Source organism: Anolis carolinensis, chromosome 3, assembly GCF_035594765.1.
Source record: "Anolis carolinensis isolate JA03-04 chromosome 3, rAnoCar3.1.pri, whole genome shotgun sequence".
Taxonomy (NCBI): domain Eukaryota; kingdom Metazoa; phylum Chordata; class Lepidosauria; order Squamata; family Dactyloidae; genus Anolis; species Anolis carolinensis.
The window spans coordinates 255,905,488-256,049,666 of NC_085843.1; the positions used below are offsets into that span (position 1 = coordinate 255,905,488).

The 144,179-nt window shown below is 39.8% G+C and overlaps 1 long non-coding RNA gene across 1 annotated transcript; it reads left to right on the top strand.

Annotated features, from left to right (window-relative positions):
- The first annotated feature begins 28,418 nt into the window (after nt 1-28,418).
- LOC134297865 (uncharacterized) lies at nt 28,419-93,253 on the top strand. The gene is made up of 3 exons (XR_010004742.1): nt 28,419-28,653; nt 81,295-81,341; nt 83,513-93,253. It is a non-coding gene; the product is annotated as an uncharacterized LOC134297865 (long non-coding RNA).
- Nucleotides 93,254-144,179: the final 50,926 nt, after the last annotated feature.

Consider the following 144,179-nt stretch of genomic DNA (forward strand, 5'->3'; position numbering starts at 1 on the left):
GACTTGTAGAATGGTGGATTTTTAACCACATTTCAGGCTTCTGATATTTTGTTTGTTTGGTTTCACTTGTGATGAGGGAACCCCCATGTTTGGGAACCCCCTTCGCTTTGTTCCCATTTTCTCCTTTTCCAGCTTTATAAAAGTGTTGTCACTATGATAGTTGCTAAGACAGGTATAGTGCCTTCTTTTCTATTTCCCAATGGAACTGGCAAGAAAGAAGAAAGCCTTGTAAATTTTACACCATGTAGTCTAGGTTTGCATTTTGTTTACAAAACAAATGTTGCGGACCTCATCTTAAGCTTTTAACATGCACAAAACCTAAAGTCTTATTATGTTGTAATGCTCCCAGGTTCAAAAAGTGGAATCAGTTACTGGATCCCATCAACTGCCATTAAGTAACTAATTTTACTTATGTACCTTTCATCCTACACAATGATAGTATGTTGATACCACTTCAATTGCCATTATGTTATTTTATGGAATACTGTGATTTGCAGTTTTGTGATATATTTAGAATTATTTGATAAGAAATTTGGAGTGTCATATCAGACTGCAACTTGCAGGTTCCATAGGATGCAACCATGGCATTTAGTGTGAACAAGATCCTTAAGGTTCCTTATGGCTATAGTATCTACTAGTCATTTATGGTCAATCAATGAATTCTTCTAAGTGTGCTTTGTAAATGGAGTTGCGGGCAGGAGGAGCCAGAGCCAGGTAGGCTATGGCTTGTACAAGCAGCTGAGGACAACAGTTCTTATCTCCCGAACTTGCTTATTTTCCCAAAGATCATGAACAGTAAGAGAGGGTGAGAGGCCCACTATCAATGAGTTAATTTAATAGATCAGGGGAAACTTAGTCTTAATCTGGCACTTTTAATTTGTGCATCATATCAGCTCTCAGAAATGGATGATTTCAAAAGAGAATTTCAAATTTTAGTGATGAAAGCATTGTGAACACAGTTTTAACATTTGATTTTAAAACATACAGCAAATGTATAACTCAACTGAATAATAATTAATAAAATATTAGCAGTGAAATCTTACATATGCCTACTCAGATTCAAGTCCCGTTGAGTCCCATTGGAACTTGAATTGCAGTTAGTAAGTTAGAACATTTATGCATATAGCTAACTCACTGAAATCAATGAGATCTAATTTAAATCTAATTAACCTAAAGACAATTGATTTCAGGAATCAGCTCTGAGCACGACTATAGTTGGATGTAAAGATATAAGTATGATAATAAAGATGGCAGAATCAGAATAAAGAAACCTTACTGAGTTTTTTAAAGTATTGGATACATACCCTCCAATTTCACAGATAAAAACTGGGACACATGTCACCAAGCAACATCAGAGTGTTGAAACTGATATGGTTCCTTACCTCTATCTCTTCAGAATGAGGGACTAAAAGCCCTTTTTAAACCTAATCTGGATTGTTTCTGGGACCTTCTGGCCACCTATACATCCAACTTGTGGTGGCGGTTTTGACTTAATAAAAAAACATCAACAGCCACCTGGGTACTTTTAAGCACTGGAATCTCAGGCTGTTTATATGAGAAGATGAACAAACTCTTTGGTAACCTTTTAGCCTAATTATTATATTCAATCATAGATATACAAACATCTCGCTTTGGGAGAAACACAGGCAGGACAGTGCCTGGGTGCATTGTTGTCATTATATGCAACACACTGCACTGCATGCAAGGCACCGTACATTCATTACATTTTACAGGATATGACCAGAATTGCACTTTCAAAAGGACTAAATCTACATTTTAATAGTTAACACATAGAAAAACATTAACAACTTCAACCTTATAACTTAGTCACTGGTCTATTAAGAAATGCCATCTCTTTTCTTTGTTGAAGAACTATAAATCTCATCACACTAGAGCTTGGATCCACTTTAAATCCACTTTAGGGAGGTGGTTTTAAACAGCTCAGCCAAACAGGTCCTGGGCCTCACCTAACTACAAACCCCAGAATCCTGCAGGAGGCAAAAACCGGATTTAAAGTGGCTCTAGTACAGTGGTTCTCAACCTGTGGGTTCCCAGGTATTTTGGCCTACAACTGCCAGAAATCCCAGCCAGTTTACCAGCTGTTAGGATTTTTGGGAGTTGAAGGCCAAAACCTCTGGGGACCCACAGGTTGAGAACCACGGCTCTAGTGTGATGAGGCAGTAAGCAGGCATTTAGGCAGCCAAAAAGTAGCCTTCCAAGTGCTACAAGAGTTCCTAGACAGAAGCTCTTGATGGCCACCTAGTGGCACCCTACAAATCTTCTGAAATAGCATTAATTCCAAAAGTTACTTCAAAGGCAGTATTATGGTATGTTATTGGTTACTGCTTGGTCACACCTTCTAGTAACAGGCCCCAAATATTTCCAGAAAATGTTTTAAGAAGCATTTTGGCAAGGTGTTTTTACCTTTTAAAATATTCTATCAGTCCTAAGGATCAGTAACAGATACACACATTTCATTTCTGGTTATTGTAGCCCTTCTTCCAAATCTAGTTATTTCTTAATGGCCCAGAATGTCCATGTCAACAAGGACTATACCCATCACATTTCATATGGCAGCAGATCCCCATGTACAACCATGTTGATAAGGTATACATATCTGACAACTCAGCTGAAATACATCAAGGATCCTGCACATGACACGCCCTCTATTCACAACCATATGTGCAACTGGCACTGAAATGATATAAAAAGCTGTACACAATGTGAATGTACATCAGGACTGTTGGCTGTAATACCATCCATCTTAAATACAGTATTGTTTCTTAAGAACCCAAGGTGCATTAACACTGTAAAATTAATGCAGTTTGATACCACTTTAACTGCCATGGTTCAGTGCTATGAATTATGGGAATTATAGTTTGATGAGCATCAGTTCTATTTTGCAGAGGTTAAAAAACTTTTAAAAACTGTTTAAAGGGCTAAAGAACTTTTAAAGCAACTCCTACAATTCCATAGGCATTGAGCTGTGACAATTCAAGTGGTGTCAAACTGCATTAATTGTACAGTGTAGATGCACCCTAAGACTGAAAACTTAATTAAAAAAACAATTGATAAATCAATTACTTAGCCAAGCCAAATAATCAATACTTGCAGAATCTCTTTAAAATCTCTAAAATGACAACATTGTGTAAGTGAAGAAAACACCTGTTTGTAGTATTTTTTATACTCACATATTTTTGTTCCTTCTCTCAATTAAGTGTTGTCTACAAATATAACTTTGTACGTAGTGCATGTGTCAGAGTGTCTCCTTTCGCTTCCTTAATGCATAGGGGTATACAAAATGAACCACAGGGTAGGCAAACAAATAGTGATTATAGCTTCAGAAATGACATCTCCCATATAATGCCTCACGGTGCCTCGCAATATCTACTCTTTATCTCTTCAATTTCCATCCACTCCTTTGTTAATAAGCACCGAGTACAAAGCAGAACAAAGCTTTAACCCTAGAATTATTCTGAGCCTACTGTGGGCTGTTCTCACTCATTCAACCTCTACTGTCGCAGTAGCAGCAGCTACAGGGTCAAATATTGTTTCAAGTCTTCATGGCTCTTTCATTTGAGTTCATGGGGGCTGCTGGGTTGTGTGGGCCTTTTTTTCTCCAAGAAAATAAATCTATATTTTTTTCTGAGATTTTTCATTCTTTATCACCCCTATATAATCTCTCATTGCTGTCTGAGCTATGATTCAGGAAGGAGAATGTGGAGAAAACTGTTGCTAAGGTCTAACTATGTTTTCTGCTTTGTCCAATCTAACTGAAATGCAATAATTATTATCTAGTGTTTCCATTTATAAACTGCTTAAAGTGCCGATAGACTATTTTGGCATTTTGGGGAAAGAAATGAGCAACACAGTGAGATTTTTAACACAATTGTTTTACTTCCCCCCACCCCTAAATCTCACACTTTAATAGGAGACATGGTGCAGTTCTTTAGTACATAAAGTTAATGAAATGCTCATGAACAGATAGATCATCATGTTCTTCGGGCCAATTCATTATAAACTGCATGCCTCATTTACATGGGTTTCAGTCTATTTTTCTGAGATGGAGAGATGTGGGTCTCTTCTGCAATCAGTTCAGCTCATTCTTTTTGCATGCAGGCAGTCACATCTCATAGTATCAGAAAAGGATTAGAGAAAATGGAGGGAGTAAAGCACAGATGGATAAAATGAATACATCAAGCTTATTAACATTTGTTCATATTTTCTGATCCTTTTGGATTGGAATACGGGAAAGGACTCACAACACAGGATTTTCAAGATAGTTCTGTGGGTCTTTCCCATTGCTCCTACATGACTGCCCACTGAATGTTTGCTATGTTTTTGTTTTCAGGACTTTAGCTGTGTTCTTATGGTCCATATGGCACTCTTAAATGAGCTTCCTCATTGAGTGGAAATCTCTATGCATCCATCACATTGCATTGTGCACATGGAACTGTCTAACCATTGAAACAACTGGAACAGAATACACTTCCAAGCAAAGGAGCTCAATATGTGAAACAAGAAGTGAGCTGGATTCACAGTCCTTCATTTACTGAAATAAAAAGACAAATTTCATGACAAATTTTACGCAGGACATACGTGGCAGGGCTGGGCACAAGGTAGATTGTGAGGTGCTCATAGATCTTTGCATATTAAAGGAAGATAGCATATGACTCAAATTTCTTTTAAATAATAGCAACTGAATGACTACAAGCAGCTCAAATTATACTGCTGAAATGAAGAAAGCTGGGGCAAAAGGAGGTAACCAAGAGTAGATTGTATCCGGAAGCATGTGAATCCAGTTTGATTCTGGAAATTGAAAGCAATTCCTGGGATCAAAGATCAATATTTCTGAGTAGAGTTCTTTTGCACTGGATCCTGCTAAGATCTTATATTTCTATTTTTAAAAAGTTGATGTTGTTGATGTTCTAGTCTTTAAAAAACCACAAAGTAGATCCCTTCCATCCATTCTTCATTCTGGATATTTTTGTTTTGGTAAATATCGAAACTGTTCTAAATACAACAACAACAACAACAACTTTATTCTTATATCCCACCCCATCTCCCTGAAGGGACTCAGGGCGGTTTACATGGGGACCAAGCCCAACAGTACAGCAATAAAACATCGACACAAATACAATCCAATTACAACAAATTAATATATAAAAACATATAAAATGTCATAAAACACAAGCTGAACAACAACCAATCACCAAGCACAGGCAGGGCAATAATGACACATGTGCAATATATTGCAGGACTACTGGTAAAATGGGCTAGTAGTAAAGTGCAGAAGCTGTGTACAAGGTGGCGGTAAAAGGACTCGGTTGAGTTGTAACTGAATTAGTCGAAGGCACATTGAAATAACCAAGTTTTCAGGCCTTTCTGGAAGGTGGCCAAGGTGGAGGCTAATCTACTTTTTTTCAGGAGGAAGTTCCAGAGAAGGCCCTCTCGCTCGTCCCCACCAACCATGCTTGAGACAGCGGAGGGAGCGTGAGAAGGGCTTCCCCAATAGATCTTAAAGTTCACACAGGTTCGTAGTAAAAGATGCGATCGAGAAGAAAGTCTGGACCCGAACTGTTTAGGGATTTATAGGTGATAACCAGCACCTTGAATTGGGATCGGAAATTTATTAGCAGCCAGTGGAGCTGTTTCAATAGGGGAGGGGTTGTTCGCTTCCCATAATTGACTACCATTAACAACCTGGCCACCACCCATTGTACTAATTGGAGTTCCTGGGCCATCTTCAAAGGCAGCCTCATGTAGAGTGCATTGCAGTAATCCAGTCTGGAGGCAACTAAGGCATGGACCACCTTGGCCAAGTCAGGCTTCTCGAGGTATGGTTGCAGTTGGTGCACAAGTTTTAATGTGCTAAGGTCCTTTCAGCCACCACCGACACCTGAGCTTCAAGTGTCAGTGCTGAATCCAGGAGGGCCCCAAAACTGCAGACCTGTGACTTTGGGGAGAGTGTAATCCCATCAAGCACAGGTTGCCACCCAATACCCCAATTGGCTAAATGACTGACCAAGAGGACCTCTGTCTTGTTTGGATTAAGTTTCAGTTTGTTAGCCCTCATCCAGTCCAGATGAAACACTATTTTAGTGCAGATGTCAAATTAATGCATATACAGCATCAAAGTAATGTGGTTATCTTCCATTGTTTTGTTCAGTTAAAATCAATTGGATGAGCAAGCATTTCATGGACTAGTTCCTCAGCATCTTTGGCGTTTCTTCAATGACAATTTAACATTCATGTGAAAAAATGCTAAAATGGTAAAAGGCACACTTGAAGGTTCAAAGTTAGTAGGAAGGGAATACTATTGTAATAGCCTTCCAATAAGCCTGATAATAAAATGCATTGGTGGCTTTATGATTTATAATATAATCACCTCCTGCTGGTGCTTTTGAAAATGCACAAACTAATTTAACAATCTAAGAAAGGCAGAAACCACATTAAAATATCCACTTCCACTTCTAAACAACCCTTACTTCAATAAGCTAATAAACATTTTAAAGATTTAAGGTTAGCAGGTTATACTGCACACATTGTTATAACTCTAACATGGATGAAAGAGAACATTTCTCACCATATTTTCCAACAATGTATGTATTATATTACCCCACCCTTGTGTTGATCAGTTCACATTCCTTTCTTAGCCCAGCTGAACATTCCTCCCAAGATCGGCTAGGAGAAACACATTTCTAAATCTTTACCTGATATATTCATGAAGGAAATTGAATATCTAATCTCACAACTCAGACATTTCAGAATCAGGAATAAATCTCGTAGGCTTTCTCTCCATTTGGTTGTTTTATCCCTAGGGCCAGCAGCTGAGCCATCTGGAGACTTCAGTTTCTTCTTTTGTCCTTATACCCCCCCCTTCCCTTCCCAGTTCTCCCCCCACTTTCCCAGAGGGCTGTCAGACAGTAAGTTCAATGTTTCGGCAAGGAACTAAAATGTATTACCAGCTGTGCATAATGGCATATTTATAAACTCTTCAGTGCTTTTCCATCTATGTTCTTCAGTTCTTTTCTGGAAGACTGCACATACATAAGAATCCCACAGATTTTTAAAAGAGTCCAAGTTTAAATGGCAGCATTGATAACCACTGAGATGCATATGTCGAGGGGTGAAATTATTTGATGATAAGTAGTCCGGAACTAGCTGAGATGATGGTGAACTTTCCCACTTTCTATGTCAGAAGATGGAGGAGTATTCTCAGACAGTGCAGGGAAGTTTTGGAAGTTCTCATTCAAAAAAAGTAATGGTTTAACTCTGATATTGGCATGTAATTAGAATGGCCCTGATAACCTTAGTGATAGTGTTTTGGTGAGATGTATACTAAAAGGTAGTTTTGTGATCCTAGTGAAAACCACACAATTCCACACTACACAATTGTCCCATTATGATTCCACTTTAACTGCCATTGCTGTATATTTTAGAATGCTAGGGTGAAGCACTAGAATTCTCTGACTGAGAATTCTAAATGTATATATGTAATATATGCCTTCAAGCCACCTTCTTGCTCATGACAGCCTCATGAATTTCATAGGATTTTCTTAGTTAAGGATTGTTTGGAGATTTTGCCTTTTTTCCCTCTGGAATATAGCCTACATGAGCCAGTATGATATAGTAGTTTGAGCATTGGACTAGAACTTTAGAAACCAGGGTTTGAATCCATACTAAGCCATAGAATGGCTTTGGGTAAATCACATACTCCCTGCTTCAGAAAACCCTGTGATAGGTTCACCTTAGGGTTGCCATAAGTCAGAAATGACTTGAAAGTGCACAAGAAGAAGACCTGGTATTCATGACAGTCTCCCATCCAATTACTAATCAGGGTTGAATCTGCCGAGTTTCTGTAATCAAACTGGATCGTTAGGGTGCATAGGTTCTGAAAATTCTAAATATCCCTCCTTAATCTGTAGATCCTCAGATTCCACAAGATGTTGACAGCACAGTTAAAATGGAATCACAGGGGTCTAATTGTGTGGTGTGAATAGAACTCAGAAGCCATCACTATTGCTAAGAAAAATATGCCTGATTCAGTAATGGATTTTCTAGAGGGGCTTCATCAAAACTACAATCACCATATCCTGTAGATCAAATGATCCAATGTGGTCTAGTGGTTTGAGTGTTGGACTATGGCTCTGAAGACTAGAGTTCAAATCTCCACTCATTGGGTGACCTTGAGCAAGTCACACTCTTTCAGTTTCAGAGGAAAACAAAAGCAGATATCTACAGAACAAGTCTTGCTAGAAAAACAGGTCATGTGATGAAGGAAGTGAGAGAGTGTGGAAAGCAGCCTGATAGGAATTTCCCGTATACGGTATGTACGTTGTACCTAAACCCTATACTATAACATGCAAATTGGCAGTTCACGAGCATAGGCATGCAAAGACTGGAAGCTCTGAAACTGGAATCACACAGGAGTGAATGAAAAATAGACAAATTAATGTTAAAACATCTCCCTGAAGCTGGGAAATTTGAAAACAAAATATTGCCTGCCAGTTTTTAAACCGCAGAGCTTGCATCCATAGAAAATGTAGCTAGTATCACAGTCAGTCAAAATGCTTTTGTTTAGATATATATCTCAGCAATGCTTGGATAATTATTACACACAAATATCATTAGTAAGGGCAGAGGTGCTCTTCTGCTCTTTACGCCAAGGTTGCCCACAGAAACTTGTGGGATGTTGTGAATGAATGGCTGTGTAAAAATAATGAATGTCCCAAAATTTTGAACTCTTTGACAAATATATATGCATGACTCCGCAATAATGCTATTTGAAAAATACTTCTGCCAGTAAGAAGAGATCCAGTCCCTGAAGAGTCCAGTGTCAGCACATCCCGACTTCCCCTGATCAAGAACAGCTGTAGAATATCAAGCACATTTACACAGAAAAGCCCCCTCCCTTCCAGCAAAATACTTTCATTGCTACAAAAACCTAAGTATGGCAAGTAGTTGCATTAGCATGTTGAGAAATTAAAATAAGCAGAATAAAGGAATAAACAATGAAAAACCACTTTTCCATCCCTAGAAAGTATAGGGAGCAAGAAGATCAAAGCAGCGCTGCTTGTTTTATTAGTTGTTCAGCCAATCAGTTTCATTTTCCTGCAGCAACTGTATAAACACACATCCCTTCAAATGAATGCTTTGTAGAACCACCTGCACCCGACTCGATGCTGAACCTAAGTGACATTTTAAACATTCTCATGAGAAGTCTGCCTCTTTCTCATAAAACAGGATATAGTATTGCCAACAGATTATTGGAACACATGGAGTATTTTCCTAGTGGAAATAGCTCAACACACACACGCAATGTTTGCAGAGATTGTTAAGATCCAAACACTCTCTCTCACACACACACACAAAAGCATATGTTCAAAAAGAAAGGAATTCTGTTTTTACATGAGAACCTGTAAATAGGAGACTGCAAAGAAAAATATTGCAGGGAGCCAGTGAGACATACATTGTGTTAAAGAGACATACATATCTGAGGCATACTCAGGTATGTGTCTTTATATGAGACACATATTTGTGCAACTACATGGCTAGTGTAGCCTCAAAATATGTCTCTGCAGTAATGTTGGTGTGTTGGTGGTGGTAGTGGCAACGATGATGATGAATGCCTGTAATGAGAGATGCTCTGAGAGCAAATACAAATGAACTAAAACTAGAACACAATTAAATTGTCACAGAAAGGATCACAACAACGTAATTACAAGAAGAAGAAAAGTAATACTGCTTGGAACATTATGCAGCAGTACTTCCATGGTTCTTAGATACTGAATCATTGATGATCTCAAATAGGTAACTTTGGATAAGATTATGTTGTTATTTTATTACTTTGGATGGTGCCATCGATATACATGGCATTGCATACAAAAAAACAAAAAAACAATTGCTGCCAAAGGCATGATAGATATAGATAGATGGTATACAATATACATGAAGAGATATATACAACATGTTTCTCCACAAGATTACATTTATAAATATGCAAACTGCATAAGAGAGCAATAAAGTGCTTTCAAAATTATCACCAGTAAAAAGCACAGAAATTGTCAAATGGTGAATTATCATTACTCCGTGTACTTGTCCAAACTATTTTTAAAAAACCTAAGGCATCTCCCAACAAAATTTTTCATTTCTCATCCTTTGGGACTTCCTGGAAAAAAGTACCTCTCCAGCTTGGGTTTAGGGATGGAGAGGATACAGGAAACCGAGTTGGCAATTTGATTTGGCAACAGACCTATCGCTTCTAGAGACCTGGTTGGGCATATTTTCTTTTTAAAGGGTTGTTCTTGTTAACTACCATCAAGTTGACTTCAACGTATGGTATCCTTATGAATGAGAGACCACCAAGTCACCCTATCACCAACATTCAGTGAGCATAGATTATTTTGACACATGTTATGCTTGGAGCCCCAGTGGCAAAGTGTGTTGAAGCACTGAGCTGCTGAACTTGCAGACTAAAAGGTCCCAGGTTCAAATCCCAGGAGCGGAGTAAGCACCCGCTGTTAGCTCCAGCTTCTGCCAACCTAGTAGTTTGAAAACATGCCAATGTGAGTAGCTCAATAGGTACCGCTCCAGCGGGAAGGTAATGGCGCTCCATGCAGTCATGCCGGCCACATGACCTTGGAGGTGTCTACGGTCAACGCCGACTCTTCAGCTTAGAAATGGAAATGAGCACCAACCCCCAGAGTCAGACATGACTGGACTTAACGTCAGGGGAAACCTTTACCTCCTATGCTTGGAGGACTTTCATATTATGGCCAAGTGAATTCCATGATGGAAATTCTTCTTATGGGGACAGACACACCATATGTTCATTTACATATGGATTTTCCACATCATGTGCCCAGCTCTCTTTCCTCTTTGGCAATTTCTATTTGAACCAGCCTGGAACAACTGTAAGATCGGTATTATTCTTTGCCTTGGACTTATTACAACTAAATCCTTTAAGGAAGTGTTGTTTGTTTCTCACAAAAGGCTTCTAGAAATTGATGTGAAAAGGGGAAACAGTTATATTTGTGGAATGAAGGGTGAAATGTTTAAATAACTTCTGCAGAACAACAGGCTGGAGGACAGGACATTATTGACCAAGATTCCCATTGGTAGTAGTGACAGAAAATGCTCTTTTGGCAAGCATTGTAAGTTTTTAAAGAAGTGTACATAGACAACAAAACCTGGATGAAGGGATGAGCCAGTCGCTTACTACACCCAAAAACATTTGATGTGTTTGTCTTTCTCTGAAAAGGTTTTAAATAAATAAATAAATAAATAAATAAATAAATAAATAAATAAATAAATAAATAAAGCATGCAAGTAAATGGAACTTTGACATGTTGCATTGTAACAATTTTTAAAACCTGGATAATTGGAAAAGGAAATCTACAAAGATGTTTGCTTCCAAGATAGCATATTCTAGGACAAAAATCTACTCTATAATAATCACACCCCAAAGCCTTTAAAAAAACTCATGCATCTTTCTCCTTCTGTCACCTTGTCTGACAAGCTCTATGTATTTATTTGTATGCCAGTGACAGGCATTTTATTGTATCCCAGAGGATGCAGTATTAATGATCATTTGCTTCCTGCTGGGTGGCCTGTCATAATTTTGCAAAAGTAAGAGTGACAGCAGTAACAACCTATCAGTATGTTAATACACCACTTGACAGTGGATACTCAAGTCTGTTTTATGCAAGGTTATTCTACTAAAATCTTAATGCAATTTTCATTTAGGACCAGGGAAGGGGGTGGAATCTAATTTTTTGAGAAGATCTGCAAATTGCTAGCTAGAAGTCCTATATGGCCATCAAACTTGGCTCTCAGCAGGTGTCTTGGAATTGGGCTAGAAGCAGGAAAGATGTAGGCTTCTCTCACTGAAAGCCTAACAACCAGTTTTTTTTTTAAGTCAGCAGTTTGTTTTATCAATATCTTAACATGAAAACCTCCTTGCCACATCTAAGAATTAAATACAGTTACTGACAAATAAAGAGGAGGCAGAATCTGTAAAAATGACAGTGAAAAAGTCAAATGTCAATAACCCCTACAGATGTCTTCAACGGGATTCCATTCATTCCCTCTTCAGTTTTGCATTGTCTGCTTCATTTTGCTCAGAGGCTGGTGGGGGAAGGAAGAAGAAAGCCTCGCTAAAGACAGTTGTTACCCACTCTGACACATAAATAGCCTAACATTTTGTTAGTCATTTTGCATCATGCAGGCCCTTGCTATACGTGCTCTGTGCCATACAAATTGGGTTTCGAAAATTATTTCTGAGTGTTTGCACAGCACGCCAAGATTACAGAGAGGGGATTAGCAGATTTTAGGTACTGATGGTCAGCTGCCATGAAGCTGCATGCAAAACATGCCACAGTTCTCTGAATTCAATCATGCTTTAAAAGTAAAAGAAAACAACTATGATCCCGCATTGTTGGAATAGATTTGGAAAAGAAAATCCTTTGGGAAGTTGGGCTATTTATTTATTTATTTGTGATATTTCTATCCCACCTTTCTCTACCCTGGAGGGGACTCAAGGCAGCTTTACATAGAAGGCAGCTATTCGATGCCTTGACAACAATACAACATTAAAAGAAATTTAACAAATCATAATATTCAAGTAAAACAATTAAAACATTTAAAATCACAGTCATAATTAATCATGATCCACAAGCATAAACCAGGCTGTTCCTATAGTCATAACATATCAATCCATATCTATTTGTTTATTGCATAGGTTGTCTAAAGACTTGGTCACAAAGCCATATTTTTACTTTCTTGCTGAAAATCAAAAGGAAGGGGCTGATCTAATGTCCCTGCGGAGGGAGTTCCAAAGCCGAGGGGCCACCACTGAGAAGGCCCTTCCTCTCGTCCCAACCAGTCACACCTGCGGGGAAGGTGGACCAAGAGCAGGGCCTCCCCAGATAATCTTAATGGTTCGTAGAGGGAGATACGTTCGGACAGGTAAGCTGGACCAGAACCATTTAGGGCTTTATAGGCTAAAGCCAGCTCTTTGAAATGTGATTGAGGAAGCCACAAAAATGAAAGAAGCACAGCATTAGAAGAGATCACAAGCTTCTAGACTCCAGCAACGTCCAAGGGACATTGGTGGACTCTAGAAGATTTGAATACGTATTTAATCAGTATTTAAGAATTTTAACTGTTTACTTTTTAATACCATTAATATTTAATTCTGTTTTAATGTTTGTATATTTTTAGGTTTTAAATTGTATTTCATTTGGTTTTACTGTAAGCTGCTGTGCGTTTTTTTTTTAAGAGAGAGAAAATGGGGTATAGGTAAGCATAAGCCTAAACATAAACATAATAATAATCATAATAATGGGAGTCATCTCTTACCATCAGGGAGGTCTTTCCACTACTTACTTGGTATCCCTTCTCTTGCAATTTGAATCATCTCAGCAGAAAACAGTCTTGCCTCATCTTCTTCAGATATTTGAAAAATTGTTTCACTGTTCAATTTACTTTCTTCGGGCTGAATATACTCATTTCTGTTTGTTATTCCAAACAGGTTTTGGTTTCCAGACCAATTCTTATTATCGTGAACAAGATGCTGTCATGTTTGATATTCAGCGAATGATCAGGGTAGCTTTGATTTGCCAGTATGATGGAGCTTATTCATCAACTGGTTCTTGTGCAGGAATATTACAGTGAGCAAAGGAACATGGAGCCCCTTGTGCTCACAGGACTTCTGACCAAAAGGTCAGTGATTCGAATCCGAGGAGCGGGATGAGCTCCCATCTGTCAGCCTTAACTCCCCATGCAGGGACATGAGAGAAGCCTCCCACAGGATGGTAAAACATCAAACATCTGGGCATCCCCTGGGCAACATCGTTGCAGATGGACAATTCTCTCACACCAGAAGTGACTTGCAGTTTCTCAAGTTGCTCCTGACATGAAAAAAAGCAAATGGGGCTCATTTTGTTGGGTGTGTGTGGAGTGGGACCTTTATTCTTCTGGCATCCTCTGTGTGTGCAGTTGTCTTCCTATTGAGGTTAAGAAGGTTCCACCAGTGATGAAAACTCATCTTTTTCACCAGGTACCTTCCACATTGTTTTCCTGATGACATTACAGTTACTCCAGATTTTAATCCATGGTGGGTTCTTATTTTTTACAGTTTTTCATCATTTCATTATTTATGCTAATAGTAAAACTATATTTGTGTGCTTTAAGATTTAGTTATACCTACACAGTTTTAATGATGAATTTTAAACTTGCATCTTATGTTTAATCTTTGTTTTTGTATTTAATATGCATTTTGTGGAAATGTTCTAATATGTGTATTTTAAATAAATTTTTTTAGATGAATGTGTATTTTAGCAGTGTTGTAACTCACCTCGACCTGTGAGGAGAGGCGGGCAGGAAATAAAAATTCTTCTTCTTCTTCTTCTTCTTCTTCTTCTGTATATAACTACACAGTACACGTGCATATGAAGTCCAAGTATCTCGGATTCATCTCTGATTATCAGGCTCTTTCAAAGGGCCTAGGATATTATAGGTATTTTCATAGAATGTATGCAGTTTCAGGGAGGGCTGCCTTCTGCAGCATGTGGAATGATGTTCTGTCCAAATTAAAGGTTTTCAGGTGCTTTTTGAGCTTTCTTGGAATGCCTCCAAGAAAACCAACTACTATTGCATTGTTGCTCAACCTGGGGGTTGGGACCCCTAGGGGGTCATAACGGCAATGTCAGAGGGGTCGCCAAAGACCATCAGAAAACACATATTTCTTATGGTCTTAGGAACCCCTTTGGCAAAGAAAGCTGAAGCTCTCTCCGCCTGTTCTTCTCTTCCTTTTTGGAAACAGACGGTGAATCCTCCAACCAAAAGCCCTCCTCCTGCGGTGATTGGCTTGCCTCTCAGCTAGCCTCTCAGCCATGGGGAGGACTGTTTCTGATACTCCAAGTGGGAAGGGGAGAGCAGGCATGCTCGGCGCATGGCAGTGTGAGGCACATGCACAGGCAAGGGAGAGCGCAGGAGGCTGGAGGCGGGGGGGGGGAGAGCGTCCATGCAATGTGGGTCTGAGAGTGGCCCAGCAGCATCAGGAGGAGGAGGAGCAGCAGAAGCAGCTTAGATAATTTATAACGGCTATTTATTAAAACAAGTCAGTCTTTCCTTTTGTTTTTTTAATTAATGCTCCCATTAGAAAATGCGTAAGGATGTGGGTGAACTACAACTCCCAAAATCATGTGTCAGTCCTTCCAAAATCCCACCACAGTTGGCCATGTTGGGTCTGTATGACAAGTTTGGTCCAGATCTATCATCAGCTGGGTTCAGTGCTTTTTGGATGTGGGTATGCTACAACTCCCATATGCCAAGATCAGACACCCCCAAACACTGCCTGTATTCACAGTTGGCCACTTTGGGTCTATGTGCTCAGGTTGATTCACAGAGTTCTCTGATGCAGGGAGAACTACAATTACCATCATGTTGGACCAGTCTCTCTCCCCCCCTCCCCCCGCAACAAATACCAACAGTATTCAAAGTTGGTCATATTGAGTATTTGTGCCAAGTTTGGTCCAGATCCATCAGCTGGGTGCACATTGCCCTGTCGATGTGGGTGAACTATAACTCCCAACCTTTGAGGTCAGCCCCCTCAAAATTCAAATTTTGGCATGTTGGATATGTGTGGCAAGTTTACTAGTTCTATCACCAGTTTGGTAGAGAGTGCTCTCTGAGTGTTGATGAACTACAACTCCAAAACTCAAGGTCAATGCCCACCAAACCCTTCCAGTATTTTCTGTCGGTCATTGTAGTTTCGTATACCAAGTTTGGTTCAATTCCATCATTGGTGAAGTTCAGAATGCTTTTTGATTGTAAGTGAACTATACATCTCAGTAACTACAACTCCCAAATGACAAAATCAACCCCCCCAACCCCACCAATATTCAAATTTGGGCATATTGGGTATTTGGTCAAGTGAATGAAAATACATCCTGCATATCAGATATTTACATTACGAATCATAAAAGTAGCAAAATGACAGTTATGAAGTAGCAACAAAAATAATTTTTATGGTTGGGGGCCATCACAACATGAGGAACTGTAATTAAGGGGTCATGGCATTAGGAAGGTTCAGAACCACTGCACAATTGGTACCACTGTTTTTCTCTTTTGCCATAGTCGCCCAATTTTGGTTTGTAAGTCCTTGTATTTCATGATCTTTTCCAGCTCTTTGTCTTCTACTTTCTGTCTCTTGATACCGCAATGTCTACAATAAAACCATATTTCTTTTCCCTATTATTATTATTATTATTATTATTATTATTATTATTATTATTACATAGCAAGATAATGTCAAAGGCAGACTGACAAGACAGGTTGGTAAAAGCATGTTTTTAGACAGAACTGCATTGGCGTGGCAATAGTTTTATCTTTTGCTTCCACATAAATGACTGGGTTTTGTATGAGATGAATTTAACTGATTATGGCTTTAAGCAATTATTTATTAGAGACATACTCTAGAAATATAAATGTTAGGCGATATCTATATCAAATCTAGAAAGAGTACATGATATATTTGAGAGGTATGTGGGTTCTGCTGAAACAGTTAACAGCAGCAGCAACCAGACCTACAACAACAACAATAAATACCAATATGGAACATTTAATTATCGTCATAAGGTTTTTAAATAGTCTAGCAATATGTCTTTCTATATGATTGCTGTTACATTTCAACCAGTTGCAGCTACATGTAAATGTATTGTTACTGTTTCCCCAGGCATACAAATAGCTTTATGCTCAGCACACATAACACACACACACACACACACACACACACACACACACACACACATAAATGCAGAGAGTCACCAAAGGTGAACAGCTATAATTATATTGGAGTGCATCCAAGAAATTAGCCATTTGCACATATTGTCCTTTTGAAATTATGTGCATATCAAGTTGCAAAAACGATTTTAGTACTAAAACTTTTGACCTTAACATATCAGTTTAATGACTGTTTTGATTCTGATTCTTGTTGCCCTGGAAATATATAAAATCTATAAAATCTAGGTGTGCAATGGCAACAAGGAAACTCCTTGTGCATTCATAAATCTCAAGAATTGCTGCCAATAGTTTTAAAATGCACAGGTTCCAGAATCATTGCAGCTCAACATATTCAACTCTTGAATCAACATTAAGTTTTAAAGAACCTGAGTCTGGATTCCAAATAATTGAAAAGTGCAATCTAGTGGCAGGTGAAATTTTCTGTTCATTTTGTTAGTTGTGAAATAGTTTTTAAAATAACTAATTTCTGGGACATTATCCAAAAATATATATTTGGTGTGTGGATTATGGAGAAGGGAGGGAGAGGAGAGAACCTGAACACAAAATAGGAGTAATGTTGTTGTTGTAGAGCATGTGGACTGGATGCAAGAGGTCCCAAGTTCAGTTTTCCCATCTCCAAAAAGGAAAGTGTCAAAAGTCAGATGCCAATTAGAGAGAGCAAAACAGAGTTTATTCAAGAAATAGCCCAAAAATTAGTCACAAACATAAAAGATGGCTTAAAACACTTAACTTTCAGTGTTGTTAAGCAGTCCAAACAAAAATATGACAAAAAGTACATTTAAACAAATAAACAAATAATCCGGGTTAAACAAAAGGTTCTTCAATTCGACTCAAAGCATTCTGAGTTGGCTTGGAATAAGCAGCCAAAACAAAGCAAAGACTTAGAAACTCCCAAAAAACTCCCCAAAGTCCCAAACTAGCGATACAAACTTAAAGCCCCAAACGGGAACCTAAACTGGGCAAAGGAGCTCTCCACTGAGAGCCACTAGTAAACAAACTTGGAGGCTGGTGCGAAAGGGAAAGCGGCTCCAAGCCGCTACAGAGGCCAGCACCAAGCCGAGGAATTAAAGGGGCAGAGCAAAGAAGCGTCGTCAAACCGGTCCGGAGTCAAAACAGGAAAGGCAGTGGAAACTCACTACAGAAGCTCAAGCAAACACCAGGAGCCCAAGGAATGAAGCGGAGAGACATCGTCAGGACGGTCCAAGGTCTGGAAAGGAGACAGCGACGGAGTCGAGACACAGACCAGGAGTCAGGAGCCATAGATAGACACAGACCAGAGAGCGATGGCAGAAGCAAGGTCGAGTTCCAATCCAAGGTCCAGAGATTGTAGACATCAATTCAAGGTCCACGAAACAGAATGGCACAAAGAGCCATGGCAACGGAGGCAACAGCAGCTAATGCAAAATAGTAATAACAGTGCAGTCCAGGAAAACCCACACAGTTCCCGCCCTCCGTTGCAGAACAACCCGGATTAACTTACATCTGAAGCAAAGTCCCAGTCCAGTCTTCAATAACATGTACAGGAGACCCAGTGGCGCCCAGCAACACCTTGCCACACGCAAAGTAAAGTGGCTAAACATTCCCAATTTATCCCAATCCCCTGGGCGTCCAAACACCAACGCCCAAACAGCAGGTATCCCAATTCATTAATCCGAATCAGAACTCCACACAGCTAACACCCGTGGGTCGAGTGTCCCAAATTCTTCATCAGAATCCCAATCAACCTGCCCATGCCCAGCTCCATGCACACCTGAGGATCCATCCTCACTCCTCCAAGCAGACCAAGTGGGGTCTGCTTCTGAAGATACCCAAGTTTCCCCAGTGTCAACAGTATACATGGGCCCCGATTCCTTCCCAGGCATCTCCGGTGCCCGTGCCCAGTCAGTGCCCACTTCTTCAGCCACCACCTGTTCCCATTTCTGCATCCATTTCTTCCACAGACTCTCCATCTGAATCTTCCTCAGAAAACTCCCCATCGAGGTCCCTAATTCTCTTTCTGTGCAAATCCTCCAACGAGCCCTCCTCGCGAGGGTTTTTCCTTCCTCTCTTGATCCCACTACTTGTCACGGCCCAGGCTGCAGAGCACCAATAACCATACACAGAGGCCAGAATCTATCTAATATCTTTATTGTAGGAATATATAAAGTTAATAAAAACAAGTGTAGAAAATAGTCCAGAATTAGACCTTTCAGGAAAGGTCAGAATTAGTCCAAAAAAGCAATGTCCAATAAGAAATATTAAGGTCCAAAGTTGTAATCCAATAACCGAAACACTCACTTTGCCAAGCAAAGTGAGGGGAGATGACAAGGTCCTTTAGTCCATGAAACTTGAGCGAGGCTAGGAAATAACTTGATACTTGAAACAAGGCTTGAACGTGGAACAAGGTAACTAAGAACAAGAACAAGGTCCGTGGAATAACTTGATAAATCCGTGGAACAAGGCAAGGATTAATCCTGGGAAACAAGGCAAAGTCCGTAGATAAACAAAGGCTGGGAAGCAAGGCGAAGGCTGGATAGCAAGGCAAGGCTTGAGCAGGAGCGAGGCTTGAACCGGAGCGCGCTGTCCAGACACAACTCGCTCCGTAGGCTGACGAATTGACTCCGCGAAGTTACTACGCGGGTAAAACACCTAAATAGAGTCTAGCTTCCCGCCGAAGCAGTTCTCTGGGAATCAGAACCGAAAGCTAACTCTGAGACCAGATGTGAGACTCCCCAAAGATTCTCACGAGAAGCAGTCTTAATTGGCCACATTCTTAGCTGCAATCCTCGCACTCCTGCGCGAAGCTGAATCCAAACTTCTCTGTTGTTTACAAAACTCCCGGCGCAAGAATACGGGAGAAGTAGGCTCTGGGCTTGTTTGACATACTTCTGGGAGACAACTTTCTTGCAGGTGCAAGGTTCCCAGATCTGCCTGGGAAAGATCTGGCTGAGAGGAATCCAGTTCAGACTGGGAAGGTAAAAAACCCAAGTTTTCATCTTCATCAGGAATTACAATGTCCTGAGCAGGACTACAAGGCCCATGGGTCATCACACTATCCCCCTCCTCAAGGCCCCTCCCAAACTGGGGCCCTCTCCCCGAGGCGCGAGGTCGCGGTTTGGTGGGATAGGTCTGATGAAAGCGACGGGTTAGATCAGGAGCATGGACTGTGGAGGCGTCTTCCCAAGAGCGTTCCTCAGGGCCAAAACCCACCCAGTCAATGAGATATTGTAGGCGGCGGCGGTGAAAGCGAGAATCCAAAATGTCCTCAACCTCGAACTCCTCCTCCCCATTCATCAAAACAGGAGGGGGGGCCGGTTGGTCTGTATCAGGTCGCACACCATCCGCCGGAAGGAGCAGGGAACGGTGAAACACTGGGTGAATGCGCATTGAACGCGGAAGTTGGAGTTTGAAAGTCACGGGGTTAAGTTGCGCCACCACTGGATAGGGACCAATGAAACGGGCATCTAACTTCCGGCAAGGGCGGTGGGAGGGCAGGAAACGAGTGGACAGAAAAACCCGATCTCCTACCTTGATTTCGGGGCCCGGCTGGCGATGTTTGTCAGCGTGGCGTTTATAGTCCTCCTTGGCTTGGTCCAGTTGCTGGAGCAAAAGTTGTTGCACCGCTGTGAGTTCCTGCAGCCAATCCTCTGCTGCGGGAACCTCTGAAGTTTCAATGACAGGGGGAAAGAAACGTGGATGGAAGCCGTAGTTTGCAAAGAACGGCGTTTCTTTTGTAGAAGCTTGAACTCCATTGTTGTAGGCAAACTCAGACAGTGGTAACAGAGAAGCCCAATTGTCCTGTTGATAGTTTACATAACAGCGAAGATACTGCTCCAAAGTGGCATTGGTGCGCTCCGTTTGCCCATCTGTTTGGGGATGATGAGCTGAAGATAAGCGAGAGTCTATGCCCAATAGTTTTTGTAGTGCCTTCCAAAAACGAGAGGTGAATTGAGAACCACGGTCTGTGACTAAACTCTTGGGCAATCCATGTAGTCTGAAAACATGTTGAAGAAATAGATCCGCAGTTTCTTTGGCCGTGGGGAGGCCTTCACAGGGAATGAAATGGGCTAACTTGGTGAATAGGTCCACCACCACCAAAATCGTGGTGAATCCACAGGAAGGTGGTAGGTCAGTGATGAAATCCGCGGAAATTATTTCCCATGGGCGAGATGAGGTAGGAAGGGGGTGTAAAAGCCCTGAGGGCTTCTCCCTTCGTATCTTGGAGCGCTGGCATACTGGGCAGGTGTTGACATATTTTTCCACATCCTTGCGGATCTTGGGCCACCAAAAATCCCTTAGGATCAAATGCATAGTTTTAAATAGTCCGAAGTGTCCTGCTGGTTTGCAGTCATGACACAGACGAAGCGCTTTTTCCCTGCCCGGTCCGGGTGGGATATAAACATGATTTCTATAGCAGAGCAGCCCATCTTTAAGCGAAAAGGGGAAATGCAGACCTTGGCGAAGTTGGTCCTGCGCCCAGGCATCTGCTTGCTGACTAGCCCTGATTTCTTGAGCACAGATGGGTCCTGGAGTAGGGGAAGTTGAACCAATGGGAATGGATTTGGTGTTCCCCACCGTGAGCGTGGCAAAGTTCTCAGGTTGTAGCAGTTGGGATTCAAAGGTCTCCTTGCGTCCTGCAGCGTATTCCGGTTTACGTGACAGGGCGTCTGCTTGCTTGGTTTGGGCTGGGGTCACATAATGGATCTGGAAGTTGAAACGTTCAAAGAATAAAGCCCAACGTTGCTGCCTCTGATTTAGTTTGCGGGCAGTTCTTAGATGTTCTAGATTACGATGATCAGTGTGGACTTCAATGGGAAATTTGGCCCCTTCTAGCCAATGTCTCCAAGTTTCAAAGGCTGCCTTTATGGCCAGTAGTTCTTTTTCCCAAATGGTGTAATTCCTCTCTGGTGTGGTTAGTTGACGAGAATAAAAGGCACAGGGGTGGAGGTGATCTCCCACCGGTTGTAAGAGTACAGCCCCAATTGCCACATCAGAGGCGTCCGCTTGCACCACAAAAGGGGTTCCAGGATTTGGGTGCTGTAGAATTGGCTGGGAGGTGAATAGTTTCTTTAGTTGCTGGAACCCTTTCTCTGCTTGATCAGTCCAGCGGAAAGGCTGCTTTCCACGGATGCAGCTAGTGATGGGGTCGGACCAGCGGGCAAAATCTGGAATGAACTTGCGGTAGTAGTTCGCGAACCCCAAGAAACGCTGCACCTCTTTCTTGTTAGTTGGCGCCCGCCATTCCAATACTGCTGAAACTTTGGCTGGATCCATGGAAAGCCCTAGAGGCGAGATGCGGTAACCAAGGAAATCTACCTCTTGTAGATCAAAAGCGCATTTTTCCAGCTTGGCATAAAGTCCATGATCCCGCAATCGTTGTAACACCATTTTGACGTGGTTCTCATGTTCTGATTGTGATCTGGAAAACACCAAAAAATCGTCCAGGTAGATTATCAAGAACCTGTCTAGATAGTCCTGAAAAATGTCATTGACAAAATGCTGGAACGTTGCGGGGGCTCCGCATAAACCGAAATTCATAACTCGGGACTCAAATAATCCGAATTTGGTCTGGAAGGCGGTCTTCCACTCGTCCCCTTCCCTGATGCGAACTAAGTTGTAAGCCCCCCGAAGATCCAGCTTGGTGTAAACCTTGGCTCCTCGAAGCCGATCCAGTAGATCCGAGATTAAAGGCAGGGGATAGCTGTTCCGCTTGGTGATATTGTTCAATGCTCTGTAGTCCACCACCAAGCGTAGTTCCCCTGACTTCTTCTTCACAAACATCACTGGGGAGGCGGCTGGGGATTGAGAGGGTCTGATGAATCCCTTGCGAAGGTTTGTCTCTAGGAATTCCCTGAGAGCTTCTTGCTCTGGTTCAGTCAGGGAGTAGAGATGCCCTCGCGGGATCGGGGCCCCCTCCACCAAGTCAATGGCACAGTCATAAGGTCTATGTGGGGGTAATTTTTCGGCTTCTTTCTCATTGAATACATCCCAATACTCGGAGTACTTCTTTGGCAAGGTGATGATGGGCTCGGTGTCTGTGGCATGGCATACCTTGGCTACGAGGCAATGGTTTTGGCAGTACGGTGAAGCAAACTGCAGTTCTCTGTTGGACCAGGAGATGTTAGGGTCGTGGAGAGTCAGCCATGGAATTCCCAAAATCACAGGGAAATGGGGGACCTCGGTAACAAAGAAGGAAATCTCTTCCATATGTTCCCTTATCCACATCCTGGTGGGTTCCGACCACTGACTTACGGGGCCCGTCTTGAGGGGACGGCCGTCTATGGCTTGCACCACACGGGCATTCTTGAAATCATGATATTGTAATCCCAGAGAGTCGGCATACTCTCTATCGATGAAATTGTTGGTAGCTCCAGAGTCTATCATGGCGTGGATCATGACGGGTCCCCTTTTTGCTGACCATAATGTGACCACGAGAAGGAACAGGACCCCGGTTGGCGGCTCTTGGATGGATTTTTTGACCGGGTTGGCGAGCCCCTCTACACCCGGTCGTTGGCTTCCCCCGCCGGCTGTGTGCCAGTCGGCTCAGACGCCTTCGTCTCCGTGGAGGACGCCGCCGCAAGACGGGCGGCAGGCTTCCCTTTGGCTGGGCACTCTCTGGCGAAATGGCCCCCGTTCCCGCAGTACCAGCAGAGGTTTAAGCGTTGACGACGGGCCTTCTCGGCGGCATCTAGTCTGGGACGCACATTGCCCAACTGCATCGGCACCTCCTCGCCTCCTCTGGGGTATGGGGTTGGCGGTGGGGGTCTCCACACCGGACGTGGCTGAACGCTGGCGGGAGCGGGGGGTTTTGCCCCGGCTCTACTGCCCTGGCCTCGAACCCACTGTTTCCTGTTGGCAATCATGACTTCAGCCCGTAAACATTGATCAATGAGTGCCTCGAGGGTCTGGGGAGGATCCACCTTGGAGATTTCTTCCAGCATTTCAATGTTGAGACCCTCCCGGAATTGTCCCCTGAGGGCTACATCGTTCCAGCCGGTGTTGTGGGCCAGCACTCGGAACTCGGCTATATACTGAGACATAGGTCTGTCTCCTTGGAAAAGGCGACGGAGTTTGTGACCGGCTGCCTCCAAATTGTCCTCGATTCCCCAAGTCTCCTTGAGGTGGTCCAAGAAGTGTTGCGCTGATCTTAGGTGTGGAGAGGCTTGGTCGAACAGTGCCGTCGCCCAGCTGGCCGCTGGCCCGTCTAGAAGACTGTAAACCCATGCCACTTTGAAGTCTTCTTGGGGAAACTCGGCAGCACGGGCCTCCAGATAAGCTTGACATTGGCGACGGAAGACATGAACCTTAGAAGCTTCTCCAGTAAACTTGGTTGGCAACGCCATGGCCGGAAGACGAACTCCGCGTTCCTTCAAACCCCTTATTTCTCCATCCTGTGCATTGAGCTTATCACGGATTCGGTCCACCTCTTCCTTGTCGATGGTGTAGGTAATCGGCTGGCCGCTCGGCCCAGGTACGGTTCCGGTAGACATTCTGGCCGAGGTTAATTGGTGCTTAGGGAGGCGCGGAGTCAAACTGTCACGGCCCAGGCTGCAGAGCACCAATAACCATACACAGAGGCCAGAATCTATCTAATATCTTTATTGTAGGAATATATAAAGTTAATAAAAACAAGTGTAGAAAATAGTCCAGAATTAGACCTTTCAGGAAAGGTCAGAATTAGTCCAAAAAAGCAATGTCCAATAAGAAATATTAAGGTCCAAAGTTGTAATCCAATAACCGAAACACTCACTTTGCCAAGCAAAGTGAGGGGAGATGACAAGGTCCTTTAGTCCATGAAACTTGAGCGAGGCTAGGAAATAACTTGATACTTGAAACAAGGCTTGAACGTGGAACAAGGTAACTAAGAACAAGAACAAGGTCCGTGGAATAACTTGATAAATCCGTGGAACAAGGCAAGGATTAATCCTGGGAAACAAGGCAAAGTCCGTAGATAAACAAAGGCTGGGAAGCAAGGCGAAGGCTGGATAGCAAGGCAAGGCTTGAGCAGGAGCGAGGCTTGAACCGGAGCGCGCTGTCCAGACACAACTCGCTCCGTAGGCTGACGAATTGACTCCGCGAAGTTACTACGCGGGTAAAACACCTAAATAGAGTCTAGCTTCCCGCCGAAGCAGTTCTCTGGGAATCAGAACCGAAAGCTAACTCTGAGACCAGATGTGAGACTCCCCAAAGATTCTCACGAGAAGCAGTCTTAATTGGCCACATTCTTAGCTGCAATCCTCGCACTCCTGCGCGAAGCTGAATCCAAACTTCTCTGTTGTTTACAAAACTCCCGGCGCAAGAATACGGGAGAAGTAGGCTCTGGGCTTGTTTGACATACTTCTGGGAGACAACTTTCTTGCAGGTGCAAGGTTCCCAGATCTGCCTGGGAAAGATCTGGCTGAGAGGAATCCAGTTCAGACTGGGAAGGTAAAAAACCCAAGTTTTCATCTTCATCAGGAATTACAATGTCCTGAGCAGGACTACAAGGCCCATGGGTCATCACACTACTATCATTCACAGTCCCCGAAGGCGCAGTCACAACAGGAAACGTTCTTTCTGAAATGCCAGAGATCTGTTGATTGTTGCTCAAGGGTCAGACTACATGACATGATAGCTTACTGCATTTCTATGGTGAGGGTACATTCAAGAGCAGTGCTGTAGAACCAGTAACTCTCCAGATGTTGATGAATCATGAACCTCATGGTGTCCCATTCTTGGCTAGAATGACAAGGGATTTGCATTGAAATCTCAAGAGAGTAGAAGAGTCCCAGCTACATGCATCCTATGACAGAGTTAAATAGTTGGCCCATCCTGTATTAGGTTTGTCTCATGTGCCTTATCTGGGCTAATCTGCTCTTAGGTAAATGGGTCTTAAATTATATTTCCACAGATGCAGCACTAATCTCTGTGATTATGGATTGGGTGTCCCAGGGAGCATATAAGGGTTTTCCACACTGAATATTATGGGGGAGGTAGCTCAGTGCACTGTATCATAGGGATGTGGGGAGCAAGGCCACATCCACCAAAGGAGACATGAAATGGTAAACCCAATTGTTTAGTTCATGAATGGGGTAAGCATGGCTCTCAATGCTAATGGATTACAACTGTCATCAGGCTTAGCCAGCACATGGTGAGGAGTGATGGGAGTTGCATATAGAGAGACAGTCTTCTCCACTTCTGGAGTACTGGCTGTCATATGACATTATCAGGCATTTGGGCCCTTTATTCCTAGATGGCAATTTCTACTTGTTAAAGTGAAACAATCAAAAGATCTTTGTGCATTTTTGAGCTCTGTGAATCAGAGTTTTAAGACTGTTATTTCCCTTGATATAGTTTTCCCCTTCAAAAAATAGTCAGATCAATAGCATGTTAAAAGTAAGCAGTAAACCCTATAATCTCTGTGGAGTAGAGTTGTATTAGAGCTGCAAGTAATAGAATGTGATATGTCTTAATCAGGGAAAAACCCATTTCGGTTAAGAGATTTCATATTTCACCGAATACTAAAAACATAGCTGCAGACATTTTATCCAACTTTGAAAAAATGACTGGAAAAAACCGCAGATAGCTTCTGTTTTTGTTGTTGTTATTCTGTTAAGGACTACAAAACTTAAAAGTTAAAGTAGTAATGAAGGACTTTCACATCTGTGAATGATAAATCAGAGATTTCTATAATGATACGTATATTTTCATTTCTAGATTAATCCAATTAAGAGTAAATTTGTCCCCTTTTTGCCAAAGAAATTGAATTAAACATATTAACTTGGGAAGACATGAGAGCAAATTTACTGGGTTCATTAAGCTTAGGAAATTAAATTACAGAAAATTGTGCTTCCTAGTAATAGATTTAAGCTGTAATATTTAGCGAGTCTGCCAAAGAGAACCATAATTCTCATGCAAATATGTATAGTAGTTTAAGAAGAGCCTCCTTCAATATTCTAACAATATATTTAGTCATCTAAAGAATTTCAAAGCACCAAGGCCCTTAAATGGCATGATTGATAGGAAGGTATCAGCAAAACCTGGTTCTCTTTTTTTAGAGAGAAAAAGTGAAAATATGAAAGAGGAGGAGATATATTCTGACCTAAATTCAATTTAATACTAGCAGAATGACATCTATGCTTGTGTAGACACACCGTTCCACTAGTAGTGGTAGAAAGCAGGTGAACAAAAAATTGTGCACCCTTGCCTCTTATTATTTGAGATGCAAGGAAGACAACAGTATTTCCTCTCTTCTCTTTCTTTTTTTTAATTGAATATTTTCCAGCACAATAAAAGATCAAAAGATATATAGACAAGAACTGAAAAACCAAAGAGGAAAAGATGATAAAAGAAAAACAGAATTAGTTAAGAATAATAAGAGACAAATTTACATTTGACTTCCAATTTTCCTTACAATGATATTATAGAGTAGCTATATAAAGTAACCTTCAATTAAACGACCCAATCACACACAAAACATTCTTGGTGTCTTGGTTTTTAGGCCTATTCCTGTGGTTATTTGGGATGCTAACTCAGAAAATTACACTGGATAGACTGCACTAGCTCTAGTTTCTAAGATATGGCTATCATGTTTTTCTATGGGTGAAGTGAAGATGGCGAGTGATAGATAACATCTGTATATCAAAAACTAGAACTGATGGGGGGGGGGGTTGGCTGGTGCCATTTTTGGAATCACCATATCAAATACACCCAGAAGCAGGGCTAATATTTGAGGCACCAAAATGTGTGCTGGTCATTGTTATGATTACCATTGATATGGTTTTACTGCTTTACTGAAGCTACTCATTAGCAAACCCACATCTTAACATGTTATTCTCCCTTTGTTAAAAGTCAATTAAAGGTTTCCAATCTTTCATAAATGTCACCAGTGATTTTTCTCTGATCAATGTTGTTAACTTTTCCATTTCAGCAAAATTTCAGCAACCCATTCCACAAGCCGACTTACATATGAGGAAAATGATCCCACCTATTGCTTATATTTGCATTAAAAACATCTTTATGCATCTTGGACACTTTTTCTAGTGCCAAATACCAATGGCACATCATCTTATCATTCTTTTTAAGGTTATATAACGTAATGTAAATTTAAATTCCTTTGACCACATTTCCAATTTTTCCATCTGTATTATTATTGTATCTAAAATTCTATACCCATTTTATCATGTAATCTTTCACTTGTTCCTCTTTCAATTAAATTTTAACAAAGGTTTATACATTCTGCTGATCAAATGTTCATCACTGTGCACAACTGCATCTCATATTTTGATTTACGGAATACCCAAAATATATTTTCTTATCTATTTTTAATCTTTTTTAATATTTGTCTATAAGAATACTATTGAAAATGATGGACTTTGACCAATAATTCCTCATTTGACTTAGCCCTTCAGCTCATCTATACATTTGTATACAGAATTGCAAACCCTTGGCTTCACACAGCTTAGGTAGGACATTAGAGTAAGATAAGTTTAAATAATTTGCTTCTCAGTGCATATGCTTCAGCCAAACTAAGCTGTAATACTGTCTTCTTTTCTTGGGGAGGTGGTAGAATTCTATCCTTAATGGTCCCAGGGATTTCACAAACTCACTGCAGATTCTCACTCTGATATAAATGGGTGGGAAACACATTTGCCATTTCTTTGGTCTTCTCAAAAAAGAGCAGAAGGATGAAGAAGCTGTGTATATAAACAGTTGTCAGCCAAAACTATGAATCTTTTTAAAGGTTTGAGAGACACTAGTTTAGCTCCAGTTCATATAAAACATTAACTCTCCCAGGACTTTCCTCGTTGCTTGTGCAGCTGGAGCCTTCTTTTTCTCCTGCAGCTGTGACAGTTGAGTTATCAGCATATGTTTTCTGGATGAACAGTAAGTATTACAAGGAAACATGCTATCATGTTAACTTTATTTTGCTTTTGTTCTTTATTGCATTAGGAAGGGAATCAGCAAAATTGGAAGACAACCACTATACTCAAATTTCTTGAGTTTTCTGAAAGCAACAATAGAGTTTGACATTTATTTTATGTAGAAAAGCTATTGTTCCTGCTGTCTGCAAAATATACCCTCCATACACAAAAAGTTCTACCATCTGGAAATAATTTGAGGGGCCTAGGAACTGGATACTTTATATACGTTGTTTGATATTATTACATGGACAATGGAGCTGTTCCATGTTAAGGTTGGATCAGATGAATCACATTTTACCATTCTAGTTAGAAACCAAGACAAGCAATAGTCAACTTCTAAGGGTCCTTCTAGTTCTATCATTTTCTGTAGGCAGTTGCATTTAGGTACTTGCAATGTAGGCTGGTGTCTTCAGATGCATTCACTTCAGATTGTAGGAAAACTATTTGTCCTCACGAAGAAATAGTATATAAATACAGTAGAGTCTCACTTATCCAACATAAACGGGCCGGCAGAACATTGGATAAGTGAATATGTTGGATAATAAGGAGAGATTAAGAAAAAGCCTATTAAACATCAAAATAGGTTATGATTTTACAAATTAAGCACCAAAACATCATGTTATACAACAAATTTGACAGAAAAAGTATTTCATTACACATTAATGCTATGTAGTAATTACTGTATTTACGAATTTAGCACCAAATATCACAATGCATTGAAAACATTGACTACAAAAATGCAGTGGATAATCCAGAACATTGGATAAGTGAGACTCTACTGTACCAGATAAAACTTGGACCTCTATATTAAGGGTCTTACAACTGTAGCAGGTCTGGAGATTAAGTTTCAACGCCAGCACATTTGGTGAACAGTACTGGAGGGAAAAATCTCACTTCTTCAGAATTTTTAGAACAAAACAAAACAGAAAGTGCAACCAGAAGTGATATCTTCTTCAAGCTTGTTTTTTTTTAATTTTGCAGGGTTGGGAAGACTGGGGTGGTAGTCAACATGGATTTATTGGGTGGGAAAAGTAATGCCAGACTAATCTGATCTCTTTTTTCGATAGAACTACAAGCTGGGTAGATTCAGGGAATGCCATGGATGTAGTGTATCTGGATTTCAGTAAGGCCTTCGACAAGGTCCCCCATGACCTGGCAAACAAACTAGTCAAATATTGGCTAGGCAAAACTATGGTTAGGTGGATCTGTAATGGGTTAAGTGAACAAACTCAAAGGGTGCTCAACAATGCTTCCTCTTCATCCAGGAAAGAAGTGATGAGTGGAGTGCTGCAGGGTTCCATTCTGGGCCTGATTCTGTTCACCATTATTATTAATGACTTAGATGAAGGATTAGAAGGCATGATCATCAAGTTTACAGATGACACCAGTTTAGGGGGGGATAGGTAATACTCCAGAAGACAGGAACAGAATTCAAAATGATCTCAGCAGATTAGAGAATGGACCACAACTAACAAAATGAAGTTCAACAGGGACAAAGATACTCCACTTAGGCAGAAAAATGAAATGCAATGATACAGAATGGGAGATGCCTGGCTCGACAGCAGTATGTGTGAAAAAGATCTTGGAGTCTTCGTGGACAACAAATTAAACATGAGGCAATAATGTCATGCGGCAGCTAAAAAAGCCAATGGCCTGCATAAATAGAAGTCTAGTGTCTAGATCTCAGCTTTCTAAAATAAGTGTCATATAAATGTACCAAAATATTCAGTCACAAATATCTTGCTAACTGGAGAACCTCCCTCATGGAGCCCATCATATGACCTGTAATTGAAATATACTACCAATCCATGTCCTCGGTCGTGCTACCCCTCTATTCTGCCTTGGTCAGGCCACACCTGGAATACTGTGTCCAATTCTGGGCACCGCAATTGAAGGGAGATGTTGACAAGCTGGAATGTGTCCAGAGGAGAGTGACTAAAATGATCAAGGGTCTGGAGAACAAGCCCTATGAGGAGCAGCTTAAAGAGCTGGGCATGTTTAACCTGCAGAAGAAAAGGCTGAGAGGAGACATGATGACCATGCATAAATATGTGAGGGGAAGTGATAGGGAGGGGGGGGAGCAAGCTTGCTTTCTGCTGCTCTGGAGACTAGGACATGGAAAAATGGCTTCAAACTACAGGAAAGGAGATTCCACCTAAACATTAGGAAGAACTTCCTAACTGTGAGAGCTGTTCAACAGTGTAACTCTCTGCCTCAGAGTGTGGTGGAGGTTACTTCTTTGGAGGGTGAATGACCAACATTTGGGGGTGCTTTGAATGTGATTTTCCTGCTTCTTGGTAGGGGGTTGGACTGGATGGCCCACAAGGTCTCTTCCAACTCTATGATTCTGTGATTCTAATCTGACTTTAAATCAAATAAAGCCATTCCTTGTGACTTTCATAAATGGCAAAATCCTGTTCCCTCAAATTTTCTCCCAATTGCTTTTGAAGTATTTGGGGGCTGACGGCTGTGGAAAAGCCTTGGAGGTATTTGTCTCCAAGACATATGTTCAGCCCATTGGCCTTACTTAGTTCAATTCATGGTCTCATTAACTTTCTGACCTAATTTGTGAAATGTATGCTTTGCTATACATTATATATAAGGCTACCTTCAAAAATGTATCAGTCAGAATACAAAAGGTGGCTGCTGCTGAGAAGCGTATGATATTATGATCATAGTGTACATATTCTCAAATATTGACACTGATAGCTATCTTATTAGCTTTTAAATTAGAATTGTATTTTTAATATTATGATATCAAAATATTTCTGTGTTCTGCATTACTGTTAGAATTGTGTTCTTTTCTCTTCTTTTTCTTCAGTTTCTTTTATACCCTCCCATTTCCTTTAAACAAATAAATAAATAAATAAGCAAAATAATTACCAGATGCTGGGAACAAATGAAGTGTTCAGAGGAATTCATGTCTAATTTCTGGGTGGTCTTCTATTCAGGCATACTGTCTCCAACAAACATGGAAGTCATGGAGGATGAGCCTGCTAACTCTGCCCTCCTTGCTCCAAACTCTGATCACTTAAACTTGTGCTGAGAAACATCCAAAGCAGGAAGCACATTTTATCTGTGCATGTTCGACATATAGTTTAGAAGCCTGGAAAACTGGGGTTGAATTGGAGGGAACATAAATAGGTACTAATCCCCCAATTCGCAGATGTTTCAGCATTAAAGTGTGATGAGAAGGTTTTACTTCCTCCTTGCATGTTACATGTCACATTGAGAAATTTCCCAGTCAAAAGACACTTCAGCCTCTTTTCAAGCATGGAGAGGCATTGAGCTCATCACATGAGTTAAATTACTTCTGGCTGTCATGCATAGCTCTCCATGGTTGAAAAGAGGCAGAAGGATCCTGAAAGGAGGGAACTTCGGCATTATTTAGAAATTTCCCCCCCGTAGGACACTTAAGCCTCTTTTCAAGCATGGAGAGACACGGAGCTCATCACATGTTCCAGGGCTGAAAAGAGGCAGAAATGTCCTGAAAGGAGGGAACGCTGAACACAGCCCAGCAATCATGTTCAGAGCTCCTACCTCATCTCGCTTTATTCCCATGGTTACAACTAAAAAACAGGTGAGATGGAAACCATCAGTTTCTCCATCCTGTTTCATTGCCCAACCGTCAGCAGTATCTTGTATCCTATGGGCTTTGGGGAGAACCATAGGATCCCATGGAAAGCTATGGTTTAAGCCTGGCTAACTGACTGTCTCTTGTATCCTATGGGGTTTGATGCAGAACAATAGGATGCCATGGAAAGCAATTGGTTTTAACCTGGATCACTGACTTTTGTATTCAATGGGGTTTGATGCAGAACAAAAGGATCCCATGGAAAGAAATGGTTTTAACTTGGATCATGGTCTCTTATATCATATGGGGTTTAGGGCAGAGCGATATTATCCTATGGAAAGAATTATCGAAGCAGATAATCCACATTATCTTCTTCGAACTGAACTGCCAGATAATCCAGTTCAAAGCATATATTCTGGATTTTATATGGCAGTGTACAAGGGACCTGAATCAGAACTCATATAATCATGAAAGTTATGCAGAGTCAGGCCTGTTTAAAACGTGGATGGAGGACCACTGAGGAATGCTAGGTGCTGCAGGCTATATTTCATAGGAAGGCAATGGAAAACCACCTCTGAATATTCCTTTCCTAAGAAAACCTTATACAACTGATGGGTTTTCAAACAATGACAGGCAACTTGGAAACACACACATTCATATGTATTATGAGATGACTGTGTGTCCAGGGCTGGAACCAACCACATGCAGCAAGGTAAAAACAACTGGCTTGGGTGATACACTTTTGGGGATGGAAATAAACATGGATTGGTAGTATATTTCAATTGCAGGTCATATGATGGGTTCCATGAGGTTCTCCATGTAGCAAGATATTTGTGACTGAATATTTTGGTACATTTATATAACACTTATTTTAGAAAGCTGAGAATGGTTTATCATGCAATGGCATTCTCAGTAATTTTTCCAAACAGGAATGAATGAGCTCACTTCTACAATTGTACAATATAGGAGCATTGGCTGTTCTTCAACCTTTCACTGGGACCATTTATTTACTTTATTTGTCCTTGTAAAACTCATGACATAAAAACATGCCCCAAACAGAAAATATGTTATGGTTATTTGGAAATGTTTTATGTTTTAATGACAAATCTTTGTTGATTTTCCCAACCCAATTTATTTTAGACCTATGAGATGTTCCTCATTAAAATAATAACTATCATGTTCCAATAGTCTAATGACAGCAGAATAATTAAAATATTGTGTCTTATGATGCCTTAATATGGAATTGCTCATTAATACTATACATTCTTTTGCCAACATTCACAACCTAAATTCAGTGCCAACCATTATCCACAGTGGTTTTCCTGTGTAAACAAAAAGATGGTACAGTATGTGCGGTCAAAATTAAGACTTTTCTGTTAATTCACTGCATCACTTGCACAAAATTAATACAGTTACAATCATGTAGGACACTATTTTAATTCTTACATTAAAAACATTTTAAACCTTGGTAACTGTTCCTGATTTTGGGGGGAAAAAATAATAAATCCTGTCTTCCCCCACCCATTTCCTCTTAAAGAATTATCCCAAGCTTCTGTAAATTTTTAACATTGCTCTTTATAAATGTTGCAGGGGTTATAGAAAGGAGAAAGGCCTATAAGAAGTTTAATGGGTCCCAGTTTAGCCATTTGTAATGGGGATTTAACTGCTTTGTTTGTGAGCCTCAGCGAAGAAAACAGATTACCTTCATCAAGTGTTAATACTCCAGAGTCAATCTAAACCCTGTTCAGCTATAGAATGCTATCATGGGATATCAATAAGTGCTATGAACACTAATCTAGTAAACCTGTCAGCTGCTATATACAAAGATTATTTCTATATCCTGGCTCCATGTTTACTGCCTTTCTCGCTGAAAGATGTATGCCTTTCAGAGGCAACACTGGGGACTAATTTCAGAATCACGAAGAGCCTACACAGAACAATTCAAATTTTAGGAATGAAAGCCATGTCTTCCAATTTTGTGTGCATCAAGACAATTTGTTGGAGAACACTGGCATTTCATCGAAACTGAAAACAAATCTCCCAGTGGATTTAGTGATTTTTAAAGAATAATATTATGATAAGAAATAAATAATGGGTGCATCTACAGTGTAGATGCAATACATTTTGATATCACTGTAACTGCCATGGCTCAGTGTGATGGAATCATGGGAGTCATAATTTGGTGAGACACCAGTGCCATTTGGCAGAGAATGCTAAAGACTTTATAAAACTATAACTCCTATTGAGACTTGGCAATTAAAGTAGTGTTCAACTGAATTAAATCTACAGTGTAGGTGCAACCTCTGTCATACTTGGAACATGCCCATTGAGACCAAGAGACCAAATCTGGTCATGACTAATAGGTCTAACTTCATTTCTGTGCCAATGACAATAAGATTTGCCTCCAGAGTGCTGGTTTGGTGCTTGTAATTCCAAACTGGAGTAAACCTCAATTAATGGAGCATCAGACAACCTGAAGCATGAGGAGAAGATGTATTACTCACAGTCCACAATCCACCTCTTGTTACTATGTGCCTTCAATTTGACTTTGATTTATTTGACCATATTATAGGATTTTATTGATAAGAGTCAGAGGAGGTTTGCCACTGCCTTCTTATTATAATGTAAAAATATGATGAAAGCTAATTGTGTAATGTGATTCTGTTACTTTCCAATTTTGCAATACACACACATTTAACCTTGTAATTGATCAATCACAGTCTGATTTGTCAGGAACTTGAAGTTCTGGAAAGTATTAATTTATGTTTTTTGACATCAACTATGCTTTAAAAATACTATTTCAAATGACTGACTTTAACAGTTTAAAGCAAGGATGGGGAACATGTAGGTTTCCAATCTTTATTATTTCCTTTGCCGGCTAGGTCTGAAGTGAGTTGCTATCTAAATAAATGTGGAAAAAATATATTCCTCTTCACTTATTTAAAGGATATGCGTATGTTTTAACACTAAAATTTTTATAATGACTTAGCTGGTAGTAAATCAACTCATTAGACTGAGTAGACATGTATAGTAGCACATTGCTGGTGTATTTAGGACAGGTCTGGGAATCATAAGGCCCTGCATTTATGGTTGGGCGACAAGTCCCAACATTCCTAACCATTGACTCTACTGGCTAGGGACTCATTACTCCCACTCCTGATACATGGGATTAGCTTGCCCCTTCTTTCTTTACAGAGCTATTGCAGGCATTATATGTGTGTAATCTATATATCTGCAGGTCAATTCTGACTTATGACAGTCCCATCATAGGGTTTTCTTGGCAAGTTCTATTCAAAGAGGGCTTAAAATTGCCTTCCTCTTAGACTGGGAGAGTATGATGGAGGTCACCAAAAAGGTTTCCATGGATGAGCAGGAGTTCAAGTTCCTGTCTTCTAGATTCAGAGGCTGACACTGAAACTTCTACATCATGCTGTCTCCCTATGATCCACTCTATGCCTAAATATATACGTAATATAAATATAGTAATACAAATATAGGTCTACCTAAATATAAACCTTCCTAGTAAAATTAGTCTTGTCTGTACTGACAATCTATGATCTATCCCAAAGTGTAAAATAATATAAACTTACTGTATTTAAAATATAAATATAAGGCAGTACTTTATAAACTTCAATATAAAGATGCCTCATTTGATGTTATTGATTTACCGTGTGTGTGTGTGTGTGTGTGTGTGTGTGTGTGTATTATTCATTTTCAAGTAGCATTAGCAATTTTTGCCAACTACCCCATTTACAGCATGCCCCCCTCCCAAAGGTATCTGGTGTAGACATCCAGTAGCCCCACCAATGTGCCAAGATGGTTTTTCACATGCTTTCGTTGTTTCCTGGAAACTCACCAAGCACTAGTCCATGGACCACCATTTTGTGTAATACTGGCCTATAATCACTCTCATGCTAACACACATACAGCTCAATATAATAATAATAATAATATAATAATAATTTTATTCTTATATCCCGGCCCATCTCCCCAAAGGGGCTCGGGGCGGCTTACATGGGGCCATGCCCGGGTACGACAATACAAGTCAGATAAAAACATTAAACAGATCACCAAACAATAAAACTACAACATGATTAAAAACAGTCATAGAAAATCAATATACAAAATAATATTAAAATCACGATGTGGGTCAAAAGATCTAGGCCAAGATGCAAAGCTATGTCGAATTATCAGGGAGGGATAATTACACAGCAGGAGAATACTTAAAGTGCTGAGTGAATCCTAAAAACAATCCAGAGGGTCTACTGCTTAGCAGGTAAGTAACACAATCCCATGGGGATCAGTCAACAACTCCATGGCTTGTCCCAAAATGGCTGCATATGTAATGCAAAGGAACACACATCTTAGGGAAAGTGAATAAGTACCTGAAGTCTAAAGTCTAATGAGAAGAAAACCCATGGTTCATGCAAATCTCATGATGATAGGGCAGACTTCATACAGATAAGAAGTTTACTTGTGAGGGTGCATTTTAAACTATTTGAGAGGAGAAAGAAAAGGTGTGATGCTTGCCAGACTGGCGACTGATAGAACCCATTATTAATTTGCTATGTAATAGGCCCAATTGCTGCAGCAGGAGAGAGAGAGTAGAGGAGGTGGCAGAATCTTTTTTCCCCCAGTGGCCCCTAAAAAAAAAAAACTCTGAAGGCTCTTCTATCTTGTCCATTCTTCATTAATAAATTTCACCAATTTAAACTCTAACATTGCTTGGCCAAATGTGTCGTGGTTTTTATCTATTGAAGGACATGGCACCTAGTTGGTTATTCCTAACGAGAGTAGACTCATTCCATCAATTGTTGAATGGTGATTCAACACACAGGAAAATCCTCTTGATTCAGTCAGTTTACTCTAGACAGGATTCATAACAGGATTTAAGCCTTTGTATGTTTATTCATCTGAATTGCTCCAAATTAAGCAAGTTAATTTTCCTTAAAAAATTTATTCCCTGTGGTTTAAAATCTTAATTAATCCCCCTATCTTCACATTATTTTCAGTTAAACTGAATGTAATCTTTTCTAAATCTTTCAAAAATCAAAATGTCATCTCAAACGACCGATATATGACCAGTGGTGTAGATAAGCCAGCAATAATCATAGAGGTAAGACATTAATTGGTGTCTGGGTGGTTCTATTCATAGCAACAATAGGCCATAATAACACACACATATTATGCTGCTCAGAAGCATTTTGCTGCAGCATTTATAATAATGACAGTTATATTTTTTTCTAGCTTTGTTTTTAACCACAGTCAAGTATATAACATCAACAATCACCTGAGGAACTTCATAATGCCAGCTATCTGGTGAACCGATTGCCATTTACTGTGACAACTTTACTCCGGGCATCTGATAAATGAAAAACGTAACTAACAGAAAAAGCTCAATTTTAGGCTGTTTACTCATACTTATTTCACTACCTGAAACGTTATGCCAGTCTGCCCTATATATGATAGCTGAATCAAATGTGCAAAATCACACAGAAACTATTTTATGAAACAGTTTATTGGAATTATTATTTTAAAAGCTAGCCATAGTGACAAACAACCAGGTTTCAGGAAAGTTCCGAAAGATATAAAACATTGAGATGTATTTGCTAGCCCTCTACTGAAATAATGAAGGGAGCCAGAAGGAGGAGAGGGCAAAAGTCTAGTCCTTCATGAAGCTAAAGAGATTACCACTAAGAGGTTATTCTTGTTAAAACTGTAGCGGAGCTCAAAGAACAGGAATAGGACGACAGAACCAAGGAAGACACATCTTAGGGAAAGTTAATGTGGTAAATCCTTAAAATGACCCAAATGTAAGTCAAGTAAAACGTGTAAACATGGGTTGTTATATATTTTATATTAAATATGTCACATATATTTATTGCATTAAAATAAAAGAAATCCCCCAAATTTATTAAGATGTAATTGCTATTTGAAAAGACCAAGGAATTTTAATAGAATAAACATTACTGTATTAATTCCTTTCATAGACTAAGGCCATGTCTTCCTCAGTCTAATAATGTGTACTTACCTATCAGCTGATATGGAAAATCCATACAATGTGCTGCTGGATTTGTTTAATCTGGTGCATGGGGAAGCTCTGGAGTGATCTCAGTGGTTTGAAGGTGGAACAGCTGGATAAAGAAGGCTGGATATGGCCCAATTCAGTGTCCATCTAACAAACACATTTTCTGTGTCACTGGCCACAAGCAGCTCCTTCACATAACCTTGCTGATGACATTGATTTGGGTGAGGTCACAACAGGGTGTCCAGCCATGTGACCAGGAAAAGCAACATTTCCAGAAAACCTCTGCAAGAGAACTGCTTGTGGCTGCTGACAAAGCAGTGTTGGTATCCTCAACACACCCTCTGCCCAGCCAGCCATCTGGATGCCAACAGGGCTTGGGGACACTCCTGGACACCATCAAGACAGCTCCAGAGCAGTTTACCCTGGAAAATCTGTGTAAATGTAGACACAGTCTTGGACTACTTCCTCAGATAATGGAGCACAGTACCTAGGAATAGACGTTTATTGAAATTCTGGTGGAATGTCTTGAATGAGTTCTCTAAACGAGTCCAAATTGAAAATATATTCAACAAATATCAAGTAGAGGAGAGTTATCGGTGGGCAGGAATGTTTTTACCAAAAGTGAAGTAGGTCTTTGTGAGAACAAAGTAGCTGATGTTAGTGGCTAGCTCTGTTATGATTCCATCTGGAATGATGTTCCTAACAACTGGTCTACCATTGTGCAGGATATTGATGTATCAAGATTCCACATCCATAGTAACTATTACTGTGTTACTGTACTTGGAAGATTTTATATGGTTGTAATGGATTGGTTGTCTCAGTCACACAGCTGGAAGTGCTAGTGGCATATATTATAAGGATGTTGTTGATATATCAATAGGCACAAACTGTGAGCGTTCTAATGCTTCCAGATATGACCGGCTGTATTCCAGATACTTTGGTAAAATTAAAAACCATATAATGTGTTGATTATCATACTACCCCAAATACATCTGATCTCTTTTGGAACCTTTTAATACTACAATGAAGGTAATGATTCCACTTTAACTAGAATCCTGAGATTTGCAGTTTAAGAAAGGGGACTTAGAAATCTTAGCCAGGGGACTCTAATGTCTCACCAAACTTGCAAGACTCAGGATTCACCAGAATACAGTCATGGTAGTTAAGGGAAAATCATAGTGCAAATCACTTTAAACTCTCTTGCTGAGAGAAAGGTGGGGATACAAATGAATTGATTAATTAAATAAATAAATAGCAGAATTATGTAGTTTTAAAAGGACCCTAGTTAAAAAAAAAACTAAGCAGAGTCAAGCCTAGTTAGTCATTCAATAGAAAGCACCAGAGAAAGAAAAGGAACTGGTAGGTAGAATTAGAAATTCAGATTGAAGGGCCTTTGCTAGTTAGAAATAATATAGCAAGCCAGATGGACCATTGGGCTGACTTTGCTGCATGGTTTCCTATGTTGTGACTAAGAAGTAAATCCCACTGAGCTAAATAGTAATTACTTTTGAACAGACATGGATTATAGTGTAAACCCCAAAGGGTGTACCAGGTGAACCTTAAAAGTAGATTTCTAGAAGTATCTCAGAAATCTGTTGTTGATGTAGCAAAATCACCTAGGCCTCCACAGAAAATTCACCAGTAAATTAGAAACATATACCGTATAAGTGTTTTTGTGTGCATAAATGCAAAAGATAGATCACCAGACCAATGAGATAAAAGCAGTTTAAAAAGCCACCTTTTAAAATAGCGTGCAAGTTCATTAGCCACCCTGAGATATTTGGATGAAGGGCAGGATATTAAAATTTTTAAAAAATGAACACACACAACACCCTGACTAAAATGGTCTTTGTTTGCTGGCAGGGGAGCGTTGGTGAGGTCTAGCCATCCTTGGAAAGGGGTTCCACTTCTTGGGATCAGCCACCAAGACCACCTTATGTAGGGACAGACAAACACTCTATCAATGCCCAATCAGAGCAATAATGAATTCTCTGCTCTTGTGAATTGTTTTAGTGTCTGATATATTCCTTATATATGTCTCAAATATGTACACATCCAATTTATAACTGGACATAAATAGTTGCATGTGGGACAACATTTATATCCAACAGCAAATGGTCTTCATATTTCTTTGCATGTCAGAACATACAGTTCTAAAGGGTCATAATTATCAGTAATTCAAAATTAATTGCATTAATTGAAATATTATGTTGGAACCTTTTAGCTGGGAATTATTAAGATTTGTGCATGATTTTGGGTATGTTTACTTGGCATATATTCAGTTGTGTTCTACAGGACTTGCTCCCAAATAAATGTACTGCCTCGGGTCTCTTTCTGTATTGTTTTTCTTTTTTGCATTTAGCACTGTCTGTGTCTAAAATGAGCTATTTAATCCCTTGTCATCACATAGCCATAAAAATTGCAGTCAGACCCAAGTTAGCAATGGCTGGCTCACAGAGCCCACAGCAATGCATGGTAACAGATTTTCAAAGCAGTTCAAAGAGTCCAGTTTCCATCTGTGTTTGGTGAAGGGTGCAAAAAAACCTTGGGGCCATCTGAAAACTCTGCTTCATCTCTAACACTTGGAATAACAAAGGTGTTATTTTTCAAAGCTTCATTCTCCCCTCCTGGGGTGGCTCTGCAGATATAGTTCAGGGAAGGTGGGAAACTTCAGAGTAGATATTCCCCTTCTAGACTTTGCCTCCTCCAGGGAGTTCTTTTGAGGATGTCACTGTGGTGGCCTATATAACATGGGTTACTGCCAGCACAGGCCAACTGTTAATGAACCCTATAGACAAATTCTTTCTTCTGGTTTCAATGAGGAGAAAATCTGCAGAGAAACAGCATTCAGAGCCCCCCTTCCCTCTCTCTCTAAGCCTTGGTGTGTTATTTGATCAAAAGAAAGTAGAGGGTGCTGTGGATCCACATTACAATGCAAAGTGAACGCACACACATCATACACAGTGATCCTCTCCATTTTATTCAGCTGCATAATTATCTCAAACACACAACATTGCCAAGTTGTTTAATCCCTGGCAGCTTTCAGCCACTTATGGCCTGTACACTTCCTTTCTCTACTTCTAATTCTAACTAAAAAGAAACAAATGTGAAACCATATATATTACATTTTTCATGCTTTATGTTTGCCCTTTGCTTAGATGAAATTGTGAGTGGTTGAGATAAAGCAAAGGAAGTGTTCTCTTCAAACAAGACCTACTTGGCCCTTGAAATACTTTATCACAAGTAGAAGACCTTGTGTTCATGCTTTCAACATTTTCACATGACTTCAATATTCACTTTGTTCTTGTATACAAGAATGAAAAATATCCAAGAGTTTCTTTCAACTGGTTCAGTTTACAAGTGTTATATTTGTATGATTGATTATTTTACACTTTAAAATTATTAGGGAGGAGGAGAGTTTTTCAAAAGTATTTTGGCACAAACATCTTTCCAAAAAGCCTCTAATTGCAAAACAAATATCACGGTGTCTGACATATTTTTCATGGGGTATTGAAATGTCCTTTCTCCTCAAGGTTGAGAAATATCCTAAATATCTTTTACATTTCTAGTGCTCAACACGTTATAGGATGTGCTTACTTGCCCTGTTCCCCTTAGTTATCACTTCTGTCATCTGTCATGTATCAAGGGCAATAGGTTTGAAATGGAGAAAGTTTGCTATCATGTGGAACTCTGCCACTTTAGATTCATCAGCCTCCATGTGTTGATCAGGCCCCAGACCATGGAATGACCTGCCAGAAGATATTTGTCAGTTTGAGATGCTGTCTGAGTTTAAATCAGTATTAAAGATCAGATGTTTCTGGCAGGCCTATCCCAATTATTTTTAAGTTAAGGTGTTTTTTTTTTAAAATAGTTATTGAAGAATTTTAATATGCATAGGTTTTATATGCTATTTGAACTAATGCTTGATTTTGTGTGATTTGTTATTGTTTCCTATCTTGAGCCACAGGAAGAGATGGATAAGTGTAGTAGTAGTTGTTGCTAACCAAAGGACAGCTAAGAAGAATCATAGACTCATGTAGTTGGAATGGGTCTCATGGGTCATTGAGTCTTATCTTCTGCTCCCTGTCCTCTTATGTTATTGTGTGTGTGCCTTCAAGTCACCTGTCCACTTATGATGACTCCATTAATTTCATGGGGTTTTCTTAAACAAGAAATACTCACAAGTGCCTTTCCAGTTTGAAAAATATAGTCTACTACCCCTGACATTCATTGGTGTTCTATCCATTCATTTTAAAACTATGAAATCTATGAATCTATGAACACCGAAAGCTGTTGTAGACACTTAAATTCCAGACAACTGCATCATATGCAGTATTATCTGCACTAACTTGGAAAGTATTTGCTGAAGTTTAAGACAACAGTTTTTCCAAGTCATGCTACCATAGGGATGGGACAAATGCACTGTTCCAAACATTGTCAGATTACATTTTCTAGCATTCTTCATCAATGGTTATGATGGCTAGTGTTGATGGGTCCAACAATATCTGGAGGGCCATTTGGTTCCCATTCTTCTGCTACTATTGCATTCTTTCAGATAAAGATACTGAGACCCTTTTTTATTTTTTATTGCATTCTTTTATCATCAGATTGAGAGTGGCATACATATGGTTCCTTGGCGGTCTTACATGCAATAAATGTGATTTACTGCTCTGAACCTCTCTGAACAACACCCTTCTGTGATGCACTGCCATTTTTATCATGCTATATATATAATGCTTTTCAGAAAAAGGTCTTTAAAAAAGGCTTATTGCAATCAACCCTCCACATTCTCTGGAGTGAAGGATACACAATTCCACAAAAGTGGGAAAACCACAAATAAAAAGCACTATTTTTATTTGAAAGAAAAGCTTTGTAGAAATCTCTAGATCCTCCATTGCAGTTTTGCAAACGTTGATCATAGAATTATACTAGAGGACATACAAATGCCTAAAAAAGTATTCTGCAGCACAACTCTATTACCATAAAGTTATGCCTAGAGATTCCTAGAGAGAACATATTAAACAAATCTGCAAGTAATCAACTCTGCAAAAGTGAAATCTGCAAATGTGAAAGACTGATTGTACTTTGATTATGTTGATTTCAGAGCTTGGAAATACTTTTAGGGCTACAATTCAATGAGTCCCTTAGTTGCCATCCTGACTGAAAGATTTCAGTGAGAAATCAAGAAAACTTTTCTGAGCTCTGCTTATTTGTATTTCAGTATCATAGCTCAAGGTAATAAACAGGGTTTCTTTCTAATCCTGTTGGCTAGGCTGAGAAATAATGATTAGTCTCAGGTCACCTAGGCTGCTTCATGTCTAAATTATTATTTGACTCCGGCCTCCTCAGTCAATGACCAGGACTCAAGCTTCTATATCACAGAATATAGTTTTCAGATCATCTCATTCAAAAGTGAATCAATGGTCAGATATTTCTTCTGACACTCCTGCAAATCTTCCACAAGCAAGTTGCATATGTCAGCAGCCTTCAGCTGCAGAGCCATATAATTTGTACTAAAACTCACAATACTTACTTATTGCGGCTGTGAAAAATCTGTGGAAATGTGCTAGTGGAAATTAGGAGAGAGGGAGTACAACTACATTGTAGAATTACTGCACTTTGATACCAGTTTGACTGCCATGGCTCGATGCTATAGAACAGTGGTTCTCAACCTGTGGGTCCCCAGGTGTTTTGGCCTACAATTCCCAGAAATCCTAGCTAGTTTACCAGGTGTTAGGATTTCTGGGAGTTAAAGGCACAAACATCTGGGGACCCACAGGTTGAGAACCACTGCTATAGAATCATATGAGTTATAGTTTTACTAGATCTTTAGCCTTCCTTGCTGAAGAGGGATAGCGCCTCACCAAAGTACCATTTTTGTGTGTCAGGAGTAACCTGAGAAAATGCAAGTCGCTTCTGGTGTGAGAGAATAGGCCATCTGCAAGGATGTTGCCCAGGGTACGCCCAGATGTTTGATGTTTTACCATCCTGTGGGAGGCTTCTCTCATGTCCCCACATGGGAAGCTGGAGCTGACAGATGGGAGCTCCCCCTGGTCCCCGGATTCGAACCACCGATCTTTCAGTCAGCAGTCCTGCTGGCACAAGGGTTAACCCATTGAGCCACTGGAGGCTTTACCAAACTACCATGATTCCATAGCATTGGGCCAGGGCAGTTAAAGTGTCCAACTGCATTTCTACAGTGCAAATTCACCCTGAGTCATGAAAAAGGCCTGTGAATTTTTTGTATAATACAGAACAAAGGGGAAACATAAAATTTCCTTGTATACCATTAAAGTGATTGTTTGCATCACAGCATCTGCCAATCAGGAAACTACCTGGATGCCAGAATGAATTTTTAATTCCACGGGGTTCTCCTTAACACCTCTTTGGAGCCTTGGAGAACCCGATAACTGCTTAGTAACAACTGTGTTGTAAAATATTTAATGTCTTTCAGGGGCTGCCTACTGGTGAGTCTTTATTTCAAAGCCACCACTGCTGGCTACATTTCAGACTTCACCTGTCTGACTTCAAATGCAGGGCTCATTAGCTAATCAATGGTTAAATAAGGTGCTAGGAGCAAGATAAATAATATAATAGTGAGTCAATACCAAAAAAAGTCAAAAGTAATATAAAGAGCCGCAAGTTATATTTTACAAAAGAGAATATGAACTGACTTTTGGGTTTATCAGAACAACACCAACCAAGATGTTACTGATATTTATGGGCTCTATTGATACCTGTAACTATCCATGGGCACTCAGAGTTAGAGGGGAAGTTAATCTACTTTGAAGTAATTCTCCAAAGTATCACACCTGAAATCATGGAATAAGCCAATCTGGGTGTGTGTTTTCATTCTTTGCAGGTATTTTAGAGCCATGTTCCAGGGAAAACAAACAGCATTATCTCCTTTGCTTCCTCCCTCATACCTCCCTTCCTTTGCAGTGAGGATATTATTTCCCCTTCTCCATTTTTCCTTGTCCTTCTTACCATGGGGTGGTGTACAGTTTTTTTTAAATCCAAATACCTATTTTTTTCTCCCCTATGATAAATCAGAGGACTTTAGTGCATGAAGCCGCTATTCCAGTCAAGTAATCATAAATAGCAGATACATAAGTTGGTTACAATGCGGTAATACCAATGCGTTGGTTACAGTGCAGAAACATCAATGTTAATGTCCCTCTCTCTCCATGTAGGAGTATTCCCACCACTTTTGAGGCCTAGGAAATGTGATGGATAGCATGGATTATGGTTTGCTGACAGAAGGCTCCACTGGAACTAGAGCAAACTGAGGCCCGGGGGCCAGATATGGTCCCAGGATGCTTACTTCAGGTCCTCCTCATTTTCCCTGTCCTCTTGGCATAAACGGTGGCTCACTGCAACCTCATGCGGAAAGGATGGGGAAGGAAGGCAAACAGCAGCTGAGAGCTTTCTGGAGAGTAGCCCCATCCTTATGCCAAGAGGAAGGCCTGAGGAAGGCACGCATCATCTAAGAGCCTTCCAGAGCTCTCTTGGCTGTTGCTTGTTTCACCATCTTCCTGGCATAATGCTGGGGGGCAGCCCAAAGATCGGGGTGGGAGGGGGGAGGATCGGGGCAGTCGTCACATGTCAGTTTCCTCCTGGCATAAGGAAAGGATGAGCAGCCCCATCCTTATGTGAGATCAACTTGAAGATGACCGGGGCCCTGCCCTGCCCTCTCCTGTGATGAATATTTGTCATGCCAATGCCTGGACACCAAGACATTGCATGTAGCAGAGCTGAGTGAAAAGCTAGAGAAAGAGCTGAGGTAGAATGAAAAGCAGAAAGAAAAGCAGCTGCTCAAGGGTTTAAAACAAACAGTATGAGACTCATTCACACACAGCCAGCCTCCCTGTCCCTTTTAAAAGACATGCACATAAAATAAACACTTCAGAGATATAAAAAATGGTGAAAAGCTTTACTTACAAAACTTGCATGAAGAATTTTCATACAGGTAATAATCCTTAGTTGCAGATCGAAATCCAGTACATAGGTAAAACAGTTGAAAGGCCTTCATTCATCTTACATCTCTAAAACATCTCCAAAGCATCTCAAAACACAAAAAAACATGGAACCCACTAGAACAAAGAGGTCTCCCTTTTTATACCCAAAAGCAGGATGCCTTCAGGCATGTCTTGATGGAGGGTGCTCCCTTAGCCCCACATTCAAATTCTAAATGAGAGCCATAATCTCTGGAATGCAAGAAAGGGTCAGATTGCAAACAACAAACAGACTGCAGATACCATCTCTTAAATGCATGCATGATTGCCACAGATCCTAACATCCTGGCCCCGCCTTCTCCCAGACCCTCCCCCTTCCAGGCCCATCCCACCCAGCACATACCTGGCCACCTTCCATCCCAGTCCGGCTCTCTCAGCTGGGCCATAGTGTGGCCCAAGGCAAAAAAAAGTTTACCCATGCCTGAACTAGAGCCTAGCAACGAACCACAACTATCCTGAGATATCCACATCCTGAAGTAACATCTATAGAATAAATGACTACTGAGCCTGCTAACCAAACACAGCCCTGAAAACTCACAGCAACCCAACCACAAGATACTTTTGCTGAGCAGGCTGAGGAGGAGTTAACTGTTCCTGCATTTGTGGAGTTAAGGAAAGAAAGGGGTCAGCTGAGAAGAGGCCAGAATCAGGGAACACCTGTGAAGTAGGGTTTAGGAGACGAGTTTATTACCTGATTGCTGGCTGCAACATTGATGGCTTGAGCCAAGATCTTGGACCCTTGAACTCTTGTGCTCTGGAATTTGGACTGGTCTTGGATGTAGGTTTTGGAATTTTGAACTTAATACCACAATTCCATACTATGGAATTGCTGGTAATTAGCTCTTGACCTTGGAACAGACATTTGACTTTCCCTCTGAGTACTTGGCTAGACCCTGGACATACCTTGCCTGTCTTTAGAGATCATGGCCTTTATGTCTCATATGCACCATTTAAAAATACCTTGAGTGTAGTTTATGTTGCATTTTAATAATTTTGTACATTAAACCACCAGAAAGCTAAGGTGTCACTATCCCTGCCATGCATATGGACAATTTTTGGATTTCAGAATTCTGGATAAAGAATGCTCAACCTGTTGAAGGCAGTACACAAAGACTGCATTGCTAGTAGCTAGACGCAGCCAAGGATGCCACAGCCCTGAGTCTGCAAGACTTGATTAGGGCTGTCAATAATAGGGGCTAGACCCTAATCACTATCAGAAACCAAGCACAAATGCCAAATAATTGGCAATCAAACCAAACAGGATCTCAGGTGTATTCTTTCATTCCACAGCAGTTTGGGTGTTCTTCTGCCAAGGTATTCGCACAGAGGCAATCCATCTGTAATTCTTCCTCTTTTCCAACTGCCTTGGAAACAACTTTTCCAATGAATCACATCTTTTGATAATATGCCTAAAGTATAATGACTTCAGTTCAGGCATTTTGGCTTCTAGAGAAATATCAAGCTTAATTTGTTCTAGTACACATTTGTTTGAATTTTGGAAAGCCATGAATTTCTCCTTCATTACTACAGAGAATTCATCCCACCCACTTTTTCTCAACTTTCTTCATTGTCCAGCTTTCATATCCATACAAATGTTAATATACATGATTCTGATTTTTGTTTCCAATGTTATTCAAATACCGTGTGTGTGTGGGGGGGGGGGGATGTATCTCCTTGTTGAAAGAATTATCTTCTCTGGAACATTGATTGCTTCTTTTCTATTGCCCAATTTGCACAAGGCTGTGAAGAAAAACCAAGATCAGGACCATTTTTGGACTGGACAATTATATTTCCTGGAATTGTTTTCAATAAAAGAGAAAAAATATGATGGGTACCCATCTCTGGTAAGTGCTTAGTTAAGAGAAGAATATTTTTGAACATGGAATTCCCCACCAAGTGAGTATGGAAAATGTTGTTCATTTTCCAGACCCTTCTATATCTAATAATTGATAGATATGACATATAGTTTAGGATTTTTAAATGCCCCCATACTTTTTCTAATTAGAGTAAAGTGCTGCTGCACTACACGTTCAGTGTCTTTGAACGCGCAATACATAGAACCAGCAGAGAAATTCAGATTCTTCAACTTTGTGGACAAAGATCCTTTCCATTTAGACTGAATTGGTCAGTCAGTGTCAAAAGGGCAGATACCTGGAGAGAATATCAATTTTAGCTAATAATTTATATTGAGTATTTGCCCTGTCTGTATCCTCAAGACAGTATTGGGAACACATCCTGGCGTTCCCAGTAAGACTTTCATATTATGTTTGTGCAACCTCAAAAGTACAAACAGAGATATTCACATAACTGATGGTTCTGATATGTCTTGGAATTTTAAAAAAAAATCCACTTGTAGCTGGGAAGAAAATGTTTAAACTGATGCTTGGAATTGCCAAAGGACAGTCTAAGGCAAAAGAAACATCTTTCAGATACTTCAGAGAATCTTGAGAACTACAGCAATAAATATTAGAACTTGCTTTTGCATTTGCTTCACTCTGAAAATGCCTGAATTGTTTTTAGACAGGTTTATCTCTCTTGCCATTTAAAAATTATGTTCTGATATGTATGCAACACTGTGGAGATGAGAACCCATCTAGCCATTTTAGCTTGGCTTGTGCCATTTTTTCAACACATTTGTTATGACATTTGTCTATTGTTTTTGCTGCAAAAGACTAACCTGGTACTCCTCTTGCAGCTTTTGTTAGGTCATTTCAGGTAGACTTTGAAAGCGAGAGTGGAAAGGAAGCCCTGCTGTAGTCTATCACATTTGTTTTTGGCCATGTTCCTGCAAGCATGATTGCTGCAGTCTTTTAACAAAGCAATCATGACTGATTTTCTTGGAAGCCTTAATGAGCAGAGATTAGCATGCAAAAGCTAAGGGCTATTTACACCTAGCAGTTCTAATACATTTTTTAAACTGTTAAATCATGCTGACACTAACAAACATAAAATGCATGCCCATACAAAATGTTTTAAGTGCTTTTATTAAATGGTTCAGTGGTTAAGCATTGGGTACATTATGTTTTGGACACGTGTCTGAATTTAGTATTTCTATGGCCAGTATTGTGATGCTTTAAATTCTTTAGTATGCTTTCCCAGTGTACTAGGGGCAAGGGCAGACTAATCTTAGTGCCAGGATTTTGTACTCCATTATTTTGAGTCAGGGATAGGTAGGGGAAAAATATTTATTCCCAGGTTAAAAGAATGGTTCCTAACAGTTTGGAAACACCATCAACCCTCCACATTTACTAGAGTTAGGGACACAGGATGTCCATGAAAGTGAAAAATTGTGAATAAGAATTTGCTAATTATTTCTACCTGAAAGAACACATCTCTAGGAACTTCTAGAGTCTCGATAGAGTCATACAGGAGGACCTAGATATTCCTAGAAATAATATTTTAATCAAGTCCATGGATAATCAAATCCAGGGGGTTGAACTAGATAGCCCATGGGGTTTCTTCCAACTCTATTATTATATGATTCTATGAAATATGGAGGGGGTTTGGTGCAGTTTTCCCTACCCAATATGGAATAATTGCTCTATAACTCTCTCTCACCAAAGACATAAACAAATTTATGTGTCAAGGCTGTATTCACCTGTGAGAACTTACAGGTTGTAAGCATTTGAGTAAAAATTAAGGAGAAGTGAAACAATAGTGATATCATTTTGGGGAGGGGTCTGTTATAGGCCACCACATCAGACTGTAGATTTAAGAGATGCCTTCCAAAACCAAATGGCCAACCATTAAAAAAGTGATATAGAGTGGCATGGGAGATGTCAACCACCTTGATACTTGTTGGAAGTCAAACTCTGCCAAGAATAATACAGTTCAACAAATTCCTCATTAGCTTTGCAGACAATTTCATTATGCAGAAGTTTAGAGAGCAAAAAAAGGATCAGTTATTTCGGAATTCATCCTAATCAAACAAAGGTGAACTGGTCAGTGGGATGAAAGTAGTGTGTGTCCTCTTGGAATTTAATTTACAGAGAAAAAGGGAAGCCAAATGTAGACAGACACACACTGGATTTCAGCAAACTTAGGGAAATAGTGGATGAGTTTCCATGGTTTGGAATGCTTAAAGCAGAGGTCCCCAAATTAAGGCCCGTGGGCCAGATGTAGCCCCCCCCCCCAAAGTCATTTACCTGGCCCTGCCCTAAACTGTAGACGTAGGGTTAATTAATCCAACTTTCTCAGTCAAAAGAAGGCCCACACTTTCCATTGAAATACTAGTAAGTTTGTGTTGGCTAAAATTGTTCTTCATTTAAAATTTATTATATTGTTCTTTCATTTTCTTTTGCACTACAAATAAGATATGTGCAGTGTGCATGGGGATTTGGTCATTTTTTTTCAAACTATAATCCAGGCCCCAAATAGTCCAAATTAATTTTGAATTTTCAAATTACAAGAAAAGAGATGAATATTATGAAGAAGATTTTGACAGGTGAAAGCTGTTCAAAAGTGGACTTGATAGTGGTGGGCCTTCCCTCTTTGGAGGTCTTTAAACAAAGGTAAGATGGTTTTCTCTCAGGAGTGCTTTAATTGTGTATTCCTGCCTTGCAGGTGGTTGAACTAAGTAGCCTTAGCTGATTCTTACAACTCTAAGATTCTCTGAGCCTATATTTCTACAGATATTTATTACAAAGTCATTGTTAGGTTAAAGCGAAGAAGAGAGGAATGCAAGGAGAGGATAACGATATGATTGGTCAATAAAATAATCTTCCCCATAACCTTCATTGGTGGATAGATTTATTGCTTTGAATATGAAAGAATGAGGAAAGAAATTTGGATGTTTTGTCTTTTAGGTCCTATCCCCATTTTTAGGTAGGTAAAAATGAGCTACTTGCTTAAAAGTTACCCAAACTGCCCATAATATTAGCCCCTTGTAGAGAAGTGGTTACCATTCAACTCCCAATCAGCTTTTGCACTTTTGGATGAAAGTGGTTTTGATTACAGTCCATTCAATGATGCTCCCTTCTATCTCTGCGCCCCTTGCTCATTCCATGCCAACTCAGTTACTCAGTTGTTCCATGCACTTCGTTGAAAAAGACTAATTAGCAACACGCTCCATCTGTTTGTAAATCTCTCTTCATGCCTGTATCCTGTGAAAAATCAACACTCCCAACCAATGGAAAAATTTGAATTGGCAGGTTTGCAAAGGACATTTATATGATTCATTAGCAGCGTGACTACAAAGTGAGCCTTTGTTATGCTGTGATTTGCAACTCCTAAAAACATGAACCAGAGTATTCTATTTTGAGCAGGCTGAAAGGGACACTCATCTCTGCTTTTAAAGCATTACAATCAAAGCCAGAGGACTGGACTCAATGAACTGTTCCAGTATGTCTAATCTCACTAATGATAATAATCCTCAGTAATAGGTTCAGCTTTGCCCTACAGCTATCGATCTTGTTCCTTTCACCCCATTCTAACTCTCTGTCACAGTAGGAGAATCTCTAGCATTTTTTCACTACTGGGCTCATGGTTGTGTCATTAGGAATTAAGCACGGGACCTTTGATACTTTACCACCTGTATCTCTAATTCCTTAAGCCACATAGCCACTCTTGGTCTTTTTATAGTTCATTCAATGCAGCAGGAAGGAAAGCTGTCAATTTATGCCAAGGCTACATCAGTGCTAAGCTCTAAACACATATGGAAATGTTAGAAGTACATCTAGTCCCATCTTACTAAGCTTGTTAGCTGTTATCTTTACACATTTGAAGTGGGGGTGGGATGGGGGGGGGCTGTGATAAAAAACAGAGAAGCTAGAGATAGAAGATCAAGAGCCTTTCTACCCACATTTAACATCTGGCTCAGTGTTGGGGAACACGTGGACAAAACTGGATGCCCCATGTAGCATGTGCCTCCTGCTCCCAGTCTCAGTATCTGTCTCCTTGGCCTTAGAATGGATAAATCTGAAAGCAAAAATGCTGTCTTGAAATGCTGCCTCAGTTTCTGGCCCTCACTGATACAGGCTGATCTAGGGAGATTAACTTCCCCTTGCCTTTCAAAATATCTCAAACTATTGCACTAGTTCCCACCTTCTTTGCCTAATAGTCGAAGCCACAGCAACATTTCCTTTTTTGGTCTAAGGTGCATGGAGATTTATTTACTATGCATATACGAGGGTTGAATGAAAAGTAATGCCTCCACCTTCGTAACTCCTCAACAGGTGGCAGTACTGGTATGCGGCAAGTACTGGCTTGTTCAGTAGACTCTCCTCTACAATTCCATTTGGTGGGAAGCCTTTGCTATTGAACTGTTGTGTTGTTAAAGTGCGAAGTATAGAACCCTGCGCAGATGATCGGTCAATGCGACTTAAGCAATGTGCAGTCATTGAATTGACAGCAGAAGGTGTCACCCTAAAGGAGATTCATCAGAGAATGCAAGCTGTTTATGGTGATTGTGTTGATGTGAGTACTGTGCATTGCTGGGCAAGTAAGGTGCACAATGAGTACTGTGAGACACTGGTTGCGGAAACTTCTTCTGTGACGGCTTTAGAAAACTTGTTCATAGTTGGCAGAAGTGTATCCAATTGTCTGGTGATGATGTGGAAAAGTGAATAGTGGTAGTTAAAGAGCACATTCTAAGGATTATTTCTGCATTTGATTTATTAAAATATTCCCATCTAAACCGAAGTAACAAAGGTGGAGGCATTACTTTTCATTCAACCCTTGTACAATATTTATAACTTATTTTTCAGTAAAAGAAACTTACAAATGGAAAGTTGAAATTCCCCACTCTTGGATTTGTAGTCTTAAGTAACCAAGAAAAGGGAACAATGGTTGTCATGGAAATTAAGTCTGACAGATAAAACGGGCCCTTAGTACCACTGGAGTTTTGTTCTAGGACCCCTTGTGGATAGCAAACCCCATGGATACTGAAGTATGTACCATTATACAGTATACAATGCTGCAGTAATAAGGTGTGCCTTGAATAAAATGGCAAAATCATGGATGTCTTTTGAATGTTTTAAAAAGTATTTTCATCCCATGGATGTTTGTTCCACGAATGCAGAATCTTTGGATATGGATGACCAACTATCATGCCTACTCTTTTCTTTCTTACACCTCATCCAACGGTGTATCTTTTGGTGGCATGCACTGCTTTAATGAAGGAGCCCGCCAGCTCCCATCCCACAACATAGAACTACTTCTGGTGGGGCTCCATTGTAAAACTGTAGAGAAAACAGTGCATGCCACCATGACAACATGGGAGGAACCCAGTGTTCAGTGGTGATAAATGGGAGAAAGCCGAATGGCCAACACTTCTGCCTGTGGGATGAAGCAACAAGTGAGTTGGATGATGCGGGGTGTGGGGAGATGGGTTCCCCAGGCCATGCATCGCTGGGTTGCCCATGATGTGTGGCAATTCTGGTGGCACATGTGAAGAGTTCCTTAGATACCATGGCAGTTGTAGTTGAGATTGTGGGAGGGCCTTTCATTCATTATGAGCCAAGGCATGATGGAGTTGTACCTACCTGTTATTCTCTCCCTCAGAGGTGAGAGCAGTGGCAGCCCAAGGTACCACTGTCTAAAAATGAGCATTGTGTGGATAATATCTCTCCATGTGGTAAATCGGTGCTAGCAAAAGTTCTAAAAGCAGATATTGAAAAACATGTCTGTTCAAAGTTCAGTCCAAGAATGTAGATGTACACATGTCACTTTTTGATTGAGACCCAGAAGAAAAGAAAAAATAAGTATGCTGAACTACACCAATGTAAGCAGAAGTTATATATTTAAGCTTCTTTGAGCCTATACCTTTGGGATAATATGAGTTTAGGGCACCCAGGCTCAATATAGGAAAGGTCTCTTGTTATCTTTAATACTTATGACTTATTTATGCTGTTTTTTCGACGTTTCTGAACACTTAAGGAATGACCATTCACAGAGCCCATCAAACAATGCATGGTCATTCTGTAAGTTCCAAGCTAGTCCCTGGTTTTGAAGTGTTCAGAAACCTAGCAGCAAATACCAAGTGGGATAGGAGTCCTGTTTTTTAATTGTAGTCATGATGATAATGATGTCTTCATGTGGGCGATCCTGAAGTGTCCAGTTATGCTCCTTTGCTTCTGCCATTACTGTTTGGACACCATGGAGGAAGGCTCAATGATGTATGTTCTTGCCATTTCCTAAACAGAGCAATTTTGAAATTAATCTATTTTTTCAAGAAAGTAGAATGGACAAAAAGATGTGATGGGGTAAGCATAAGCATTCATTTAATTTCACAATGGCGTATCTCGAAGTACCACAGCAATACAGAGCTCCTCCTGCTTTCCTATCCTCGTGGAATGAAGTCCTTAATAGTTGTAGTTCATACCCTTCATCAGTTCTGGGTTGATTAACAGTTCTAATTAACCTTCTACCACACTGTTCTTTTAAAATACCCCAGTTTCTATTTTCTTTCCCCACTTTCCCTGTTGGTGAAGAGAAGTGGAGGGGGAGAAATACTGCCCTTGCCAGTAGGCTCAGGCAAAAGCAAACTTCTGCAGCCTCTCCTGGCTTATGCATTCTTTCCTATTAATAAAGGTTATCATCTTGATAACACTCTGATGCTGCTTGGCTACACATCTCAGTTTTGATTTGTGGAATATTGGGGGCCAGGGTCAAGTAAAATTCCATGAGGTTGAAACTATATAAGTTCCCCCTTTCCACCTTTTAAACTCATGTTTTAGCTGCTGCCTCCTCCCCATCAAATATAGGCATTTTCCAATCAGCAAGGGGTGGCAGTGAAGTATCCAGCTATTGTGCATGGCACTGAAGGATAACAATAGTTCTATAGCAAAATACCGGATGCATTTCTGCCACCTTTCTATACTTTACAAACCAGTCAATGTCTGTGTTGGAGGTAATGCAGCAGCTAAAAGAGGGTCAGGGTGAGGGACTAGATCTTGTTTAGTTCTACCTGGTGGTCTTCTTACTCAAAGATCTGTCAACTGTTAAATATACCAAATGTCCTATATTCAAACTGACAGCCCGACATGGGGTGGTAGAAGGCAGGAATAGTTTCCTCCCCAAGAGTGTATGGGTAGTGCAAGAGACTTATCCATCTATTCTTCAATTATCCAGGGCCAGGATCTGAGCGGGTTACCCAAAACTTAGAAAGAACAAAACTCAGTAAGTGCAAGTGCATGTAAGATAACATGTCCTAATGTGCGTATACTACATGGTTTCTTAAAATAGACTTGCTTCTTATCATATGCAAAAGTCAAATTATTGATCTAGCTGGAGCACTGTAAGTGAAGATTAAAGTACCTCCAGCACCCTTGTCTACAGGTGTGGCATGGTGAATGATGATCCTCTTATTATTTATAGGTTAAAAAAGTTGGACCCAGCAAAGGGAACCAACTGTTAATCAGTCTATTTGCACAGGAGATCAATCTTTGATACTTATATTCACAAATCCTGTTTATTTGGCCATATCAGGGAACAGACGGGTTTGCTGGAATGGATTCTTAGCAATGATGGATGTAATTGTCAAAACTGCCAAGGTCAATGTATAACGTTCAAAAAGAGAACTAACTCATTTTGAGCACCTTCCATTTATCATTCATGCAATTTGACCCCCAGTTCTCTCTGTAATAACAGAGTATGAAGGAACAACTGCTGTGTTCATTCCTATATGCTCTCATGGACTTCTAAATACCATACAGGTCACAGCCTTACCACGGGACCATTTGTACACAACTTCATCTTCCAGTTATGCTGGAACTTTTGGTGGAAGAAAGCTGAGTTTCATAAGGAATAGATTGTCTCGAAATTTGCACACATTTGGAAAATATAGCACACATTTTAAATACATTTTTCCGTTGTTTTATTTTTTTAATCCTATTTTAACCTATTGAAGTCTGGCAATCTATTTCTCTCAGCCAGAGCTTGGAGAAGTTACATTTTGTTACTATAGCTCCCAATGTATTGTCAGTATTTTTTTAGAGGGGCAAAAGCTCAATGCAAATTTAGACTTTTTTCTTTAGGCATAGTACTCTTTAAAAAAATACCTAAGGAGCAATATACCACCCATAGCTTTCCTGATCACCAATCCCAAAGCAACGAATTAATTTGTATCTCAAAGCAGACAAACACTCCAGAGCTGACCAACACTATCACCTCCCAAGTGAGGAATACAGCCCCACTAAAATATAACAAAATGCAGAATGCTAAAATATAACTTGTAGCACCACAAAAAATAGCATTGTTCTCATTTGTGATACTTTTGAAATATAGGACGTTATTGTATGAAACTGCCATCCTGCAGCATTCATTCTATTGCAGATTTTTGGCAACTTATTGGGACGATCACACCCAATATCACGTGTTTTCTGGTTATGCAATTGTGACACCACTCTATTCTAATTTTCAGCCAGACTTCCCCCAAGGGCAGTGGTTCTCACCCTGTGGATCCCCAGATGTGTTTTGGCCTTCAACTCCCAGAAATCCTAACAGCTGGTAAGCTGGTTGGGATTTCTGGTAGTTAAAGGTCAAAACACCTGGGGACCCACAGGTTGAGAATCACTGCACTAGGGAGATAGCTACACCCTCCTGGAGTTTTCCTTCTTCAGAAGTTTTTTATTTTAATTATTTTTAAAGCAATGTTTCTGTTTCAGTGAGGGAGGGAAAGACAATATTTCTACCTGATGTCACTTCTGTGCCAGCATGCCAACACAGAAGTGGGTGGGGATCATTGCATCAACTAAGTTGTGACACAAGCGCGTTGTCAGTTACTATTGATTGATTTGTCATGAGGAGGCACTGTATGAAAATAATGCTCAACAAAGTTGATGGTCCTGCTTCAATACCAGTTTGCTACCTTTGTGTGATTTAGCCCATGTTTTAATATGTCATTGCAAATAAAGCAATGAGTGACATATAAGAATGGCACTTGTAATAATACAATTTATTTTTTTATGTCAATATCAGGTTAATCACATTTTAAAGTTATACTTTTGTATTCACACATTCTATCAGCTTTCATTTGCAAATCAACTTGAGTCTCAATTTTTTGGGGGAAGATGGAATACATAAGATGATGACAAAGATGACAATAGTGTGTTTTACTCCTCAGTTTTTGCAAAAGGGATGGATAAGATTGCCATATCTGTTTCTTTCTTAGATAAATTTAATCAAATTAACAAATTACCTCATAAATGAATTGAAAAAAATAGATTTACAATCAATCAATCAGTAAATATGAACCAACAGTTCCAAGACTTTGGGTGCTTAAAAGACTGGATTTGAATCTTCAATTTTTTCAAATCATGTTTTTGGTGTTTATTTTAGATTTTCTCTCTCTCACTCTCTCTCTCTCTCTCTCTCTGCCATTTTATCCTTAGAAGCTTCTCAGTTTCTACAATTACATAGTCGGCAGATACAATAAAGTCTTCTGCATATTGGGAATAGCAGTGGCTATAAAATTTGGTTAGTATACAAGGGGAAGACTTTCAATTTGGTTCAGAAATTGAATGAAGTTGAGCATTTGAACAATTTATTAAATTTTTAGATTCCATGACTAAGATGAAAAGAATCTGAAGTTAGGAAAATTGGGCTAATACTAGTCTAATATTGCTATTTTCTTTTGCAGTTGAGAGTCGGGGAAAATTCACAGCATCCCTGGCTCATCATTAACCAACTGATTGAAAACACATTTTGCTCCTTATTTGAGCCCCATTTCTATGGCAATTCAAGTGCAGACTGGTGTTGCATAAGCATCCACCATGAAGGTTTGGCTGTAGGTAAAACAACAAAATGGTCTTTCTCTGGAACCAAATGCCACTATTGCATTTCAATTGCCTATCATTATCAACATGTCCTGTTTTGTATGTGATTTTCTTTCCCTTGGACATTATCACAAACTCTAGCAAATTCTTCCTCTTCTGCTTCTGTTGTTGCAGCATGAACTTGGAATAAGACTGATTTATATGTTCTCTGGGAAAAAAATGATGTTATTTGGCCAGACTTTGCATTATACCCTCTGGCTGTTTTTGTTACTTATCACCACAGTTACTTCTTAGATATTTTCATTTCCAGTGCAAAATATGGTGCAATTATATGACTGAAAATGTCATTCCTGTCCACTTGAATTCATTCATTCCAAATACTGAAATGTTTGTATATTCCAGTTTTTTGTTTTACCATTGTATAGATAAAGGTAAAGGTTTCCCCTGACATTAAGTCCAGTCGTGCCCGACTCTAGGGGTTGGTGCTCATCCCCCATTCTAAGCCAAAGAGCCGGAGTTGTCTGTAGACATTCCAAGGTCATGTGGCTGGCATGAATGCATGGAGTGCCGTTATCTTCCCGCCAAGTGGTACCTATTGATCTACTCACATTTTGCATGTTTTGGAACTGCTAGGTTGGCAGAAGCTGGAGCTAACAGTGGGCGCTCACTCTGCTCCCCGGATTCAAACTTGCGACCTTTACATTGTATAGCTGCCTCTAATTTGTGCTTCTCACATTCCATATTGCTGTTATATGCATAATGGAGCTTTTAACCTGACTTCCACATCTGATAATGTTAGCAGCTGAATGTTATTTTGCTTGAGTCCATCTGTACCATTCTTTTGCAGTTGCTGATTGTTTTCCAACCTAAGAATCTGATCTTCCGGTACTTTCTTTAGAATCTTCTGGCACTATTTCCAGCACCATATGGGATTATACCATTATGGGTTTTTCAGAATTGGTTTACCTCCTTCTGTGTAATATTAACAAGAGTTAGCTAACTTTTAAGTGCCAATGTCACTGACTCTGGAAGATTTTCCACCATTGTCAAACCTCCATCCACTACTACTGCTGCCCAGTTATTGCTTTGCCAAATATAATAAGGGTAGCAAGCGTCGCAACACATGAAAAGGGACAAATTTGGAGTAAAGAAATACCTGGCAGAGAGGAATGATCCCATGTCAAAGCTATTTTGCCTTACTTTATATGGCAAAAGACTGCCTTGATAATGGATTAGTTACATCAGTAGACCACAAAGGAAATGGGAATCAACATGGCATTTGGAAATGCCCAAAGAAGACCCCAGATCACACGGGAATCCTTCAGCTACAATTCCAGGAGGATCATTTTTTTTCACTTTCTGCTTTCAGTTCTAGACAAATACATTATGTCACCACTATCAAAACTGTTTTATAGCTATGTCTGTATCATTTATCTATTTGCAAGATATTGATATTTATATATAAAATGTTTCTTCAGAACAATGTAAAGAAATATATATATATATATATATACACACACAAACACACACACAGTAGAGTCTCACTTATCCAATGTTCTGGATTATCCAACGCATTTTTGTAGTCAATGTTTTCAATGCATTGTGATATTTTGGTGCTAAATTCGTAAATATAGTAATTACTACATAGCATTAATGTGTAATGAACTACTTTTTCTGTCAAATTTGTTGCATAACATGTTTTGGTGCTTAATTTGTAAAATCATAACCTATTTTGATGTTTAATAGGCTTTTTCTTAATCTCTCCTTATTATCCAACATATTTGCTTATCCAACATTCTGCCAGCCCATTTATGTTGGATAAGTGAGACTCTACTGTGTATGTGTGTGCATATATATATATATATATATATATATATATATATATATTCCTGCTGGCTTCAGAAAAACAAAGCTAGAAGACATTTGGTTGTCAAATGAGAAGTGGAAGAATAAAGTCACCTTTGAAGTTTGCCTCTATGTCTGCAGTGCAGCGTCAACTCAAAGCTCATTTTGAAATCAAAGATAGATCACAAAATCCAGAGCAATCAGGCACAGATTGCTACCTGGAGATGTCACATCAAACCCTTCCAGTTTAGCAATAAAAACTTTAGGGTTTTCCCCCCTCCTTTTATAAAATAATGTTGTTTTGAGGTGAATAAAACACGCAAATTAGTCATATCTACAATATAATTAACATGACCAAAATCAGAATGAATGTTGCAACTATGGTGTACTATTTGAAAAGGAAGGGAGTTGAGCAATATAAAAACCTGTTATTTGCATGAGGCAGTGAATATCAATGTTCAAATTATCATAGATGTGTTGTTAAACATATTAATTCCACAATAAAACCGTTCTATTTAGTTGTTTAGCAAATATCAGAATGATAATGAAGCTTTATGAAGTTTGCATTGAATTGCATCTTGCCTTTAGGGGAAGTTTTCCGTTTATTTATTGCATATAGGTTGAGCTCCTTGGTATTTTGAATATTAAATCTTAAATGGCCTTTTGAAAAGACACATGCAAAGGCAGAATGTAATACAATGTATTAAACACCATCATTTGTGTGTTTGTAGGTGCCAACCCTGCAAATCAAGATGTTAACCCCTGCAAGAAAATTCAGCATAGCTAAAGAAAGGAGAAAGCATGAACGAAGATCGAGCAATTGCCAGGCATTTGTATGCAGTTCATAATTTGACTTTTGACTATCCAAAAGTAGCACATTACCTTTGCCAATTTGCTAATTAAGATGAGCTTTGCTACTGTTCAGCAACCCATTTTGGTGGTTATTCTTTTCCTTTCTTTTCCAATTTTCCCCTCCCCAAAGACTTGGTTAGCATCTTGCTTGATGCAAGACAAACAAAGATGCTGTCAATATTCATTTTAATTAAGCCAATGGCATTAGCTGCTTATGACTTCATTCTCCTCAGTCCCAGTGGGCAATCTGAAAGGCAATTCTCACTGTTACTTAGCTCCCGCCGCGTAATCCACAAGAGGCTGTCAGCTTGCCGTGGTTTGTGACCTCTGACCCAATCACTTTCTTCCTTTTAACACTACTACTTTTGCACATTTAATGAACTTTGTACATGGTTAAAAAGATGTCAGCACCGAGAAATGATAGAGCCTGCTGTGAAAGGCCCCATTGTTTCTATAAGTCTAATTGACCTTTCACATCACACACACACACATATAAGGGGGAGCTAAAATAAAGGAGAGAGAAAATAAAATACAAAAATCAATATGGTTACTTAGTCACTAGTCCAATGCTATCTTTTATTATTAATATGCTAAACACACTGCTGTAAGAACACTGGCACCTAAACACTGCTAGACATACAAAAATGACTTCTTATTAATAACTATTATATTAATCACTGTTGCCCAGAACTAGAATCTGGCTGCGAAATCCCCTGGTGGAAATTGCTATAATTGTTCAAAGTACAGGAATGAATATCTTTTTCCTCCAGCATAATTACTGCTGTCTCCTTATTGAAAAATATCCCATTAGACAGCAGCTTTTAGTTACGCGAATCGTGTTGGATTAAATTTAAATTTCTGGATTTTTTTAAAAATGAAAGTACACATGTGAAGATTTTTGATAGTCTGAGTGATTAGCTGAACAGTTAGCTGAATTTACAGCTATCCCAGTTTTCATTTCCTTAGTCGAATTTGCATGCATAATGAATTCTAAGCTAAAAGTTTGGGAAATTGCTTGTCATGCCCATAAATATATCTAAAAGGTATGTGATCAGGAATCCATGTTGGCAAGAAACGGACACAGCTGGCCTTTCTGATGTCCACATTCAGTCACCTAACCAAGAAAATTATTACACTAGAACATGGATCCACTTTAAATCCATTTTCTGCCTCCTGGAGAATTCTGGGGCTTGTAGTTTAGGGAGGGGTCTTTAAACTGCTAAGTCAGGCAGGTCCTGGTCTTCTGTAAACTACAAACCCCAGAATTCTGCAGGAGGCAACAACCGAATTTAAAGTAAATCTATGCTGTGGTGTGATTAGTTAATGGTTCCCTCTCTTTTAGGGCCCTTCCACACAGCCATATAACCCATAATATTAAGGCAGAAAATACCACAATATCTGTTTTGAACTAGGTTATCTGAGTGCACACTGCCATATATTCCAGTTCAAAGCAGATAATGTGGGATTTTATTCAGCTGTATGGAAGGGGGCCCGGTTATGATTGGAGCCCATGGCTAGATGGTGGCACTTAATGACAGAGCCACTTGACTCTGATTCAGTGGATGCTGACAGAATAAAAAGAGTTCCAAGTAACTGCATTTTCAGTGAATGTTTGTATGTGTGAAAGAGAGTTACCAAGCTAGTACTAAGATCATTTTGTATTGCTCAGAAAGTTTACAAGAAATGGTGCACTTTGCAATGTCAAAAAAGATCAGGAAGGAAGACAGCAAGCACAGAACCTACAGAAGTTTAGTTTTAAACTACAGCTCCTCAGCCATCAAGGAGATTCTGGGCACTGAAGGCTAAAAGTCCCCCTCTCCATGCATGGGATAGGCAGTAACCTTTTATGCCCCAGGAATAGCTCTGTCCTAATTAATACTGCAATACATTTTACAGAATATGTAAAGAGTTACCAAGATCCTTAACAGAGCCTTTGGGAGTTTCTTTTTTAACTACAGCTTCCAGAATTGGCTAAAGTCTTTTATAAGATTTAAAGTCTTTTTCTTCTAAGCTTTTGCTCAGGTCTCAAGCATCAACTTGGAGGGAGGTCTTTACAAAGCTGTAACATAGCAGCCCTTCCTTACACCATAGAGCAGGGATGGGGAACCATTTTTCTGCCAAGGGCCATTTGGATATTTATAACATAATTTGCAGGCCATACAAAATTAGAGAAGGGAGGGTCCTGAGTGGGTGGAGGGAGTGGAAGGGGGCCACAAGGGAAGGATGAAGAGCACAGGGAGTGGGGAAAGCTAGACTTGACGCAAAAGAGGAGGGGGCCAAGGCTGGCAATCGCAGCCTTGGAAGCCCTGGCATTTTCTTTGGCAGTGTTGCAACCCGGACGAAGAGGCGAAAGACGAATGTTGCTGCCAAGGAAGGAGGGAAGGGGTGTCTGATTGTTTGGGTGAAGGGGAGTCTGTTTGGGCCACAGGTCCTCCTTCAATGGGGTCAGGACACACCCCTCCAGCCCCATTTCTGAAGGAGCCAAGTGGTGGGCAACAGAAGGAGGAAGGCAGGCAGGCCAACAGCTGCCCAGGTGTGATCATGGCTTGTGTCACTCAGAGAAGGAGAGTGTGAGGAAGAGGGGGGAGGGAGAGAGAGATAGGCAGCTGATGCCAAGGAGCCAGACCAAATGATTTCGTGGGCCTTATATGGACCACGGACCAGACGTTCTCCACCCCTGCCATTTAGTTTTATGAATAAGGAAAGCATTTTTTTGTATTATAATACTTTTACCCACTTCTGTAATGACACTGTGACCTATGCTGGGACTTCTCTATCATTCCACTCTTTTTTGTAATTTTGCAATATACAAACCAGCCTGTAAAAGTTAGTCAAAAGTTTTTTTCCTGATAACTTTGATTTTATTCTAAAGGATTAGTGAGAAGGTGAAATTTTTGTCAATAGACTAACTTTACAGGTTGATTTTCCAGGTCTTTTCTATGCAAATTCATGAATTTTCTCTTCCTAAATTAATGTTGTAGAAGTATAGGCTTTAAAAATAACTAGTTTGTTGAAACATTTTTTGTTGTATGTGAAAGACAGAGAGATGAGAGACAAACTGAAGGCTCATCTGTATGGGTTTTAATAATCCATACTCACTGTGTGGTTGATTCTGGCTGTTCCCATGATGTTTTGACACTTCAATCTCAGCTTAAAAACCTCCAGAGAAGGAGATGCCACCATGGTCCAAAGCAGTATATTCACTGCCAAACCATTTTTACCATTAGGAAGTTCCTTCCAATGCTTATGTGGAATCCCTTTTCTTGCAGTTTTCACTATCCACTTGGTTCACTACAACTATCCCCTTTCTCTTTTGACCTAGGAAAAAAGGGACAGTTTGGGCCTGTGTTTCTGGTATTGCCATTTCCAGACTGCTGTAGATTGCTCCTCATTTTTCCTTATGTCGGTACTGAGCAGCCATAATGGACAATAGTCCACATGAAGCTCTGTGGTTGTCTGAGAGAATGAATTAAATTAGAAGAGCCGTAAAAAACCAACGATTTTCCTTGAATAAACGTCAGTTGATGAGAAATACTAGAAATAACATTTAGAACAGAGTTGTGAGAAAAAAACATTCTAAATGCTTCAGTTAGTTTTCCACAATTCTATAATAAGATGTGTATTTCTAAGTAGTGTTTTAGCTCCATCCTTTCAACTTTGTGGTCAAAATAGTATTCGCTCTTTTAGCTTTACGGGTCAATATGACCCTAGAATCATTGAATCACGGAGTTGGAAGAAAATGCAAAGGACATTTAGTCCAATGCCTGCCATGTAGCTAAAAGAAGCCTTAAAAATGGCCACAGCCCCTGTGTCTACCATCTTTCTAGGCAGTCTATGGCACTACAAGACAGATCTTAGCATCAGTAAATTCATTTTAATGTTTAGGTAGAATCGCTTTCTTGGCATTTGAATTCATAGCTTCCATCCTAATCTCTGTAGCAGAAGGAAACAAGTTTGTGCCATCTTCTATTTGACATCCCTTCAGGTATTTAAAATTGGCTATCCTGTTACCTCTTAATCTTCTTTTCTTCAAGCTAAACATACCCACCTCACTAAGCTGTTGCTCATTGGGCTTTATTTTCTGACCTTTTACCGTCTTACTTGTTCTTCTCCGGACACTTTCCAGCTTGTCAATATCCTTCTTGGCCTGTGGTATATACAGCTAGACACCATATTTCAGGAGAGGTCTCAACAATGCAGAATTTGGATGATATATGCCTGTTTATACTGCCTAGAATTGAATTGGCTTTTTTCACCCTGGTTGGAATGACTATGCAAACTGAAAAACCACATACATAAATGTGGAAGGTATTAAAGTGTTTAGTGATCTTTCATAAATACAGCTGTTAAGCTCTGAATCTGTTCTTGCAGTTTCTTATGAGAAAAGAAGACATGGAGGGGGAAAAAAGTATATTGCTTATATTCTACCAGGTGTGCGGGGGAGTAAGGAGCCATGCACTGTAGAAGTGTATGTCTCAACAGCTCTAGTCAGCATATCTAATGGTGATTAACCACTGCATCCCATTGTGAAATGTCCCTGCCGGAGGACACTATACTAATAGTTGCAATACAGTAGCATCGGAAAGTCTATATAACTCCCATATAACTCCCATTCCTGGTATGAGAAAGTTGTGGTAAGGATTAAAAGAAACAAGCAACAGCTTCTTGTGGCAGGAGGACCAATGCAAACTTCGAGGGAGAGACAAAAACCAAAATAGAGGAAGAAAAAATGAACTTGGCCTGCTGTTTTGAGTTCCAAATAGTACAGTCAGCAAAGATTTCTAGCCTGCTTAAATGATAAACCTACTTCATGAGACAGAGTATTTAGAGTATTAAGGGGTTCCAAGCATGTTAAGGGCTTATATATATATATATATATATATATATTACAAAGATTCATGTGAGCCTCCACAAGTTGAGTTATTGATCACTCTTTGACTTCATAAGTTGAGTTATTGATCATTCATGGCGCCATAAATCATGCTCCTTTAATAAACATGTTGCCTCTTTCAGCTGACTCTTCATTTCTTACTCCCTTCATTTGCTAAACTTTTTTTCCACAAAACATTATTCAAACTTGGAAGAATGACAGCAAAGGCTTCCAGAAACCCAATCTGAAGAGCAATGTACACCAAAATTTCCTGTATTTCTACATTCCCATTATTCTCATCATCTTGCTTTTAGACTGTGGCCACACACTGTCCCTTTAAATACAAGCATCATTGTAACATAACCGTTCCCCTTCTCTCAGTCTTGTGATACATTCACTTTGTGTTCATCAAAGTCGAGGGTTGCACACCATCTCAGAAATGGAATGGATGAAGGATATGGGGAAATCCAACTCCAAAAAGGGAAACAAGTTGTCCAGGAACACCTGGCCGCTGTAAATGAATTCAAGTCTCCAGGGCCGGATCAACTACACCCAAGAGTATTGAAGGAACTAGCTGAAGTTATTTCGGAATCACTGGCAATCATTTTTGAGAATTCTTGGAGAACGGGAGAAGTCCCAGCAGATTGGAGGAGGGCAAATGTGGTCCCTATCTTCAAGAAGGGAAAAAAAGACGACTCAAACTATTACTGTCCAGTCAGCCTCACGTCAATACCAGGCAAGATTCTGGAAAAGATCATTAAGGAAGTGGTCTGCAAACACTTAGAAACAAATGTGTTCATGGCTAATAGTCAACATGGATTTACCAAAAACAAATCATGCCAGACTAATCTGATCTTTTTTTTCTATAGAGTTACAAGCTGGGTAGATGCGGAGAACGCCGTGGATGTAGCCTATCTGGATTTCAGTAAGACCTTCGACAAGATCCCCCATGACATTCTGGCAAACAAGCTAGTCAAATGTGGGCTAGGCAAAACTACGGTTAGGTGGATCTGTAATTGGTTAAGCAAACGAACCCAAAGGGTGCTCACCAATGCGTCATCTTCATCTTGGAAAGAAGTCACGAGTGGAGTGCCGCAGGGTCCCATCCTGGGCCCGGTTCTGTTCAACATCTTTATTAACGACTTAGAAGAAGGGTTAGAAGGCACGATCATCAAGTTTGCAGACAACACCAAACTGGGAGGGATAGCTAACACTCCAGAAGACAAGAGCAGAATTCAAAACGATCTTGACAAATTAGAAATGGGCCAAAACTAACAAAATGAAGTTCAACAGGGACAAATGCAAGATACTTCACCTAGGCAAAAAAATGGAATGTAAAGATACAGAATGGGGGACGCCTGGCTTGACAGCAGTATGTGTGAAAAAGATCTTGGAGTCCTCATGGACAACAAGTTAAACATGAGCCTACAATGTGATGCAGCGGCGAAAAAAACCAATGGGATTTTGGCCTCCATTAATAGGAGTATAGTGTCTAGATCAAGAGAAATCATGCTCCCCCTCTATTCTGCCTTGGTCAGACCACACCTGGAATACTGTGTCCAATTCTGGCCACAGCAGTTGAAGGGAGATGTTGACAAGCTGGAAAGCATCCAGAGGAGGGCGACTAAAATGATCAAGAGTCTGGAGAACAAGCCCTATGAGGAGAGGCTTAATGACCTGGGCATGTTTAGCCTGCAGAAGAGAAGGCTGAGAGGAGACATGATAGCCATGTACAAATATGTGAGGGGAAGTCACAGGGAGGAGGGAGCAAGCTTGTTTTCTGCTGCCCTGCAGACTAGGACATGGAACAATGGCTTCAAATTGCAGGAAAGGAGATCCCACCTGAACATCAGGAAGAACTTCCTCACCATGAGAACTGTTCGGCAGTGGAACTCTTTGCCCTGGACTGTGGTGGGGGCTCCTTCTTTGGAGGCTTTTAAGCAGAGGCTGGATTGACCATCTATCCAGCCTACCTTGAATGAGATTTTCCTGCTTCTTGGCAGGGGGTTGGACTGGATGGCCCGTGAGGTCTCTTCCAACTCTACGATTCTATGATTCTATGAAATATGAATTCCTTTCTCGCTGAGTCATTTATGAATTCTTTACTAAAATGGCTGGTTACTTGGGATGCAATCCCCTTGGAAATATTATGTAAAATATAAGAGGAGACCATTTAACATCAACATTATCTAGCATATTTCCCCCAACATCCCATCTTGGGTTCTGTCCCTTGTGTCTCACACTTGTGTCTTTACTTTTGACTTCTGTGATTTTCACAGAATTGAAAACTCAGATAAGGCGTGTGCATCCTAACTCTCAAACTGGCAAAGACTGAGCTATATTTTTTAAATGTAGAAGTGATTCCTTTCTCCTCATTGCATTTGGACAATAAAAAAACTGGTGGATGAACACAAACCTTAAAAACAAGAAACAAATTCATTATTCTTATACCAGACATGCCCAAAGTCTGACCCAGGGGCCAATTGTGGCCCCTGTTCAAATTTCCACTGGCCTTCTCACTGCAGGCCTCCCTATCTTGTTTCCTTCCTCCCTTGACTTTCTTCTTTTCTCCTTCCCGTTCAGGACTTTCTTCCTCTTTTTGTTTATTTGTTTCTTCATTCTTGGGGAACAGGGCCCTGGAAAAGGCGGAGTCTTTGGGGGGAGGAGAGAGAGGGGAGGGGAGAGGGCAATTTCTTGCATCCCTTCATCCCAATTAAGCCTTTTCCTCTGGTGGCTTTGACCTCAGGCATCCCATCCCAGTAGCCCTTTATCTCTCTCTTTTCTCACAACTTTTTCTCTATTTCTTTGAGAAGGAAGGCTCCCCAATGGCCCTGTTTGCGCCTGGCACATTCTGCTGCCACCACTTCCATTGCTGTATGTCCAGGAAGGATGGGCCCTGGAGGCTGAGTGCCTGCCTGGCTTCCCTCCCTCCCTTCTCCACTCCATCTTCATCCTGCCCCACCTCTCCGCATTTTCCAAAAAGGTGGACCTTCGCTGTGACGCCTCCCTTGGGAAGAAAAGGGGAGAGCCAAGCAACAACTATAACCCCCCTCTGTCACAATCAAAGCCCTGCTGACAAATGGCCATGTCACCTCTGCTGAAAAACCTTCAGAGAAAGAGACACAACCAGACTCTGAGGCAGTATGTGCCACTGTCTGAAATGACTTGAAGGCACACAACAAAAACAATCCTAATTAACTTGACTCTCTCATCAGCCAAAAGCAGGCCCACACTTCCCATTGAAAGACTGGTACATTTACATTGGTTAAATGTTCTTCATTTTATATATTGTACAAGCTGTGCCCAGCCATGCTTTGCTGTGGCAAAGTGGTGATGGTATAGGTTAAAAATTGTTGTGTAATTTTTATTTGACGTTATTTGCATTTTTTATTAATTTTATTGTAAGTTATATTTTTATTTATTATATTTTATTATTTTCTTGTATTAATTTTAGTTATTTTCTGTTATTATAGTATTTTATTGTATTAATTTTTTAGTGTTTTTTATTTTTTTTGGGTTGCTAGGAGACCAAGTGGGAGGAGCTTACCCTTCTAACTGGCAGCAATTGGATAAAGGCAATTATTCCTCTCTCTCTAATTAGGACTTTATTTTTCTTTTCTTTTTGTTGTATCAACCTAGAGGCGTGGGTGATGGATTGTGTTTTCAAATTTCGAGGTTGGGGGGCCTGTAGTTTTGTTGTTTTGTGGGTCGCCGTAATGCCATCATTCTTTTATATATATAGATTGTTGTTGTTGTTGTTGTTGTTGTTGTTCTTCTTCTTCTTCTTCTTCTTCTTCTTCTTCTTTTTTTGCACTACAAATAAGATGTATTTGGTATGCAAAGGAATGTGTTCATGTGTTTTGTAAACTATAGTCTGGCCCTGCAACAGACTGAAGGAACGTGAACTGGACCTTGGCTTTAAAAGTTTGTATACCTCTGTCTTATACTGTTTATTACTATGAAACACAAGAAGCAAAGAAACAATAAATTATAGAAACTAAGTTTTCTTTTTCCTTTTCAGAGAAACTTTGATTTTATTTCTTCTTGACTTAAGTTATTCATCAGAAGCCACTTTTGAGAGTAGGAAATTTTCCACTGCAGTTAAACATTGTAGGCTGATCTCTTTTGTGCAACATAATGTTCAAATACTGTTGGACAGCTCAAATCAAAAGACAGACAAGGAAAAAGCAACCGTAGAACACTTATTTTTATTTTACAACCCTGTTCAAAATTGTTGTTTAGTTGATTAACATTGTTAATATGCAAAGGGTATCATCCTGAGAGCCGAAGAGACAGTACCAATAACTACTGTGTCATTTTAATCTTTGCATTCATTATTCTCATGTCCCTTCTCTGCCCTGTTCTTCCTTGGTGGTCTGCTTTTATTTTTGTTAAACAGAAGTCAAAAAAGGAGAGAAAGACAGCACGGGAAAGGGAGATACTGATTGTTCTGAGCTTTTTTTGGTACAGTAACAGATAGAGACCTTTTTGTAGTTTATTTTCCTATTATTATTATTTGAAATGTCAGCCCCTGGAACTCCTTAGTGGTTCATCACTCCACTATTTACACAGATGTGAGCAAAGGCAGTTTGTAACCATCTACCTCTGCCCTTACGGTCACCTCTGCCTCTAAGCAATCTTTGGGAGGTACATTAATAGCATTTGTATTAGATGCTCCCTCCTAAGATCCAATATTTTTATTTCACATTGTCTTCATGGAATGTAACTTAATACATATTGTTCCGTCCCCCAGGACGATGGTTTGCCTTACCTATTGGTCGTTTGTTTGTTTTCCCTCCTTTGCATTTTGTTTGAGCCTCTGGCTGCAAAAGCCTAGGAAAAGTGGCTTGGAATCTGCAATAGCTGGCTGCAGTTTTCTTTGCAGTGATTGGTCAAAGAGTGCAACATCTTAGGACCGCCCTTTTTACCAGGGTCTAGTCTCCATTTTGGAGCTTCATTCTGGCTATTGTCTTCCAACGTGCTGGAGCTGTGCAAGGCTAACTGGGACAAATCATCCTCAAAACCAGGCCAATCTAAGCCTATCCAAATTAGATAAGTATTGAATTATATTGATCTGGAATAGGAAATCTAGTTAGAGGAGCAAAGTTATTCCATCGCTTCTAGAACTAATCTTTGCTGTAAAGATAGGGAAGGAAAGAGTTTCTCCTTCTAATATAGGCAGCGTGATTAGGGTATAGTGGTTTTATAATCACTTTTGCCTTCTGGAACCAGGGATAATTCTGTGACTAAAACCTATAGAAATTTGTTTCATTTTCTGCAACTTTAAGATCTGTGCCAGGTTTACAACCTTGTATGAATAAACATTCTTTTTTGAAGTTATCCAGACTCAGTCGTTCAATATCTATAGGACAGCTTATAGGGATTTGCAGTTCGCCCGGATAAAGGACAGCACGTTTCAGTTTTATAGTTTTTTATTGTCCGGCGGACGGCACAGTTTTGAGGTCGATCAGCGGTTTTTCCGCTTCAGCTAGCTTGCACGGCTTTATAGTTTTTTATAGTTTAGGAAGTTTTAGTATAGGCTGCGGCTTTTCCGCCTGAGCTCAGTCTGCATACCTAAAGACTCTACCAGCGTCTGAGGCAGTGGAGCCCGCTCTCAGACCTGAAGGAGTCAAATAGTGGGGCTCTATTTCCTTGCTATTTGGCTCGCGTGTGCGCACGTGGCCCAGTGGCTTTCTGGGTTTGCACAGGCTGTGCAGTTCCCAGCAACGTCCAGGGCTCCCTCGGCGGTAGACCTCGAGCCGCGGAGCACCAGCGACAGTTCTTTGGCTGGCTCTGAGGCGTGAAGCCCACCAGAACCAGGCTAGAACCTGGACAGGCCTGGCAACGCTGCTGCGAGTTCGGCCGGAGCACTCGGCCGGCTTCGACCTGCCTCATCGTCCTGCGGTGGTGACCTGCCTCATCGTCCTGCGGTGGTGACCTGCCTCATCGCCCGGCGGTGGTGACCTGCCTCATCGTCCTGCGGTGGTGACCTGCCTCATCGTCCTGCGGTGGTGACCTGCCTCATCGTCCTGCGGTGGTGACCTGCCTCATTGACCTGCGGCGGTGACCTGCCTCATCGTCCTGCGGTGGTGACCTGCCTCATCGTCCTGCGGTGGTGACCTGCCTCATCGTCCCGCGGTGGCGACCTGCCTCATCGTCCTGCGGTGGTGACCTGCCTCATCGACCTGCGGTGGTGACCTCCCTTCACAGCGGGGAGGAGGCGTCTCTTCTCTCCTCCTTTCCAAAGCCAGCCTCGGTGCTCCTTCGGCGGCAGGCCTCGAGCCGCAGAGCACGAGGTGCTTGAAAATTTGGCGAAGTCGCCATTTTGGCAGTTTACGTCACTCGGGCAAGGGAGGTATCAAGTGGCAAGTTGCTGTCAGTTGACATTTTGCAGCTTGCCCACCAAAGTCTGGCGCCAAAGGTCACTATCTTTGTAAAGTATAGTTACTTAGTGATATATATTGCTATGGTTAAGTGCTGTGAATTGTATTATATATTGAACTTGCTATTAAGAATACATAATGTCTATGCAATTTCAAGATGATACAAATGGTATATCTCCTTCTGAGGCTGAAATTAGGAATGAAAGGCCCCAAAGGATAAAGCACCCTTCAGCCAAGATGCTAGCCCATCTAATAGATGAAAAGGAGCTCCTCCATGTGAGGTTAGGTTCGGCATGGGAGCGCATTGTAACATTAATGGACAGAATAGAGAGCTTGGGTATCACAAGGGTGCCAGCCATATTACAGACAGACCTCGAAGAAGCCTTCGGTCTTTGGAGGGGTTTAGTGTCTAAGATAGTCCAGGTCCTCGAGCGCATTAACGCCAAGGATTCAGAGTTAGAAATAGGGAGTGTTTTAGCTGACACTAATGAGAAAGAAAATAGGGTGAGGGCAATCCTAGCTTCCTTATGCAGCCATGAGACCAATCTTTTGAAATCACCTGCTGTGGCACTTAGTCTTAAGTCCAACCGCTCTAGCCAGGTATCTAAACTAAGGGAGCGTGCATCGTCTAAACACAGCCACTCTAGCAAGTCTTCTGCTGCTGGGAGTGCCATCTCTTCCCTAGCTGCCTTGCACATTAAGGAGGCTGCACGTCTGGAGCTAAAGAGCAAGGTAGCGGGGGCGGAGGCTGATGCTAAGGCAGCTGATCTCACCCTTCCCTTTAAAGAAGAAGAGCAACGACTGCAAATAGAACAGGCCCGTAGACAAAGCGAAATGCAAATAGAACAGGCCCGTAGACAAAGCGAAATGCAAATAGAACAGGCTCGTATAGAGATGCTTAGAATAAAGATGGATGCCGCAGCCAAAAGGGTAAGGGCTGAGACTTTGGCCAAGGCCCTAATTGAGCCACTCACAGAAGAAAATGTAAGCCAGTTACCAATACAGAACCCTTCTGCCAAAGTGTTTGCGCACCTTGGCAGCATGTACAGCCAGTTTTCGGATGAGGAACAGGGAGACTTCTCTCCTTACCCAGAGCAGGGCCCCAAAGTCACTTTTGAGTTTCCTGCAGAGCAGAGCGTCATAGCGGGGAGCTCACCCTTGCTCGAGCTACCTGTGCCTCCTGCTAAAACCCTAGGTCAGTCAATCAGGGCCTCAAGGCCGAGCGCTAGTTGGCCCCTACAGACAGCTGCACAGGGAACCATCGATTCGTCAGTGGTCGATGTCATCCCTCCAAGAGGCCAAAGGTTGACGCAAGGTACACGGTGGGAGTCCACTCCACAACAGCAAACTCCTCAATTGTTCCCTTCGACGCCAGAGTCCCAGCTTGTCTCCATCATCAGAAGCCCCAGAAGAGATCTTAAGGACAAGGGTGTCGAAAAGTTTTCGGACAAGCCTGAGGAATTTCTTCTCTGGAAGGCCACCTTCCAGAGAGCAATCAGAGACTTAAAGTTATTGCCTGAGGAAGAACTGACTCTTCTGGCTGCATGGTTGGGCCCAGCCTCATCCTCACAAGTTAAGAAGATCTACGCAGCCCACGTAGCCGATCCCGACAAAGCCCTGGAAAAGGCCTGGGCCAGGTTGCAGCAGAGGTATGGGGCCAGCACAGAGATTGAAGCATCTCTTATGGACAAGCTCCAAAGGTTCCCAGCTTTAAAACTCAAAGACTTCAAACTCTTGTGGGACCTCAGCGATCTCCTTACGGAATTAGAGTCGGCCAAGGAGAATCCAGAACTGCCCGGTTTGAAGTGCCTCGATCAGCACCTGTCCCAGAGGCAGATCTTGACCAAGCTGCCCTTCACTTTGCAAGAACGCTGGGGACAGGAGGTCTTCAACTACAAGGAGGCCCACTCCCAGGCATACCCTCCATTTTCTCATTTGGTCCAGTTCATCACCAGGGCAGCCAGAGAAAGGAATGATCCACAGACGGGCCTCCCCACCTTATACCAAGGGACCCAGCCAGAGAAGGCACCTGAAGTGGACAAGAAACCACCTAGAGAGGCCAATAGACCTGTCAGCGTAAAGGCAGTCGAAACTCAACTCAAGACTGACGAACCCAGGTCGGAGGTAAAAGAGTTGCTTTGCCCTATTCACCAAAAGCCTCACAGCTTGGCCAACTGCAGGGAGTTTCGTAGAAAGACATACAAAGAAAGGCAACAGCTAGTTCAAAAGCAGGGAATCTGCTTTAGATGCTGTGGAGCAACTCCACACTTTGCATCCAACTGCAAAGAAAACATCAAGTGTGAGAAATGCAACAGCCTCAAGCATTGCACCGCAATGCACAACTCCAATATCATCTCCCACCCCAAAGAGAACGCTTCACCAAAAGAAAAGTCAGCAGTCGAAGACACCGACAAGCCAGTCGTACCAGAGATGCAGGTGGAGGTTTCAGCAGTCGCCTGTACAGAGCTGTGTTCTGACTCGCACCAGTACAGAGTTTGCCATCCCATCTGCCTAGCAGATGTATATCCAGCCAAGAGCCCTTGGCTTAGAAAGAGACTCTATGTGGCCCTGGATTCACAGAGCGACGCCTCCCTGGCTACTCCAGAGTTCTTCCGCATGTTTGACCTTAAAACCAAGATGGTTGACTACACTATGACTACGTGTGCAGGAAAAAAGAAGTTGCAGGGTCGCATAGCATCTGGCTTTGTTGTCTCCTCTTGCGACCAGAAGAGGCAGTTCAAGTTGCCAGACCTGATTGAGTGTTCCTCCATCCCTCGGAACAAAAAACAAATTGTAACTAGAGAAGTTGTGGAGGCTCATCCACATTTGCGACGATTAAAGAATGCCATACCTGCTTTCCGTCCAGATGTGGACATTGCCCTTCTGCTTGGTGCGGACTGTCCGAACTTGTTCTATGTGAACGACCAAGTTAAGGGACCTCCAGGGGCGCCCATTGCTCAGCTGCTACCACTAGGCTGGACAGTTACAGGCCCAGTGTGCATAAACAAGATGCACCCACCATCGTCGTTGGACTCCAATCAAGCACAGGTGCTTAAAGGTGGACGTCCTACACTTGTGCGCAGTTGCCTAAGTCACATCTCAGTCTACTGCCAAGCAATAACTCCAGAGTATTCCTCCATCTTCAAAGTCTCTGAGAGAGACGAAGCCACAGCGCTCTCGAAAGATGAGCAAAGGTTTTCGGACATTATGAATGCTCAAGTCTCACGAAGTGCAGAGGTGAAAGCCTGCAAATCAACCACAGAAATCAAGATGGGCCAAAGATCTTGTCTGGAACGACACCATTTTGAACGTTTTTCGGAATGGCACAGTCTTCTTAGAGCAGTTGCTAGGCTTATACATCGCTTAGTCTGCAAAGATAGTCAGCCTTTGCAAGTTCAGGACATGTTGAAGGCTAAGGGAGTAATATTCAGGTCAGTTCAGAGGCATGAGTTTAGTCTAGAAATAGCCAGGTTAGAACAAGGGCTTGACACCCCCAGCCGGAGTTTCTTGCGTGAGTTAAACCCATTTCTAGACAAGGAGGGCATTTTAAGAGTGGGAGGGAGGTTAGCTAAGGCTAAACTCAAAGTGTGTATAAAGAACCCCATCATTGTACCCCCCAATAGCCATATTGCTTTGTTGTTGGTTCGTCACTACCATGAGAAGATCCATCATCAGGGTAGAACTCTAACTGAGGCAGCCCTTAGAAATGAAGGTCTGTGGGTAGTTAATGCCAAAAGGTTGGTCAACAGTTGTATTTTCAAATGTGTCAAATGTCGGCGACTCAGACGAAACTGTCAAAGTCAGTTGATGGCAGAACTACCTCAGGATAGGACTTTGACAGACCCACCCTTTTCCCATGTGGGAATCGATGTGTTTGGTCCTTGGGAGGTTGTCACTAGGAAAACCAGGGGTGGTGTTGTAAATAACAAAAGATGGGCGGGTTTGTTTACTTGTTTGTCAAAACGAACTGTCTATATAGAGGTTGCAGAGGGAATGGACACTTCATCATTCATAAACGCATTGAAAAGGTTCATAGCCCTCAGAGGGCCAATTAAGTCAATTTGGTCGGACTGTGGCACCAATTTTGCATGTGCAGACCTTAGCCAACCACTTCTGGAAGAGGTGGAAGGCCGAATACTTAAGCCAGCTTCCAACCAGAAGACTCTGGCAAACCCCAAAGGACAATGCCAAGGTGGGAAACCTTGTGTTGCCAAAGGACAAAGACTTGCCCCGCTATGCCTGGCCTATGGGCATTATACTAAAGACCTTTCCTTGCCCTGACGGTAAGGTTAGAAAAGTTCAAGTAAAGACTCATAGTAAGGACAAAATGTCTGTCCTGGACAGACCAATTAGTGACCTCGTGTTGCTTATTGGAGATGTTTAAAGTTTTATACTGTTGTATTGTTGTGTATACAAAGGTGTTTGTATGTTTTTGATTGGTAAATTCCCACATCCTGGGAATTTAGCGGGGAGTGTTCCGTCCCCCAGGACGATGGTTTGCCTTACCTATTGGTCGTTTGTTTGTTTTCCCTCCTTTGCATTTTGTTTGAGCCTCTGGCTGCAAAAGCCTAGGAAAAGTGGCTTGGAATCTGCAATAGCTGGCTGCAGTTTTCTTTGCAGTGATTGGTCAAAGAGTGCAACATCTTAGGACCGCCCTTTTTACCAGGGTCTAGTCTCCATTTTGGAGCTTCATTCTGGCTATTGTCTTCCAACGTGCTGGAGCTGTGCAAGGCTAACTGGGACAAATCATCCTCAAAACCAGGCCAATCTAAGCCTATCCAAATTAGATAAGTATTGAATTATATTGATCTGGAATAGGAAATCTAGTTAGAGGAGCAAAGTTATTCCATCGCTTCTAGAACTAATCTTTGCTGTAAAGATAGGGAAGGAAAGAGTTTCTCCTTCTAATATAGGCAGCGTGATTAGGGTATAGTGGTTTTATAATCACTTTTGCCTTCTGGAACCAGGGATAATTCTGTGACTAAAACCTATAGAAATTTGTTTCATTTTCTGCAACTTTAAGATCTGTGCCAGGTTTACAACCTTGTATGAATAAACATTCTTTTTTGAAGTTATCCAGACTCAGTCGTTCAATATCTATAGGACAGCTTATAGGGATTTGCAGTTCGCCCGGATAAAGGACAGCACGTTTCAGTTTTATAGTTTTTTATTGTCCGGCGGACGGCACACATATTCTGAGTGTGGACAGACGCTTACTTAGCATTTGATGGGAAATTCAATCAGTCGCTGGCAAGACTTTATAAGAGTCTCAAGAGTCCAGTACAACAAAATCAAGTTCTAGTCCTCAGTTTAAAGGTATGTGTACGTGTGTGAGAGGGATTGAGAAATATATTCATTTTAACGGACTTAAAAAAACCATTATTTCAAAGAGAAAAGGAAATTGCTATCTTAAATCTTGCTCTTTGAAATTAGAATAAAATAGCTCCAACCAAATTATACATTGACTGAAACATATTGTGTATGAATTATTTTAAAAGATAACATGATCTCTGGATGAAATGATTAAACTGAGTGCATTTTTGGCAGTTATCTCTCCTGATCTTTTTTCTTTCACTATTCTTCAGAACATTGGAAGGAAAGCAAATGGGTCTGAGAGGGAAGTCCATTGCAACTCAAGGGATATTTGAAAGCCCTCTGTTAAATCTCGTTTGATTCTGCCTCATGCTCTCCTTTCATGGTGTACGAGGTGAAATTGGCAGCAGTCAGATTCTTCGAACTCTTCTTCTCTCTTTGCTCTTTCAGCGATCACAGATGTCCATGTCCTGCTGGCAGGCCGAGTGCTAGGCTCCCACTGGGAATTCTATTCAGCTAGGAGTCATGGCTGCATTGCTGACTGATAAACACTATGCGGAACCTGCCAGGGGAAACTATTTCCATGATGCCTTTCTCCTTTAGACTCAAATGCCTTGCTAGATGAGTGACTAAGCATCTCTGGCTAGCTTACATAACTAACATGTGGGCAGCTTCCTGTAAGTGGTTTTAATACCACCAGTTTCAGTGCACTTTTTACTGTGAAGGTGCATCATCATCTTCTCTTCTCCATTAACCCTAATCCTTTCTCGACGTAATGCTGGTTAAAACATAACTGCATAGAAGAAACTACAGAGTGTTTCTTCTTCTTCATTCGTTTAGTCGTTTTCGACTCTTCGTGACCTCGTGGATCACAGAGTGCATTATGTGTGGAGGTGTTGTCTCCTGAAATCCCATGACAGTGAAATGCTGAAACAGTGAAACATTTACAGATTCTTCTTTGGTAGTAGAAAAAAGACAGAACTTCCTTTGGCCTCTTATGAATGATTTTTGACATCTTGACCACTCTCCAACATTATCTGACCATATGTGTCTTGGCTTTCATTTGTTATATGTTGAAGGGTTTAATAGTAATCAAAAAGCCATTTATGCTCCCCATAGCCACTTCAGACTCCCTGGCCTTTGCAATTTCTACCAAAAAAGTTGAATTCCCTGGCTTGTAAGCATTCAGGAACAAAAAAAATGAACTTTTTAAATAGACTGCATATCCTCATTGTGCTATTTAACTTCAGAAACTACCTGTATTTTCAAAAGTACCACTTCCATTTAAAAAAATGTTTAGTGTTTATTACACCTTGTGTAGTTTCCCCAGAGATCCCCAGAGGCAGAAGACCCATTGTGGTTGTTCGCCCATGCTCTAAATGTCACAAACCCCATCTACACTGACCATTTAAAGCTAGACAACAAACTCCACAAAAGTGTGCAAAATAAAGTCCTTAATGCACGTTAGTGCTCTGTGCTTTGTGCAGTCATCACCCAGGCCTCCAAGGTGGTTCCAGGATTCCCTATGTAATCACCTCCACAGCAAAACAGCTTTCTTCAATACCAGTTTGAAACTGCATTAAATGTAAATGGGGCCCAGGCTTCATTATTGTAACAGAAATACTTTATCTGAACTATTGACTCAAAGGAGGTATTCAAGAGTGCACTTGGTTTTATTTATATGTTTGACATCTGCAGGAACAATAACACAGTGATATGGTACTTTGTGACCCATTGTATGTTCTTGTTCTCTGTGGGCATAATCTGTGATTCTCGCTGTGGCTGAAACTTTATTACAGACTCAAATAATATGACTTGCTGGCTAGGCATCTACCCACAAATTCCCCCTCATACTTAGTGAAATGGCAGTGTTCAAAAACTTTTAGTGCCTTTACTCCTGCTGCTTGACAAAGCGTAATTTACCCCACACATCTGCGTGCATTTTCAATTTGAGTGTCAGTGAGAATTTGAAATTTATTTTCAAGTTCCTGATATATACATGTGCTATTATTATTATTTTTCTTGATACTTTAACCATTTCATCTTTAGATCACAGTCTTGGTTTGGTGGTAACAGCAGCAGCACAGAAGAGCCAAGGCAGAATGTAGAGTAGATCAACTCCTCCCTTTCTGAAAGTCACAGGAAGAGAAAGCTGAACACAGGATGCAAAGCAAAGCGTAGCAAAAATCTGCAATTTTTGTTGTAAAAGTGGCAGCGATGAAATTAATAGCCACCTCTGTTTATTCCACAGGAGCAGAGGAGACAGTAGGGTCAAAAAGTGTTCAAGGACCTGCATGTGATCCATAAGTCATGTGCTGACCACCCTTGATCTGCCAGGGCTCCATGCTGCAACACCTAGAATTTTTAGTTTAATGAAGAACTAGAACTATCTGGCTCCTCTCCCTATGATGATAATCCTAGGATTCCACAGGATGCTGCCATAGCTATAACAACAACAACAACAACAACAACAACAACAACATATGGATCGTTGATGCTGCAATCCCAGGCAACAGCAGAAATGACAAGAAGCAACTAGAAAAGCTTATTAAATGTGAGGGCTTAAAGATCGAACTGCAAAGACTCTGGCACAAGCCAGTAAAGATGGTCCCAGTGGTGATTAGCACACTGGGTGCAGTGCCTAAAGACCTTGAAAACAATCAGCACTGACAAAATTACCATCTGTCAGCTGCAAAAGGCTACTCTACTCGGAACTGCATGCATTATTTGTCAATACATCACACAATCCTAGACACTTGGGAAGTGTCCGATGTGTGATTCAATACAAAAGCCAGCATAGTGGTCTTGTTTGCTGTGTACTAATCTTGTGTATCAAATAATAACAATAATAATAACAACAATAATAATTTTTACCCACCTCTCCTCATTCTAAAACACATAATAATTACATGAAATACACATATTAAAACATATTTCTACAAAGTGCATATATTAAAACACACAGAGCAAAGAGTAAAATATAGTAGACACAAGACGCGAGTTTAAAATACATTATTAAAACTTTCTGGGTGGGCCTGCTGGAAGAGATAGGTCTTCAGATGTGTTTTAATTTCTGAAAACTCATTTACCTGTCGGAGGACTTCCAAAAGGTCATTCCAAAGTCTTGGGGCACCCGATGTAAACAGCTTCTGGGTGACAGTTGCCAGTCGAGTTCTGGCAGGCTGGAGGAGATATATGGGAGAAGGTAATCCTGTTAAGCAACCTTGACCCAAACCATGTGAGACTTCAAAGGTCAAAACCAACACTTTGTACTTTGCCCGGAAACTAATTGGCAGCCAGTGGAGTAACTTCAGTATGGATAGTAGTCATTAGTAAGCAATCATTGCACTATCAATAATATTGCCCTTTTAAAAAGTAGTGCTGATAATAGACATCCTTGTATCACACTTTTCTGGATTTCAAATCTTTCATTCAAATTGCCATTTATTTGTATTTTTGCATAAAGTAAAGGTAAAGGTAAAGGTTTCCCCTGACGTTAAGTCCAGTTATGTCTGACTCTGGAGGTTGGTGCTCATCTCCATTTCTAAGCCAAAGACCCGGTGTTGTCCGTAGACACCTCCAAGGTCATGTGGCCGGCATGACTGCATGGAGCGCCGTTACCTTCCCGCCGGAGCGGTACCTATTGATCTACTCACATTGGCATGTTTTCGAACTGCTAGGTTGGCAGGAGCTGGAGCTAACAGCAGCCGCTCACGCCACTCCCGGGGTTTGAACCTGGGACCTTTCAGTCTCCAGCTCAGTGCTTTAACGCACTTCGCCACCGGGGCTCCCTATTTTTTTTTTTTTTAAAAATTGCATATTGTTTAGTATATATTGTCTCACCCCATTCAAGAAATTTTGTCTACATTTAATCGGCTTGAGCATTTCTCACATAAATTCCCTGGTTAGATTGTTGAATGCTTTTTCTGCATCTAAAAGAAGAGCACCTTGTTTTTCATTATATTTATGGACGTATTCTATCAAATTATCACTTTTGTATTTTCTCCAGTTTTCCTCCCAGGTAAGAAGCCTGCTTGATCTACATATATCCATCCCGTGAGTATATTCTTTAGTCTATTTGCCAGTATTGTAGTGAATAATTTGTAATCTGTGTTCAGCAACAAAATAGGTCTGTAGTTCTAGACTTGTAAGAGATCCTGATCTTTTTTTTTGGAGCAATGTAATGTTTGCTTCTTTCCATGTCTCTGGTATCTGGGTTTTTTAAAGTATCTCATTCAAAACTTTGTAGAGGGGTAGACCAATTTAATCTGCTAGTACTTTATAATAGAGTGAAGTGAAGCCATCTGGTCCTAGTGCCTTATCTAATTTCAAACTCTTGCTTGCCATTGTCATTTTGTGCATTGCTATTGAGTTGTTTAACAGTTTTTGTTCCTCCTCAGAGATGATTGAGAGGTTTTGCTTTTGAAGATATCTCTGTATTTGTTCTTGTGATATTTCTCTCTTTTTTTGTAAATTTTGATAATATTTTTGGAATGTTTGTTTTACTTTTTGTTCTCTCTTTATTTTTTGTTCATTTTTAAACATATTAATTTTCTTTTGCATCTTTAAAAAATTATTTGCCAGCCATTTCCCTGGTTGTTTGCCTGTTCAAAATATTTTTGCTTTGCAAATTTTAGAATCTTTTCTATTTGGTGCACCATTAACATTGAGGCTTGATAGCAAAGTTGTTTCAGCTCTTGTTCGAGTTTTGCATTTGTTAAATATTTTATTAATTGTCTTTCTTTTTCTTTAATTTTCTCCTGTAATTCATTAATTTTTGCTGTCTTTTATTTCTATGTATTGAATTTAGCTGAATCAATACTCCTGTCATGTAGGTTTTACTTCCCATGAAATTATTGGAGATGTTTCTGAGTAGTTATTTATTTGAAAGAATCATTTAATCTCTTTCTTACATTTATCTAGATTTTTTATTCTTCAATAGACCTTCATTAATTCTCCATATAAATAATTTTTTCAGGGTTGCGATTTCTATTGTTATTGGGCAGTGATCTGAAATAATCTATGACTGGATTTCAGCCTTTTAAATAAGATTTACTAAATTCTTAGTGATCCAAGTGGTATTAATTCTTGTGTATGACTTGTGTCTATCAGATAAGAAGGTATAGTCCTTTTCTCCTGGATGTAAGAACTTCCAGTTGTCTATGATGGAAAATTATTCCAGAAGTTTTTTTGGTAATTGTCCTTGATTCTCTTGAATTGGTTTTTATAGTTTTTGATATCCATAATAGAGTTGTAGTATCCCATCAAAATAATATCCATCTAATCAATATCGGATCAGAGTAGCTTCTGTCTCCTTGATGGGGAATATGATGTCGTCCCTCCTCTCACCCCCTCCTTCAGTTCCAGTGAGCTAAAAAGGGGAAACCAGTACCTGTTGAGTTTTGAGGGGTTTTGTCTGTTTTGTTTTCTTCTTTCTGAAGAAGTATTTCTCACTCTTGTCACTCCATGTTTCCTCAGGAAGTTTCCCATAAAATTGATTACTTTATGAAGGTTGTACCTATAAATAGGACACAAGAGACTTAGGTACCAGAAAAAGTACATTTCCACAAATGTTTTCATGGTACCATCTATCAACTTGTTAGAAGTAAGCATCAACTATTGCATTTTAAGCATGCATTAGAATGATAACATTCCAGATTTCCTTTCACCTGGGGGTTCTGGGAAGCATGGAAGAGAAAATCTATCTTCCCTTGAGTAATGGTGGGCAGGGAAACCAGATACTCAACACTTCCTGCTTTTGAGAGAGATGTAATATTCTATGAATGGGTGACCTGAGCATGGCCTTGATTATGATGGAAAGGGATTTGTTTTGTTAGTCTGCTGCAGTCAGATACCTGCCGAGAGGTTTGGGATTCTTGTTGCAGAGAATACTTAAAAGCACATTTATATGGAAAGAGCTATTATACGCAAAAAGATTTGCTTTATTTGTAGAATAATTAATTGCTGGTTTGTGCATTGACATTTTTATTTTTGTTATCTTTTTTACATGCTCAGAGTAACCTATGACATTTTATAACCAAAAATATTAAAATAGTTAAGCAAGGTAATGAAAAATTTGAAAACCTCTTTAAGTTTCATAAATGGAGTCCAGTAATGAGCTCAATTTGGGTTTACTAAACGACACAGCATATTCTCAAACTGTCCTGATTTGGCAGAGATCATTATAATTAATCTCTTTCTCCCACTTTTCATCTATTTTTTTAAAGGAGCTCCAGTGGCCTAGTGGATTAAAGCCTTGTGACTTGTAGGTTGGGTTGCTGACCTGAAGGCTGCAAGGTTCAAATCCCACCTGGGGAGAGTGCGGATGAGCTCCCTCTATCAGCTCCAGCTCTGTGCGGGGACATGAGAGAAGCCTCCCACAAGGATGGTAAACATCAAAACATCCGGGCGTCCCCTGGGCAACGTCCTTGCAGACAGCCAATTCTCTCACACCAGAAGCAACTCAGGTTGCTCCTGACATGAAAAAAGCACTATTTTTAAAATGTCATAGTTTTTTTCTCCTTCTTCTCTTCTTTGTTCTGTTTATTTCAACTTCAGCAAATTGAGCTCAACATGCAAAAGTAGTTTGTACACAATTAACCCAGGAAATGGAAGATAAGGAGAACAGATTGTCTTTTGCTTTTACCTTTGTTTTCCCAACAACAGTAAGCTGTAATGCCTACCTAGTAGCTTTCGGACCTGCAATTGTGAATAATTGGTAGGGAAAGGAGAGGAGCCCAGAGAAAGGATGTCTTCCTTAAGAACAATGCCTTTTGTCTCCTTGAGAGTAAGGAGATTGGGAGGGAAAGCAGAGGAGACCATGAAGAGAAATGGTGTCTGCCTTAAAAATGATGCCTCCTATCTCTTTAAGAGTAAGGGGTTGGGAGAGAGAAAAGAGGAGCCTATAGAGAAAAATGGTGTAGAATGATTCCTCCTGTCTCCTCTAAGCAGATGGTTGAGCTGAGAGGAGGCAACCCTATGTTATGGGGGTAAGTAAATTTTCAGTTTTCTTTAAAGATGGAACACCAGGCAAATAAGATGATTTCTTGTACAAAAAAATACAATTTCCCACACTTTCCCCCAATTTGGCAAGCTCTGTCTTATGAAGTCCTCAACCTCATTGCAGATACTCAAATGCATTTTGAGTGCACCATATGCTCTGGGATGTAAAATAAGCTACCATCCACATTTATCTTAGTGTTTTCCTACTAGCAATATATACATCTAGTGAAGCAAGACACAGCATGAAGACTTTATAAGTTCTGCAGTCATTAACTGATGCTTCATGGAATAAATAATACCTAAAAATTCTAAATTGATAAACCAGATTCTACTTTGAAAAACAACTAAACATTAATTTAAACCAATACTTTATTTATTTTGATCATGTTACATAAAGCAATTCCATACTGCAGAAGGTTTTAGTCTTCCATGTTGAATTTCATTATTTATCCTAATCTAATAATCTAATCCACTTTGGGGCTAAGGAAATTATCACACAAGTCTCCTAAAATGACTTCTGCTGTGGAAAACCCATCTTGCTTGAGATGGAAACATGTCTGCCTAGCCTGTCTTCTAACCACACAAAGATATTTGAACATGCTACAAGAAAGCTAAAAATGTTTTGATCTTACTGCAGCTGCACGGATGTGAATCGTCCCAATCTATGCTGTCCCCATCTTCATACATACCCCTTCCCCTTTGTTTTGTTTTTAATGTGAAAACTGCATAACTTCAAGAGTTCAGAGGTTTGAAGCTGCATGCCCCTGAATTTTTGTGTTTTCACAATACCGAAGCACTGGTCATATGCAACCTAAAATATTAAAAAGTAAGCACTTTCCATATATGAAGCTGACTGTGAGAAAAAATGTCTTCAATATGAGCCAGGTGACATCTATTTTCTGATTATTTACATCCTATTTTAATCTGCTTCAAGTACTTTGGAAATGAAATGATCTGTGCTGATGAATGGCAGAAGAGAACACCTGGAGTGACATCAATAGTTCAACTCTTCAATAATTCAGATAGATCCTAACAAAATAGCAAACGACGTGAAAAGGTGTTTTCCCAAAGATTGCTGGAATCTAGTCCATAGGTCAATCTTTCCAGGTCTATCAGCCTGTTGGACACACAATACAGCATAAAAGAGAACTCTGATTTCACAAAATAATGAGTCAACTATAATACATTTATTTATTTATTTATTTATTATTTAAACTTATATGCCGCCACTCCCCTAGGGCTCGGGGCGGCTTACAAGAAAGGCTAAAATCTAACAATTTAAAAACATCTTTAAAATATCTTTTTAAAAAATCTTAAGAACACTCCCCCAGGGCTCAGAGTGGCTTACAAAAACAGCTAAAATATAAGCAATTTAAAAACAGCAATAGCGGAGATCAAAAGCCTGCCAAAACAGGTGTGTCTTACATGCCCTGCGGAAGACTGATAAGTACCGCAAGGCACGAACTTCAGGCGGCAGAGTGTTCCAGAGTGATGGCGCCACTGATGTAAAAGCCCTACGTCTAGTTGCTGTTAGGCGCAAGGTCTTAAAACTGGGAACTTGCAATAGATCTTGGTCTTCCGAACGGAGGGATCTCTGGGGTTGTTAAGGGGTGAGGCGGTCCCTCAGGTACATTGGCCCTAAACCATGTAAGGCCTTAAAGGTAAGCACCATCACTTTGAAAGTGATCCGGTACTCAATTGGTAACCAGTGCAGCTGTAGTAGGATAAATAAACTTTATTTTTATATCCCGTCCCATCTCCCCGAAGGGACTCAGGGCGGCTCACAACAGGGACAAGCCTGAAACAACGACACAACATATTTGACAAAAACTTAAAACATTTCAACGATACAGAAAATAAAATAATGGACAATACATTAAAATCCAAGCAGATAAAATCAGAGTAATTAAAAGCAAACCAGTGGGGACAGGTTTCATAAAGTGCTGTATCATGGAAATGAGTAACAGTGATAAAGTGCCATATGCTTTTAAAACATAAAGAAGTATTCTGATGACAGTTCTATTGGGCCTATTCATTCAAACGTGCTCTGGAACAACCATGTTTTCAATTCCCAGTGGAAAATGGACAGGGAAGGAGTTAACCTGATCTCCTTAGGGAGAGAGTTCCAGAGCCTGGGGGTCACTGCCGAGAAGGCCCTCTCCCTCGTCCCCACCAGCCGCATTTGAGAGGAGCGCCTCCCCAGATGATCTTAGGGTTCGCGTTGGTTCATAGGAGAGGAGGCGATCACGGAGATAGTGATGCTAGATATCTTTCCCCCATCAAGAACCCTTGCTTCCATGTCAATGCAAAAGGAATATATATATATCTTTATGGGTTTCAGATCCTTGTTAGATAATTCTTACTAGCTTAGCTGTGCCCTAGAAAAAAATTGTGACATATAGAGGCAGTCCCCAGGTTATGAACAAGAATAGGTTCTGTAGGATTGTTCTTAAGTTGAATTTGAACATAAGCTGGAACAGATACATTGTAAGTATAACTCCAGCCAAAATGTTTTCTTTTGTTTTGGATAGCATAGGGAAGGGTTAACACCCCTGTAATGTTTCTTTTGCTACTTGTGCCCCTGTTCCGAAGATTTCACTGCACTTTCTGTCCTTGTGACAATTGGATTTTGAAAACTTTGGCTTTTTGTGGAAGCAAGGATTGGTGATAAAGCTTCAGTTGAGACACCCTTTCCCCATAATAAATATTTCAGGAGTGAATTTTCCTTCCTAGGGGTAGGTTTCCTCTCTCTTCTTGTTTCATCCCTGTTTGTAACTTGGAGCCATACATAAGCCAGATGTTTATAACTCGGGGACTGCCCACATATTTAGTTCCCTAAAACAATATGCCCAGATTGTATTTATTAAGCATTTTTCCTGTACCTTTCAATTGCATCAATTTCTTAGCTAGCTATAAATAATAATAATGAACAATAATAGCAGAGGGGAGACTCCTATTTCTCTTCTGAATATAAAATCTAGCTAGGGAATTATTCTTCTCTGTTTGATATCATGACAAAATGAATACCCTATTCATGCTAGGATCAACAGAACCTTCTTCCTTGTACATTTGCCTCAGCCTACCACACATGTTGTAACTTGAAGTTCTTCAAGGGCCTCATAGGTTATTGTCTTCCTATTGGGAAGGAAATGCTACCATACCAAGTCACCATCAGAGTGTAAAGATGTGTCCTCACTGCAGACATCATAGTCTTTACTTGGATAAAGAGATTCCAGAAAACTCTTGGGTTCCTCTTTTAATGGTATATTGGTTCATTTAAAGAAAGCTATTGCCCTACTATGGATTTTTTTTTTGCTTAATAATATCATGGCAAAAGAAAGAGAAACATTTCTTGGAAAGGGGTTAAAGCAAGAGTTTCCATTTGAAATGAAATTAGACATCTAACTAAAGAATGCACAATTTAAGTTCGGCTGGTAGAACTGTTTTCTCTGGAATGTGAGATTTTATGGTACCCCCTCAGTTGTAATCATTTTGAGGATGTATCCACGATAAATTGGGTCACTGAGTAGGCTATTGCTTTGGTGATAATCATTTTAATGTATTCAAGACACAACAGCTAGCTAAAGGAAGACTAAGTAATGAATGTAAGACTCACACACACACAAGTTAATCGTATGGAGGGAAAGATACTAAAAATGTTCTATTTCATATAGGAGAAAGAAAAATCTCTGTGTAAGCAGACTAGGGAAAATAGTCACATACAGAAAAACCTTTGTGGTTTCACAAAAAAAGGTGGCAACCTCACCACAGCATGATAGTAATTATATATAAGGTAAAATGTGTTCTTAAGTCCAATGTGATAGTGTTTATATATCAGGTGTACTGCGATTTTTAACTTTAGTGGGTTAGTAATTAAATTTAAGATATCTATGAATAATACATGTAGAACGAAAAGAAGCATTATTATAAAAAGGGAAGTAAAATAACCAGTTGGAGATGTTGTTACAGAATACGGAAAGTGCAAGCTTGCAGATGTTTATGTTACTCATCTTAAAAGATTCATAAGAACATGGAGGATTTATTATACTCAACCCTGAAGCAGAATATGAGAAGAGCTCTTTAGATGTGAATGTAGGCACTTCTTGAAACAGGTTGTTTTCAAGCATGGTTGTGATTGGAACTAATTGGCCTCTAACTGACTTATTTGGACCAAAAGTCATTTGAATTCAGGACCTACTGGGGAAAACTTTGTAGAAGCAAGGACGACTCTGATAACCTTTGCAGTAGTTCCACAATGTAAACAATATTATTCTGTCCCTTGGAGGCCTGTAAGATGATAATTTTATCATGCAAAGACTATGAAGCTTTTAAAAGCATTCTCTACAATAGTGTGTGAAACATTGTGCCATTTTGAGCAGCAGGAGCAGAACAAGGGATTCATAACTTCAGGGTATTTTTGGGACTACAACTCACATAATGCCTCAGTCATCATTACAACTGGCCAGTTTGGCTAGGAATTTTAGAAGTGATAGTCCAAATTGTTACTTTACCATGCTCCAGGATTCATGTGTTCTCTGTGATTGGCAAGCTATTCTGATGGTTCTTATGGCTAAATAACTATAGCATCTATCAGTAGTGGCTATTGGCTAAGCAAAGACATGACATGTTTGCTAACTGACATTTCTAATTAACTTGCTAATTTGCTAAGGAGCAGAAATCCAGTAAATAACATCTGAAATGTTGATCTACATCCATTCTCAGTTGCGGGGGGGGGGGGGGGGGGGCTGAGAAGAAAATTCTATGTCCTTTCTTACTTCCTTGCTTACCAGGTTTTCCTAACAGGACAAACTTCATATCAGAAGCAGACAAAATCTCCCTTTTTGGCCAGTACTCCATTGTTAGAGCAAACGAGAGAGTAAAGGCAGTCTGGTGACACTGGCAATTTTTCCCTCTCATCACTGCAGGAGTGGAAAACCTCTGGCTCATAACCTAAATGTGAACCTTCAGGCATCTTAATCCAGACCCCTAGAATCCTTCAAGCCAAGTCTCTATCCTTGTTATGCATCTAACCACAGAGCTCATTGAGGGAAACTTGCATGCTCTGGACGAAGTGAATTCCACAATACAAATACCTACCTACATATATACACACCATCTAAATACTGAGCAAATTTAATAGTTACTATAGCTCGGGCTTTTACTTTCCAGTGGTTCCAGTTTGGTGGGTAATGTTCTGATTAATCTCCTATCACACCACTTGTTCAGCTGCTTTTATAATCACTTAGGTTTTATTTCATCCTTCCACTTTCCCCCTTTCTCCACTGTTTCCCTCAGTTACTGCAAACTGAATTCAAAGAGCAATAATAGTTTGCACTCAAAGTAGGGTGGAGGCTAGGGAAAAGCTAGAAGCTTCCCCTTCCCTGTAGACACAAGCAAAAGCAAACTCCAGAAGCCGCTCTGACTTTACCTATTCTTCCTAATTATTCACTTGCCATCTTGTCCACATGATCATCCTGAAAGATACATCATTTGGGAGAACCAAGACACCTTCACTTGCTACTTCCTCCAGATTCAACCCACTCACCACTGAAGTTCCTGACTTTGAGAAACATAGATAGATGGTGAAAAATCTAAAGGGAAAGTCAGGTGAGACTAGTGCAGGCATGCCTTTCCAAATCATCTGCCAATGAGCCATAATATCTACCGAGATGGGGATCTTACTGGCAAGTTGACCTGTGAAAAACATATCATAACAAAAACAGAATGTTGAAGATGTTGCAGTTATTGAAAAGAGATTTGTTCTCTTAATAAAATGCCTACAGTAATTCTGGCATTCATAAATATTTTGATTTTAGAGTCATCAGTATACATGAGAATTAACATAGTGGAGAGAATTGAGAATGCTCGTTTTTCATAGTTGCAAGAAAACTTCAGTGCTAAAACAATATATATATATACATTGAATTAATGCATTTTTCATTTCGCAGCCCACACAAAGACTACACGTAAGATCTATTTCTATATTATCTTTCTATCTAGTGAGCACTTTTGTGCAGTAATTTAAAAGTGGTAGCTTAATGCAAAAGGAAAAACACAGTAGTTCTGTTTAGGATCCTGATAATTTAGCATGTTCTGACAAAAACAAAAATGGTGCCGTTTGGGGCATACGGTATTGTCTTCCAACTGCCCTACTAGGAAATGCAGGGATCATTAGCCTGTCTGAATAAAAGATGACTGTTTGCCTTACCTGTTCATTAGTTTATGGAATAGAACAGGGATGTTATCAGATATGTAACTGGGGCATAGTTAAAGGCATCCAAGAAACCATACTGCCTTTACCTCTACCAGCCACAAAGAGAACTAACAGTCCTGCATCCTGGTAACATAAGTGTTGATTCCCCTCCTTAATTCTCACCCTTTATTTCCTTACTCTGGTTTTCTCCTCCTCTTCGCCTCTTCATTATTTAAATATTTTACATGTAAGCTTATATCACAGATCCAAGAACAATCTACTGATAAATCAATATAAGTGGATGAAAAGAATTTGAAACAATAAACATAACTTAAATAAACTAGAAACACACATGTGTTAATGTTAAAACTGTTCAAAACTTTTTACATAAATATTTTAGTATGAATCACTTAGGTCAAAAAAGAAACCCTCCAAAAAACAGCCATGTCTTATTGTTGTGATTTGAAACCCTCTATTTGACTGTTTATCTGGGGTTAAATACCATCTGTACGTCTGTACCTATATTTTCTATTAAGTTATTACAAAGAGTAAATTTTATATCATTGGACCTCATTTTCTTCCATACCTTGATTTACACATTACAACGAAAGTTTTATGCCCACGTCATCATATATTCTTCTGTTTTAAGCTTCAGGAGAGATTAAAAACATTACAAATTGCCAATTATATTTAATTTTCTTCATACAGTTCATTATTTTCCTTATCTTTCTCCTTAAGTTGTAAATAGGAAATCCAGACAAAATCTATCTTGTCTTTAATAAGTGTCTCTCTTGCCTTAAGTTTCCAATTACCTTGGCCCCAATATAAATTTTTTTTATAAAGTAACCGTGTCAACTTTTTAAACTACTGTCTCTGTTTAAAAAAAGTCCTCTTGAGGATAATGTAACTAGTAAAAATTGGAAAAAAATATTTTGTTTATATTTGTTCCAAACTAATGGAAGAGCCTTCATGATAATACGATTTTTAAAACCAACATGTATCTTGACTGTATCATACCAATCACATCTGTGCCATCCAAATCTTAAATCATGCCCTTCCAGATCCAAAATGTAATTAGTGTAGAGCAAGGTGGGAGAAGGTGGCTGTCCATATGATTTTGGACTTCAACTGTCAGAATAAGGTATAGGTCTCATCCACACAGGAACTTTATCACACCCCACTCTTATTGATGGAACTCTGTAATAAGATCCTTAATCCCCTTTTGTAGAATCTGCTGAATTTTATCTTACAGGTTGTATATTTTGTTCAGACTCTAATGTTCTAATGGGTTTTATGTTGATATTTTATGCTGGTTTGTATGATTATACTATTTTATCTGTTTTACATTGGTTTAATTATGCTGTATTTTATTGTATTTTGGAACTGGGCTTGTCCCCATGTGAGCCACCCCGAGTCCCCCGTTTGGGGAGATGGGAGCGAGATATAAAAATAAAGTTGTTATTATTATTATTATTATTATTATTATTATTATTATTATTATTATTATTATTAGTATACTCCAGCTTGAAGCCAGCTGGAGGTCAGGATGTCCTGATAACATCCCCCCCCACACACACACATGTGAACTCCAACTTGTATCCAGCCAGAAACAGCACGATAAAAGGACTCACATAAAATTCTGATTCCATCAGAAAATCTACTGCATCCCTCCTGTATCTGAACAAGGCACAGGAAGGAGTGAATGCCAGACAGAACACTCATGTAAACAACAGTGGGAAAGCAGTCAGAATACTAAGGCAGTTGGAAGGCCAACAAAGCTTCCCCCTGAAATATCAGCATTCCCATGAGAATGCTCAAGTCTATTGCCTTGCTTTGCTTAGCGGTAAAGCAAGTGCTGGGGAAGCTTTTTGCCAAGTGCTAAAGCAGAGCCTTCCAAACATTTCATGTTGGTGACACACTTTGTAGACATACATCATTTTGTGACACAGTGATTCAGTTTTACTGACAAATCAGAGGTCAAACCAACCTCTTATAAAAGATTCAGACACATACATAAATAAATTGTAATAATGAAATGTATGGGAACACAGCATTTCTCATGAAAACCTTTGTGACGGCATGAGTGGCGCCATCTATATGTCGAACTGTAAGTTGCAAGATTTGAATTGTATCATGCCTGATTTTGCCTTTACCCTGTACATGTAGTTGGATTGATTGGTTATTTACAGCTGCCAATCAATGTTGTTTGCACCAGTTATATTGCTCCCTCAGCTCAATTGTTTGACTCCACCATTTCCTGGAGTGGGTCAGTGTTTCCTTTTTCATTCCACATTAAGCTTTCTATCAGATGGACGTGAGAGAGAGAGACTTGGCTCTAAAAGCCCTTGATTAAGTTACATCTCAGCACCAATTCTGAGGTTCTTACCCTTGAGACTTATGCTTCATGTTCAGGCCAACCTGGATGACGTTGTGGAGTCTCAAGAGCCTTCAGATCAGTTCTTTGGCACCAGAGGAAGTGTCTTCAAACATAGGCCATTTGGACTGAGGCTGAGGATTGCTCCGGTATTCACAGCCATTGAGAAAGAGGGACCTGGAAAAGCTTCTCAGCTGCAAAGCTCCTTGGACTTAAGACAATCAGAGACTGTAATGTATATTTTCCTTTACCCCTTTGAAACTTCTAGCTTATTGCCTTAAAGGGATAACCTTTTGAAACAATAAAACCAGTTTTGAGTTATCTACAGTGTTATGATCCTTGGGAGTTCCAGCTTCCCTAAAGAAGGGCAAGAAGCAATCCCCCGGGGAAGGATGTCATGTCCCTGCCTCTTTCGCTAAGACTTATAGCCCCAGGCGCAACGGCACAACCTTGCATTCATATATTTTTAAAATATATGATTTATTGCTTATTTCACATAGACTCACAGGTTTCTTGTTATATTCATGCAACACACCTGCACGCTGCAGCCAACACATTAAAGTGTTGCGACACACAGTTTGAAAAGCTATGAGCTAAGGGAAAGAAAATGTTAAGGCATGCCTTCCTTTAAATATTCCTGGCCTTGTTTCCCAATTGATACCATAAATAAAGAGATTATACATTACAGAAATTTTATTACTGCAGCAGAAAACTAACGGGTGCCCTCTGGAATTGCTAGGTACCACACAGAACAAATAAAATGAAAGCAAGTTATAGGTCACAGATGATCACACAGAAAGGCATTAACATTTAGTCATTCCTCCCCATGTTCCTCTCAGTTCCATTCCTTTCCACCTCGGGCTCCAACCTCAGCTCTTGTAACTTCTCTAACTCCATCTTCTCACCTCACTGAACATGTGCAAGATTCTCAGTGAAGTCATTGTTTCTCCAGTTTGCAACTTGCTTATCTTATCTTTTGGTTGCTTCTGCAGGCTGAAGCCTTGAGGGTTAGAGTGACCAGTTGCTGTGGAAAACTAGTGCTCCTCACATTCCAGCATCTCTTTTCTCACCAACTCTCCCTCCCATCTCTGTTGTGTTATAGGACCAACATTTCAAAATGACAATTAATACAATTTATATTTTAGTCAGGTACATCTTCAAAAATACATAAATTTCTGGATTTTAAAGGAGGCACTTAATCCTGATCCTGATGTATGTGTGGACTCTCTTAGATCTTTCACCCAATCCTGGAGTGTCTGCAAGCACTCTAAAGTGAACAGGATATCTTAAATCCATATTTTGTTCTGGATTAAATGGCTCTGTGGAAGCAGCTATACTGGCTAGGACATGATGTTCAACAACATTTGGAGGACTTCAGGATTTCTAATACTAATTTACATCCAATAGCTGGATTTCATTTTCTGTTTCTTCCATAAGATCATAAGTTCCCTCTCCATGGTGAATCAGCCAAACAAAAAGTAATCTCCATGACAATTCAGATATAATTTCTGATCATTATCAGAAGCAATGGTTGGGTCTGTTTGTTTGCTTTAATCTTTAACTTTTTTTCCTGTCAAATCTTGCTTACTGGTTTTGTTATGACATATATATATATGAGAGGTGTTCAAGTCTAACTGGGATTTTTGAGTTTATAAAATAAACAACAAATATCAAGGAGTGCACATGGCATTTATTTTTTGATATACTCCATGCTACATTTACATACTTATCCAGCATTTAATGCTAGGAAAGCTTCAGCATAGAAAAATTTGTCAGTAAGAGTGAACCATCCTAGAACTGTGTTCTGCCCCCACACTATCTTAACTATTTGGAAGGTGAACAGGCTGAGCAGGGAACAGATCGGAGACTCTATAGTTGAATCAAAACAAGAATTTATTAACTGACAAAAATGTAAGACTTTCTCTCATCCCGTATCTCACTACAAAGTCTTTATGAGAAATGGTAAAGTCTTTGAGAGACAGACACAGCTCTGGCCAAACCGAGGCTCTTGAATATTTTTCTTATTGTCTCTTTCTTGTATGATATTCAACTGTCTCTAAGATGTCTCAATCCTTAACTCTGACTGGATTTGAATACAGCTCATACAGCTCTGACAGGATGTGCTATTTTGTTGACCTATCAGCCTTCCTCTCTCTTTTCCTTCCAGTCACGAAAAAGCTGACTCTTCCAAGAACCAGAAGTACCTTGCCAGAGGCTCTGTCTCTGGGGGGATTCTTAAAGAGGTGATGGAGGCTTCCAATGCAAAGAGGCTATCTAGACTGACCCCCAGAAATTGTATATAAAATACTAATCCCTCTAACTAAAAAGGGCTTAACATGGGGCACAACAAACTGCTTACTTCATTTCATCATCAATGCTTTTTTTGTGTGGTGAGTCTGTTTGCTTCCAATGCTTTGATGTTCATTTTGATTTTGGAGTGAAATGATGTACTCAGGTTTCATCACATGTAATGACATGATCCAGAAAATCCTGGCCTTCCCTGTCAAAATGCTCCTTTAACTCAATGCAGACTTCAACTTCTGAATTCAACAGATATACTTATGGATAATTATGAATAAGATTGTGCTGCATGCTGCCTTTACCATAGGGTGACAAGATGTATGAACCGAACTGTAGTGAGTCTTTGAAATTAATTTTTGAAAAGTACTCTCATTTTGCCAAAGGCATTACTTGAAACCCTCTTGGCAGAGGATAGCTCAGTGATTTCAAAAGAACTTACTATTTATTTTTATTTTTTTGGAAACAGTATTAAAGCCTATTGAAACTCAGCACTGTTGAAGTGGCAATTTGTTTCATAACAAAACTTCCAGTATCTTTACAATGTTATATGTATAAACAGTTGTCATTATTTCTTAATTAGGATCTAATAAAGACTTTTGAAGGGAATAGAATTTCCTCATTTGAATTGATGTGATGGCAACTTAAATTCCATAAATCTTTTAATATTTCAAAGGGAACATAGCCACTTCTCTCTGTTCCTGTATCCTTTGGTGTGCTCTAAGTTTTTGTATATGGGACTGAGGAATAGTGCCAACCATAAACTAACATCTAATCCATTTTGCCTTAGCATGCCGCAAACAACAATTCCCATTAAACACCTTGCATCTAGCTTGAACAAAAGTGTTTGTAAAAACATTTTCCTTCTCTGTGAGAGAATGTTGCTCCTACCTAAGGAATCAATCTTGAAATTCCTTTTGGATTTTTTTCTTTCATGGTCCAACATAATCTCTAGGTTTTAGTTCCTTAGGTTTCTTTCCTGTACTATCCCAAGGGTGACAGACAGGTATTCTTTTTCAAAACCTGGATAAATTATTTACTGGAGATCCTGAAATTATAGTTAAAACAACAATGCCAAGCTTCTTTTCAATTAGCATTTTCACATCAAACTGATTAGGTTCATTGGGATGAGAGACTATAACCTGGTCATGTCATTTAAATCAAGTGCTAAAGAGATTCCACCTAAACATTAGCCCAAACTTCCTGCTGGTAAGAGCTGTTTGTCAGAGCAATACACATAATGGAGTCTCCTTCTTTGGGGTTTTTAAAAACCAGACTGGAAGATCATTTGCCAGGACATATTGATTATGTATTCTTACATGGTAGCAGCTTGGTCTGGGTCACCCTTGTGATCTCCTTTACTCTATAATTCTATGACTTCTATTTCCCCAATGTTATCAATGTGTCTGAAATGTCTCTTAGTGAGCAAAGGAGGGTTTCATGCAAGGTGTGACCATGCTTGTGTGGTTTGTTGTAGAGAGATATTTGATCTTAGATGGTGGTGTTGTATAACTCTGATAGAATGATTATGGCACTTGCTTACAAACAGGTCCTAGAAGTATTTAAAAGCACTTGTGCTGAGCAGGGGCCTAAGGGTAAGCATGATAGTCAATCATCCTATGCAGAAAAGAAGAAAAGAACATCAAATGTAAAGCACACTGTGCCAACAGAATATACAAATATGGTTGCAACTTAGGTCACTCATGGAAAGACTTTCCTTTTCATTCTATAGGAGGGATACCGCAACCTGCTATCCATGCAGATTTATTCACTGGGGAAACAGTGCTGTTTTTCTGTTCTTCATAGCGATGTTATTTTTTGTTTTGCTTTAAAGAAAACACATGAAAAACTCTCTCTAGTAACTTCCGACCATAAGCTATAACGATTGAAATCCCGAGATTAGCTTTTTAATAAAAGTGATTTTGCTTATTAGGATATATTAATTGATTAAAAGTCCATTCAAAATTAATATGACAAGGCACATGTGTGAATTATGTACTAACACTCTCTTTAGTAAGCAGCCTAGGTTGATTTATGCATGTAGGTAATTATGTACAGCATTATTAGTGTAATTCACAGTTAAATTAAATTAAGAAAACACACAATAAATTGAAACTGTAGTCATATTTCTTCTTGCTGTGTAAGGAACTGAGATATATTGATGTAAGTTCTAAGTGTGCTATATAAGTTGAATTCCCAAGGCTGCAATGGGATCAAAATGCATTAGGCATTCACTTAGGCTATATTAGGTCCCTACCATTGGATGGCAGTAAAATTCTACATCAATCACTTTAAGCAAAGAGAAGGTAGAAAATAAGACGACTTCCTTTTATTATTTAACAGCTGCAAGCTTGCTGGCTTTGCATGTCATTCTAGCAATGGTATGCATTAGTGCTAACACATGTTTTATTTTCAGCATTAAAAAATGAACAGTACTCGTGTATATGAATCCCTCGGTTCAAGACAATTTTGGTGTTGCGCTAGACAAAATGGAAGCTTCTTGTTCCTTGGAAATTTTACATTACAGAATTTTAGGCATTGCCAAATAATTTTTACTTGGTCTGGCTTGTTATAATTGACTATAAGCCCTTTCTTCACTATTGGCGACATCATGTAAATATTTATGACACCACCATTTACACTTGGTGAAGTTTCGTAAAGACCGAGTGATTTCTCTTGTCATGGTTCTGAGCCAAATTTTCTGTGTAGTCACAAATCCCTGCCTAACACAATCTGAGAGGTATATGTCTGAAACCAGACGGATTCCTCCTGTGAAACACAAGGGACTGTCATTTTCACTCTCAGCCCAGTGGGACACAGTAGCTCTCTGCATTTCACATTATTTAGCCCAGAGTAACAATGAAAGAATTTAGGCCTCTATCACAGTTAGCATTACTTCTTTTTCTTCCTTCCTAATTATACTGCAATTAGAAACGACAGCCTGTTTCAAAATCTGAGCACACTTCCTTGGCTGTTAAAATACCACATACAATGTTGTCCGTATTATAATAAATAATGTTTTTTATAGATTATTCTCCCCCCCCCCCCAAAAAAAAAAAAACTAACAGAATATAGCCTTCATTTTCCCCAAACCATGGTGTGCTGTCTATACTTGCAGGGTCCCAAATATTCAAACAAAAGATTTGTATTAAAATTTCCACTAAAACAAATATTTGTATTCCGCAAGAGATGGACAGCCCCTCCTTCCTCCTCTACTTTGAATAGGATCATTTATAATCAGGAGTCCAGCTGAACCCATTGAAATAATTCTATCAATGTCAATGAATCAGGAGGTATATTGCTTTCTATGGTTAATAATGTGTGTGTGTGTGTGTGTGTGTGTGTGTGTGTGTGTATGGAACAATTTGGAGTTGGAGGTGGATTACATTCAGTTGCATGTGTATCATGCAATACAAATTATTGTGCCATTGTGGTGATTTTTCTTTTACAAAAGCTATTTAGGGGGCTGAAGTATAGTTTAAATGACTATGAAATGAAGCAATTGTTTTCCTAAATGCATGCAGGGTGGTCTGACTCAGCCAAAAGCTATTAATTAGGATTTCCTGGGATCAAACCATTGACTCCCTGGCAATTTACTTACTGATTTTATAGGGAGTTTGTATTAAAAGTTTATAGCTTTTTGGAATTGATATTACACATTTAAATATGAAAGTCATATTCTAGCCACAAGAACTTTATTTCACGAGGGAAAAAAGTTGTAAACATATTATGCAGTAAAGGAAATAGGAATGCTTCACTACAACATAAAATAGTTTAATCAAAAAAATTGACAATTAAAAAACGCACAAAAATCAAAGCAAAAATACTTTACACATATTTCTGTTTTAGAAAAACAAAGTATCACTAGTAGTGTAGCACTTTTTAAAAAATCCTGTCCACAACATAACACAAGGTTGGATGTGCTTAATTCTGTGGTCTGTGGCTTTCTATTATACATTTTGCCAAGTAGTAAGACAGGGTCTACATTCCAACTCCAAAAATGTCATTAAAGTGGGACTAATTGCATTTCAATTTTTCATTTTTTTTATTTTACACAGTCCCTAGTGAAATTATAAATAACTGAATTACAATTCAGCTATAGCAGTCGTTCCCAACCTTTTTTGACCAGGAACCACGCTCCAACATTAGTACCAAAAGGGTTACGAATCAGTTTTTGGTCAACTTTAGATTCGTTTTGGTTATTTGGGGTGCTGCTTCAGAAAATTGCATTGGATAGACCACATCAGCTCTAGTTTCTGATACAGAACATATGCCATCTAGTATTCGGCATCTTCTTGCCCACATGAAACCATATTTAATAATAATCTAGAGCTAGTCTATCCAATGCACTTTTCTGAATCAGCATCCCAATTAACCCCAGGAACAGGCCATATAGAGTACTCATCTCATTCTTTCCAGGCTGGTTTTAGTGTTTAGTGTTACATCTACATGTAGCTCATAATTCATAGTCTGGAGTAGCAATATTCTAGACTGACCTTGTCTGTCGGTACACTCTTAATGTCCATACCACAGCATTTGTGGGACAGAGTCCACATAGTTCAGCAGGGCCCAAACTGGTTTGGCTTCACTGGAATGTCACTTTATCATGGTTGTCTTTTTTGCTGCTGCTAGATGGCCACAGAGCTCCAGGGAGCTCCTAACAACTGCTAGATGCCTGTGTTGACATCAACAAAGGTGCCTGCGTGACCAGGGAGAAGAGGAGAGTGATCCTACTCCTTTTCCCAGTTTGCATGTGCTGATGAGCTCAGGGAGAAGGGGATGGTAGCATCAACCCAGTTTAGATTAGAGTTGGTTGTGTTGTACACAATCACCCTGAAGTGCTTGGAATTCCCCAACTTTCCTAACACAGGGTTAAAAATTAAGGTCTAGAAGTCCCTGAATATAATCCAGATCCAGTTCTGCCTTCTGGTCTATTTTGGCAGGGGCTGGTGTAGACAAGCTCTTAGAAGGCCATTCTGTTTTTCCAGAATCCAAAAAGCTACCCATTTTACTATGGACACTATATATACTCTTTTTTTCGTGTCAGGAGCAACCTGAGTTGCTTCTGGAGTGAGAGAATTGGCCATCTGCAAGGACGTTGCCCAGGGGACACCCGGATGTTTTGATGTTTTACCATCCTTGTGGGAGGCTTTTCTCATGTCCCCGCATGGAGCTGGAGCTGATAGAGAGAGCTCATCCGTGCTCTCCCCGGGTGGGATTCTAACCTGGCAGCCTTCAGGTCAGCAACCCAACCTTCAAGTCACAAGGCTTTATCCCCTAGGCCTTGAGTACTGACAGATTTTGGCATTCAAGGTGGTGGTCAGGATTGTTCTGGAACCAAACCGCAGTTGATAGAAAAAAGTCACTATAATTGCAAAGGTGTCATTCGGCTTTCTTAATTTACACTTAAAATTTTAAACAAAAGGAAGAAAGCTGGAGCACCACCTTGTTACTACAGCTCATATTCAGTGCTGAAAACTCCAGCAAAGGAAACTTCACTTTTTGAGATGACAGCTCTCAGCAATATGTAGCAAGCCTGGCTCATGAGCAATTTTATGGTATACAACCAAGCAGCAGTTTCCATCTACATTTTTGAAAAAGTTATATGGCCATATAGTAAAGACCTGCAATCCAATATACTGTTCATCCTTGTAACACACCAGTTACAAATGCAGAGCTTTTCAAATGTTTACAATGCAATAAGTTTGGGATAGGTGCATTTCCTCCAAACTGGCATGGAGCAACAGACTGATCCAATCTGGACTTGTTTGGGAAAAGATCCCATAGATTTTTGCCATACTGGCCAATACAGTTCAAACGGCATTTCAGTTAAATTTCTCAGGTGCCTTTTAATTCATTGAGTAGGGTACCTGAGAAAAAGTTTGCAAGTCTGGAACAAGACTGCTTCCAGACCCTGGATGGGAGACTTTTCACCATATGGACCTTAGATCCTCAATTAAATATTTTCACTAAATATAATCATGTAACTTGATATTTTAAATTTGTAGTGTTTCTTCTTTATAGAAAAATAAGGTTACAATAAGAACAAAAATAGACCACTTTTGATGTATTATGAAAGCATAATTGAACATACTGACCATCTTTTAACAAACCTTTGCAACTATACCAGAATGATTAGCAATGATGTCTAATCAGCTAATGAAATGAACTTGTCTGGTCTTTTTATTTGCAAAACAAACAAAAAAAATCTGACAATGCTTGATTCTAGATTTAGTCTCAACAAATTGGGTTGGAGACATAGTAGACCTTTAAAAGTTTTTGATATGCTTGGGTTTGCTAGAAGAGCTTTCAGGCTGATGATATTCCCAAATGAACACCAAAAAATTGGTATATCTCATAGTGTTTGTAATCAGTTAACAAATTTAGCACTTCTAAAGATTTCAGTTCTGTTTTTCCAAAAAATTGGTTCATATACTGATGGTAAGTGTTACATTTCTGTTGCAAATTCTTCATGGTTAAGGTCAGCAGGATATTGGTGTGCTAAATCTTTTAATGCCTCCCAGCTTACTTTGAGATATTGTGAGATATTTCCAAAAGAAATCCCATAAGTTGCACCCTCTGAATCACTGATTCAACCCCCTCCAACCAAGTAAGATTTAGTGAGAAAAGTAGCAGCTGAGATCCCTGCAAGGCCTTGTCTCAGCTGGGTTTTGCACCATACCTCACTTATAGGAAGTGTCTGGATTTGTCATTGATCAACATCACATATTCAAGCACCTTGGAAATTCTTTATTTGGTGCCACTATCTGCTTCTAAAGTGAGTTTTGGGAGCATTTTGGGTGTTGTAATGGTGCCATCACTGTATGTGGATTATAATCATTACAATATGGCTTATAACAGCATAAAATTGAACAGGATGCCAGTCATAGGTTATAACTGGGTTTCCTTGTTAAGAAGGAGATTTGCTAATCCTGCAAGCTTCTAGAAATGGGAATTTTCCACTTTCAAATCATTGCATTTTGAAATTGGCTACTGAAAGAGCTTTTGGGCCATCTATGGTGCATGGTCAACGTATAGTTGATGTACTACAAGATTCTCCCCTCTGATCCATTCAGGCAGCATTTCTATTAAGATGTCAGGTATTGGTCTTTCCCATTACACACCACTGGATCCTTTTTAATAAGTGAGACCAGAGAGGGATATTTTGTATGTAAAGTTATGATAACTCCCTCAGAACTTGGTAGAACTCTGCTATAGCTAGATGAAATTTGTGTTTTTTAAACAAATAATAAATGAAAATGGTAAGAAGGTCAAGGAAGAAATTATTGAGAAAGAAAGCAAAAACTCAACCAGCGAGGAAAGTAGTGAGTTGGACATCATTGTGATGTCAGTGAGTTAGGAAAGCAAAGAGGCAGCTAGATATCCATGGCTGAAATGTGAAAACTGCAGTAGCACCAGCAGAGAAGTTTACAAAGTGTCATCCTGTGGTGCCATCATCAGAGGGCAGGCCTGGAGCTATGAATACGCCAAGCTCCACTCACAGCACTTTCTGTCCTCTGGTACTCATAACACTGTCTTTGTATATATTCCTTCACTTCTTTCATGAATAAGTAGAGGTGACAACAGGGAATTCTTTTGGATGTGGTTTTCTGGAGGGTTCTTTTGTTGTTTTGAATTGTATGATGTGATGTTTTGCCGGTTTCCTGGGTAATAGATTTTATAATAAATAAATAAATAAAATCTATTTTTCTCCTCTGCTGCTGCTGCTGCAGTGAGTGAGATGAGCAGAGAAGGTGATACAAACAGATTCCCCCATTCCCCAGTCAATAGCTATGGTTGGTTGGAGGAATGGTGTTATAAGAATCTAGTCAATGTAAGTAAAAGTAAAGGTAAAGATTTCCCCTGACATTAAGTCTAGTCATGTCCAACTCTGGGGATTGGTGCTCATCTCCATTTCTAAGTCAAAGAGCTGGCTTAGACACCTCCAAGGTCATGTGGCTGGCATGACTGCATGGAGTCAGTGTAAGAGGTACAAATATTATTATACAAGTTGCTGTTTTACAATTTATAAATTATGACTCAAAATTCTAGAACATAGACCTACCTATCAGGTTTAAATATAATGCTGTCTATATATCTCTTGAGGACAGGGTCTCAATTTTTTCTGGTAATCCACAGAGCCCATCATACGACATAAAACTACTTTCGCTGGTTGCCTGTGGGACTCTGTCTGTAAACTGTTTCAAAAGTGTGTAGAAACTGAGGATTAGGGAGTCGGATAGCAATTCTTTTAAGAGCTCCTGATTCGTGCAGAAACATTTAACATGTGATGGGATCTGTCAGATTTGCCCATGTTAGATCACTCTAGTGATGTTGAAGAGTTCTTGTGGACGGTTTCCAAATGAGCATCAGTGTTCTCTTTCTAATCAGTAATCTTCTTGCATGACTCTTTTACGGTAATTTTTAAAATTAATTTATACATCAGGAATTGCATAATTTCAGTATATCACCACTTAGCCATTGCTATATTTCCTCCTTTGGATGATGGTTGCCAGTCAGGTTCTGGCTGGTGGGAGTAAGCATCCCTTAGATGACAATTAGTGTTCGGGTATGACTGAATAAGAGTAGTAACCTGGATGCAAACCATATATGACTTTGAAGGTAAAAGCCAACACTTTGTACTTTGCCCAAAAACAAATTGGCAACCAGTGGAGTGATTTTAATATAGGTATAATATGTTCATGTCTAGATGTTCCCATAACCTGATAGATTAGGAAATACCCAGATAGAGCAATTCCTTTTACATAACAGGGAATGAAAAAAAAAATGAAATTGGCTAAGAGAAAACTGAACAAGAACTACAGATCAAAATTTATTCCCGATGTAATATCTCCTAGTGTTCAGTTGATTTGGGGATTTGCGGGAGGTGGGGGGGGGGGGGGGAGAGAGAGAGACAGACAGACAGAGAGAATATTGCATTTTCTGCACAGGGGAACACGTTTCCTTCACAGATGTCATTTTCAGTGTAGAAAAAAAAACATTTCAGTGCATTTTCTGCACAAGTTAAGACACATTTTCTAAAAAATGTTATTTTCTGCACACACAAAAATTCTGTGTGTTTTTGTTAAGAAGAGCAACTCTTCACTACCTTACAGCTGGAAAGTAATAAAATGATTTATTGTTAACTGCAAAAACAACATTTAAGATTAACATCCACCCTCAGAAGTCTAGCTGTAATATTCTATAACAGCTACATCTTCCAAACCACATAGAGCACTGGGAGATAGTTCATTTATGAAGTTCCTCTGTCGAATTAGTAATTCCTCCATGCTCTGCATTTTACTTATGCTCTTCTATGTAGTAATTTGTAAGTAGGAAACTGGTTTAAGAAAAGCAGATTAATTTGCATGAAATACCTGAATATTTATACATAGCTAGTCAACTGGGTTTACATTACTCTTCTGCTTGCTGTCCAATCCACTCCCTCATCCATTCACAAACAATTAAGAAACTTGCTCAGAGGTGAAATCCATCAAATCAAACATTTATTGTGCACACTTGGCCCAGCACTGCCATTAACTGTATCTGTTTCAAGTTATTATTAGTTTTCAGCAACATTTAAGATGTCTGAATTGGTATTTATATTCATGCTCTTGATATGTAAATTGCTTATGCTAAATTCTGCAGCTTTGGCTCACTTGGATTATCAGCATTTACCTGCAAATATTTGAATAAACACAAGTGAGACCATCCTTTTACAACCCTTTTAAGATCAAAGAGCCAGTATTCTGCCTTTGAGGCTTGTCTTTTTAAACCCTGCACAAACAATTAAAATGATCTTCCCCTTTCCATAAATCTCTAACAGTCGAACAATTAAAAGATTTTTCCCCTCCAAATGTTCTTGGTTGTTTAAAAAAACAAAAAAAAACATGCTGGCATTCCTAATGAAAGCTAGACATATTTTGGGTTAATCTCATCATAATCTATTGTTTTAAACCTGTACCTAAGATAGTTGGGTGCCACACAGCATGACATTTTTAAAAAGCAGATTAAAAATGGAACTGTAGAGATCTGAGCTTCATATCAAAAGGATATTTGTTTGGTGCCCCTATAATGTGACTGTCTAAGGAATTAAGCAGTTTACCTGGGGCATTTGATGTCTCAGAATGGCATGCAAGAACAGAGCCTGTGAGAGTGACTTAATATTTTGCATGACAATAATGTTTGGTATTCAAATACGTTATCAGATACATTGTGAAGCAAATCAGATATATTATCGAGTAAAGAAAGTTTATATTTAAAAGAAAAATGCAAAATTAAAAATATGCAGAGACGTGATAGGCTTTACATTGAAAAATATGTCAACTATATGTGTACAGTGGTACAAATTTTGTACTATACACACAAACATCCTCAAAGAATAGAGAGAATTTACAGATCAAAGTCTCCTGTTCTCCTGCCTGAAGATTCAGGAATCAATATGGAAATAAATATTCCCTGAGCACTTAGTTTTTGTGCTGTTTGGATACAATCGTGTCTGTGATCCACCAAAAAGAGATCCTAACCTTTTCTTTCTCCCTTTCACAAAATGAAATGAAAGGCCATTTGCCATGTTTATGACCTGCTATATAAAACAGCTTATTCAGGTGTTACCTTGGGTATATGGATGAATGAGTGTGTATCTCTCTACAATCAGAAAAAGGGGGTGTTGGCACTATGTATGATTCATTATTAGAACATTTGGCCATGAAAAGCACTTATCCATGGGTGACTGGATCAGCTGACATTAGCCTAACTCCATTTGTTAGTCACAACTACAGTAGACCCATTAAATAAATGAGAACTTGGTAAATCAACACTTTTAACAGTTCCTTTGATTCAGTGTGTCTACTCTAATTGGGATTAATTTTTGATCACGTCAAAAGATCTTATATGTAAGCTGATGTTTTTAGCCCTTTTGATCTAAATTGTTGCAAATATGTTTAAATTTGAGTATTTCTTTATACTTGGTTTATGGATACAGTGTTTATTCCCTACATGTCCCCAAGATCTAAAAAAGATCTAAGATGAACTCTAAAGTAGAATAAATATTTGCCTGGTAAATAAATCTTTGCAATTTGGTAAGAAGATATGTAATGTAATAATGTGTAATGCAGAGGAACAACTATTTCAGGAAATGGTCAGAGCAACACCTTAGAATCTATATAGGAAATCACTGGTTTCTGATGTCTGGTTCCATTAACATCAATACTGTAAGCACTGGCAAATTGCCACAACAATTTTATTCTGTGACAGGTTAAAATAGCTCACAAGTGACCACCTTTCACATGAAGTCAGGTGTGAACATTAGGGTATTTTCCCTGAGAATGAAACAAGTATTATGGCATAGATGGAAACATATGTACTTCCTCTGATCCATTGTTTGTTAGTTAATAAGAGTTGTCAGAGATTTCTGTTGTGTATGTCTAAATTCCATAGATATTTATTATTGCTGATTCATTTAAATGGAACAAAGATCATTGCATAATCTTTGTTCCATTTGGATCATTGTTTTGGCCCAGAGATCCAAAAATGGTCCAGGAGAAAGGAAGAAAATCTGTATTCACACATTTTTTTCACTATAGTTTTCATGAACAGATAGGCTCGTAACTAGATTTCCTTACTTTAAAAATCTGCCTTTCACTTCCGTTTCTACAATCTCTCTCTCTCTCTCTCTGTCTCTCCCGCGCGCCCCCCCCCCCAAATAATATTTCCCCTAGTGTTCCAAGGATCATTATATTTCTGCTCATTGTTTCTTGTGCCCAGAGTTTCTTGCCTGGAAACTCTATTGTAGGTGCTGCACTTAATAACAGCAAAAGTATAAATGTATGTATAAATGAAATAATGCCACGTGACTGCTACTAATATGTAGTGAAGCATTCATATACAGAGCAGTATTTCATGAAATAGATCATTTTATTATTCGTGTTGCCACTTCAAACTCCTGCAAAGAGAGTTTTGTGGGAAATCATGTGAGGAATATTGCTTCATCTTCATGGTGAGTAAGCTTCAAAGAAATCTGAAATTTAAAATGGCTACCTATTTAAGATTGGTCTTCATTAAGGAAAGAGCCAGCTGAAGTGAAATGTGAGGAATTGCAGTCATGCTATCAGGTTTTTTTCTCAGTTATAGTCTATATAGTCTCAACTAGACTACATCGCTGGTAGTTTGATAAGTCACTATGTATGTAAGTTTAATTGATTCAACAGGTATACTCTAGCTGATACTAAAAGGTGGACATAGTACATATTATTTTGCAAGTTATATCCCATTTTTCTATGATTAGATAGTAATTATACATTGATTTAATTAGGGTTATTTGAAGTGTTCACTATAGAGGTCACTTGAGAAGTAGGGGTGTGTAACTCAGCAAAAAAAAAAAAAACCATGCTGTTTTCAGTCTAATTTTTGGTTGCCCCTCATCCCGTTTACCAGGAAATTCCCAAAATCGGGAGGGGGGGGGAGAGGTTCCATGTTCATGCTGGTAAGATTTGGTCCATTGGTGTCAATGAGGAAAATTTAGAGACTTGTTTCTCCATCATTTTTAGGTCTATCAGCATGAAACTTGCTGTTGCACCTCAGCAGGGTTTCACCTTGCTCACAGCACCCACCAACAAACCAAACGTGAAAGTCAAAGCAGTTTATTAAGAAAGCATATATAAAAAGGGTAAAACACCATGGAGTAAATAAAGGATAACATCCAAGAGTTAATATAGCAGGCAAAAGTCATAGGCAAAAAGCCAAGCAGAGAATACAGAGAATAATCCACAGGCAACATAAATCCCAAAGCATGGTTTAAAACTGGAGCATGAAGGCAGGATAAATCTAAAATACAAGGCTTAAAACCACGAGCAAAACATGAGCATGAATCCCAGAGTAATCCATGGAACAAGGACCCAAACATGAGCATGAATCTTGGGTCTCAAACTCAGGCTTGAACAGAGAACGAGGCCAGCGAACCTCCCAGGTTAAGCGACACTAGATCTAAAATCCCTACACAGATCTCTCTACTTTAAGGACTAAAAAACATGAGCGCATTCTTCTGACCTTGCACCCCTCGCTTCTCTCTCTCTCTCTCTCTCTCTCTCTCTCTCTCTCTCTCTCTCTCTCTCTCTCTCTCTCTCTCTCTCGTTCTCTAAATCTCTCAGATCTTCTGTACCTGAATCCCTCCCCCTCAGAGCCAGGTGGGAATGTTTATCCAAATCAACTGTTATCACAGATGAGCTCATGTTATCTGGGCTGCTGCTAGTAGGTGAAAAATCACCTCCCTAACTGCGGGATTCCAATACATCAGTACTTTCACACGGCAATACAGAAGCAGGCTTTTGTTCTAACACCACCTCCTTTCCCCCTTCTTGGCTGTATCTGAATCCAGCATTCTCCCTGGCTCTGAAACCGCATCTTCCAGTCTCATAGGCTCTGACACCATAAGCCCCTCATCTTTATCAGGTTGAACCACAACACTTGCCTCACTTTTAAGCTGTATTTATGACTGATTTTTGGGAATTTTAAAAAATAACATTTTTTAAAAAAAAAATGCAAGAGGGGGTTCTGGGAACTGAAATCCCAGCCACACACCACAAAAAAGGGAGGAGAATGGACACGGTCAACCAGGCCTCTGATTGGCTAAGAAAGAAAGTGAAAAACACACAAAGAGGAAAACCTCAACTCCCATCATGCCTTGAAAGAGAGCGCAAAGCCCCATTAGCTGAAAGATCTGGTTGTTGTTATCCGTATCGGCTAAGGCTTCATGTGGCCCTGCCAGGCCTGTTTTCAGGGATTCAATGATATTGTGCATGTTCTTTCATCATGTGTGTATGGAGATAAGAAGGTTTCATCTCATTTTCAGTTTACCACCAAAAAACTAGACTCCAGGTTGTCAGCTATTGCTTCATGCTGCACCAACCAAGAAGTGGACCAGGTTTGCTAAGAGCAAAGTTTGATGCCAATTTCTGTTTATCCAATCAGAAAAAGATGTTACTAGCCCCACTAGTGTCAACAATAGGATAGGGTATTTGACTGTCACTAGTAGCTACCTGCTATCAAGTAACCTTTTCATAGCTGTACAGTACAACTTTTTGTTATTTCAACACATAGCTATTTGTTTACTTGACCTCTCTTAGACTACCTTTCACGTATCTCTTTGTTTTAAATTAGATTGGCTTCACCTAGAACAAGATGATAACCCTGCACTCTTAATATGTTGTTGCCTACCACAGTCATCCTACTTGCTACTGTGTCTTGATGCATATTTCCTTTTCAGTTTCAATACAAAGGTTTCAGGGATATAAATTTGGCAAAAATATGTAGAGAGGTCTAGCACCCTGTGAGTGCCTGCTTTCACCGTTTGGAATTCCTTTCATAAGAAGGCTAAGTTGGCTCACTTGTTGCTATTTTCCTGCCAGAAAGTGAAACTTATCTATTCTTTCAGATTTTGGGGGATTGGGACTTTGTTGCTGTGTATAGTCTGTGGATGAGATTCAGCATGGTGTAGTGTTCTGAATGTTTAATTGCGACAGAGTTTGAATCCCTTTTTGGCCATGATTATTGATTACTCAGGAGCCCCGGGGGCACAGCGGATTAAACCACTGAGCTGCTGAATTTGCTGACCAAAAGGTCAGTGGTTCGAATTTGGGGAGCAGGTGAGCTCTCATTGTTAGCTCCAGCTTCTGTCAACATAGCAGTTTGAAAACATACAAATGTGAGTCAATCAATAGGTACCGCTCCAGTGGGAAGGCAATGGCACTCCATGCAGTCATGCTGGCCACTTGACCTTGGAGGGGTCTATGGACAATGCTGGCTCTTTGGCTTAGAAATGGAGATGAGCACCAAACCCAAGAGTCAGACACGACTAGACTTAATGTCAAGGGAAAACCTTTACCTTTTATTGGCTACCCAGTTAGTGACATTGGGCAAGTCATTCTCTCTTGATCTTAGAGGAAGGCAAGGATAAATCCCCTCTAAACAAATTGAGGTGGGGGGAGTGATCAATTTACCTTGGAGTTGCCGTGAGTAATGATTTGAAGGCATTCAACAAAAACTCAGTGGACATGGAACAAGATAAAAAAGTGAAAAGGATCATCTGAAAGGTTTAAATCTGTTCAGTCTGAGATGATAGGTAAGGTGGTTTTCACTTCATAGAAATATTATCTTTTTTGGATTTTTCAATCAGTACTATGATATGGACCCCCCACCCCATTGTATCGGGTAAATGAAGTTGCAAATCTGATATGTAGGACTGTCAATCTTAATAGGTAAGTGAAGACAGGAACGAATGTGTGGCATATTTTTCCTTAATGTTTTTGCCCCAGGTAATTTTCTGAATCTCCACACAGATGTTTTAAATATGATATGCCTTTTCTACAAGGATGCTTGATACAGATTTCCTTTAGAAATGTACTAATTTAGAGAATGCAATTTTCACTTGGAGGAATTCAGTTACCACCAAGGCTACAAAGCATTTTTAGTTTTTTGCTATAATAACTCGATGAAAGGATTTTGGCTCTAAGAATGGCTACATAACTGTATCAATAGTATATATGCTTATATTTAGTATGTATGCACACACACACACACACACAATGCACACATACACACAGTAGATGTCCTCCAGATGTGAATAGACTAGAAACTTAGAGGTTCTTTTTCTCCGGATATTCACTTGCAATATAAATCTCCCAACACATTCTTATCTGTTATGTAAATAAGATGTGGAATTCCAATAGTGTATCAGTGTTCTACGGCAGATGGTGTAGTGAGATTTACCACACCATTACATTTAATGGGATTGAATTCATTTGGATTTCTTGAGGCTTGCACAGTCCTCCTCTGTGCATCAGTGTTGCCAATGTTCCTGATTATATATGATTTGAGAGAGTGCTTAAAGAAGGGGGAGAAACCTTTTATCTTAGAAATATGTGTGTTTTGTGTCAACGTGTAGAATGTATATGTATTGCTTTTTAAAAAGATTTATATGCTCTTTGAGGAAAAGAGATTTAATGAATATGCAACACTGAAAGGATTCTAATATATTTTATAAATTGCTATTTAATTTAGTTAATGTTTTCACATAGGTTTTTCAAAGATGATGTCATTGTTGATTTTACTACTGCTACTACTATTGATTCTGATAGTGATTTCACCATTGATTCAACAAATAGACATAGTACTTTGTATTAGAAATCAATTTATGATAGGATCCCATAAAATGTTTTTCTATATTTACAAGGAATATTGTAAGAAAAGTACTATTTAGATTCTTCTTAATACATTAGTCATCTTGGGAAATAACTCATGTTAAGGCATTACAGTTTCAAACTGTGGGCCAATAAAGCCTTTGCCCCTCCAAATGTTGCGGACTCCAACACCCAAAAGCTCCAGGTGCCATTGCCAATAATGAAAAAAAATATGGTAGCGATTATCTTAACACAGTAGGAGTGTGCATGACATATGCAGGCAAAGCTTACTTTACTAAAGGTTAAAATTTTGATCAAATCAATTAAGCACAGAGGCCTTTATTTTAAAACAGTATTCTGCCAAGCTCATTTACTGGTTTGAACCATGGTTTCAGTTTTCACCTTCGCTTGCAGTTTGCATGGCTTAAAATCTGGAATGATCTTTAAACTCTAAATACATTCATTACATGGTTTTATTAACCTGAGAGTTTTGGAGACTCGCCTTGAATTTCAAAGACTCAAAACATAAATGCTTAGAAGAAACCCATGCATTTCTTTCTTCATTTTTAGTCAATCATCTAAAGCTGATAATAAAACAACAGAGTTATAAATGAATTTAATGATGTATTTTATTTGCAGTGAAGTCAGTGTGCACGAATACAAGAGGTGAGGCTTTCTTCCCCCGACAACTTTACAAACCAAATCTGGCAGGGGTGAAACTATACAGACACATATCTTTTGTATCAATTGTTTCACCTTGACAAATGAAAATCATTTTCCCTTGAGAAGGACTCACCCAACATTCATCAGCTTTCATTCCCACCGTTTCTGTGAGCCCTGTATGAAATGGATTTTTGTGTGTGCAAGATATGATGAACAATGGTTACCAGTTATTTTAAGTGCTGTTAATCCTTCAAATCACTGAAGCTTCCTTCACACCTGTCCTCCTTTCTCATACGCATACACGGAGTGGCAAATATGCTTAGTAAAGCATAAAGTGACTGACATCGCTCATCCTTGGCTGAAGAAATGCATTTGAACATTACTTTAAAGGTGTCATAGACCTTATATTTACTGGTCTGAATAAACATTAGTCATGTGAACAGGGAAGCATTGAAGGCTGAACAGTGGTAATTACCATCAGTATAGGGACACTGTCATTAAGCAAAAGGAGTATTTCCCCATCTTTCCATGTCAATGAATTTTTCTATTTTTAAACAAGGTGAAAGAAAAAACCCTACTGTGTTTTCTTAGCTCATAGTGTTGAGTCTTGAAAGAGGGGCTACTAGGGACTTCATAGACTGCTATTCCATGGCAATCATGCAACCATCAATATTGGACAAATAATAGCATGAGTAGCCCCGTTATCACACCTCTCTTTGTTTCCACAATTGTGCCAATTTGCCAATCCATGGTCCTGCAATTATACTTCCACATACCCAAATACTACTTTAAAATAAACAACTTGGGAATAGCAAGAGGAAAGGGGAGAGAAGGAGAATCCTGCCTTGACATACTTCAGTGCCGGCATGCCTCTGGTTTTTAATTTTTTTAATATATAAATTTCATTTTGTTACGTATTATTTTAAGATTTAGGAAATGTCATAAAAAATGTTTAATCCTTCCAGAAAGACCCTAAATCCGGACAATTTAAAGGTAATCTCTAAAAACATCAAGAAAATGTTTTTAGTGCACCAATAAAGAAACTTTGTTGCCACATTAGTTTTCAAATGAGACTTTGCTATGTCCTATTTATTGCCACTACTACTACTGCTACTATTAATGTGTTCCTGGTAGCTATGTTACATTGGAAACATTCCCACCCAAGTCCATTTTCTCCATATCAGTTCTCAATACAACATTCCCACAACTATGGCTGAAATGAAATCCTGCACCAAAGGCAATGGTACAAGACTTCATGATGACATGATACACAACTGTGCCAGTGACCTATGATGATGACACAAAAAGTCTCATTTTGCAGGTGGATATGCTGTGCATTGGGAGAAGTTGTGCATTGGACATGTTATGCATCCAGGCCATTGTGCAATGATCACATTGTTGGTTTTCCTTGCACAATGGTCTCGATGGTGTAATCATGCCTCTGCTCACTCCTGGGATTACAAATATTCCACATTTGAACCACAGAATAATAAAGTTGGAAGAGACCACATGAACCATCTAGTCCAACCCCCTGCCATGCAGGAAAAACACAATCAAAGTACCCCTGACAGATGGCTATCCAGCCTCTGTTTAAAAGCCTCCAAGGAAGGAGCTTCCACCACACTCCAAGGCAGAGAGTTCCACTGTTGAACAGCTCTTACAGTCAGTAATGTAATTCAGTTTTATCAGCTTTTTACTTTCTTTTATGATGATATCACTTCCCAACAGGATCTCAACCTATAAATAAGGACCAGGATTCTACATCAACTACTTATTTAGTTATACTAAATAAAAGAGGTTAGGGTTAAAGTAGGTGTGGGGGGCATTAAGATCGTTAAAATAGTGTCACAATAGTGACTATTAAATGAGTATAGTACAATTGTGAAGTTGGTTTCTGAAAGGTTCAAAATCCAAAAATATCAAAAAATGAGTTATAGATGGCAATACATTGTTCGCTAGGAATAGAATAGTATGCACTATGCACAGGTCAAAACTATTGAAATGTATCAAATTGCTTCAGTATAGGGCTTGGAAAATGGCATTTTATAGTAAAAGAATGCATATACTCAACATGTTTTTTTTCAATTCCTGCAAAATTTGTTCAGAAGGATTTGGTACCTTTTGGAACCAAGCTCTGCAATTTAAGTAACTGTTCTGTATATACAACTGCTACCTGGTCACAATTGTAACACAATCATAACTCCCCCCATTACCTACACCAGCTGCATGGGGAGAAAGGCGATTCATTCTTCTGGTAGTTAGAGCAAGATTGAATGATGTTACCAATAAAAGGGAGCAGGGGGATCAGGCAAGGACCGCTTACTTAGTTAAAGTACATGCAACTGAATAGATGATACAGAATATGGGCTAATAAATATAAAAATGCTAATAATATCTTTGGTTACTAAACATTAATAAGGAGATTTTTTAATTAAAAAAAACACCTATATTGCTAGAATGCCTACAAACAAAACAGCTGAATTTTGTCTTTTTCACTGGTATTCCAACCACACAGAGACATTTAGTAGCATACAACATATGAAACACTCATGGTTCCATCTTGCTGCTCTACAAATCTAGCAAGAAAGGTTGGAGTGGAGGACAGATGGGGCCTTGCTAAAATATAGAAGCAGCATGAAACAGCTGTGGCCTGTTAGGAACAGCAGCTTAGAAAACACGTTTCCCTTTTATTATTTAAATAAAAAGCAGAAACAATGGTGTTCAACTGAACCTAGCAGTGCCAAGAGAATACCCAGATGGGCAGTAATACCAAAATTCTCAGGAGTGTTGGCTAAGATATGGCAACACTGACTCTTCCATTTGTTTGGCAATGCTTAGAAAACACTAAAGAGAATAGCCTTCGACAACACACTAAAGAGAATCTCTATTTAAACCTGGGATATTCATTTCATATAGTTATATTTTCAACCACTTCCCATTTCATTTTAAACTGGCACAAAGCATTTGGTCACAAGTCTGTCTTCCTTTCCTTCTTTTCTTTCCTGTCTTCCTTCCTCTCCTTCCCCTCTTTCTTTCTTTTCTTCACAAATATATTTGGAAGAGAATTCTGGAATCAAACAACATTCAGGTAGTGATCCTGAAACACACCAACATAACATTAACCAGTATGTTAAGCAGGTTTTTTTCAGAGGCCTCCAATGCAGAATTGCCAGTTGTCCCGGATTTTAAGGGTCTACTTTAATAAAATGTCCTACGTCCCATAACATTCTTTTCCAGGATGTCAATTATTCTGTATTTCCGCTACATTCCACTATGTATAGAGAGGAAAAGGCACAACCCAAATGCAGAAGGCAGCAACAGCAGCATATTTGGGGGTCTCTTTAAGGGATGGAGTCCTTTCGGAGAAGAGGCCACAGCTCAGGCATGCTTCTCGCTCTCTGAATGAACCCCATGTTCTTTCCACAGACTCTCTCCTCGGTCTTTGCACCAAGTGACAGAGAGGCAGGCAGCCAGGCAAGAGCTCTGCTCCAACAGATGTCACTCCCCTAAACCTCGCCTCACCTTGAACTTCGGCGTTACTGTTATTGTGTCCCTTATTTTCACCTTCAACACCTGGCAACCCTGCTCCAATGAGTAACAGTTCAGGTACTAAAATAAATCAAGCAAAGAACTTTCTTAGAAGTTATCTCCAACAGCAAACATATTTTCTCATTTTTCTCTTGAGCATACCTCTTCAATTTGTATTTCTTTTGGGACACTGGTTGCTGGGAGAGACATGTCACATCCAATCACTTGTATAAACGGCTATTATATTCACATTATATACTTGGCTCCAGTATTCAAGGGCAGTCTTTGGGGAAAAGAATGAAGGGTACCACCTATATATGAGTAAACAGCATTCCCTGAAAGTACTATGAAGTTACACATCTGTAAATGATCTGTATCCATAATCTCTATAGACCCATGATTGCAACACTGTTGACAGAGTTATAACTGTCCTTCCCCAAAGTACTTTATTGGATATTGACGCTGACAATATGGCTTCGAGGGCCATATCTGGTCAAAGTGTAGCAAAGGTCATATGTTGTTCATCCCGATCTACAACGGCCAGGAGTATCAAAACCTGCCAGTTTTTGTTTTCTTTGCATTTTATAGAACACAGTGTGCACGTCTGCTACAAATTCTCAAGGTGAGACAAAAATCAGACAATCAGGCCAGAAGCCATATTGAATGCAAGTGTCCTGATTTGACCCATTAGGGATCTGGCAGTTTAATATAACCTTTGGAACAAAGGTTATTCTCTTTTTCCTGCTCTTTTTTCAGACCATCTCTGCTAGCATCCAAAGAACTGTGCAGTTTCCCCCATAATCCAAAATTGGTGTTAGATTTGTTTCTCAAACACTACCACTTCTTCTGTTTTGAAATTTAAGGAGCGTCAAAAATCTATTGCAGCATAGGTAAGGGATTATCCTGTGAAAGTAGGGGAAAGTAAAATATCTATCTGGGCTTGAAGGTGTTAATTGAATAAGTAGTTCTTAGAATCCCATTTCTTATTGTAACAAGAACATGGGTCACATTTTTTCTCTTTATTTTAGGAGTTTCCATTTTGGAAAATCATAAGCCATAAATAGATTAAATAAATACATGGCCTTTAAAATCTGAATTCTTTCCTATTCTTCGAAATGCCATTCATTCTCTCAGAGATAGTGTCTGAGATTCACTGTCTAATGTTTTGCCAACTATCTATCTCCCACCATCACTTTAAGTATCTAAAAGTTTGCCTTGTCAATTCAGCATAAATCCAGACTGCTATGGGAATAATAGAGCACGCTCATAAAATGAAAAAGTAATGATAGATTAGGGTTTTTTAATGTATTTACATCTATTAGACAATGTCTTGACAGACTTACTCATTAGTTTCCTGCTTTCTCAAGGAACAGATAATTTACACTCTTAAAGATATTAGTCTCCCATGTATTGTTTTTCTCCATTTGGTATCTGCAGTTCTTTCTAAACACTTGAGTGCTTGCAATCAGCACACAATGATACTCGGTAATAACAAGTGAACTACAAACACTGCTCCATAATGTTGTGCTAAACCATATATAACACCACATAATACTAGCAGTGTGTAGAATAGTTTTGCTGTACAAAGATTTGCTTTTCTCCATATATACATCTGTTTCTGTTTTCCCTCTGGTACACATGCTCCACAACATCTGTTGTGGAGCATATTCCCTGGTGAATATGATGACCATTCTTTCCATTCTTTTACAGCTCCAGAATTTGAACCAAACCCAATTTCAGATTCTGGATCTTGACTTGGAAAATAGCAAATACATTTAATAGAAAGCACTGTGCCATGTTGTTTTCTTTGTTATGCTGATCACTACTTGTTGTAACAATGGCTGATATTAATTATACTAATATGAAAAGAAGGATGAAAAGAAGGATATTCCACTTTCTTTCAGTTTGTTAAGAATGAGAAGAAAACAGAGGAAAGTGTAACATCTATTGATGCTACTGTAAAAATTCTGCAAACCATTGTTTTCTCATATATGACAGAGTAAACTTTGGGGATCTTTTTTTTTTACTTGAACTTAAAATGGTGGTACAAAAAGCCAGGTACTTCCCGAACTCATAAGAGCCAAGCACTGGGATCTGCATACATCATGGATTCCTAGAGTATAAAATAGAACTCGTTGCTGTTGTGTTGGTTCAAGTTATTTTTAATTTATGGCAACCCTAAGGCAGACTTATCACAGGGTTTTCTAGACAAGATTTGTTCAGAAGGGATATTTTTCCATTGTACATTGTACCAGTTAAAAAGATAGGCTACTATCTAGTTCATGACCTCCCAACTGAGCTGATTATCTTAGGATTCTCAAACTTGTTATCCACAACCCCTTGCTCCTTCCTCGCCATGGTATTACATTGCATGCTTCTGTGAGGCAAGGCTCTAGGATAGTGGTCCATTGCTATTGTATGCTTTCAGGTAATGTTTTATTTGTGGCAATCACAAGGTGAACCTTTTATTTTTGTAAGATTTGTCCAGAAAGGGTTCACCTTTGCCTCCCTCTGAGACTGAGGGTATGACTTTTTCAAGGACACCCATGGCTTACATGGCTGAACATGGGTATGAATCTTGGTCTCCAGAATTACAATATACAGCTCAAATCACTATATCATGCTATCTCTCTTAAAATGGACCTAACAAATTGCTATTGGTAAACAGTTCCTTTCTGATCAACAGAACATTACATTCCAATGTACCTTCTGCCCATTCCTGTTATAATAATACATTAGAATGTGAAATATCATTACATAAGAAGTCTAGAGCTCTCTCTCTTCCCTCCCCCCAAGACATCTTCCAAATTCCAAGCATCAAATTCTGTTTCCATGTCTTGCCCTAAGGCAAATAGTTGGCACCTTTTATCATTGGTCATGGTGGCTGGAATACATGGGGTGCATGGTACAGAACAAATTATGGACATTAGCCTTCCTTCATCTGTAGGCAGACTAAGGGCACTTCCAGACAGCACCAAAGCATGGTACAAAGTGGGTTTTTAAAATGCAGGACCTCAAAGGGAGTCCAAACAAACACCTGTCAGTCCTGCTGCACAGTCACCCGCCATCCTCACAGCTGTTTTTAAACGGATTAAGATGGAGGGGGGACAGGGGAAGTATTTTTAGATCCAGTGCATAGTGGGGCACATTTTTTTTAAAAAAACTTCCCTTGGATCTCTGTCTTCCCTAATTATTAACTCAAGCTCTGTTTAACATTACAAAGCGGAGAAGACAGAATTTGAGAGAGTTGTATTTCCATTTGTGCTTCTCTGAGCCATCTGTGTTTCTATTTATTTATTTATTTATTTGCCATATTTATATCCTATCTTTCTCCACCTCGAGGGGGACTCAAGGTGGCTTACAATGGCACTAGTGCAGTGCCTTGGGCATAAAAACATAACATGAAATAAAGTTATATTAAAATTGATACAGACATAAAAGCATAATTAAAATACATTCCAGTGTTAAGACACATCATCCAAAGTCAAAGTCTATATGCATGTAACTAATGCTAAACAGGTGTCTGACTAGCTGCAACAGAATATTACATAATGGAATCCAAAGCAAACATGCTAACCTAATGCGTAACATACACAAACACATATATTATATACACTAACATACTCATACTAAATAGATAGCTACAGAAACAATTGTACCAACCTCACCCTGCTTGTCTGTGGATTTTATTTTTACCCATTACTATCCTACTTTTTTTAGGTAATATAGTATAACCACACTACTACTTTGAAAACATTCTGTTTCAGGCTTTTCAGAAACACACGTCCTCTGGAGGAGTCCACAAAGGGGGAGGGAAGGAAAACACGTGTTTTCCAGGGCTGCTGGGATACACAGGCATGGAAACGTGCATATTTCTCAGGAAGATTAGGGTTTAAAGGACACCTTTTCCCCACATTTTTATTGATTATTTGACACAGACAAATTGTAACAAAACCTTCTCTTGCTCTTACTTCCTTTCTTCTTCACCTCTAAGCACTATGAAGATCATCCTAGTTTTCACTGAAATTCAAAGCAGCTGTAGCAAATTGTCCAGGAATGAATCGATAATAATTTATCCCCAGTGATTCAAGGAGGTCCAATACATCTCTCATATATAAGGGAATGTAGTTCAGTTCTTTCTAGGCAACACACATTTCTATGTAGAGAGAAAAAGAGTAAAGAGATGTTGTAAGTGAAGATAGGAGCAACAACATTGCCAAACATTTCTGTGGCTGCTGAGGAAGTAGGATAGCAAAAGTAGAGACACGCATAGAGATGGCTTCCTTATAGGTTCCCTCAATCAGTTCTTTTATTCCCTCATCACTATGCTTATATTTACAAAAGAAAGAATATTTGAAAATATTCTACAAATATCCCTCTTCCAAAAAAAAAAAAAAAAAAGGTTTCTTGGGTATGAGTAAACCTTGACTTGGAAAATACTAGATAGGTGAATTCACAGCCTGGATTTTTTTTGTGTGCAAATGCTCATTTTCATGAAAAAAGTTTCTTGGGCAAAAAAAATGAGTATTTATTTGAACAGAGTAGTTTCTAAACCATAAATATTCTTCAGAAATGTACAGTTTCTGACTATTCTCACAGCAAGGAGAAAAATGGTAACATTGCTCATGTTTGCTTGCAAGGATAACATTTATAAAGACTTACACTCCTAATAAACATAATTTTCATTCCTCCCAAATACTTTTTTGTCTGTCTCTTTTAGTGGACATCTATACTATTACTAACCATTTCATACAGTTTCAAATCAGTATTGAAAAAAGTGTGGTTTCACTAAGTAGATGATTGCATATGAAATCCTGGAACCAGTTGGAGACCCAGATTGTGATTACACTAGCCACAGAGCACTGATGCACATTAAGGACTTTCTTTCACACACTTTTGTGGGAGTTTGTTATTTGGCCACCACAGTCTGAAGCTAGCTTTGAACTGCATTAAATAGGCAGTGTAGATGGGGCCTAAGACAAGTAGTAGGAACCACACCTTTCTCTCTCTCAGATATATAGTTTTTTTTCTCTTCTCTGAAGATGGTTTAACAAAGTGTAGCAAGGATTAAGCATGGTAGCAGACCCTACTCAAAACGATTAGCAAAGAGCTATGATGATGGATGAACTTTTTAATGAAATGCTGCTCATCTTGTTTAGCATTAAGTAAGTGTGTCCCTACCAAAATCCTGGTCTTCCAAGTGTGACTGAACCCTAGATGAAGAAACAACACAAACGAGTAGAACTGAAGTATCCTTAGTGTACCAGCACCTGTCTCTACTATAGTTTGGAGAAGTGGTTATTATGCGACTAAATATTAATTTGAACTCTGGACAGCAAGGTCAGTGTGATTATTCCTTCTTTTTATTATGTATTCCTTTCCCTCTCAGTTGAATGAATATGCTGCAGTCGAAAACAGTCTGCTCATCTTTCATGGGGAAGATTTATTGTCATTGTGTTTTTGAAAGGACATTCAGTCCTCGAGTCAAATTTGTTAAACTTGTACAGCATTTCATTAGTTTCTGCCTTTTCCTATTTCCACCTCTTTGAATTGTAGAATGGCTTTCAATTGAATTTCTGTTTGGATTTCTTCCACAAATGAGTGCTGCACATGAAATAGTAAAATTGGAATTTTTTCCCCCATGGCTTCCTTTGTTGTTTTCTAATGGTAGTAAACACATGGCGGAAGAACTAGAAATGAAATCTACTTCTATAAGGGGCAAGAGGAGGGAAAAGGGTGTTGCATTCTTACAGATTATATTCAGCAATTTGAATTTTCAGCTTCTGATATATCCTGATTTTTCAGAAGTTGCTGTGAATGAAGAGTGAAGTTCTGTTCTCTGTTTCATCAGTGCAGTTTTGTAGTAAGCATCACAATACCTGCAGTGAAAAAAATTATAAAGTTTGATTCATTACTTTTTCTGAATATTCTGGAGCCATTGTTAGAGAATGTTAATGTGACAAAAATGTAAGGGCAGAAAATATATGCCATTAAAATATCTGTTATCATTCAGACAACGTCATGCCAGCTCCATGGGTGAGGGAGGTTGGAACAAGCACACCGCCATGGCAACACAGGAGGCTTCCCGTGTTGCCATGATCTATTTGGGGGGGGGGGAGCAGTGTACTCATGCTTCCCCAATGTGATCACCCTCAAGGTGATGCAAGACATGGGATGCCAAATTTCCCATAACTTGCGGCGAAGTGGAGTGCCGCCAACTCCTGCCAACAGTTCTCTGATGAGGTCGTTAGTCCAACACTAAAACCACTATGTCATGTTGGTCCTCCAAAAAGGACTATTAAGTTACTACTCATTCAAGAAATCTTTATGCCAGAAACTACTCTATGAACACATCTACACAGGCCACTTATGCCAGGGCTAATCTGAAGTGGAGCAGGATGGGGAGTCTACACGACCAGCCTTTGAGCCATTCCAGAAGTGGGAGGGTGTCTGCACTGTCCAGCACCATGCTGCCAGAGGTGGGAGGAATTCCACACTGCTCAACAGTGCTGAACCCTGTTGAACACTGCCAAATGGCCACCTTTACTGTCACCATCCTGTTGCTATTGTAGCAGTGACTACAAGGTAAGAAATTGCTTGTGGTCATCACTCATTGCTAGTGCTAATGCTGGTTGAAAAATGGGAAGAGTAAAGAGGGGAGGGCAATTTTATGTCCTGAGCATGCAGCTACAATGGGGACACAATTGTGACAGTATCATCCCCTGTCCCTGGACCATTAAGTAGTCATGTAGAATTCAGTTTACATGTTCCAAAATGGAGATGAGCTCTAGAGATTCAGGGAAGCTTTGGGGCATTCCCCAACTTTGGGTAATGTGGGGCAAGGATGGATGATATTTTCACCCCATCACCAGCTAGGAAATGGGGTTGTGACAAGGAGGTGCAACAGGGGAACTGCTTCTGATTGTAACAATTCTGGGATGCCACATATATTTGAAATGCATATACAAAGATAATTCTGATAGCAGTTAACATTTATTGGAAAAAGGTGGGCAATGTATGAAGCAAACATTACTGTTTTATAATATTGTATGCCAACCTTCTCTAACAACAACCATGTTTAGATAGTGAAAATATTTTAAGCCAAAGATGCATGCTTTTGTCCTACATGAAGATAGTATGGATGCTGATTTTTATTTCTATCTTTCTCTCTGGACTGAGCCCCAAAGTGGCTAATATAGTTCAGTTTAGATCTAGATATATCACAGAAGTTGTGTGAAATCCATGAAAAATTGAGATAATAAATTAAGTACGCCTTATAAAAAAATTAAATGCTTAAAGTTGTGCCTAAAGCAATTAAATAAGGTGGTGGGAGCAGCTGTAATTTTGGAATTTCTCTCAGCTGCTTTTATAACTCTGAAGAATAAAATCCAAATGTTCTTTTAACTCATTTTTCCATTTCCATTATGAGCAGTCAGAAAAGATTGTGCCTTAATATGGAATGTAAATGGATATTAATTGGAGTCATCATGAGCTGTGTAATTAAATCACTGCAAATGTCATATATTATTTTAGAAATTCTGAACGTGAATAAAAATCTTTGGCCTGTATTTATTTGTAAAGATAAAGTAAACTTTCTTAAGCAGAGAAGATAACTCCAGGGCAAATTTGAGTTATCACTGATGAGATATGCAAGAGCAAGGGTGTGTTGAAATGACATATTGACCCAGGGAGGAAACACCTTTCATTAAACTTCTCTTGCACATCTTCAAGATCTTTGAGACATATGTACATCAAATACATGTTTATGATTTGTGCACATATTGTTCAAAAATGGCATCCTCTTTAGCATTGGGAAGCTCTCAGAGACTGGACAAGATGCTTTTTCCAGTTTCTTGATCTCATGAAATGTCATGCCCACATCCAACCAAATGCTAGTTATAGCTCTTCTGCAGGCCTTCCTTGTTATACAAGGAAGTTGGGACTAAGAGCACATTTACACTGATATTATAATGCAATTGGAACTAGTTTGGGAGAAGCCAGATTCACTACAGAAGTGATTGCCATGTTTGAAACTAGCATGAGGCCAGAATGGTGATTACATCGAACACGAACATGGCCTCAAACCACTGTACATGCTTAGTGAAAAGTGGTGTCCCAATAGGACAAACAAGTGTGCCAGTTTTTGAAGAAAAGTTGATATATGTATATAAGCAAGTTCTTTATACTGAGTCCTTCTACCCATCTATCCTGCTTAGCAGTGATCCTCTGGTGTTTCTGAATGTATTGTTTTTTAAGGCTACCTCGAGATGTCAGAAATTTCAAACAAAATGTGTATTCAACCACTCTGTTACAGCACCAGAACACAATGTATTTTCCAGATGATTGTTTGCCACAGATTTCTAGTCATAATTAATTTTTTTATCTAGTTCATAGAGTCCTGCTCCTGGCATCTCATCTCTTTCACAGCAGCTAACAATTGAATTAAAGCCATTTCTTAACAGCACGAAAATCTGTCACTAGAGCCATGTTGACAAACAACTCTGCACAACTCTGCACAACAAACAAACCACATTGCTATTTTCCCTTTTGTTGTATTTTCATCTAAAAGTACATCTGTGGAAGTACACTTGCTGATTGCTGGCACCTTTCAGATTTCAGTCTTGTCATTTGTCATTTCTTATATTAATAATCTAGCATCCAGCATTTCCAGGAAAGGATGAAACAAAAGGCTCCCAGAGTATTTCTGACGCAAAGCTTCTATCTGATTTGTGCTGTATTCAGACACAATGGAGTAACTGTATACTCTCATCAATTCTCCCCATCCTGGTCATTGAATGAGGTACTTTTTAGAGTTCTGTTATAACCTTAAATGAAACATTGTATCTCACTTTGGGAGAAAGAAGGATATAAATTCAATAAAGAAATAAAGGTACTGTGTACATCAATCGGTTAACAGTGCAATCACCAATTCAAAAATAGTTCCATTGAATTCACTGGAACTTAGTTTGGGGTAAGCATGTAAGGGTGTAGTCTGACTTATAACTGGGGGCAGTTTTACACAGCCACTTAAATCAGGTTAGGATTAAAAGGGAGCAGTTCTGCTACAAAGTCAACCCAGGAATTGGTTCTAGGCTGGAATGGTGGCCACAAATATCCACTGATTGTGTATCGATCCAAACCCATAATTTTTTTTGTTAGCTTGTCCACTGGGCTATGCTGATGTGCATCACCATGACCGCTCAAGATCAGTGTTAGACCAAGGCAGGGCACAGGAAACAGAGACAAAGGGTTGAAAAGTGAGCATTCCCATGAGAACAATGTGGTTTCCTCTCTGGAGATGTGTTTGCTTACTTTCAGGCCAGCTGTGTTTCTGGGTTTGTAAAATGTATCAGTCTGTGGCATCCCTTCCCACGATGTTTTCCTGCTGCCCCCCACTTCCTCTTCTGTTCCTCTGCCTTTTTTCTATGATGAGCATTGTCAGCACGGAGTCCCACTAGAAGTAGTTCTGCATCATGTGATGAGCTCCAGGGGACTCCGTGCCGGCAGAGGAGAGAAGCGGAGAGAATATATTTCTCTCCATGGATGTGATGAGGTGTTAAGCCCCATACTCTGGCTTTTATTTTGGTTCTCAATCCTTTCTTTAGTTTCTGTTTTTAGCCCTCTTGTTTCTCTTTGCTCTGCCTTCTCCAGTTTTGTTTCAGCTTCAGTTTTACTTTCACCTCTGTTTCAACCAATTTCAGCTTTCTCCCACTTCCCCAAACTCATGGCTCAACCTGATTTATATTCCCAAATATGCTTTCACTTTTTCTTCTAATTAAATATAGCCACTGAACATTAACCCACATATATCAATGTAAAATAACATAAAGCCCTATTAATTCCATATAGATCTGTAACATAAAACACTGTTCATTCACAGAACAATCCAGTTTTCCCTGATCTACGCAATCAAAGGTTTGCTACACAGACTGATTTTCTTCTGAAGTTCTTGGGTGCACTCCATTATTCAACATATGTTAGCAATGTGTTACATATTAATATGTGAATATTAATACAATATCCACATTTCTGAAAACCTAGCCATTTAAACAGTGCCATATTCACGTCTCCTTTTTTTTTTGTTCAGTAAATATAGATTTCTTTAGGGAGGCAGAGGAACTACCCCAGAGGAACTGACGGCTCAAGGGATTGGTAACAGGATCTGAAACCTTGCTCCTTTGGGTCACTACTTGGCATCCGGCTTAGGTCTTTAGGTCAATGGTAAATACAAGTTATTAGTGTTTAACAGGTGTGTGGTTGGTCTCTGTGAAATGAGTTGGTGGTTTTCAGCTTGTTCCTAAGAAACAGATGTTCAAGTCACCACCGAGAAAAATCTTTATGCTTTAACACACTTGTTGGCAGACTTTGTAGAGAGGTCAAATATTGCTCTGATTAGAAAAAAGAACTTACAGGTGGTCCTTGCCATTTAGACAGGCAGGAAGGCAGGAAGGGAATTCAGCATAAGAAAGATTTACTCATTGTTAGCTGTGGGCTACTTTTCTATTTCTTTCTTGACTGAGATTCTAATTATCTTTTTATTTTCTCACTTGTTTGTAAGATCTATATATAAGCTTTTTATGTGTATTGTTTTCCAAGGCAGTTCACAAAATAGTGGTATAATAACAGTTAACAACGCCAGAAAATGAAAATAAAGTCATCGTTATTAGGTGCATTCAACATTAAAACAGCCAGCTGAAACAAAATGACAATGGTTTTAATACCTTGAAATGTGTTTGTGTGTGTATCTTCACCAGGTTCCAGTATCAAACAATTGTGTATTAAAGATGCAGGTCTGATCACTCATGAGTGTTGTATATCCCTGCCCTGTGAAAGCATAACACAAAATGCATACATAACAGGGGGACAAATACAGCCACCATGAGCTGTGTTGTGTACTTTGCACATTACAAAGGCAATTTGGCTGAAAAGTTGTAAACCCCTCTCTGCACATATGTTAGAATCACATAAATGTAATAAAAATGATTGATGTAAATGCAATCAGAATGTAATCAATTTAACATAACAAGTGGGTGAGTGCACATTATGGGAATGTGATTATGTTATTGGAAATGATTTGATTTTTTTGTTCACACACATATGCAAAACAATAAAAATAATGCCTTCTATTTCAATATCTTATGTTATAGATTTTCCATGATCAGTTAAGATCTGAACTGCCATACTTCTCCCACTCATTCATTTATATTGTACAATTAAAGCACTTTGATACCACTTTACCTATACCTGTGTGGTATAGGACATTCTATACAGAAGAGAAGGGCCTGTATGAAAAATAAAATTCTATACTATGAGTTATAAATATGCAGAATAGAATCTATGATATTGATTTTTTGAATGATAGGTCTCATTTAGATGGGTTTCCATCTGATCACATGAGAAAACATATGGTTACTGGTAAACTAAAAATCATATGGGAACTAAATGGTGGTACAGAACATATAAAGTGGTTGTTAAACATTAGAGCTATAAATTATGGCTTGTTCATTGTATCCTTTCAGAAGTCATGGTAGGTGGGCTTGAGGTGAAATTACTCAGGGTTGACTCCCATTGAAATGAATAGGGTAATGTATTGATGATTAAGTTCCTATTAGTTCCAATGGGGCTGGACAAGTATCTTATTCTGGATCTAACATAATGAAAGAGTATCTCTACATAGTAGTATTAATGCATTTTGAAACCACTTTGACTGTCATGGCTCAATGCTATGGAATAATGGGAACTGTAGTTTAGTGAAGCACCAGCACTCATTAGCAGAGAGGTTGTACTACAACTACAACTCTTGGGATTCTATTACATTGAACCATGGATGTTGAAATGGTGTCAAATAGCATTAATTCTATAGTATAGGTGCACCCTTGATTGTGTATCCTTCTGTTTACTCTTTTACATATGAATATTTGAATATGAAACTTATTTGTGTACTCAATATTATACTTGTGTAATTTATATTTATTTGCATAAATTAAAGAAATAAAGTTCAATTGAACTGGGGGTCATTTAGAAAATCCTGTCCACGGCATGATATTACATTTAATGTCCCGATTGGCTTCTGTAAAATTCACGCAATCTTATTTCACAGAACTCTTAGAAAGTAACAATTATAATGGTTTGAAAATGAATACAATGATTACTATGCAACCTGTTCTCCAAAGGCCAGTGTAATAGAAGTATTCTTATTATGATGTATTAAGTATGATATAAAAGTATTTGTAAAACAATTGTCCTCCAAATAACATGACTCAAAAATGTACTTCATAAGAGCTTGCATTTTTTGCCAGGGAACATTACAAAGGTTTGTTATCAATCGGAAACTATAGATGAAGAAAGAGTAAAGAAAAAGGAACAACTTGATATTTCAGATGGAAAACAGCATGCCAGCTTTAATAGAGACCATTTTAAATGCATGTAATTCATACTTTTAAAAAGAAAATTACTAACATAAATTATATGGTAACCACTCAAACAGTTACTTTAAAAGCCATCTATGGCTTCTTCATGTAGCTATGATTTTAGAACCACGAGAAAAATAGATGGCCATCCCACTTGGCAAAAATATTTGTTTTGTGGTGCTAAGGGCATTAAATCTTGGGAAATCTTTGTAAAAGTTGTGTGTCAAGATCATCTGATGCAGTGATGTGAGTAAGTAGTTGAATCTAAACATTATAATACTTGCTGAAATTATTCTTTATCATTTAATACTCTGCCATTAGAATATCTTACGACACATGTTCTCTCATTGTGTTTCTGCTTTCTAGCATATGATGAAATTATTAAGAATTGTGGTGCTGGTATAGGCCTAAAAAAGAAAGCTCTCAGAAGTTCTGACCTTTATCAGAAACAGAGGAAAAACTTACTTTGTGGTTAAATAAGAGGGCATAAGTCTCAAATGACATGTATTTGCATGTGTTCTAGTAAGAAAACATTTAAAAGTACATATTTCAAACATATTTGCCTTAACACAGAAAAGCACAAATGTACAATACCATTCTTCTAGTAAACTATCAGAACATTCAAAATACCCAGGAGAAAACTAGTTTACCTTTTCGACACAATACCTTTGATATTAGATGCAAACCTCCAATTACTTTGATTTTAATCATTAAAAACAATGAAAAATATATCTACAAACAAACCATAAAGCAGAAAGAGGGTTCATGTACGACTAATTCAAGCTCTTTGTGAGGCAGATGCTTTGATCAGTTGCCTGTAAAAGATACATATGAAAATTTTATATTTTGAGGGGAGCTTGCTTGAAAAGAGAGGCATAGTCAGTCAGCAAATACATTGAACATAAATATATTCTCTCTCATTTTTGTGATCGTCCTGCACTAATGTTTGTTTGAGCAAAGCACGCTGGCTCAGATGGTATTTCTCTCTATGGTTTTAGTCTATATATTCACAAGGCTGGCAGGTGGGGAATAGAGACCCTCATAAACAGAAAAGCCAGATTGATTGGAAAAACAGGTATTGTTCCATTATCTGGGTGGACTCAAAAAGGGGGCCTAGACAGAGAAGGATGGTCCATTTTATGGGGGAGGAGGGAGTTGAAGGAGGAAAATAAGTTTCCCCGTTTTTGCTGGTTATTCCCCTCCCCTATTTCTCATATCATAAACTGTGGTTGTTTTGACGACGTCAACATGGGGGGGGGGGGATAATAGGAAAACAGGGGGAAATTATTTAACTCCTTCAACACCTTTCCTACATAAAATGGGCTAGCCTTCTCTGTCTAGTGTCCCCTTGTGGCTTCCTCCTGAATAATGGAACAGTATCGAAAATCAGAACAATAAGGTAAACACTTAAAACTCTATACAAGTCCCCATAACTCTGACTTTACACAGTGCTCTTCCACTCCCCTATTAACCTTTTGAAATTCCTCTATGGAGGACCAGAGATTCATTCTGAATGGATAACTTTCTGAAACAAGAAAAGCATTTTTAAAAAGAGAGAAAAAGAGAAGTGTAGCGTGACAGCAATATAACAAGTATATGACATATGTGAAATATTAAATGTATTGCCAAAGCAATTCAAATGTTGGTAATGACTTTTAATTGGGTTTGTCAACAAACCCTGGACAGGATTACATTCTCTGGGAAAGACTGAGCACCAAGAAAACCTAAAATTGGTAATTCATCTGATAGTAACCCAAAGGCTGGACCTCTGCAGTGCACTGTAGATTGGGTTACCAATGTATCTTGGAAAACAATAAGGTTTTTAATTGAGATTTAAAAATAACAAAGGAAGGAACAGTTCGTAAATGGTCAGGGAGGAAATTCCAAAAGTATGGAGCAGCTAATGAAAAGGGACAAAAGCAAGCCAAGGACAAGAAAACCCGTGATTGGGTTGAAAAGCCTAAAATTGAAAGAACACAGATCTGTAACAGGCAGGTAATAAGGGATGAAAGACTGAAGAAGGAGGTTGGGTTGGACTTTGAACATTAAAACATGAAGCTTGTACTTAATCCTAAAAGGCATGGGTAACCAATGAAGATATTTCAAAAGTGGGGGGACATGATCAAAATGATCAGCCTATAAGATAATCTTAGCAGCAGAATGTTGAATGGAAACCAGAGGACTAAAGTGAGATAATGGAAAACCAGTCAAAAGAAAATTATAATAATCAAGGTGGAGAATGGCTACAGCATGAACTAAGAGCCAACAGAGGAAGCAGAAAGACACGATCTGATGTTGGCAGTGTTATAAAGACAAAAAATTAACACAACTTTGCTATAGCATCAATGTGAAGAGCAGAAGACAAGGAAAAGTTAAAAAAAGAAATCCAGCCTACATGCTTTCTTCACAAGATAAATGGGAACATTAATAACAGTGATGAAGTATTTTGTAGTTACATCCTTGCTTTGTTAGGTTTTAGATGACAATGACAGAGAACAAGGATCAAGCAACAGCTTCTTAAGAACTGGAGAAATAGTAGCATATTATTTTTATAGTAATTCAACAAACTTTGAGAAACTTTATAAGCTCAGATATAAGTGAATAAAAGGAAATGATATAGAAAATAAATCAAGTGATTTGGGGGGGGGGCACCTTTACCAATAATGATATAGTTACACCAGCATAGCAAATTTCATAATTATAGCCATTATCAAAATCTTTCACAGTAGCTTTATCTTGTAAAAAAATATTGGGGGGGGGGGACTTCAAAGAATAAGGTCCAATGATGAAATATTGTTAAAATCAACTCTTTGGCCATAATTCCAAGAAAAATACAAGCATATTTCATATTTAGGAATTTAGGTGTTTTAGGTGCCAGGTTTAATCCTAGGCATTTTAGAGGGTTTTTAAAAAATGTAACAGCAGATATATTAGGGAAGCATTACTATCTAGGTTGCACAATGATGTAGTTTTTCCCCTACAATTTTATTTAGCCCACACAGTAAATCTGAGATATTTTTAGCATATAAGTGAACTATGACACCAAAGTTTTGTCCTCTTGGTTTCAAATTATTATAATCTCTAGAATGTCACTAATGTATATAGTGGATGGTCGTTTGGGGAAATGATGGGCTTCAGAAAGGGTTAGCTTTGGACTTCCAAATTAGCACTTCAGTAAAAATATCACACACACTGGGGGACACAACAGGAATTCTAACCAGTATAATTCACTGCTTCTTGCTTTGGGAAGATTCCCTTAATATAATTAATTATGTCAAACATGGTACAATGACGAATTTCATTTTCTCTGTAAGCAACACAGCAAAATGAAGCAGATGCTGAGGAAAGCGATGGGACTTAATGCTTTGTGTTAAGGTTTTGATGTGATCTATACTGCCATTGCTGCTATGTTCCTTTTCATCTAAGAAATAGAGCTACACGTCTCAATGTAACATTAGTCATTCAGAACTAAATATTTGATGTATTTCAGTTTTGTTTAAAACATTGGTTTTGAATTCTCCATACCAATGACTAAACCTTTAAAACCCACAAAGCAAAGCAATCCAAGTGAGAAATGGCCTAAAAGCCCTTTGTGGTGGGAAATACAGCTTTATTAACTACAACAGTTTTAACATGATGGAACCACTTACCTAATACCTCTGGGATTTTACTATAACTATTTTTAAACAATTACCAGTGTGAAAATATATAATTTATTACATGTAAGATTCAACAAATATAGTTTCAAACAGTAATGCTTATTCATATATAGCTACAGCTCCAAATGTTTCTCAGAGTGGAACCCAATCCTCCTGTGTGCATGTAGAAAGTATTAAGATTAGTGTGTACATGAATGGCTACTTAAAAGTAAGTCCTATTATGTTCACCGGAACTTACCTTTTTAAACATGTGTATAAAGCTGCAGCTGTACTGTACAATTCTTCAGAGAAATGTGTATAGGATCACAGCCTTATTTGAGTATTAATGTTACCTCTGTTCTTCTCCAAAACAGCAACATGCTCTAGGGCAGTGGTTCTCAACCTGTGGGTCCTCAGATGTTTTGGCCTTCAACTTCCAGAAATCCTAACAGCTGGTAAATTGGCTGGGATTTCTGGGAGTTATAGGCCAAAACACCTGGAGACCCACAGGTTGAGAACCACTGCTCTAGGGACTTGGCATTTTTAAAATGAAGCCTCATCTACATTGCCATATAATGCTGTTTCATAATGCAGTTTACTGCATTGAACTGCATTATATGGTAGTGTAGACTGTAGACCTCAATTTCTTATATGTGTTTTTCTCCAAACCTCAGGACTCATCTACTTTGTAAATCAAGTTTCATCTAAGATAGCAGAAAGATTTTAGGGTCCTCATACAAATGTATTAAAGATGTGTTGAACTTTTTTTTTTTACAACAGGTGGCTATCAAATGTATTTATCTTGCTTGAACAACTCCACTTTCAAACAAGGCACTAGAAAATTGATCTTCTACAGGCTTAACTGGGCTAACATCCTCCAATGTTTGCCAAGAAAGAACTGAGGTATAGCAGGTGAACAGTGCTATCTTTTCCTGTTGGCATAACTTCAGTGTGAGTTTTGATTTATAGCTGCTGAAGTCATTTTCTTCAATCTACCATGAAGCTGTCTATTTTGATATAAATGCATTGGATTAGGTGACGATTTCAGGTTTGGGTTACAATAACTTTCAAACAATTTTTAATCTTCTTACTTCAGAAGACTATCTTCCTACTGGAAAAACTGAAGACAACCAACCTCTTGATAACCATTCTGTCATCAGTTCTGCATTCCATTCTCTACACGTAGACTACTTTAAAGAAATAGTATAATACAAACCAGTTGCAATAACGTCTCTTTATCGTCAAAAGAAGGCCATGTTTCACAAATTAGAAGTTGCTAATGCTATATGTGGGTAAGTATTGAACAAAAAGCAGCTGCTACAAGTGAATCCCTATGCATTATAGTGCCCTTTTGCATTTTGGTGCAAGCATACTCAAAGGAGGAGTATTTTTGAATGAAAAATAAGTTAGTTTTACAAACTTCATTGCATAATAAACAAGATGTAATGACAACCTGAGATAGATTTTGAACCTAGTCTCACTTGTGAATGTTGAATGTCACAAACCTCTACCTTTATTGACCACTTTATTAACTATTCATCACAAGTGAGACCAGGTCCAAAGTCTATCCCAAGTTGCAATTGCACATTATTCATTATAACCAAGCAAAAAAAATATTCTGGACTATCTGCACAAGCTTAGACAGCTAGAAAATGAAAGGCTATTCATATCATAGTCAGATAAACATCCCTTTCAGTCCTACAAAGAGTAGCCCTCTGTGATATATCATCAGGCAAAACTGTGCATATGACAATGATTTGCAATAGCTTAGAGCAGAGGTCTTCATGCTTATTAATCCAAGCATTATAAATAACTAAATATATATATAAAGTATGCACCAAAATTGAGTTTCATTAATTAGTAATGAACCTTAATAATATTTTTAAAATAGTTAACAATAAAATAATAACACACTATGAGTCGGCAGTATACAACACCCAGGAGAAGCAACACTGAAGTCCAAAACAAGAATGAAAATAACAAAAGAATTGAAATTGGCTCTTCATATCTAAATATCCATCCATGTAATCAAGTATCTGCATCCTGATAATGTTTTAAAAATCTATAAAGTAAAACTTGATTTTTCATGGGTGGTGCTGTAAGATGCAGCACAGAGGAGGGGCAATGAAATTAACTATAAATGAAGAGGGAAGTGATGAATGGGAATAAGTGGCAGAGGATTGCAAGTAATCATGTCTGCTAGAAGAGGTAAGGAGAAGAGTGTCAGAGCCAGGAGGCAACAGTGAGTAGATAGAAAGCTGGCAGTTGGAGGATAAGTTGTTAGAGGCAGCAGCAGATGACGGGACCACCCTCTCATACACTTCCAATTCAAAGCCTGTGTCTTACATGCAGAGGGTTTATCACCAGTATGGCCTGCTTTTCTTGAGCCTTGTGTGTGTGGAGAGAGGCTCTGATTCTATTTTCCTTTGACATAATAAAAGCGTTAATGTATGCTGTCTCTGGAGAAATATGTGTTGCTGCTTTGATGTGAATTGTTTAATGGATATACTGTGATACATAGGAGTAATCACAGCCATGGTCCTTTTCCATTACAGCAAGCAGTAATTTTTAATTTAATTTCCAAAAAGATTCAGCTTTCTAATGCTTCTACAAACTTAAAGTTCTAAGAAGGAACATCAAATAAAAAGATAATACATGTATCATGATTGTTACCAAACTAATTACTGAAGAACAAACCTTAAAAGAATCAAAAGGTTCTAAAAATTATTACCACGAGATGAACATGTTCTGCTTTATGAAAAACATCTTAGTTTATGAAAAACATCTTAGATGTTTAAATGGCTAGTAGCCATTTAAACATCTTGCCTTCCATTTCCTGTCAGGAGTGTTTTGACATGTGTGTTCCTTCATGGTAGAATGGTCTCTCCCAACTCTAAGATTTATGAGTCCTATGTTCTGCTGATGGCTAGTACCCCACTTAAATCTTTGGGGTTCTTTAAGCATAATCCTTTGCTTCTCTCGTAGAATAATAGAATTGAAAGGAACAGCAAGGTCCTTCTTGTACAGCCGTCTGCCTTGCAGGAATATGCAACTAAAGCACTTCTGAAAGCGGGTCATGAACCTCCAATGAAAGTCCACAACACTCAGAGACAGCTATCCCACTCTTTAACAGCTCTTACAGTCAATTAGTTCTTCCTAATGTTAGGTGGAATATCTTTTCTTGTCCATTGGTGTGTTGTTTTTGGAGCAACAGGAAATAAGCTTGCTCTATTTTCTATGATACACCTTCAAATATTTCAGTTTTCTCTTTTCCAAGCTCAACATACCCAGTTCCTAAAGTCATTTCTTTTGGGGCCTGGTTTCCTGATGAATTGGTTTCTTGGAGCCATTATGTCATATCTTTTGTCGTACATCCACAAACTCTTCACATAGCCCCTAGGGCAGTGCCATTTCACTGGTAGTCATTGTGACAGTTTTCCTCCACTTTGGGAGGAATGTGGGCAGGGATTAAGCCAGTGTTGTCTGATGACGCTCGGCAGACCCTGTCAACAAATGGAAGAACAGGGCGAAAAATGCCTCATGTGAAGAAGTCCGTGTTTTCTCTCCTCCATCTGCTCTAAGCAGACTGTATCTTCCAATTAAATCATCTGATATATGTTTTCCTCCTCATTTGAGTGTCAATGCTATACTTCATTTTCAAAGCTAGACAAATACACCTCTGTATATCAATGCTATTGTTTCACATTCCAGCTGAAGGTATAGGTCTAAGAGGTAACAACAACACAATTGGTAGCAACAGCAATATATATTTGAATGTTTTGGTGTTTCACTACTATGAACTGCTTACACTGTTACATGTCTACAGCTTTTTTGATGCTACATCTTTACATTTTCTAATTATACATAACTGAAAACTAACCATAAGTGAGGGAACAAAATGATATATTTCCTATATTTTCACCATAGCTGTTACTATTGTTGTTTATTTAATGTCCTGCATACAGTTTGTTGGCCTTTACCCATACAATTGGGATACCATTAATCAGACTTTCTATAGATTTAATATCCTCACCAGTCATCTTTTAATAGATATATATATCTCGCATACTGCCTGTGAAGGGACTTCATTTTTATTTTTTCATAACTAATTGATGGGCAATTTAAAGTGTCTGTGTACTTCTTGAGATATTTGCTAAAGGCCTTTAAAACTTCTAAGTTGTACTCTTAAGACAACAGGCATCCAACTGTGCTAAATGAATTTGGAATGGAAGTTTTCTGTGTATTTTTGGCTTCTTGAATTTAAAAGATATCCTTGAGGAATGGAACATAACTTTGTTATTTGAAAAGTCCAAAAAACCTGCATGTCAAATAAAGTAATAAATTTCTTTATTTTTTCAAAAGTTTGCCAACTTCTGGAAACAAAGTTCTTTGCATAACTTTCACAGGACCAAGTGTGGGAATCTTTCAGAAATGAAAGTTTGATTAATGATGTTCATCAGCTTTCCAGGAAAGCAAGGATCATGTTTGACATGTTGGAATTCTTTGAAGATATGAATAGCAGGATGGCACAGAAGCTTTCACTGATCATTGCAAAATACCGATTAACAGAAGGGATTTAAATGCAAGAAGGGAGTTAATGGCATTACAAAAAGTATTGCATGTTGACTTTAAAGTAAGAACACACTGCATAAGGAACTAAATCTCTCTATTAATTTTTTTCTGGATTCAAAAACAAAGTGTCTTTTACATTTTGGAAACTTAGACCAATCTCAGAAGTCAAATGTCTATGTTTCCCTTTGAGATTGCTGTGTTACGCAAAATAAGTTACAGGTGCAGTAGAGCTCAGTCCATGACCACCCACCATCAGTTGTTTGCAGTGGGTGTTTTCTTCTATAATCCAGAGGTATTAACATTGATACGAGTATTACCACTGATGTTAACTAATCCCACCACTGCTGCTAGTCCTCAGACTCTGGCCTGGAGGGAAATAAAACTAGTTTGGACTCTCTTTTTTTGGACTTTTAGGGCTCATTTTGCTTAGATGAAAAATAACATAAAATGGCAGTCGTTAGAGTAATTCCAGGCATTACATTGAGAGTAATGTGGAACTGCTAAGTTGATGCAAAGTTTTGTGAATCTATAGAGCTGCATCTGGTCCATGATTTTCTACTTGGATCTATCTTCTTCTTCTTCTTTCTTCTTCTTCTTCTTCTTCTTCTTCTTCTTCTCCTTCTTCTTCTTCTTTTTTTTTTTACATGAGATTTGATGTATCAAATATCTGGTGTTTTTATACATACAAACACCCGAATTTTATACCTATTTCTTAAAATAATTTTGCTTAGTTAAGCAGAGGCACTAAGAAACCCTATTATTGAATTCCAAATATGTATATCAGAATGCCAACAAAAGTGCAAATCCAGACCTCCAATGTTCATCAGTGTACAATCCCATCAGTGTACAATACTATATAATAACTATCAGCAGTCCTCTATTGGATATGGTTGTTATGAAACAGATCAATTCTAATTCCCACATATGTTAATACTCATTACAAAGACAACTCCAATACAGGATTTTTGCCAACATAATTACTACACCACCGATAAACACTTTTTTCAGAAATTTCAATAACTTTGGTTGTGCAAGATGTAATGACTAAGTGGAGGGATGGAAAAACTGTGTCCATCTGCATATTCTGCAAGAACACAATATTGTTTTCATTGTTGCTGGGCGGGGGGGGGGGGGACAAAAATGATTTTGTCATTTTCTTGTATTTAAGCATCAATATTGTGGTATGGTTTGATGTCATTGTCTTGAAGGATCTAAAAATCAATGAAAACACTGCTGTCCATTTCTATCTTCCCCAAGATGCTTTGGGAACACAGGTATTATAATCCAGCTGGATGTCAGCTCAAGGTTGGGGTAGCCACAAAGTGCACACCCTAATGCAACCCTCAACCTGAAACTAGCTGGGAGCCACATGTTAAAACATTAACTGGAAATTCTGGATCATGCCATAAAACCCACTAAGGATGTTCACTGTACAAACAATGTTGTGCTGCAAAGCAGAAGAAGCATGAGGGGTACTTGCCAGGAAGGGTTAAACTCCAGAAATTACAGATTGAAACTGAATTAAAATCATGGCATGAAAGTAAACAAATGCCTCCCCTCCTGCAAGGAAAGGACAGCATTTCTATACGAATGCTGGATTTCAGTGTTTTGGCTTGCTCTGGTTTAAGTCAAGTTCTAAATAATCAGCTGTTTTCAACCAACACTTTTCACCAGAGAAGCTAAAACAAATTCCTGGTGTGAGTTTGATTTGGAATCAGTGGAGCTTTTTAGACTTTGGCTACAATGTTTCAAACTACATTATATGGCAGTGTAGATGGTGCTTCCATAGGAGTTTTGAAGAGGTTCGAGGGATGCCTGCGTAGGCACTAGGCTTGCTCAAATAATTCGATTTCCCCGTTACTCGTTACTAATTTGTTACTTTTGTAACTTGTGAAGCAATATACGACCTTGATTGTCCACACGTCTGGATATCGCGGTTTCGAACCATGACAGGCCCTTTTTCTTATGTCGTCGTTTTTTTTCGTTGGGAAAAAAAGTTTTGCAAATCACCCAAACTTGTTTAAGTGCACTGGGGCAACCTAGCGTGTTGTTTCCACCTTGTGGCCAATCAGAGAGCACGTTTAACCCAGGGGAGGGGCTGGTAGTACGTCCTGAATGAAAAGTGCGTGCACGGGAGCCTCGTGGCTCATTTCGGCTCGGGATCTGCACGAGAGAGGGTGGTTGGGAGTGAGATTCCAGGCAGGAAGGCAGGCATGATTGCTGCATCACAGCTTCCTTGGCTGAGCTACAGATTATAAGACCGGGAAAAAAGGGTGGGTGGGTGAGGTGGGGTGGGAAACTGTTGGGTGTTTCTGAATATTTTTTTTCCAAAGGGCCTGTGGCCTTTTTTCCCCACAAGCTTGGTGTTTGCCATTTTCCCACCAGGCCTGCAATTTTTCTGCTGCGCCATTTTGCCTGGTGCGGGCGGGGTGGGCTTTCATTTTGATTAGGAAACTTTTCTTTTTTCAATGCTAGTAGCAAAGTCTGGCAAAAGGGTTGCACATCCCATCCTCCTCCGTAGAATAACACCTGTTTTGGGAGAAAAGGGACCCTGATTTTGGTTCCTTTCCTGCTCTGCTGCTCTAAAGGGCTTGTCTGTGCCAGGGCAGCAGTGATTCAAAAGCAAAGTCTGGCAAAAGGGTTGCACATCCCATCCTCCTCCGTAGAATAACACCTGTTTTGGGAGAAAAGGGACCCTGATTTTGGTTCCCCCTCTTTCCTTTCTTCTCAGCTGCTCAAGTAGGGCTTGCTGCAAATATCTTTCTCTTATATTAACCCTATCAAGGTCTGGAAAATACAGGTATCCCCTTTTTAACTTATAACAACAAGAACAACTGTAATAGAAGGGTTTGCGGCAGTTCGACCCAGAACACATTGCCAATCAAGAAACAACACATCTTTCCCCCCAGTAACACAATACCTTCCTCCCTTCTGTAACCTCAAAACACTCCCGTTATCATGAAGCGTTCAGCTGAACGCGGGTCTGGTGGAGCAAGTCCTGCTAGTGGTCAAGCAACAGCCCGGACACTGTGGGGGGCCAAAAAAGTTAGGGTGGGTCCCATCCGTTTGGAACGCAGAACGATGGGAGTGGGTGGACTTGATGAAGAAGCTGGCTGTTCGACTGCTGAAAGTTCACAGCCCTCCACCCGGAGCCAGTTGTCGGTTGGAGCTGAGACAAGTGGACGATCAATGGAACATGCAGGTGTTGCCATCCTGGAACTACAGGTGGTGGATAGTGAGGATCTTGATAACCCCACCCCTCCACCCGCTACTGACAGTGAGGAGGAGGTAGAGGAGGTAGTACCATCAAATCATAGACTTTCTCATGCTGCTGAAAGGGTGCCCACGACTCCTATCTCCCTGGGCGTCGGCACAGTGGCTGTGGGGAGGCCAAGGTCATATATTTGGGACCATTTCCATGTCCACACTCAGCGTGCCACTTTGGCAGTTTGTAGACACTGTGGGGCAAATATCAGCAGAGGCAGAGACCTGAGACATCTTGCGACCTCGGGGTTGAGCTCTCACATGAAGCGACACCATCCCTCGATATCGGTAGGAGGGGGAGCTGCAAGCCCTTGCAGTGGCAGCATTAGCACACAAAGTTCTCCTGGTGTAGATGGTGGAAGGCAGACACAGTCCACCTTGGAGGATTGGGGCATGCCTTTAGCCAGGAAGAGAACTGGGGAAACATTACCCACACCCCAGCAGATAACCCAAAGTGTGGGAGAGATGATGGCCCTTGATCACCATCCCTTCCGCCTGGTTGAACAAGAAGGCTTCGTCCGCCTTATGAAACGCCTGTGCCCCCGCTACAAAATCCCCTCCCGTCACACCTTTTCCAGAAAAGTTATTTCCGGATTGTACGAGGGCTGCAAGGAACGCATTATCCAGATGTTGCGAAGCGCCATGGGAGGACACATCCATTTTACCTCTGATATTTGGTCAAGCTTGGGAGGAGGCCATTCCTACCTCTCTCTCACGGCACATTGGTGGGAGAAGGAAGGCAGTATGGATACATCCCATCGTTGGGCACTCCTCGCTTTGGAGGTAGTTGATCGTGATCACAAGGCAGAGACCATCTGCAGCTATCTGGGAAACATGATGGGGGAGTGGATGCGGTGCAGGCCGGAAGAAATGAGGAGGGGCTTCATGGTGACTGACGCTGGTAAAAATATGATCAAAGCGGTTGAAAGTGCAGGGTTTTTGAATGTCACCTGCATGGCCCACTTGCTTCACAATACCGTCAAGGAAGGTTTAAAGAGCCCAGAAGAGCAGCCGGCCAGCACCGCAAACATCGCCCTGCTGATCGAGCGCTGTAGAAAGATCGCTGGCTACTTCCACAGGAGCATCAAGGCAGCCCGGCAGCTGAGAGACAGGCAGAGCCTTGAAGGCCTCCCGCAGCACAAGCTGCTCCAGGACGTCTCTACCCGGTGGAATTCAACCTATAAGATGCTCGAACGCATGGTCGAGCAGCAGAAGGTGGTACACGGCATCTCCCTTACATTGGTTGCGCCTGTTAGCAAGCTTGTTCCAACTAAGCAAGAGTGGGACACCATCTCCCAGCTGGTAGACGTCCTAAAGCCATTCAAACATGCCACAGAGACCCTTTCGGAATCAAAAGCCCTTCTTATCCAGGCAGTGCCCATGGTCTTGGGGCTAAGGAGGCACCTAGAAAGGCTTGGGGCCGGTCGAACACTGGACTCCCTGGCTGGACCGCTGACACCGCCGGTCCAGGAGGTGGTGAGGAGGTTGTCCTTTGCTGTACGGAAACGCCTTGAGCCACTTCTTTCCAGCAAGATCCATATGCTGGTGGCCTTGTGTGATCCACGGCTAAAGTACAACGTCTGCCCAAAAGACTTTACCGTATGGAAGGCCCAACTAGTTAACCTTGTGAGGGAGGTCTTTGCTGCAAGGGTGGGGGAAACGGGCACAGTGACCCCTCTACCGGAAATGCCTGCCACCCCCAGCACTAGCGCTAGTGGCGAGAGTGATAGTCCTGGGGAGCCGGCAGGGGGTTGCCGTAGAGTCACGGATCTCCAGCCGCGACCAGGAAACGCTTTCTTTGCAGAGACGGTGGCCATACTAGCCTGCTCGGAAGATTCCTCTTTGCTGGCTTCTGCGCAAAAGGTAGACTTGGCCGAATGCTCGGTCAACAGGTACTTTGAGGAGCCTCCTGAGATAATTTCTTGTGATCCATTGGCCTATTGGGCTTCACGTGATCACATGTGGCCGAATCTGTCGCAGTTTCTCAGCTGTCCGCCCACCAGCGTGCAGAGCGAAAGGGTCTTCAGCCTAGCGGGAGATGTAGTCACGCCCCACCACAGCTTGCTGGACCCTCAAACAGTTGAGAAACTGGTCTTCCTGAAGGCCAACCTTCCCGTGTTGAATTTCCCCGATTTGGATTTTGACACCGACGCCTCCTAGAACAACAGTTCTCCTCCTTTAAGCAGCTCTGCTTCTGATTAACTTTGGCTATTTCTGTTGGGGGGGGGGGGTTGCCCCTTTGGCCTATGTCCAACAACTCTCTCTTCTATCCTACTATGCTTTCCTTCCTCTCATCCCTTCTGTTCTCGTCCTTATCATCACACACCGTTGCCCACTTTCGTTTTTGGGTAAATCAATCTCTAGGGGCCGTTCCCTGAGGTTCTTTAGGTTTTGTCTCCTGTAATACTGATTCTGGATGGGAAGAAGGATATTCTGGGGGAACTTAGTCCATAAAAGCCAAGGTAGGAAATGCATCCGCTTTGGGTTCAGAACGGATTAAATTCAATTCTCTACCCTTTCTTTATCAAAAAAATTTCGGGAATGAGCCATGACTGTTAGGTCTTCTCCAGATTCTCGCAGCTCCTGTACAGAAAGAACATTGTTATAATCGATGTGGATCCTTCGGTAAGACATATTTGGTGAAGGAATACGGCAGAGTCTCACTTTACAGAGATAACGGTCCATCAGAACCTTTGTGGCTGTGTCTTGCCGCATTAAGTAGTACACCTCGCTCTTGGCCACCACTTCTCAAAATTTTTCTCTTTCACTGTCCCATCGCCTTGAGCGGGTGTGGTCAACGCAGTGGCCGCGGGACGGCCGCCCTAGGGTCCCCTAGCCCTCTGGCCGCGCCCGTCAGGGCGTGTGCCTTTGCGGCTGCTAGTGACCTGTGGGCGCAGGTTCTGTGGCATGGGAACTTCAGTTTGCTGGCTTGTTGGCAGGACGATAGAAGAGGGTGGAATCACCGCAGAAAGTGGGACACCTCGGCCTTGGCCACCATTTCTCAAAATGGTTGTCTAGTGTCCCATCACCTTGAAAGGCTGTGGTCGACGCTGTGGCCGCGGGACGGCCGCCTTAGGGTCCCCTCGCCCTCTGGCCGCGCACGCGGACAGTGCCATTTGCCCGTCAGGGCGTGTACCTTTGCGGCTGCTAGTGACCTGTGGGTGCAGGTTCTGTGGCGTGGGAACTTCAGTTTGCTGGCTTGTTGGCAGGACGATAGAAGAGGGTGGAATCACCGCAGAAAGTGGGACACCTCGGCCTTGGCCACCATTTCTCAAAATGGTTGTCTACTAGTGTCCCATCACCTTGAAAGGCTGTGGTCGACGCTGTGGCCGCGGGACGGCCGCCTTATGGTCCCCTCGCCCTCTGGCCGCGCATGCGGACGGTGCCGTTTGCCCATCAGGGCGTGTGCCTTTGCGGCTGCTAGTGACCTGTGGGCGCAGGTTCTGTGGCGTGGGAACTTCAGTTTGCTGGCTTGTTGGCAGGACGATAGAAGAGGGTGGAATCACACCGCAGAAAGCGGGACACCTCGGCCTTGGCCACCATTTCTCAAATTTTTTCTCTTTCACTGTCCCATCGCCTTGAGCGGGTGTGGTCGACGCAGTGGCCGCGGGACGGCCACCCTAGGGTCCCCTAGCCCTCTGGCCGCGCACGCGGACGGTGCCGTTTGCCCGTCAGGGCGTGTGCCTTTGCGGCTGCTAGTGACCTGTGGGCGCAGGTTCTGTAGCGTGGGAACTGCTTTTGTCTGGTTTGTTGGTAGGATGCTAGAAGAGGGTGGAATCACACCGCAGAAAGCAGGACACCTCGGCCTTGTCCACCACTTCTCAAAATTTTCTTCTTCCACTGTCCCATCGCCTTGAGAGGCTGTGGTCGACGCTGTGGCCGCGGGACAGCCGCCTTAGGGTCCCCTCGCCCTCTGGCCACGCACGCGGACGGTGCCGTTTGCCCGTCAGGGCGTGTGCCTTTGCGGCTGCTAGTGACCTGTGGGCGCAGGTTCTGTAGCGTGGGAACTGTTTTTTGCTGGTTTGTTGGTAGGACGATAGAAGAGGGTGGAATCACACCGCAGAAAGTCTTTCACTCTGAGCTAAGACTTGTAGTCTTCTCCGATCTATGGAGAACTCTCGGACGGATTCACAAAAGAATTCCCTGTCGGACATCAACGGCGACATTTCCTTCAAGTCCATGCCATCCTGATGCTATGCCTGTAATTTCACTACCTCCTTGAAGCGGACGGGCATTAAAACATGGAGGATGGACCAGTTGGATCTTCTTACACTCCCAGGCACTGTCCTGTTTTTCAAAAAGCAATTATTTTCAAAAGTGCCATTCTTCCCACACTCTGTCTTCCTTACGGTCAAGCTCTCACATCCACAGCTTGCTGGGGTATGGCATTGCGATGACAATGCGAGTATGCGGTCCTCCAATGTTTGCGTGAAGTCTCTGCTCTTATTTTGTCAAGTGTAGACATAGCTCTGCAAAACCTCTACTAACTTGCAGGCCACAGTCCGCACCTACAGTGATATGTCGCAAGAATAAATAAAACGTCTGTCAAACCCTCCACATCCAATCCATGTTGTTGACAGTTATAAATCTGTGTGGTTCCCTTTGGCTTCCTTCTCTTACAACCCAGCTTTGGTCCTTTCTTCTTTCACCTTTGAGAGAAGGCTCCTCTGCCCCTACTCTCTTTCAGCCAGCAGACTGTTATCTCATACCATAGGTTGTAAATGTGCCTTCCATAAATTTCAAATCCTGCCTACAGGTCCTCTAGCCACGCATGTCG